The sequence below is a fragment of the Pyrus communis genome, chromosome 5, assembly GCF_963583255.1.
Source record: "Pyrus communis chromosome 5, drPyrComm1.1, whole genome shotgun sequence".
NCBI lineage: Eukaryota > Viridiplantae > Streptophyta > Magnoliopsida > Rosales > Rosaceae > Pyrus > Pyrus communis.
In genome coordinates this window covers 27599506-27711559 of record NC_084807.1, presented here as the reverse complement: position 1 = coordinate 27711559, position 112054 = coordinate 27599506, and the positions used below count along the sequence as shown (strand labels likewise).

The window sequence follows — 112054 nt, the reverse complement described above, 5'->3', positions numbered from 1 at the left end:
GCCATCCCTCGATACTTAGCCTCAGCTGAGGATCTTGATACTACCTTCTGTTTTTTACTTCTCCATGTAACCAAATTTCCTCCTACAAAAGTAAAATATCCCGAAGTAGACGTCGGTCACCCACACTTCCTGCCCAATCAGCATCTGTGAACCCTTCAACCCTCAAATGTCCATGCTTCCGATATAAAACTCCTTTCCCAGGTGCAGACTTCAAATATGCTAAGATACGCATAACAGCAGACATATGATCTACACTCGGTGAATGCATAAATTGACTTACTACACTCACTGCATAAGTAATATCAGGACGTGTATGAGCCAAATAAATTAGTCTCCCTACAAGTCTCTGATATCTTCCCTTATCAACAGATTTCTGATTCGGATCTAAACATAGATGGTGTTTTTCAACAATAGGAGTATCTACTGGCTTACATCCCAGCATACCAGTTTCTTTTAACAAATCCAAAACATACTTACGTTGTGACAAGAAAATACCTTTCGAAGATCGAGCAACTTCGACTCCAAGAAAATACTTCAAATCCCCTAGGTTCTTCATTTCAAACTCAGCCGCAAGATTTTTCTCCAACCTCGAAATCTCATCAAAATCATCTCTAGTAATAATCATGTCATCTACATAGATGATTAAAACTGTCACTTTTTCATTCCTCTGTTTAACAAACAATGTATGATCAGAATGACTCTGATAATACCCAATCTTTTTCATAACTCGAGTAAACCTATCAAACCATGCACGAGGCGACTCCTTAAGCCCATAAAGAGACTTACGCAACCGACATACTCCTGTATTTTTGCCAGCACTGTATCCAGAAGGAAAATCCATATATACTTCTTCCTCCAAGTTCCTATGGAGGAAAGCATTTTTCACATCAAACTGTTTTAATGGCCAGTCCATATTAGCAGCTAAAGATATCAGAACACGTACCGTATTCATCTTGGCAACTGGAGAGAACGTTTCTTGATAATCTACACCATATGTTTGGGTGTATCCTTTAGCTACCAACCTTGCTTTGTACCTGTCTAATGATCCATAGGCTTTGTATTTGACAGTAAACACCCATCGACATCCAACTGTTTTTTTCCTTCTGGTAAGGACATCACCTCCCAGGTATTATTCTTCTGTAATGCCAACATTTCTTCATCCATTGCTTTTGCCCACTTTGGATCCTTTAGAGCCTCCTCCACACGGGTTGGTACTCGAATAGCTTCCATATTGTCCACCATGGTCTTGCGTTCTGGTGCAAGACCATTGCAGGAGACATAGTTGGCTATTGGATACTTCACTTTGCCTTTCGGAGAAAACCTGTCAGGTGGCACACCCCGATTTTATCTCGGTGGCAACTTATATGCATTTACATCATTACTCGCGTTAGTTACATAATCATCCACAATACTTACCTCAGGTATATCCAGAGAAGATTCATTGGGCAGCACTGTGGAGCTAGAGATAGAGGGGGTTACGTCCGCAGACTTGTCAACAATCTGCCCTGACTGCAGATCACTCTCGGCTGCAATCACTCCTGACTGCATGCCGCTCTCGGCAACAATCTGCCGTGGCATTCCAGCCCCATTATCACGCACGTCATCTATGATCACTGCCTCATTATGCACGGCATCAACTACAGTGTTCCCTCCCAAGTCCAACCATTCTAGATCACCATTACAGCTCTCCCCCTGGTGATCTGAAGATGAAGATACGGGAGCATAAAAATACTCCGATTCAGAAAATGTCACATCCATGGTAACATACATATGCCGAGTCTCAGGGTGATAACATTTATATCCTTTTTGGTGAGATGAGAAACCAACAAACACACATCGGAGGGCACATGGATCCAACTTAGTGCGATGAATTTTCTGAATATGCACATAAGCCACACACCCAAATACCCGGGGCGTGAGAGTATGAGTAGACACCACTGGAACATGGTGAGTGAGGGCTTGAAGAGGAGTGCGAAAATCAACCACCCGAGATGGCATACGATTAATCACGTAGACGGCATAAGTAACTGCTTCAGGCCAAAAACTCTTAGGAACCGATGCGCCCAGAAGGAGAGCACGTGCCGTTTCTAAGATATGGCGATTTTTCCGTTCAGCCACCCCATTTTGCTGTGGAGTATAAGGACAGGTTGTTTCATGGAGAATGCCTTGATCACACAGAAACTATGACAACTCACAATTAATATACTCACCCCTATTATCAGAACGGAGAACTTTAATCACAGACAAGTATTGTGTCCGAATCATCTGAGAAAAAAATCGAAATACCATACCAACATCACTTTTATTTTTTAACACATACAGCCACGTCATACGAGTGCAATCATCCACAAACGTAACAAACCACTTAATCCCAGAAGAAGTAACAACAGGGGAGGGTCCCCAAACATCCGAGTGCACAAGTTCAAATGGTAAAGCTCTTTTATTCATACTAGGAGGAAACGAAGCACAATGGCTTTTAGCAAGAATACATACTTCACAATGTAAGTCTGATTCATTTATTCCACGAAATAGACTAGGTAACATATGCCGTAAATACACAAAAGATGCATGCCCTAACCGACGATGCAACAACCACAACTTCTTGTAAATTACTAGACCGGTCCACATAGTACAACCCCTCTCTCTTAGTGCCACGCCCAATTATCTCCTTGGTCTGAATATCCTGAAGTAGACAAAAAGACGGATACATTAGAACAACACAATCCAATTGTTCAGTAACCTGTGGTATGGACAACAAGTGATGGGATAAAGAAGGAACAAGCAAGCAATGATGTAAGGGAAGTGACGGGGTGAGATGCACAGTGCCGGCACCACACACGGGTGCCAAAGTACCATTGGCAGTTGATATATTTTTTCTGTGAGATGTAGTCATGTATTGAAACATATTTTTATCATATGTCATATGATCAGTTGCCCCAGAGTCCAGAATCCAACCTGTATGGTGCTGAATTTCGAAGGCTAAGAGAACACGTCCCACGGTACCTGTGTCGGAAGACGAGTCACCTCGAGTACGAGTCAACAAATTTTGACTAGAGTCACTTAGGCTAGGCACGGCTTCCTAGACTGTTGGTGTAGCCGTAGCAAGGAAGGCACGGCCTCCACTGGACCCGGCTACTCCACGCTCATTGGCACACAATTTTTTTCTTTAACTCTGAAAACCAATCAGGCACCTCATGCTTAGTAAAGCATGTATCTTCAGTATGACGGGTTTGTCCACAGAAAGTACACTTCAAATCATTTTTATTTTCTCGGTTGAAGGGACGAGGATTTAAAGATTGAGTAGAAGAATTACTAGGATGAGAAGCACCAACTGGCCGAGAGATCATGGCCATGGACGACAACCCTTCGTGATTGTTATTTCCACCCATCATAGTAGCATGTCATTGAGCTTCACGCCGAACAACAGAAAACACCTTCTCAACAGATGGCAGGGGCTGAGTACGTAAAATATCACTACGCACTTTATCAAACACATCATCCAAACCCGCCAAAAAAGCATACACACGATCAATCTGACGTTCTTCTCGAAGTGTCTTGAGATCCACAGCACATTCCATCTTGATTGGTCTCCGTTGATCTAACTTCTGCCAAACGGACTTGAGATCAGCATAATACACGCCAACTGGCCGACCCTCTTGACGAAGTCTGAACGATTTAACCTTCAATTCATAAATCTGAGAAATATCTGAGCCATCATAATAGGTCCGAGCCACCTCTTCCCAAATTTCTTTAGCGGTACGCAGGTGAATAAAAAATCTCATGATAGCGGGTTCCATGGAATTGATCAACCACCCTTTTACTATTGCATTCCCTGTCTCCCACGTCTCATACTCAACACTATTCTCAGCAGGCTCCTTGGTACTCCCAGTCACAAAGCCCTTCCTACCGCGTCCAACGATGTGCATCTCCAAAACTTTGGACCAAAGAGGATAATTTGATCCATTTGATTTCACGGTATTTGGTACAGCAGACGCCTCACTGTGAATAACGACCGGATTCAATACTGGATTATTGGTTGAGTTACTGCCCTCTAACTTCAACATGCCACTGCCTCCTTCTGATGCCATTCGACTTTACCCAAAAAAAAACAAAGCAAGACTGATACTGATGATTCACCACACTGCCACACACGCAGCACTACCACACATACACGGCAACACTGCAGAAAACACTCCCACACTACTGCACACGCATCAAGACTACACACACACACGACACCACTGTTTTCTGCAGAAGATTTGCAGAAAAAACAGTCAACCAAGCACAGCGGAAAAAACTAGGGTTTCGGCAACTCTGGCTCTTGATACCAAATAGAATTTTTACGGGAATATTTTTTCTTAATTGTATTGCTTCTTTAAAAATATAAATATATACAATCAGTGTTCAACTAGGAAACTAAATAAAGCTTATAAACAACCTACTTAATAAAGGACTCCTACTATTTACATTCCCTTTTTTTTCCTAATATTGACTCATGACTAACATTTTCTTCATAGTATCCAACAAAAGATTTGTCAAAAGAAAATGACCTGCAAAATCAGTAAAATAACCAAACAGATACAAATCAACTCTCCCAAATCAAAGAATTATGAACAGTTAGCTGAGCTCATTGATGCATATGCTCCGACACCAACAGTTAAAAGATATAAAACTAGATTGGCTACAGATTAAACTGGAAGAAACATTCAGTCAATTAGAACAACTTAACCAACAATACTTTTTAAATTGTCAATAGCGTTTTAGGATTCATACAGCTGACCCTACTTAGTGCGATAAGGGTTGGTTGTCGTCGTTGTTGTTGTTTGTACTTTAAACTGTCAGTTTTACAGAGTAACAAATGCGACATACCTACGTGGTTTGTGGCGAACTGAAGTTCGATCTTGTCCTTCGAAGTAGGGACGGAGCCAAAAATTTCTTTTAGTAGGTGCAACTGAAAATAACTAAGAAAAACTTATTATAGTATGGTTATATGCAATATGATATTAAAGATGGTTTCAAATGATGATTTATCACAATTTCAATGTTACAAAAATTTCAATATAGTAGTAGAAAGTGGCAAAGTGATGAGAAAAATATACGTACATGATAGGTGGGAGAAGGTTTTTTCGGTTTGAATGACAGAACAAGAGCACTATTGCTCATATAATATTTGATATGGAGTATAAGTAGAATAAATGTATATTAGATACATATATTTTCTTCAAAGATAACCCGTGTATATTATATAATTTTAGTTTACAGTTAAACAAATGAATTACTTAAGTAGAGCATCTGCCCCAGTGAATCTTTATTGGCTTTGTCCATGCTTCGAAGGCGTGAAAGGGGTTCCCATAACTCCTGCATTGTTACTTATGAAAAGATGAGTATTATTACCTGAGGTGGATTTTATGAACTAAGCCTCTTCAAGAACTTGTACCTTTTCTGTACATTTCTTACATTAGGATGTTAAGAGGAAGACCAGAGGAATTGAAATCCGATGCGAATTTGCTAACGCATGATAGCGAACTGAGATCCAGTTCCATGGCATCAACTTTGGCACTGGGGATTGCCTTCACTATTTGTTCTCTTGCATCTTTACTGGTTGCCATGTTCTTCACTGCCATAACCACATGGGCGCCACGCAGTGCAAGAACGCGTGCAGTTTCGGTGCCAATACCACTAGATGCTCCTGCAACATCGATATGCATAACCAAAGAAAATTTTCCCATAAGAACAAATAATAATAGTTAAAAAAAAAAGTAGAAGAAGCAAACGAAAACTCCCTCGCCTGTAACAATCGCGGTGATACCAGTGGCATCAATCCCTTCAGTAACTTCCTTTGCTGTGGAAGATGATGAGAACCCAGGCCCTTTCCTTCTCAAGAACCACATCTTCTTCTCCTCTCTCTCTCTCCCTCCCTCTTCCCTTCTCCCTCCCTCTCTCTAGGCCTGACAAACAGGTTGTGTCTGTTGTGTTCGTGTCATTTTTGTATAACACTTGTTATCTTAACGGGTCGTGTCGTGTCACATCCGTTATCTTAACGGGTCCTTAATAGGTCAGGTCACTTTACCCAACCGGTTATGACCCATTAAGAAAAATATAATTTTTTTCTTAAATTTACACATACCACACATTGCCACATAAATATTATTGTCGTTTAAGTACTATATCTACACTTGAAAGTAAGAGCCTAATAAAAAAACATATATACACTACTAGTTTACTACAAAATATTAAATGTGCAAGGATATGTAAAATGAAAGAGTTTTTGTTTTCAAGGTTATGAAGCTTTTCTCAAAAGTTTAAACCTTACCAATGGAACTCAAAGCTTGCACGTTATTCCTTTTACAAAATCCTCAATTTTCATCGATCATCATGAGAAAATTGTTTTGGAACTTTGGCTTGATCTATTGCCTTCAAGAGTTATGTTGATCGTGTTTTTAGTAAGATTTTCCACATCAGAACTCTCTTCGACATAAACTAAGTATAAAAAACCAAACATTAAAAACCATTCAAATTATGAAAAGTTTACCAAAATAATTATGAAAAGAAATAAAATAATAGTATTATACCATATAAAAATATATTAGCCTCCAACCTAGTGCACAATGGACGGCTGAGATTATATCTCAGCCGATCCAATGGTAACCAATTTTTTTAAATTTAATTTAATATATATTTATATAATTATTATAGTTTTTAGGGGTATAAAATTGTTAAATTAATATATATAATTATTAGAGTATTTTTTTAGGGTTATAAAATTATAAAATTAATATTTTACTTATCGTGTATTGTGTTACTCACGTGTATACCTGAACCAACCCATTATCTTAACAAATGCTTCTCGGGTTACCCGATAATAACCCGATTCGTTATCGTGTCCCCGAACACTTGTTAATTTCATGTCATGTCGTGTCGAGTTATTGGCTTGTGTCAGAAATTTCTAGACCTACCTCTCTCCCTCTCTCCCTCTGCACGCAAAGAGAAGGGAAAGTCTCTAAGTGTGGTTTTTAGTGACAGTTTTGGTGAAGTGTTATTTTCTTTGCTTTGGTGGTGGAGCCTCTGTAGCCTATATTGTCTTTCGTGTCTAATTTTTGGACACAAAGTTTGGAAAGGTCAATTTAATTAGCACAACTATCATCATCTTATTCACGAATTTATTGTTCACGAGTTGACTTATTTGGGTTTATCTTGTAATTTGGATTTAATTTTGTTTTGCAAACTCCACCGTCTTGTACAATGTTTCCAGTTATTGACATAGCTTGTTGAAATTGTTTGGCATCGTGACATTTTCAATAAGTTGAACCTGGTTCTATTTGTCTTAGTTTATCCTCAAAATTGTAAACTAAACTAATAAGATTTATTCGGTTTGCCTCGTTCCAATTCTTGTCAAAATGTTTTAGGACAAACAAACCAAACCAAAGAACCGAATTAGTTCAGTCTCAATTTATAGGGACATGTTAACAATTCAATACTAACCACACCAATACTATTCCACAACTTGCATCTTAACATCATAGTACGACATGTGTAATATTTTATTACAAAATGCTTGAACGAAATTAACGGTAAAATTCTTGGATATCAATTATATTTAATTTAGTTAGGTTTTTTTTATGCAAGAATTTACATTATTGAGCAAAAAAAAAAAGGATAAAATAGTACGTACATTATTAAAAAAACATCTATAAAAATAGATAAAATAAATATTCTTTTTTTGTTCCCTCTTACTTAGGGGTGAAAGTTTGATTGAAAATTTCTATTCTTAGTCTGAATATTTTTTATTCTGAAAAATTTCGATGACATCTGAATATACCTATTAGATCCAAAATTTCTCAAACTTAGTACTATATATATAAGCATGCATATTCTTATTTTATCATGTTTATTCTTAATTTTAGATATTCTTTATTTCATATTGTATTTTAATCATACTATTATATATTAAAAATGACATAGCTTGTTGAAATTGTTCCGCCTTGTGATATTTTCAGTAGGTTGGACATCTATGTTTAACATAGTATAATGCTGTCTTGCACTACCTGTTTTGTTGTATCATCGTCATCATGTCTGTAGTGTAAATCATCACTCAAGTGAAACGAAGAAATCTAACTGCATGGTTCTCTCTTATACCTCTTCAACTTCTCTGGTCTTTTCATAACGAATGTCAAGTGAAAATGTCATCAGTCCATCAATAAGCACCCGAACAACGACGAAGATGAAATTCCTAAACTTGATACAAGATATCAAACGAAAAGTAATCTCGAATCAAAACAACTAGGGTTCGAGTAGAAAAAAGGAGTTTATTCACCTTGAAAGGATATTGTTCAACTTCTGAGTTATAAGTTACAGCATTCTTGGAGTGTATTATTTAAAAAACAAACCACCACCACTAAGCATGATCCCAGTAAGTGAGATCGGCTATATGAATCTTAGAACGATAGCGCAAAACGCATTCTTTTTAAGTCTTTATATAGAGTTTAAGTTTTCAGAAGATCATTTAGTCAAATCCATGCTGAAATCCCATAGTTTCTTTGCCATCTCCGCGTCTTGACCTTGTCGACTTGGCTTGGATAGGTTACTGTCCGAAAAATATTCGCCCGTCACCCCCTCGACTTGTGGATGCAGTGCCACATAGCACGTCGTTGCAGCTCCCTGTAATCGACAAAGTTAATAAACAACACGACATTCTACGTTTGAACGACTATTTGAAAGTTCATCATATTTCGAATTACTCAAATTCGCTTGGTATGTTGTTTGCTCTAGAGGTCCAAGCAGATGTAACTTACCTGCTTAACATTTTTAAACACAACTCTACCAAGCACTTTAACAAACCCTGCATCAAACCAGAAAACCAAACGTCTGATTATCCGAAACTAAGCACGTAGATAATGAACGTGTAAATTTGAGATTTGTAGATAGACGTCAATTTTGGTTCGGTTTAAACTTCAAACACACACTAAACACAAAGCCTCCTCGACAAGGGATAGTATGCAGTTTATATCGGAATTCTACATTTAAATAAGACTCCCAGAAGTGAAAAATGATTAGTTGTTGTAGTTTGTTTTAGTTGGTTTAGCTGTTGTTTGTACTTTAAACTTTCAGTTTTACGGAGTAACAAATGCAGTTTCGGTGCCAATACCACTAGATGTGTTCTTGCACTGCGTGGTGCCCATGTGGTTATGGCAGTGAGGAACATGGCTGCCGGTAAAGATCCAAGAGAACAAATAGTGAAGGCAATTCCCAGTGCCAAAGTTGATGCCATGGAATTGGATCTCAGTTCGTTATCATCCGTTAGGAAATTCGCCTCGGATTTCAATTCCTCTGGTCTTCCTCTTAACATCCTAATGTAAGTAATGGACAGAAAAGTTTCTAATAGCTTGTCTTTTCATAAGTAACAATGCAGGAGTGTTAACCCCTTTCACGCTTTCTAAAGACAAGATCGAACTTCAGTTCCCGACAAACCACGTAGGTATGTTGCCTTTGTTACTCCGTAAAACTGAAAGTTTAAAGTACAAACAACAGCAAAACCAACAACAACAACTAATCATTTTTCACTTAGTGGGATCAGCAGTATGAATCCTAGAACGCCAGTGACATATTACGAAAGTATTGTTGGTTAAGATGTCCTAATTGACTAAATGTTACTTCCAGTTTAACTGTAGCCAATCTAGTTTTAGACCTTTTAACAGTCGGTGTCGGAGCATATGCATCGATAAAATCAGCCAACCGTTCATAATTCTTTGATTCGGAGGGGTTGATTTGTATCTTTTTGGTTATGTTCCTGATTCTGCAGGTCATTTTCTTTTGACAAATCTTTTGTTGGATACTATGAAGAAAACAGCACGCAAAAGCGGCAAAGAAGGGAGAATCGTAAATGTGTCCTTAGAAGGTCACCGCTACCCGTATACAGAAGGAATTCGTTTTGATAAAATTAACGACCAAGAAGGGTAACATTGAGATGATTCTTAGTTATTAGTTACGTGTTACCGCAACAGTCATGCATAAAATTTTGATTAAATACGGATGGAGCTGTTAGACCAAGTCATCCAGCTCATGTTTAAACTCTAAAGTGCCTGCCATCATTACAACTATAGTGGACATGTGATTGCTGACTCATGGACAGCAGGGAGGGCAGTAACCTGGACAGAAGGAATACTGCACTGGCTGCAATATTCCTTGACAGCATGGGCAGCAAGCACGCCAGTTTTAGTTTATTGTGTGTGTGTGTGTGTAAGATGTATATAAAACATCTAACTGTCATTTTGTAGTATATATAACAAAGCCTTCCCGTAAGGCCGGTAGTGTATGAGTGAATTATTTATTGAGATCAGAAATTCTATCATGGTATCAGAGCCTTTCTGTCTAACGACAAAAGATCCTTGTTTTTTTTTTTTTTCTTCCGCATCACTGTTTCCATGGCTGAAACTAATAATGTCAACCCTATTTTTCCCCCTCCTGCAACTTCATCCGTCAATCCCTTCTCCTCTTCCATGACTACCATAGTGAATATTAAGCTTGATCGTGCCAACTATCCTCTATGGTTGGCGCAGATTTTGCCAATACTGAAGAGTCGTGACCTGATGGGTTACGTCGACGGCTCTCTGGACTGTCCTCCGAAACACTTGGCTGGAAATACTGCTGTCAATTCGGAGTATGTTACATGGGTGCAACGCGATCAAATGGTTCTGAGTTGGATCAATGGCTCGCTGATTGCTTCCGTTCTAGCAACTGTTGCCAGCAAACGCACATCTCGTGCGTCATGGGAGGCTCTTGAGCAGCGTTACGCATCCACTTCTCAGAATCGCATTCTCTTTCTGCGCAATGAATTGCTCCTGACCAAAAAATGCGATCTCTCAGTAGCTGATTACTTGGATCGTGTCAATGCTATTTCCGATAATCTTGCCCTCGCCGGACAACCAGTAAGTGATAATGAACTAGTTCAAATTATTCTTAATAACCTTGGACCTGCATTCGAGATGACTGTCAATGTAGCTCAGGCACGTGATACTCCGATCACGTATCCAACCCTTGAAGCCCTCCTTTTGACCACGGAGAGGCGCATGATGGAACAAACTGTACCTATGGTGGAAGCTACTCCAGTCAATGCTTTTGTAGCTGCAAGAGGACGTGGTGGACGTTCTCGTGGAAATGGACGTGGTGGTTTTCCGTCCAATCGAGGTGGTGCTTCTCCTATCAACCAGCGAGGTTTCTTTCCTCGCAACACTAATCAGCGTAATCCTGCCATTAATGAGGAACGCTTCAATACAAGTGGAGAGCGAATCACTTGTCAAATTTGTGGTAAGCCTGGCCATCCTGCTTTAGATTGTTATCAGCGCATGAATGGTGCTTATGAATGACGTATTCCAACCAAACGTCTTACTGCTATGGCCTCTTCACCAATTACTTTGAATCAACAACAAAATGGCACCTGGTTACTGGACACAGGAGCTAATGCCCATGTCACTCCTGATATTCAAAATCTGGTAAATCCAAAGGAGTACAATGGTAATGAGAATATCGGTGGTGTAGGTAATGATACTGGCCTTTCCATTAAACATTATGGTTCGAATAAAATCAGTATTAAGGCTTGCTCATTTGAACTAAACAATATCCTTCATTGTCCATCCGCCTCCACTAGCCTTATTTCTGCCCATAAATTCACTCTTGATATCCATTGCTACCTACTAATATTTCCTCATTTTTTCCTTGTCAAGGACCTCAAGACCCAGAAGACGCTTTTCCGAGGGAGATGTGAGAATGGGTTATACCCATTTCCAGGTGGCGGTGGATTACCCCAGTATCCTATGTCAACATTCTTAGGTGTTAGAGTCTCAGCCAAAAAATGGCATTCTCGTCTTGGTCATCCTGCGTCTTCAATTATTAAGCTTTTAATTTCAAATAATCAAGTACCAAGTCATGGTACTGCCGATGTACTGTTTTGTGATTCTTGTCCTTTGGGCAAGAGTACCAAACTTCCTTTTAGCAAGTCCGAGTCTGTGTCTCACTCTCCTTTGGAACTTTTGCATTCCGATGTGTGGTGTTCACCAGTTATATCAATTGAAGGTTTTCGTTATTATGTTTTGTTTGTCGATGATTTTTCTCGCTATTCTTGGATTTTTCCCATGAAACACAAATCTGAAGTATTTGGCATTTTTGTCACATTTAAGGCGCATGTTGAAAAAATGTTTAACACATTCATTAAAACCCTTCAATGTGATGAAGGTGGTGAGTATAAGAGTCAAGCCTTTAAACAGTTTCTTGCGACTCAAGGTATTTCCCAACGGTTTTCATGCCCTAAACATCCTGAGCAAAATGGAATGGCGGAACGAAAACATCGCCACATAGTCGAAACTAGTGTTGTCATGCTTTCCCATGCCCACATCCCTGACAAATATTGGTTTGATGCCTGTTTGACAGCCACATATCTAATTAATAGGTTACCAACTAAGGTTTTGTCAAACAAATCTCCATATGAAAAGCTATTTCATCGAACACCGATTTATGTATCCTTTAAAGTCTTTGGGTGTACATGTTTTCCTTGGTTGACACCCTATGCCAAACACAAACTTCAACCCAAGTCTAAGTCTTGTGTTTTCTTAGGATATTCGTTGAATCACCAAGGATACAAGTGTTTGGATTTATCCACGAGACGAGTGTATTTGTCTCGCCATGTATTATTCGATGAGGATTCCTTTCCCTTCCAGGAACTTACATCTCTCAAGGAAAACGTCTGCACAAAAGGTATCTCTCCACCCTCTGAGCTTCTTTTTCATTTTTCAGATCCTCTCCCTGGTACACCAACTAACCACAGTCTAGCCCCACCCAATGTCCAACCCGCCACTACAACTAGGTTCCCAGATACTCCACCACTAAATGAACCACCTGCTCCTACTCCCAATCTTGCCCCCATTACCAGTTCTCGTGAACCTCTCCCAAACCAAGATGAGCAAGAAATAGTTGTTGCTGTCCCTGTGAACCCAACTCCGTCACAACCCTGTGATCCCGTGCTGATTCCTGACCCCCTCTCATCCATCCTATGACCACTCGGTCTAAAGCTGGGATACAAAAGCCAAACCCGAAATATGCTTTGTATGTTAATACTGACACTCTGGTGGCAGAACCAACATGTTTTAGTCAGGCCATAAAGCATAAAGAATGGAGGAATGCAATGGCTCAAGAATTCAGTGCCTTGCAGCGCTGTGGTACGTGGACTCTTGTGCCTTACCATCGTGCCATGAACTTATTGCCAAACAAGTGGGTTTTCAAGATTAAACGACGTGCAGATGGCTCGATTGAGCGCCATAAGGCTAGGCTTGTGGCTAATGGCTTTCATCAACAATCCGGGATCGACTATACGAAGACCTTTAGTCCAGTTGTCAAGCATAGTACCATTAGACTTGTGTTGAGTCTGGCAGTTTCACGGAGGTGGCATGTTCGACAATTGGACGTTCAGAATGCATTTTTGCATGGGTATTTGAATGAGGATGTGTACATGAAGCAACCACCAGGTTTTGTTGACAACCAGTATCCTAACTATGTTTGTAAACTACAACGTAGTTTATATGGTTTAAAACAGGCGCCTAGGGCCTGGTTTCAACGATTTTCTGAGTTTCTCCTTCAGTTAGGGTTCCAAGAATCCATATGTGACTACTCCTTGTTTGTTTTTAATCAAAGAGGAGTTTATTTGATTTTTCTTATTTATGTGGATGACATATTGCTCACAGGAAACAACACTACTCAAATGGCATGGTTGATCACGAAGCTTAGCACCTTGTTTTCCATGAAAGACTTGGGTCCCCTTAGTTATTTCTTGGGCGTTGAAGCCACTTACGTTGGTCACAACCTGCATTTGACTCAATCCAAGTATGCTCTGGACTTGCTTGAGTGAACGAAGTTTAAAGATGCCAAGCCAATTTCCACTCCAGTTTCTACAGGCCAAAAATTGAGTGCTTATGTTGGTGAACCCTACAAACATCCTGAGCAATATCGTAGTGTCGTTGGTGCGTTGCAATATTTAACCATCACGAGACCGGATCTCTCATATGCTGTTAACCAGGTGTGCCAATTTATGCACTCCCCCAAGGACACTCATTGGATGGCAGTGAAACGTATCCTGCGATATTTAAAGGCCACGTATGATCATGGTCTTGTCTATAAACCTGGAGATATGCAACTGCATGCTTTTTCTGATGCCGACTATGCGGGCAATCCTGATACCCGTCACTCTACATGAGGTTTTTGTATTTATTTGGGGTCCAATCTGGTGTCTTGGAGCTCAAAGAAACAGAAGACTGTCTCTCGGTCAAGTACAGAAGCTGAATATAGGCAACTAGCCTACACGGCTGCTGAGCTATCTTGGTTTAGGTCACTATTCAAAGACCTTCATCTGCATCTTCTTCTTCCCCACATATGGTGCGATAATGTCTCTTCCATAGCCTTAGCTTCCAATCCAGTATTTCATTCACGGACAAAACACTTAGAGGTCGATTATCATTATGTCCGTGAGAAGGTGGTTCGAAAGCAGCTTCTGATACATTTTATTTGTTCTCAAGATCAACTCGCTGATCTGTTTACAAAGGGCTTGTCCTCCTCGCGTTTCAAGCTTTTGGTGTCCAAGCTTCCAGTTGTTTCTCGGCCTGTCAGCTTGCGGAGGGCTGTTAGACCAAGTCATCCAGCTCATGTTTAAACTCTAAAGTGCCTGCCATCATTACAACTATAGTGGACATGTGATTGCTGACTCATGGACAGCAGGGAGGGCAGTAACCTGGACAGAAGGAATACTGCACTGGCTGCAATATTCCTTGACAGCATGGGCAGCAAGCACGCCAGTTTTAGTTTATTGTGTGTGTGTGTGTGTAAGATGTATATAAAACATCTAACTGTCATTTTGTAGTATATATAACAAAGCCTTCCCGTAAGGCCGGTAGTGTATGAGTGAATTATTTATTGAGATCAGAAATTCTATCAGGAGCTTATGCAACAAGTAAGTTTGGATTTGGATTTTGATGCCATATCAGTACTTCTGCTTATCTGCAGGTACATCAGCTTTCGTGCATATTTCCAATCGAAGCTTGCTAACATTTTGCACGCTAATGAGCTTGCAAGACGCTTAAAGGTAATCAGCAACGTTAAACCAGCAGAATCGTGATTCTGAAAATACCCGCTTGCATACATCGGTCCACTACTTCTGTACTTTTATGGGTAGAGATAAACACACATTGTGTGTTGATTGAACTCCGTTATTTGTGATTGTTCAACAGGAAGAAAGAGCAGATATAACTGCAAACTCACTTCACCCTGGTGCAATTGTTACCAACCTGTTTCGTTATAACAACGCTGTTAACGGTAAATCATTTATGGGAGTCTTATTTAAATGTAGAATTCCGATATAAACTGCATACTATCGCTTATCGAGGAGGCTTTGTGTTCAGTGTATGTTTGAAGTTTAAACCGAACCAAAATTGATGTCTATCTACAAATCTCAAATTTACACGTTCATTATCTACGTGCTTAGTTTCGGATAATCAGACGTTTGGTTTTCTGGTTTGATGCAGGGTTTGTCAAAGTGCTTGGTAGAGCTGTGTTTAAAAATGTTAAGCAGGTAAGTTACATCTGCTTGAACCTCTAGAGCAAACAACATACCAAGCGAATTTGAGTAATTCGAAATATGATGAACTTTCAAATAGTCGTTCAAACGTAGAATGTCGTGTTGTTTATTAACTTTGTCGATTACAGGGAGCTGCAACGACGTGCTATGTGGCACTGCATCCACAAGTCGAGGGGGTGACGGGCGAATATTTTTCGGACAGTAACCTATCCAAGCCAAGTCGACAAGGTCAAGACGCGGAGATGGCAAAGAAACTATGGGATTTCAGCATGGATTTGACTAAATGATCTTCTGAAAACTTAAACTCTATATAAAGACTTAAAAAGAATGCGCTTTGCGTTGTCGTTCTAAGATTCATATAGCCGATCTCACTTACTGGGATCATGCTTAGTGGTGGTGGTTTGTTGTTTGAATAATAGACTCCAAGAATGCTGTAACTTATAACTCAGAAGTTGAACAATATCCTTTCAAGGTGAATAAACTCCTTTTTTCTGCTCGAACCCTAGTTGTTTTGATTCGAGATTACTTTTCGTTTGATATCTTGTATCAAGTTTAGGAATTTCATCTTCGAAACAAAATGCCGTTGTTCGGGTGCTTATTGATGGACTGATGACATTTTCACTTAACATTCGTTACGAAAAGACCAAAGAAGTTGAAGAGGTATAAGAGAGAACCATGCAGTTAGATTTCTTCGTTTCACTTGAGTGATGATGTACACTACATACATGATGACGATGATAGAACAAAACAGGTAGTGCAAGACAACATTATACTATGTTAAACATAAATGCCCAACCTACTGAAAATATCGCAAGGCGGAACAATTTCAACAAGCTATGTCATTTTTAATATATAATAGTATGATTAAAATACAATATGAAATAAAGAATATCTAAAATTAAGAATAAACATGATAAAATAAGAATATGCATGCTTATATATATAGTACTAAGTTTGAGAAATTTCGGATCTAATAGGTATATTCAGATGTCATCGAAATTTTTCAGAATAAAAAATATTCAGACTAAGAATAGAAATTTTCAATCAAACTTTCACCCCTAAGTAAGAGGGAACAAAAAAAGAATCTTTATTTTATAGATGTTTTTTTAATAATGTATGTACTATTTTATCCTGTTTTTTTTTTTTTTTGCTCAATAATGTAAATTCTTGCATAAAAAACCTAACTAAATTAAATATAATTGATATTCAAGAATTTTACCGTTAATTTCGTTTCAAGCATTTTGTAATAAAATATTACACATGTCGTACTATGATGTTAAGATGCAAGTTGTGGAATAGTATTGGTGTGCTTAGTATTGAATTGTTAACATGTCCCTATAAATTGAGCTCGATTGACCCTGAGTTTAAAACCGTGAAGTCCCAAATTGAAACTGAACTAGTTCGGTTCTTTGGTTTGGTTTGTTTGTCCTAAAACATTTTGACAAGAATTGGAACGATGCAAACCGAATAAATCTTATTAGTTTAGTTTTCAATTTTGAGGATAAACTAAGACAAATAGAACCAGGTTCAACTTATTGAAAATGTCACGATGCCAAACAATTTCAACAAGCTATGTCAATAACCGGAAACATTGTACAAGATGGTGGAGTTTGCAAAACAAAATTAAATCCAAATTACAAGATAAACCCAAATAAGTCAACTTGTGAACAATAAATTTGTGAATAAGATGATGATAGTTGTGCTAATTAAATTGACCTTTCCAAACTTTGTGTCCAAAAATTAGACACGAAAGACAATATAGGCTACAGAGGCTCCACCACCAAAGCAAAGAAAATAACACTTCACCAAAACTGTCACTAAAAACCGCACTTAGAGACTTTCCCTTCTCTTTGCGTGCAGAGGGAGAGAGGGAGAGAGGTAGGTCTAGAAATTTTTGACACAACCCAATAACTCGACACGACACGACATGAAATTAACAAGTGTTCGGGGATACGATAACGAATCGTTCATGGCTACAGTAAAAAAAATCCCCCTCAGTTTCACCTTATTTTCAAGAAAGCCATTAGTTTTAGGGCTGGGTTGGAGGGTAATTATGAAAAGATAGGAGGGTAATTTTGGCCGTGGGATTTGGGTGCCCTGCTATACACGTGTTGGGCTGCCCATTATATCGGGATGCATTCGTGGGATTGACGGCTGTGCGTGCGCTATGGTGAGGGGATGTGGGCCCTCAATTTTGAGTTAATTACGTTTTTGCCATTGTTTCATTTTCTCCAACCCTTGCAGCTGTGGAAGCCTCCTACCCCTCGAGAACTCTCTGCTCTCTCTCACCTTTCTGCAAATGAATGAAAGAAAAAAAAAAAAAAAAAAAAAAAAACCCTAGCCGCGCCTCCATTTTGCAGCCATAGCTTCGAAAAAAAAAACATTCCCCAGCAAGTCCGACAGCCTGAACACCCCATCAAACCCTAGAAATCGTTTCGTTTTTTGGGGTATCCGGATGGCTCCTCCTTATTTCTCCCTGCTCTTTGCTTCCCCAAACCCTAGAATCCTCCCCATTTCCCCTGAACGAGAAAGCCGAAACCCACAGCCCAAAACTCACTCATACGTCGCCCCTCTCCTTGGTTTGCCACTTTCCTCATCAATGGTTCGTTCTCTCCATACGATTCAATTTCGGTGAGTTCTCTCTCTGCTCTTGGGGATTTTATTCTCTTCCTGGTTGCTCTGATAGAAAATGATGATTGCCTGATTTTTTTTATTACGACAGTATACTTTCTCTCTCACTCGATCTACTTTTAAGTGATTGAAAATTGGGTTAGTCATTTTCCATGGTTCGAATTGAAATGCAGCTGAATCTGTCTCCCTTCGGCAGTGTTTTGGCGAATCTGTTTGTGTTCAATGACGATTTGAGCGAGGGCAGTGAGAGCTCTGGGGTTTCATTTTTGGCCCCCTATTAAGGGGGTGCGATGGATTTGTCAAAGGTCGGCGAGAAGATTCTGAGCTCCTTTAGGTGTGCCAGATTGCTGGGCCTTCTTCCTTCTGCTTCTGATCGCCCGAGGTGATTGAAATTTGAGTTTTTGCACGTAATGCTGCTCTTAAGCCCTCAAATTTGATGCGTTTCGTGTTTAGTTGTGTGAAATTTGATTGTGTCGGAGTAAAATCGAGTTGAAATTGCATAATTAGATGTTATAATTTGAAATGTTTGTTCCAAGTGTTTGTAATTTGCTTTATATACTGAATAACAGTTTGGTTTGGGTGATTATCTACGGTTTCGTGTTAATTAAGAAGAAGGTTAAGTTTAATAAGTATCATTTGAAGACCAATGCTTATTTATCTGGCAGTGGTAGATAGTTAATTCACTGTTAAGTAGGGAATGAACATGTTGTGCTTACTGCGAAATTTAGCTGATTGGTGCAGGGTTAAAATAAACGTTTATTTTCTATCCTAAATGTATTCATGTGTTGTTTACCTAATATATGGAAGCAGACATCGTGGTCAAAAAGTGGAGGAGATAGAAGAAGAATTCTATGAAGATTTGCTACTGTATAATTATTATTATTTTTTAATACATTTTCATTTGGATTTTCACATAACATAACACATGAGTAAGTATGTTGGTTTTTTATTTTAGTTGTAGAAATTAACAAACATATATTACATACCTTTTCAGGTGATGACATCATGGACATGGGGTTGTGGTTTGTCAACTATTTCCAGGCCAGTAGTTTATAACTATTGCCCATCTGTTCTGTTGAGGTATTTTTCAATTTTTTTGTTGTTTAAATTTATATGTTATTCATCTTTTGTGAGCATTCGTTCCAGGATTTTACGAAATTCTTAAAATTTTATTTAATTGAATTTATGGTCGTTCGGTAATTTTTTTTTATTTCCAGAATCTTCTAATCCTATTGATGCAACGAGAGTTCACCGAAGCTTTTAAATTTTGCCCACTCACTCATTGTAATCTCCCTTTTTCTCTCCCTCTCTCCGTCTCTCCCTCTACACCTGCGTCTCTCCTCGCTTTCCCACTTATTCTTTAATGTCAGATTTGGTGAGTTTGATTTGGGTTTGTGAATGTCTTCCTGGCTTTTCCACTTTGGATTCACATAATAAGTTCAATGGTTGTAAACAGAACAGAATACTCACTTGCGAACAAGGCAAATTCAAAGCTTGAAAATTTGTATGTTATGCATGAGCTGACTAATATTTTTTTGTGCACTTTATTCATGCCTGTTGTGGATAATAGCTTGAAATTTTGTATGTATTGCATGAGCTGACTAATACTTTGTAGTGCACCTTTCTATGCAAACTATTCATGCCTGTTGTGGATAATAGTTCCAAAACCCGTAGCGAAGCGCGGGCAATTTTTCTAGTTCGAACTATAATTTGATTTCGGAAATTTTTGAAGTAAAATTGGAATGCTTGTTTCCGATCTGATCCCACCTAAAATCAGTGCCATGCATGAAATATATGACAAAGGTGGAGAGTCCACGAAAATAAAACAAACGAGGAGAGAAATCACCGTGGGCGTGGCCCATTTTACCAAACCTCACCCAACCCACGTGATACTGGGCATCTCACTACCCGACCCGCCCAAACGCTAACCGGGCCGATCACCTCCTCCATCCAAGTCCGAAAGGTCTGAAACTCTAACCACCAGCACGTGCGAGGGCGCCTCCTTCTTCGATAGAGTCACGTGCCGGAAACAACAGCACAGAGACTCCAAATCGTGATAGCTGGAAGAAGAGAAATGATACAGAAAGAACAGAACAGAGATAGAAACCCTAGCTCCCTCCCCAGTTTTCCCACCCCCAAATTTCCCACCCCTCCCAATTTTCCATGCATTTCAGCTCGTGTTTGAGGTACGCTCACCGCTCGTTGCCCAACAATTGACAATTTTTCATATGGTATTGATTTATGCATGCAACTGTGGCGAATTGTATTTTTCCCAATTCAGGATTGTTTAATCGATTGACAGTTCTTTGATGGGATTGTTTTTTGATTTTTTTTCCATAGAAATAAACCCTAAATTTAATTTATATAGAAATACCACTGTTGATAAGGATTTTGTTAGTTGTGAGGTGGAATCATCAACAATGGAAGTTGAAGGTTCTTCCTTGGTGGGAAATGGAAACTGGGTTGGACACATTTATGATCCTCCCTTCTTTGCCGCTGTCGAGTGCTGTTTCCTTCATAGTATCCAACAAAAGATTTGTCAACAGAAAATGACCTGCAAAATCAGAATATTAACCAAATAGATACAATCAATCCTTCCCGAATCAAAGAAGTATGAAAGGTTAGCTGAGTTTGTTGATGCATATGCTCCAACGCCGAGAGTTAAAAGGTCTAAAACTAGATTGGCTACAGACAAAACTAGAAGAAACATTCAGTCAATTACAACAGCTTAACCAACAATACTTTTTAAACTGTTAATAGCGTTCTAGGATTCATACAGCCGACCCTATTTAGTACGATAATGGTTGGCTGTTGTGGTTGTTGTTGTTTGTACTTTAAACTGTCAGTTTTACAGAGTAACAAATGCTACATACCTACGTGGTTTGTGGCGAACTGAAGTTCGATCTTGTCCTTGAAAGCATGAAGGGGGTTCCCATAACTCCCGCATTTTTGTTGTTCACAATTTGGCTTATTTTCGTTTATCTTGTAATTTGGATTTAAATCTTTTGGAACAAACTCCACTGTCTTGTACACTGTTGCTAGTTATTGACATAACTTGCTAAGATTGTTTGGCCTTGTGATATTTTCAATAGGTTGGACATCTATGTTTAACAACGGAATTTTGTTCGAAGATGAAATTCCTAAACTTGATACAAGATATCAAATGAAAAGCAATCTTGAATCAAAACGACAAGGTTACGAGCAGAAAAAAGGAGTTTATTCACTTTGAAAGGATATTGTTCAACTTTTGATTTATAAGTAACAGCATTCTTCAAGTCTATTATTCAAACAACAAACAACCACCGCTGAGCATTATACTAGTAAGGAGAGTCCGATGTATGAATCTTAGAACATGTTGACCCTAAAAACGACATAGCACAAAGAGCACTCCCTTAAGTATTTACATAGAGTTTAAGTTTTGAGAAGATCATTTAGTCAAATCCATGCTGAAATCCCATAGTTTCTTTGCCATCTCCGCGTCTTGACCTTGTCGACTTGGCTTGGATAGGTTACTGTCCCGAAAATATTCGCCCGTCATCCCCTCGACTTGTGGATGCAGTGCCACATAGCACGTCGTTGCAGCTCCCTGTAATCGACAAAGTTAATAAACAACACGACATTCTACGTTTGAACGACTATTTGAAAGTTCATCATAATTCGAATTACTCAAACTCGCTTGGTATGTTGTTTGCTCTAGAGGTTCAAGCAGATGTAACTTACCTGCTTAACATTTTTAAGCACAGCTCTACCAAGCACTTTAACAAGCCCTGCATCAAACCAGAAAACCAAACGTCTGATTATCCGAAACTAAGCACGTAGATAATGAATGTGTAAATTTGAGATTTGTAGATAGACGTCAATTTTGGTTCGGTTTAAACTTCAAACATACACTGAACACAAAGCCTCCTCGACAAGTGATAGTATGCAGTTTATATCGGAATTCTACATTTAAATAAGACTCCCATAAGTGATTTACCGTTAACAGCGCTGTTATAACGAAACAGATTGGTAACAATTGTACCAGGGTGAAGTGAGTTTGCAGTTATATCTGCTCCTTCTTCCTGTTGAACAATCACAAATAACGGAGTTCAATCAACACACAATGTGTGTTTATCTCTACACATAAAAGTACAGAAGTAGTGGACCGATGTATGCAAGCGGGTATTTTCAGAATCACGATTCTGCTGGTTTAACGTTGCTGATTACCTTTAAGCGTCTTGCAAGCTCATTAGCGTGCAAAATGTTAGCAAGCTTCGATTGGCAATATGCACGAAAGTTACTGTACCTGCAGATAGGCAGAAGTACTGATATGGCATCAAAATCCAAATCCAAACTTACTTGTTGCATAAGCTCCATCCGTATTTAATCAAAATTTTATGCATGACTGTTGCGGTAACACGTAACTAATAACTAAGAATCATCTCAATGTTACCCTTTTTGGTCGTTAATTTTATCAAAACGAATTCCTTCAGGATACGGGTAGCGGTGACCTTCTGAGGACACATTTACGATTCTCCCTTCTTTGCCGCTTTTGCGTGCTGTTTTCTTCATAGTATCCAACAAAAGATTTGTCAAAAGAAAATGACCTGCAGAATCAGGAACATAACCAAAAAGATACAAATCAACCCCTCCGAATCAAAGAATTATGAACGGTTGGCTGAGTTTATCGATGCATATGCTCCGACACCGACTGTTAAAAGAATGTCTAAAACTAGATTGGCTACAGTTAAACTGGAAGTAACATTCAGTCGATTAGGACATCTTAACCAACAATACTTTTGTAAAATGTCACTGGCGTTCTAGGATTCATAATGCCGACACCACTAAGTGAAAAATGATTAGTTGTTGTAGTTGGTTTTGCTGTTGTTTGTACTTTAAACTTTCAGTTTTACGGAGTAACAAATGCAACATACCTACGTGGTTTGTCGCGAACTGAAGTTCGATCTTGTCTTTAGAAAGCGTGAAAGGGGTTCCCACTCCTGCATTGTTACTTATGAAAAGACAAGCTATTATTACCGGAGGTGGATTTTATGAACTAAGCCTATTCAAGAACTTGAAGCATTTCTGTCCATTACTTACATTAGGATGTTAAGAGGAAGACCAGAGGAATTGAAATCCGAGGCGAATTTCCTTACGGATGATAACGAACTCAAATCCAATTCCATGGCATCAACTTTGGCACTGGGAATTGCCTTCACTATTTGTTCTCTTGCATCTTTACCGGCAGCCATGTTCCTCACTGCCATAACCACATGGGAGCCACGCAGTGCAAGAACGCGTGCAGTTTCGGTGCCAATACCACTAGATGCCCCTGCAACATCAATATGCAGAACCAAAGAGCATGTTCCCATAAGAACAAGGAACAATAGTTGAAGAAAGTATACCATCTTCATATCAAACTTAAAGAAAGAAGCAGCAAATGGAAGTTCCCTCACCTGTAACAATGGCGGTGAGACCAGTGGCATCAATCCCTTCAGTAACTTCTTCTGCTGTGGAAGATGATGAGAACCCAGATGGCCCCTTTCTTCTGAAGCACCACATCTTCTTCTACTCACTCCCTCTGCACGCAAAGAGATGCGAGAGTCTCGAAGACTCGAAGTGTAATTTATAGTGACGGTTACTTGAAGTGTTCTTTTCTTTTCTCTTTCGTGTCTAATTTTTGGCCACAAATTTGGAAAGGTCAATTTAATTAGCACAATAATCATCATCTTATTCACTAACTTCTTGTTCACGATTTGACTTATCTGGGTTTGTCTTGTAATTTGGATTTGATTTTTTTGGAGCAAACTCCACCATCGTGTACACTGTTTCTAGTTGTGGGCATAGCTTGTTGAAATTGTTTGGTATCGTATCATTTTCAGTTGGTTGGAATTCTTTATTTCATATTATGTATTTTTATTTTTTTTTTATTTTAATAATTGATATTATCTACACTAAAGGGAGAAGTGAGTTTAATCTCACAATGGGCTAGTAATAATGTGGTTCAAATTCGCATTTGATGAGAATCGAATCTAAGACCTCTCATTTACTAGTGAAGAGGAATATCACTAGACCGTATCATATTATGTGTTTTAATCATCCTATTATATATTAAAAAAAGAAGAGTACATATTATCATACGTACTATTTTATCTTGTCTAATATGATTTTACGTCTTACACACCTGTGATGGCATGCAAATATCACAAAAATTTGGAAAAAAAAATAATTGAATAGTGGATATATAAAAGTTTGAAAAATTCCAAAGTCATGCCAAAATATAAGAGATCCGAATTATGAGGTAAAATCGATTTCGAAATTTTTGATAAATTCCGATTTTCGAATTAGAACTATAATTTGATTTCGAAAATTTTTAAATTAAAATTGGAATTCTTGTTTCCGATCTGATCCCACCTAAAATCAGTGCCATGCATGAAATATATGACAAAAGTGGAGAATCCACGAAAATAAAACGAACGAGGAGAAAAATCACCGTGGGCGTGGCCTGTTTTACCGAAACCTCACCCAACCCACGTGATACTGGGCAGGTCACTACCCGACCCGCCCAAACGCTAACCGGGCCGATCACCTCCTCCATCCAAGTCCGAAAGGTCCGAAATCCTAACTACCAGCACGTGCGAGGGCGCCTCCTTCTTCGATAGAGTCACGTGCCGGAAACAACCGCACACAGACACCAAATCGTGATGGCTGGAAGAAGAGAAGTGATACAGAAAGAACAGAACAGAGATAGAAACCCTAGCTCCCTACCCAGTTTTCCAACCCCCAAATTTCCCACCTATCCCAATTTTCCATGCATTTCAGCTCGTGTTTGAGGTACGCTCACCGCTCGTTCTCCAATTGACAATTTTTCATATGGTATTGATTTATGCATGCAACTGTGGCGAATTGTATTTTTCCCAATTCAGGACTGTTTAATCGATTGACGTTTCTTTGATGGGATTGTTTTTTTATTTTTTATTTCCTTATAAATAAACCCTAAATTTAATTTATATAGAAATACCACTGCTGATAAGGATTTTGTTGGTTGTGAGGTGGAATCATCAACAATGGAAGTTGAAGGTTCTTCCTTGGTGGGAAATGGAAACTGGGTTGGATTCTGAAAACCATTTGGCATGGTTTATAATCTGAATTGTCGTTTGTATGTGTCCCGGAATTCGGATTTTCAGTTTCTTGGCAACCATTTGACATGGTTTGTTATATCACTTCTTATTGATGCATATGCTCCGACGCCGAGAGATAAAAGGTCTAAAACTAGATTGGCTACAGACTAAACTAGAAGAAACATTCAGTCAATTAGAACAGCTTAACCAACAATACTTCTTAAACTGTCAATAACGTTCTAAGATTCATACAGCCGACCCTATTTGTTGGTTGTTGTTGTTTGTACTTTAAACTGTCAGTTTTACAGAGTAACAAATGCGACATACCTACGTGGTTTGTGGTGAACTGAAGTTCGATCTTGTCCTTCGAAAGCATGAAGGGGGTTCCCATAACTCCTGCATTGTTACTTATGAAAGGACAAGCTATTATTACCTGAGGTGGATTATCTCTCCATTTCTTACATTAAAATGTTAAGAGGAAGACCGGCGGAATTGAAATCCGATGCGAATTTCCTAACAGATGATAACGAACTCAGATCCAATTCCATGGCATCAACTTTGGCACTGGGGATTGCCTTCACTATTTGTTCTCTTGCATCTTTACCGGCGGCCATGTTCCTCACTGCCATAACCACATGGGCGCCACGCAGTGCAAGAACGCGTGCAGTTTCGGTGCCAATACCACTAGATGCTCCTGCAACATCAATATGCAAAACCAAAGAAAATTTTCCCATAAGAACATGGAATAATAGTTGAAGAAAGTATACCATCTGCATATCAAACTTAAAGAAAGAAGAAGCAAATGGAAGTTCCCTCACGTGTAACAATGGCGGTGAGACCAGTGGCATCAATCCGTTCAGTAACTTTCTCCGCTGTGGAAGATGATGAGAACCCAGGTGGCCCTTTTCTTCTGAAGAACCACATCGTCTTCTTCATCTCTCTCTCTCTCCCCCTCTGCACGCAAAGAGATGAGAAAGTCTTGAAGTGTGGTTAAGTGTGGTTTGTAGTGACAGTTTTGGTGAAGTGTTTTTTTCCTTGCCTTGGTGGTGGGTGCCGCGGTAGAGCCTCTTTAGCCCATTTTGTCTTTCGTGTCTAATTTTTTGACACAAAGTTTGGAAATGTCAATTTAATTATCATAACTATCATCATTTTATTCACTAATTTGTTGTTCACGATTTTACTTATTTGGGTTTATCTTCTAATTTGGATTTAAATTTTTTGAGCAAACTCTATCGTATTGTACACTGTTTCCAGTTATTGGCATGGCTTGTTGAAATTGTTTGGTATTGTAATATTTTTAGTATGTTGGAATTCTTTATTTCATATTATGTGTTTTAATTGTACTATTATATATTAAAAGCAAAGAGTACATATAATCATAATATTGCAAAAATTTAGAAAAATAATTCAATAATTGAATGGTGGATATATAAAAATTTGATTATTTCCTACAAAAATATAGGAGATTCGAATTATGTTTCGAAAATTATGAGAAAATTTTGATTCTGAATTTTTTTATAAATTAGAACTATAATTTGATTTTGAAAGCTTTTAAGTTGAAATTGAAATGCTTGTTTCCGATCCGATCCGACCTAAAATCAGTGCCATGCATAAAATATAGGGAATTTTAATGAAAAAACTCCTGGTATTGTTCACTTTAACGAAAAGTCACATTTTTATACTAAAAAGTCAATCATGGTACAATTCATTTTATCCTTTATTTTATCCTTATCGTTAAAACTCATTTTCTTTAAAATATATGACAAATGTGAAGAGTCCATGAAAATAAAACAAATGAGGATAAAAATCACTCTGGGGGTGGCCTATTTTACCAAACCCTCAACCAACCCACGTGATACTGGGCATCTCACAACCCGACCCGCCCAAACGCCGGGCCGATCCCTCCTACAATCCAAAAGTCCGAAACCCTAACTATCAGCACGTGCGAGGGCGCCTCCTTCTTCGACAGAGTCACGTGCCGGAAACAACCGCACACAGACTCCAAATCGTGATAGCTGGAAGAGAAATGACACAGGAGGAAAAGGAAAACACAGAGAGAACAGAACGGAGATAGAAAGCCTTGCCTTTCAGAAACCCTAGCTCCCTCCCCAGTTTTCCCACCCCCAATTTTCCCACCTCTCCAAATTTCCCTCCCAAATTTTCCATGCATTTCAGCTCGTATTTGAGGTATGCTCACCGCTCTTTCTCCAATTGAAAATTTTCATATGCTATTGATTTATGCATGCAACTTTGGCTAATTGTATTTTTCCCAATTCAGAATTATTTAATCGATTGACTGTTTTTTGATGGGGTTGCTTTTGATTTTTTTTTTTTTTTAGATAAATAAACCCTAAATTTAATTTATATAGAAATACTACTGTTGATAAGGATTTTGTTAGTTGTGAGGTGGAATCATCAACAATGGAAGTTGAAGATTTTTCCTTGGTGGGAAATGGAAACTGGGTTGGATTCTGAAAACCATTTGGCATGGTTTGTAATCTGAATTGTCCTTTGTATGTGTCCTGGAATTCGGATTTTCGGCTTCCTGGCAACCATTTGACATGGTTTGTTGTATCACTTCTTATTGGGTTCAGCTAACCCAACTGTTTATAAAGGTATTCTTTTTTTTTGCTGAATTGCTCAACCAATTGGTTGCATTACACTCTCTCTGTTCGACCTTGTTTCTTATTGGGTCGTGGAGATTGAAGAACTCAATAGATTGGCTTCCAAGTTGTCTCCTTTCCGCATTCTGCCCCTTTACTTCTTTTGGCAGACCGAGTACTACATTGAGTTCTGAATGTTGGTTTATGAATATTAAATGCTATTTTGTATTGTATTTAACATTCAATCTGTAATATTTTCGTCTGGTATTGAGTATTGAGCTTTGTGCTGCTAGTGTGAAACTTATTTTTTCTTTCCCATTTATGTGCTCATCAATATTGCTCATGTATTGTAATATTTCTCTTCTTTCTTTCCCATTTATGCACACCTAGATATTGAGAAACTCCAGTGAAGTCCCCCCCATTTATACTTCCCCCTTTTCTTGTTACAAATTACATTTACCACTGTAAACTTTTATAGTTAAGTTAAAATATTGAAGTTACTGATAACGCTCTTCTTGGAATTTGAGGTTATCATCTCGTTTGTTCCCCAAATCTTATTGTGTTTTACTTTGAATACAGGAAATATATTTGAGAAAGCTCTCCGGATAAGAATGCTAACGCAAATTTTGTTGGGATTCAAGATTGTATCATTTTGGGAAGCACTGATAACTATTTTGTACTTAGTTAATCAAGTCAAGCTTTTGAATAAGGAAAAGGTTCCATTTTCCCTGTAACTCTGTTTGGAAGTGGAGGTGAAAGGTGGTTTTTGGTTCACCTCTTCTGAAAGTTAGTTGCGTGTCACTGTCAAATGTCAGAAGGTGTCATGGCGGTAGTCAAACCTGAGGTATGCTACTTCATTGTCTGATGAATTACAAATGGTAATTTAGGCAAGTTAGATTATTTAGTTTCATTCCATTTGTTTTCACATTTTATGATTTCAGCAGCATATGTATCTTTAAGGGTCCTTTGTCACTTGAGTATGATGGGAAATGAATAGGTATAGTAAAAGAATTAGTTTGTTTCTAGACGAACTCTTGGTGGAATGTAAATGGAGAGTTGTAATTTCTTTGGTAACAAGGGCTGGTGCATAGTGGTCGGAATAAGCAGTGTAGAAATTAAATAGAAGATAGTGGCTAGGACTGTTACACCTGGGGTTATTGGTTCTGTGGGTTGCATATGTGGTAGTTCAAGCTGAGATATAGGTGTATTAGTTGTATATAGGAGTATTAGTTGTGTTTCTCGTTTGACTCCCTCCTGATTTTCCTTATGTTTTGTGCAATTAGATGAAATCTTACATCTGGCTTCAAACTGCTGATGGCTCAATCCAACAAGTAGAAGAAGAGGTTGCCATGTTTTGTCCCATGATTTGCCGAGAAATATTGCAAACAGGAATGGGATCTTCCAAAAACTATGCTATATCACTTCCTCAACGAGTTAATCCTGCCATATTGGGCTTAATACTCGACTACTGTCGGTTTCATCAAGTACCCGGTCGCTCTAATAAGGTCTGACATATGATTCTAACATGCGTAGTTTCTTTTTTGTTCTTACAGGATATTATTTTCCAATTAACAATCAACGGTGAAAATCTTATGTAGAAAACTTGGAGAAAATACTGCTACCCTTTATGTGGGCAAAAAAGGGTGGTTTTGAAGTTTTTTATCCATCATCATCCTGTACATGGTGAAGTCAGAAGTAATTTATATGTTTGATAGTATTGTTATCATGTGTAGGAGCGCAAAACTTTTGATGAGAAATTTATTCGAATGGATACAAAAAAGTTATGTGAGTTGACGTCTGCTGCTGACAGCCTCCAGTTGAAGCCTTTGGTTGATCTTACCAGCCGAGCACTTGCTCGAATTATTGAAGGAAAAACACCCGAGGAGATACGCGAGACATTTCATTTACCGGATGACCTCACAGAGGTTTGTTACTATCAAAAGTTTGTTTTTTACCTTCCATCCATGTTTTTCATGTATATATGGTTCGATCCAGGAGGAGAAGTTGGAACCTCTGAGGAACGTAACTGATGATCCGCGTATCCGGCTCCTTAACCGGTTATATGCTAGAAAGAGGAAAGAATTAAAAGAAAGAGAGAAACTGAAGGTGCTTACTTTTACTTGAAGAGTTTGAAGCCTTTACCATATGTTAAATGCGATATCTGTGGTAATTTTATATTTCACAATGTTTATTATCTGAGTTGTGCAAAGTACAAACAAATGTAATTATGTAGTTGGAAGCTTGAAGCATTAAGACCTGTGCATACATGATCGCATTAATAGAAAGTTTATTGTTTTGTTTCAGAGTGTTGAGGCTGAGGAAGAGCATGTCGATGAGCGTTCAGTTGATGATCTTTTGACATTTATAAATGGTGGAAACAGAGGTATGATCCAGAAATTATCTCTCTTCATTCAGGTTTTCTGCCTTTTTTCTTACACATTGATTTGATTTATTTATTGACTTTTTTGCAACTTTTTCGCTGTTTGAAGTTGTAGTATGTTTGGCTCTCAAATTCATAGTAGATAAATTTTCCTGTGTTCTTGGGAGTAAAGTGAGTTTGCTTCAAGGCTAGAATTCTCCGTATCCGCCTGGGAAATGGTGATTTATCTATTCAAAACTTTTTTTTTCGGGTGCAAAGGACCACTCTGTTGAAGGTTATTGGCATCCCTATCTTACCTCCATGGACAAGGAGCACAATATTTTTTGGGGTTTACATACTTTTTGATAGGTCATTCAGTCAGTAGATTCACACATATCATGGTACTTAATTAAGCATTCAAGTTTTTTTTTCTCTTTACTGTACCATCGCTTGTCATATGAAAGTTGTATTTGATAGACCCATCTAGTTTTTCGTTATCTACTCTCAAAGCCTACCATAATCTGATACACTCTGCAGAAACAAAGGGGGTTAAGACCAATAAGAATAAAAAGAAAAATCGAAGAAGAAAAGATCATCCAAAAGATTCTTCAACCAATGTAAATGGACATAACAAGGTTGGTACTTCTTTCTCTCGCTCAAGACAGCCACCTATCGGCACTTAAGCGTGTGTGTATATAGTATGCTTGTGAATTTTCCTGCATGTGTCAAAACTTGTTTGTGATTTCTCTTTGTCATTGTCTACATTTCTAGGACTTGGATGCGCTTTCTTCTGCTTCCCAAGATGGTGACACTATCAACGTTGAGTCTCCGTCTCCCAGTTCTTCAAAGTTGCAAGATTCTACATCTGTTACCTTTTCATCAAAGCTTGACCTTGATGATGGTGATTTGGATGACGATTTAGATCCTGCCATGAAGGAAGAACTTGATAGGTAACAACAATGTCCAGTTAGTTTGTGATGATGAATCAAACTTCTGTTTTTATAAAGTATATTATTCAATCGTATTAGAATGATCACCACCACTAATATTTAACTGTTTATATGAATTATGCTGACCCTTGTCTCAACGTACACGGAAAATTTTCTTTGCCCCTGTTAAATGTCCCCTTCCATGGTTGTACCAATTCTACAGATATTTTATGATTATTGCAAGACTGTTTGTTTCTTACATTCCTTTATGTTTATGCTTTATGTAGGGAAGTGGAGGATTTTGCACGAAGATTAAATTCAGATTGGCCAGAAAGGATGCAGGAAATTTTATCGTTGGGCCAAGAGAGGAAACTTGCACCAATAGATATAAACGGCAATGGCTCTGCACGTAGATATAAAAGTATGTCCCAATACATCCTCTGATATTGAGAGTGATTGAGTGAGTGAGTGTGCGACTAGATTGAGTGAAGATTTGGTTAGACTGAGAGTTACCGGGTGATTTGCAGGTTTGGACAGGAGATAATGATCTACGAGAGAGCACTATTTAATCCGAATGTGCAGCAGCTTGAGTGATTGGAATAGATGCTACCGATGAGGTTTGCTGCTGCAGAAGCTTAGAAGAGAGCAGTGTTTTTGGTGTTGATGGCATGTGAGTACATTTGTTTGTTTTTTCCATCACCAAACGCAATTTTCGTTCTGTGGGCATCTTCTATGGCGAAGAAAGGAAATGAATAGATGTCAGAAAAAAAGAAGAGGAAGATCCCACAATTGGGAGCATAGTTTTCCTCATTGCCTTGAGCTTATGTTCTCTTTTGTGGTTGTTTATGAGGCGCATACTTTGCTCAGTTTTTTTCCTTGAGCCGCCATTGATGGCGGCCGCCTCCTGTACTTTCTTGAAACGATGCCGAATTTTACAGATGTACCTTTTCTTCTTCGTTTCATATATAGGCCCCATTTGGCTTTTACAGAGTCTTGCAAGAAGTTGTAAGCGCTTTCAGTTGATGTAATGAAATCGAAATGAAAAATAAAGGTTATTTAAAAAGCTTTGTACAATATGGTCGTTTTGAATATGTTGGAAGGCCATGTTTAACATTAGGTTCCACAGGGCAGATTCAATGACAGAGAAAAACTTTTATGCATCCGAAAATCGCTTCATGAAATCAGTTTCGAACATGTAAGCTCAAGAATGTGAAACCTTTGAAATAGGTACATGTAAGTTTTTCTGCTTTATGGTAGAAATGAACATTTACTCATCACCGATGCCTTTTTCAAGAATTTGAATATGTTGGAAGGCCATATTTAACATTAGGTTCCACGGGGCAGATTCAATGACAGAGAAAAACTTTCATGCATCCGAAAATCGCTTCATGAAATCAGTTTCGAACATGTAAGCTCAAGAATGTGAAACCTTTGAAATAGGTACATGTAAGTTTTTCTCCTTTATGGTAGAAATGAACATTTACTCATCACCAATGCCTTTTCCAAGAATTTGAATATGTTGGAAGGCCATATTTAATCTTGGGTTCCACAGAGCGGATTCGATGATAGGAAAAAACTTTCATGCACCTGTTTAACGAAATTACTTCATGAAATTAGTTTCTCACTTGTAATCTCATATATATGAGACCCTTGAAGTAAGTGTATGCAAGTTTTTCTCCTTTAATGACAAAAGAAATGAACATTACACGTCACCAATGCCTTTTCCAATTTCATGTCATTCACAAGTAGTATTCATATATTTTACATTGTTCTAATCAAATTTCACATTCTATGAAGATCTTTTATTCATTTATTTTTCTTTGACATTAATAAACGAAAAGGTAAAAAAAAGAAAAAGAAATTAGTGCATTAAAGATCAATAGTCTTTCAGTTTATGGGCAGAGTAATACTTCTTGAAAGCCCTAGGAAGATAGATAGGCAACAAGAACCCAAATAAATTGAAGCACCAAAACCCCATGTTTGCAATAGCAAGTCCTCTCCCAACGTACAATCTTCTTGCAGATCCACCATACTCCTCGTATTCTTTGGAAAACTCACTCTTCAGCCACTCCACAATGGTGAATATCCTCCTGGAATTGTAGAAAACCGGCACGAAAACACGTATGGGCGTCGAGAACCGGTCGGCGAAAGCCATTCCTTCCATGAACACCTGACTTGCGAGGAGAAAAACGTGCGGGGAAGCGGCGCTGATGCCTTCTTTATCGCCTTCGAAAATGCCCTCAAAAATGTAGGCAATGGGGAGCAGAAGGCCGATGATGGCGCCCGTTAGGACGTAGAGGCGGAGGATTTTGTTTTTTGGGTTGAAAACTGTGGGGTCTTTAGAGGAACTGAGGGCGGGGAAAGCAACTTTGGAGATGAAGTTCATGTAGATCATGGAGAAGACAACGAAGGCAAAGTCTTGGGGACTTACCATGCCGCTGGCGGAGAAGACGACGACGACGGCGAGGGCGTTGAGTTGCCGGAAGGAGAACGTACCGCCACCGGCTTTGAGCGGAGAGGCGGTGGCGCCGGAGTGTAAAGATGGGAACGTCTGGTGGGAGGTGAGTTTTGAGGAGGTTTGGTCGTTGTGTTCCTTGAATTCATGTTCTTGTTCTTTGGGGAGACTAATGTCACTGCAGGTTGGACCAACTCCACCTGACATATTTTTGTGTTCTTGTTGTTTAGTGTTAGGGTTTCTTGCAGAGAAAGAAGAGTTGAAGAGAGAGAAAATTGTGAGAGAGCGAAAGAAGGTTAGAGAGAGAATTAAGAGGAAGAGCTGGGGAGAAGGAAACGTTAGGGTAAAGCATAAGGTGAGGAGGGTGGACAGGTGGCAGTGTAATAGGGGTTTCAGGAAGCTGGTTTTGCTGAGAGGAGAGGGAGTGGACATCATTTTTTCTTAAATACTTTTGTCCAAGTCAAAGTGGCTTTTGCTGTTCTTAAGCTTAGTCTACACTTTTATTGGAGAGTGTTGTTGGAACGAGAAAATCTTCAGCAGGGCAGTCGGATGAGTCGGGTTATATGTCTAAGCCTCTTATAAAATATGATTAACCTGTATTTTGATACATCATACGTTTAGCGCATAATAATAAAAAAAAATTACAATGATTTATAATAATTAACATGCATTTTGATACATCATACATCGTACACGTGATGAGTTTTTATCAAGTACTATTTATATTCAATTTTAGATAAAAAAAAATTTACAATGATTTATGATTACACGATGTACGATAAACAGACACGATTATAAAATGCTCGAGATTCTCACAAAGAGAATTAAGAGAGCATCCTCATTCGTTTTAGTGCTTCAGAGTTTGGATACTTGTGCATGTCGTATGGCAACGTGGCTCGTGTAGTAAAACTAAAAGACAAAACTACCCCTTCATTAACTTTGTGACAAGGATGGACTAGTGTCCCTGCATGCATTGACATAACTATGCAACAAGAAATGATCGAATTTAGACGTTATTCAACCCCCAATTAAATAAGAATAATGCTAGATAAATTAAATTCGTAAGTTAAATTTATAAATTAAATTATACATCATTAATAAAAAAAATATAAAATAAACATGTTATTTAACATTTAAACAATAATTCAATCATAACTTTTCATATTTGGAATATTACTCCAAAATGAGGTTTCTAAGAAAGTAACTAACCAACGATTATGAATCCGAAACGATGAATTCAAATATTATTGGCACTCAAAAATCTATCATAATTAAAATTATCAAAATTTATAAAGAGAAATGTAAAAAAGACTCATTTGCTCTTTATGAACTTTTTGTCAACTCATATTTTTGACATAATGTTAACACGAGCTCTAAAATAATAAAGTGGCAGAGAGTCTGTAAAGAATTCCACCTTGTGAGATTCTCCTTAGCATTTCCCTTATAAGGAAAAAAAAACTAAGCAAATTAAAATGATATATTATTAGTACTGTAAAAGAAGGAAAGTACTGAAACCAGCTACTAGAAAATTTAATGAGTTAACAGATAAGAAGGAAAAGAAACGAAAACCTCACTACCAAAGAAACATCTTACAAAGCTTCATGATATCTTCATGCAAAGACACTTGAAATGTCTTCATTCTTTAACTTCACTGTAAGCCGAGTAATATTTCTTGAAAGCCTTAGGAAGATAAACAGGAAGCAAGCACCCGAAAAGATTAAACGACCAAAACGCCAAGTTAACAACTGCAAGCACTCTCCCAACGTACAGCCTCCTCGCATAGCCACCGTACACTTCATCTTTTTTTGAGAACTCACTTCTAAGCCAATCCACTATGGTAAAAACCCTCTTGGAGTTGTACAAAACTGGCACGAAAATGCGTATCGGAGTGGAAAATCCGTCACCAAAAACCACTCCGTCCATGAAAAGTTGACACGTAAAGAGAAAAACAGGCGGTGTAGCTGCTTTGATCCCTAGCTGGTCGTTCTCGAGAACGCCCTCGAAGATGTAGGTTATGGGGAGGACAAGGCCGATGAGGACGCCGAGGACGATGTGGAGGCGGAGGAGCTTGTTGTGGGGGTTGAAGAATTGGGGCTCTTGAGAAGAAGTGGGGACGGGGAAAACAAACTTTGAGAGGAAGAAGATGTAGAGGAAGGAGAAGAGAACGAAAGCCATGTCCCCGGGGCTGACCATGCCGCTGGCGGAGAGGACAATGATGATGGTGAGGGCGTTGATCTGCCAGAAGGGGAGGACGCCGGATCTTTTGAGTTTTGAGGAAGTTGGATCGGTTTTGCTTTGTTTGACGAGCTCATGTTGTTGCTGTTCTTGTTCTTGCTCTTTTGGGAGGGTGATGTCGTTGTAAGTTGGACCAACCCCACCTGACATTTTTGCGTCTCTGTGAGAAAAGTTGCTCTTGGTTTATCGTTTAGGACTTGAGATTTTACCTGAAAAAAAAAGAGAGATCAAGGAAGAAGAAAGTTGTGAGCGTTTTCTAAGAGATGAAAGTTGTGAGCGTTTTATTTTAAGGTTATATGTAACTTGTATGGTTGTCTCTTTTTCTGAGCCATTGTTCTTATCTTTTAAGTTTTAAGCTTAGTTTATATGCGAGATTGAGGAGTGTGTCACTTGGAGACCGCAACCGCATGGCATTCGGTTGAGGGGAACAGCCAGTGTTTTCTCCTACAGTCTACAATATCAGTAGATGCGTGTACACACGTCAACTGGCAGCATTCAAATTTTTATTTTTTTAATATAAGTGATTTTTATTTAAGTTAAGGGTAAATTTGTAAATAAAATTTTAGAACTAAAGGATATAGAAGTTAATCATGATTGATTTTATTACTTAAGTGTCGATAAACGTGCTCATTCATATTGGTAACACATCATTTAGTTTGCAACTTTAGTTTCCCTATCATTACCTTTACGTTAATATCGAAACTCTGAGAGTAATTTGAACAAGTGACGTTACATTCATCATATTTTTCATACTACTTTTGTACTATCTCTCTGTAATATAGCAAGGCGGCCAATGTGTACGTCATCTCTATTAGTCTTTTGACTTCGACTTTATTAATAATTAAACTTGTTTGGAGATGGTACAAATTTGATATGAAAAAAAATGATCTCCATGAGCAAATAAAAAGTTGGATCTAGAATGGATCTCACCTGAATCATCCCATCTATAGTCCTGAGTAGAAGTTTGATTTCAAACCCTAATGTGCCTTGAATGATCCATATCACAAGATCAAGTGCTGATGAGCCCATTGAAGTAGCATTTTTGAATTAGGTATTGAGTTGAACACATACTAAAGCTTCCTCGTCATTGATTAACAAAACTTTCTATTTTTATTATTAGGCATGTAGTGGTAGTTGCCCAAGATTGGTATACTAACAACTTTAGCTTCACATATATGTTCAATCCAGCAAACATCTTAGCCTTAATTCGAACTTGCCCAACTATGTTTTAGTACATACGTACTCATGTCTCTCAACTACCAAACTTACACTTCATTCACTATAAACCAAATCCACTGGGAAGGCGCAGGTTAGAATACGTACATTTACATTGAACATATTGAATGTATCACATACAATAAATTCAATTCAAATATCCATCTCCTTAATCAGCTTGTCATGTTCGTATTGTTTTCGTGTCAAATATATTATCTTAATGAATTAATTAGTTTAAGAAGTAAAAGTTGTTTATTTTCGTATCAAATAGTTTAAGAAGTAAAAGTTGTTTATTTTCCTGTCAAATCCCTCCTCATATTGAATATTAAGAAAAATTCTTGAGGTTCTATGCAATTTTCATGCTATGAGATGCTTTCCCAGGATTCTTATCACAGCTTTATATATCTTTGTAGAATTTGATCAGTAAAGTTTTCATCTAGTCAAGAAGTGCATATGCTCTTTTTTTCTCCTTTCTTTCTGTTAAAAGCATATGATTTGATGAATAAATGATTTTAGTTCAAACCATAGCTCGGAAACGAGATGGCACTTTTAGTTTGATGGACTTCGGGTGTCACCCTAAATGTGTCCAGAACACGTGCCGAAATACCACATGTAATCATACCAAAAAAAATTTCCTCTAATTAAATATAACACATGACGTATCACCCTGTATTACAGATCTCTCCTTTACGGGAGAGAAATGAGATGGAAGTTGATCAAACTCTTGAAAACCACGGTCGAAGGCTTAAATTAAGCATGTTTGTTGCTTCAACAAATTGCCTTCTTATTTTCATTTTCTCGTCGGAGATGGAAGCAAAGTACTTGGTTTGGATATATGAGAGATATATAGAAGAGTTCAAGATGGATGGTGGAATAGACGAGCCAAAATTCACTTCTACACTTCAATCAACATCGATATTGTTTTCAAGTTGGTAATTACCATCTGCATAATCTATTATGTATAAGGTTACTTTATCATAAAAAACTTGACAGGATTTATCACAAAAAACATCAGTGTTACTTAAAAAAGGGTTATGATATTAAAACTATTACTTGCCTTTTAGTGCGGCCGACATGGGATTCAATAGAATACATGTACAAGAAAACGATACGCAAAGTGAAAGCTAAAATCCAAAAATTATTTTAACAAAAAAGATCTAAACTCCAAAACACCAAGTTAGCAACGGCAAGTCCTCTTCCAAGAAGCACTCTTCTTTCTGCAGCTGCGTCACAACCACCACCAACACACACTTTGGAGAATTCGTTCCCAACCCAATCCATAAGCGTGAAAATCTTCTTTGCGCTAAAGAAAACCGGCATGAAAACCCTAATCGGCGTCGAAAACCTATCGGAATACGCCACTCCGTCCATAAAAGCTTGACTAGCAAGTAAAAACACGTGCGGGACAGCAGCTTCGATGCCTTCTTGGTCTCCTTCCAAAACCCCGTGAAATATATACGCTATCGGCAGGGCGAGGCCCAACACGGCGCCGAAAGCCGGGCCGGTTTTGACCATTATGCCCTCGGCTTTGAAGACTGGCGGGTCTTTTGAAGGGTCGTCGGATTGAGGCGGGAAGGCGAATTTGCCGAGGAAGAAGATGTAGACAACAGAGAAGAGCACAAAGGCAAAGTCTAGAGGGCTGACCAAGCCGCTGGCGGCGAGGAGTGAGGACCACCATGACGATGAGGGCGTTGAGCTGCCAAAAGGAGATGCGATTCGCCTTGGGGGCGGTCTCCATGGTTTGGCCCCTCTTGGGGTTGAGGTACTTCAGGGAGCTTGCGGGGACGTCGTCGTTTTGTTGCTTGTATACATGTTCTCGTTCTTCTGGGAGGTTGAGGTCTGTGGGATCAGCCATTTTTTCTTGGTTACGTGGAAGTTACTGGAAGCAAAGTAAGAGCTCGATCAAAGTTAAGTAGGGGAGAGAGGGGATGGTGGATTTAGGCATAGAAAGCTGAGACGAGAGTGGACACGTGGCAGTCGAGTAGGGATTTGATTTGTATACGTGCAATAATAACCAATAAGTAGACAAACCGCTTGCTTCTTGGATTGTTATCGAATTTTCAGTTTGGACTGGTTACATGTAAATGCGTGTAAGAAGAGACGCCGTGGAGGTGCAACCTTCTGGGAAACGAGCATGGCCCATGGAACTTGGTCATTTGAATAGGCCTTGCAAGCGGATCATGTTTGTTGATGGATCGTATTTGTTGTGTTCGTATTATTTTTGTGTCATATCGTTATCTTAACGTATCATGTCAAATTCATTATCTTAATTATTTCTTAACATGTTCTTAATATGACTAGTTAATAAGTTTTTAATAAGTAATGAGATAATAATCCGATTCATTAATAAGCTGATCTAAAACAGTTTTACTTTCGTGTCATCTCGCGAAACGGATCCCAACAATAGAGGAAATGCATTCGATTGGGTAGTCTACACAATCGAATTTGATAAAAAAAATATTCAAATTTGATCAAAATTCTTGTATAATACACCCATTTCAACTTCAAATGTTGTAACCTGAAATGACATCACAAATGGACCTAATAAACAAAATGCCCGTCCAGAAACCGACTCATTTGGTCTGTCGATCTCACTGACGACGCCATCAAGACGGTACAAAAAAATGCATGGCAAATTGGCAACGAAAACAGAAAAGGACGGCTCAAACCACAAAACCAAATTTATTACACAAATTTTTGACAAACAGAAGAAAATCTCACTAATCAATCTTTGCTATGAAAATGAAAAAAGGACGGAACTATAACAAAAGGAAAAAAATCTTATCTTCCAAAACTTGTTCTTCGATTTTCCGACAGAAGACCGCTGGTAAAAACTGGACCCCTCTGCTTCTACGAATATAATCACTGGCTAAACTGTGCACGTTGTATAACCCCGAAAAAAGAAAAGAAAAACCATCTCTTTACCCTCGATTACTAGGCAACTGCGCTATGTTTCGGAATGTACTTAATCTTCACACCCTTATCATGCTTCGTCCTGCGCCTGACTTTAGCAGCTCCAGCAGTTGGCAAATCAAATGCGTCTCCATTTGCAAGCCGGTTTTCTGCATTGCCAAGAATGCTGCGTTTAAACCTCGATGGATGAGTCGCTGCAACTTCGCGGTCATCTTGATTTTCTGGGCATCTGGGAGGTTCAGAGTCTTGGAATAGAACCAATTCCACATGATCTGCAGCAATAGCATCCTTCCATCCTGCACAAACAAGACGTGTACTTATTGTATAGTATTTTTAATTAACTTCAACGGGGAGCAGCTTGTACAAAAGATAAAATAGAACAAGATATAATAATGGAGCTGAACTCACTCTGTGCAAGAAAATCTTTTGCCGCATGGCTAGAGAAGCCCAGCCTTCCAGTTTCATCGGGGTGAGTTGAGCCATTCCCGTTTCCAACATTATGGCCATCCACAACACACGATCTTTCACAATTTTCACTGTGAAGGTTTTGGCTGTTGCCCCTTTCAGCTACCACATTTATGTCAGATTCTTTGCTGCCGTTCTGAATTGGCATAGGACCTTTTGTTCCATTCCGGCTCACTGGCCTCCAAAGCTTCACTGTTGACCGGTTTGTGCCACTCTGTACCAGATCAGGTTTATTGGTTTTATCCTGAGAATTGTCCTTTGGTACTTGACCCTTCTCCAAAAGACACTCATCGTGAACACCAGCCTGATTATTACTTTCCTGGCAACAATTTCCAAGATTGACTGGTATAGAACCAATCAAAACCTCACGGTTCTTGATTTGATCTGGTTCAGATGCTACTTTCTGCACTCCAGCTTTCAAACTCCTCCCATCATATTCTGGTTTAGGCTTTCGACTCCATACTCTATTGCCACTGGAAGCAGCCCTTGCATCCCTGTGGTTACCATGGTGTTGTGTGGATGAATGCTTCGATGTTTGAGAACTATGACCTCCATGAAATCCATTGGGCACACCCCGCTGCGATTTTGGAGACAACTGCCATCGAGCAGCCGCACGCCGACTACCATTTCCTTGCACCACCCGCCGTTCAACATTTGGTCCACTCACCGAATCAACATGTCCAAAGCTAACTCGAGTCTGAGATTCGGGATCCGCACTTACATCCGTGTTTGAGAGTTGGAATGATTCAAGAGATAAGCAGGCATGATCCAGCATATCTGAACTGGCCGTGTCAGAATCAAATGTTGCTGAAGGACTAGATGTTTCTACGAGTGGCACAGCATCCAGAGTTTCATCAATGTTCTCCTTAACATCGATCTTCTCCCCATGTCCTTGATCCTTTTCCTTCTGTTCTTTCTGCCTAAGCTTCTTCTGCCTTTTCCTTTCCAACAGCTCTGTTTGCCTACAGTTATTCAGAAAATAAGACCAAACAGATTATGCAAATGCAACTGATAAAAAACAATAGGCAACAGCTTAATCAGTCATGCTGGCCTATACTCTACAGAGTGCCGAGTTTAAGGAGGTGAGTTTTTTAAGAAAAAGGTAAAAGGCACCGAAAATCTTCCCACCAACACAATTAAAAAACAGAAATGTGCTGAAAATCAAATAGAAATGCTTGTTTGTACCTTCTTTGAGCAGCTTCTTCTTCCTCCACTAGCAACTTCTGTAACCTCAAAGCTTCCGTATCCTTGTCAGCATGCCAGGCTTTCAACTGAGCAAAGAATCACCACAGGTTTAAACGCGATAAACAGAGTAAAATCAACTATATCTAAAAATGGAAAGGAAGCAAGAAAGTTACCAATTTCTGTTCCACCAGGAAGCTTGTACAAGCAACTAAGTTTTTTGATTCAAGGCCAATTTTCCCAGCCTCCCCATCAAAAATATATCTCTGCATTGATATGGCTGTCCCAGACAGAAACGTCATTTCACTTGCATCATCGAGGATAGAAAATAACTCCAGGGAAGATATGGGAAACCTGGAAGGTCTAGCTTGAACAATATCCTGGATAAAAAGAAAAGAATCATAATATCACATCCATATAACAGGCAACGTGGCAGTTCATTATAATAAATACTCATACACAAGAAAAAGAATAATGTCTTACCAGAAGGGCTGAACCGGCCTTCAAATAAATGTGGGGGAAAGGAGAAAATCCCTGTTTCCGTATAAGTGTTGTCAATGCCTTTATAATTGAAGACCCTGGAACTTCCTAGAAAATATATTAAATTAGGAACTCTCCTTTAAAAACTGTTTCTTTCACATGATTGCACTTAAGTAACAATTTAAGAAATAAAACGTAGAAGCTAAATAAAGATGACACCAGCACAAATAATATAGTGACTTTGAAAAAAATGAAGCCCACTAGAAATTAACTGGAGGAAGGGGCGAAGAAAAAATCATGGTAATTCAAAACTACGATCTGTGAGGACAAAAACGCAATTACTGTCCTACCTTAGTTTATGTTTGATGAATCTAAGCACAAGAAGGAAAAAAATGTCACTTAATACCATACGACGGAACATGATAATAACTTATGATGCATGCCATAAAAACAAAGGCAAGTAACAGAAAATACCTCTAAAGTCACATTCTTGAATGATACAGCTTCTTTTGCGTCTTCTGGCGAGAGCTGGACAAAGACCAAATCATGGAAGGGTGAGCACATACACTAGGAAGAAGGTAGCATTAATGTATTCAAAGAATAAATACCTTATCCCAAAATTCACCTAGAAGCTCCCTATTTTTAGAAGAATCCTACAAGATGTAAACAAAATAAGCATTATGAACAAAATGGACAGCAAAAGATGCTCACAGTCGCAACAAGCAGAAAAACAATATAGACAAATTTACAACAGTTAAAAATAGAAGGGAAACCTTGTCAAGCTTTTTCAATCGGTGGTGCACACGTATGTGTCTTCTGTAGTTGATGGATGAGCAAAACTCTCGAGGGCATTTGTCACACTTTTGCATCTGCACTTTAGGAGAGTGCAGGGGCCAACCTGGAAGTTCTGCCAGAGTAACGTGTGTCATCAAACACTTAGAAACAAATTACCTTCTTATGACATAATATGTATATTAAAACAGCCATTGGCCTTTGCAGTGGACCAAGAAAGGCAAACCAAATGCAGGATACTCCCCATTAGGTATGGCAGAAATCTCAATCTAATGGTGCACTACTTCTATAATCAAATAAAGTTGTGATTATACGAAATAGTTTCTAGTACCTTGTTGGTCTAAGGCATGAAGTAGCTGAATCCAAGGGACTGGGCTATCCCCGGCCCTTGAGAAAGAAATAGATGGCTCTTTTGCAGCTTGTCTGATGATAGTGTCAAGGGAATCACTTTCCTCCTCTGATTTCATAGCATACAGAGAGTTTGAGGTCGTAGGTTTAGCAATTGACATCTATACACACACAAACTTCATATCAACCAGAGCACCGGGTGTCTCTGTACAAAATATAGGACAAATAAAAACAAGGTGAACATCTAGTGACTAAGTGACATTCAATTGAACTGGATTGAGGCACGAATATGCCGCATCTAAAGTGGATGCAGCAGTTGAAAGCAAGCTCAGGGCACAAAAGCATCCTATTTCATCGACATTACAGCTAAATAGATTTATTTCCAAACAAGTTAACGTGTCTAATAAGTCCAACAATGTGCGCTTATCAGGAAACATAAATTACAACATCAATGGACATCGTAGTTTACAGAACAGAATAATTCTCGACCATATTATCAAAGAAGCCACAATCATATTACATGTGTTCTTGTACCGAACTTAGTAATGCAAAAAAGAATTAGAACTTCCACCTAACAAAAGAAATTCAAATAACTTAATTATTTCACCACATAAACAGCTACCTAAAGATCCATCGATTAAACAACGATGAATAGAATGAAATCTGAAGAAAAATCTACCATAAAAGATAGGAAGTAACCAAAAAGGTGAAAACCTACAAAATTCAATATCCTAAACATATTATGAAATACAGATCCACCAGAAATATTGCACAGCGAAAAGTGCCTCTGCCTACGCATCAAACGAAACATTTATCCATATACCTCGTTATAGAAACATAATCATACAACAAAATCGAAATAAAATCAAGAGTAGGTGAATGAACATATGAGGGGAAATTGAAAAAAGGATAGGAAACTTCAATAAATCTCACAGAATCGGCATGCCGGAACTCAAAATCATAAACATGCAAAATCAAACTTAACCAGAGACGACTGTAAGACTTAGCTACGTTGAAATTACACCATTAACGATTCCAAATACACCACAAATACATACACACAGATATATATAAAATTTGAAATCTATAGGTTTCCTCTTCTCATTGCACAGATGCAGAGTTCTTACCAGCTATCAAACAGAAATATAATTCTATTGAAAAAAAAAAAAATTAAGACTACAAAAAGCATGAATTCGGCGAAGCTTGGTAAGGTTTGGAAACACGTGATCTGTGATCGATTTGTGATATATATGTATAAATGTATAGATATATACGTGTGAGAAGAAAGTGAGGCAGTAATCGTTTTACGTACCAGTGGAGGCGCGAGCAGAGATCGGTTGGAAGAGAGTGAGGACGTCGGGCGATCTGCGGGAATCGGAGCAGGAGGGAGGGAGATTTGGAGTGTTTGGCGGGAAGGAAAATCGCCGAGAAAATTCGAGAAAGTGACGAGCCGAAGGGGAACGGAGAGATAGAGTGGGGGAGTCCGTAAGGAGAAAATATAAAGGCGAGAGATGGACGAAGGAAGGGAAAGCCTTCTGTCTCTGTGCAGTAAAAGGGTAAAATAATTAAATAAAACGAAAATAAAAATAAAAATAAATAAATTTGAGATTACGACTGGAGAGGACGGTAGGGTTTATCTCACGCGCAGAGTGAGAGAGTGAAGGGGTGGCCTTGGGAATTGAGAGATTGACAGCCCTAAGTTGTTCCCCTGGGAGAGAATTCAGTTCAATATAATATTGGGCTTCGAGCCCATTCGCTAAGATTGGGCTTTAGGTTTTTTTATTTATTTATTTTTTTAATACGTCTTGAGATTATTGAGAATAGTGATCTTCACATTCTCGTTTGAAAGATAAAACTTGCGGGCGACAAATAAATTAGTTATGATTAGATTAGATGCGTTCGGTCCCTCCAATGTATTAAGATTCTTTTTTTTTTTTAAGGAAGTGTTATTGGCACTCTAAAAATCATATTCTATACTCTTCACAAGTGTATTTTTCTTTCTAAATATATAAAATTTGGAGTGTAGAATAAGAAATTTGGAGTGCCAACAACAATTCCATTTTCTTATAGTTTTCAATGTTGTGTTTGAACATTTTCCTCTGTTAAAAAAAAGAAGTATAATTAGACTAAGATTCATGAAATTCGTATGACTTTTTTCTGTCCAGAGGAGGATTGATATATTCCAATTGTATCTGATGTAAAACTTTTTAATCTTCACAGTCTCACACAGAGATATGATCCAAGCCAATTTACCTAGCCTGCGCATGTGTACTTACTTCACTCTTTAAGTTTTATTTTTTGGTCAAAACTTCACTCTTAAGTATTGACTCTATTTACTAATAATCTTTTACTATACACAGAAAATAAAATAAAAATAAAAAGAATGTGTGGTTAATCATTTCTCTTATTTAAAAATACTATTGACTTGTCACTCGGTATTACGTTATGGTGATATTCCTCTTCATTTGGAAGTAAGAGGTCTTATGTTCAAATTTCGTAGATGAAAAATTCGATATTAAGCTACCCACTGTGTAACTTACCTGAACTTCTCCTGCCTTTATTATAAAAATACCGATCTACTCATAAAAAAAATTAACTTTTTTTTTCTTAAACGTGAGCATAAGCGCTTTTAGTTGTCGAATCGAAAAGCTCATCACGCAAAATCCAAGCCAACACTAAGCCCAATTGCAACAACCCACATTTAGAGAAAAAACCCAAAATTTTCTGGCCCACCAGAAACTCCCGCGCCAAAACCCAAACTTCTCCTTTTCCATCCACACTTCTTTGACTGGTAGTTCTGAAACTCCCTCTCAGTCACGCACTATTCATGACTCTCTATAATCCTCGTCTTCTCCATGGACCATGGAAAACCCTGCAGAAACACTCCCCGACCCCCAAATCAACGGCCCAGATCCCCCGAACGACCCAGAAACCTCCGAACCCGATCATGTACTTCTCGCCGAGCTCGAGTCCCTCTGCCAGTTGCACCAGAGCCTGCTATCGAAGGCGGCGGCGATGGAGGAAGAGTCTAATAACATCCGGCAGCAGAGAGACGACGCCCTGGCTCGCAACGCCGAGCTAAGTAAAGTCGTCGGAGAAATTTCCGGCGAGAGAGACTCTCTTCGCGGCGAAATTCAGAAGCTCGAAGATTTTCTGAGAGAAAAGGAAGACGGGTTTGCTTCCAAATTGGAGGAGGAGTTGAAGACGAAGGAGGCGATTGAAGACGAGGTGCGAGTTTGTCGGGAGACGATTGAAAGGTTGGAGCTTGAGAGAAAAGAGAGAGATGGGTTTTTGATGAAGTGCTTGGATTCGCTCCGATCGACCAAGGAGGGCTTTATCGGAATAATGGACGGCGTCAGCGACGAAAAGGCTGAGAATAGAGCTGAAGAAGCTGAGGGGACGGGTGCGGAATCGGAATTCGACCCAGAATCGAGGGCGGTTTGGGAGGAAATTGAGGCGGTTGCGAGGCTGGCGGCTTCGGCGGAAGAGAAGGGTATAAAGAGTTGAGGAAGAAGGAGAAGAAGGAGTTGGAGAAAAGCGTGGTGAGTCTGACAGAGGAGAATAGGGATATCAGCAGCTTGCTGAGGGTTGCTCTGGTGGAGAAGGAGGCGGTGGAGAAGAAGTTGAAAGGAAACAACGAGCAGAAGCAGGTGGCGCTTTTGCAGATTGCGGAGAGGGGTTTGCAGAGAGTTGGGTTTGGGTTTATGATGGGAAGTGGGGGCAATGAGCAGTCGCTGGAGAGTTCCGCCGGAAGTAAATCAGATAGTAGTGACTTTGAAGAGGGGGTTATCAGTCTGGTGAGTTCAATTTTTCGTTGTTTATGTTGTGCTAATTTATGATTTCTCCCTTTGTTTGATTTTCGTGTTTGATTTTTCGTATCAGGCATCGACTGTAGAGAAGATAATGAAGAACCTGCGGCTTGAGATCACTCAGCTGAGAAGATCTCTGGAAGAATCTAGGTAATTCGTCATCAAATTGTGAGGATATTTGAATCTGCATTTGTATTTTGGTTTGTTGTGAGGTAGGCCTGGCTATAGAAGATATCGCGTTGGTTCGGTGTTATTCACCTGAATTTGGATTTCGAAATCATGTAAATTATGCAGTTCTTAGTTCTTACGAACGTTCAGAAAAAAGGAGGACGTTGTTCAGTCGAGGGAAACAGTAACTGTTTGAGTATGATTCTCGAAATTATGTGATGAAAACTTGTCACAGTTCAAGTGTTTTACGAATATGAATTTCTGCAAGCGCCACTCTAACCGTACTGTACTATATATGTTGAGTATCGTTGATTTAGTTGTCGATTACCATGCCAGGTCAGACACTGAGCGCTTACAGAGTCTTATGGAGAAGCAAGCTCAAGAAATTTCGGAAAACATGCAGTACATCAAGGAGTTAGAAGATAGAGAGAGGGCGTTAACTCAAAATGTAATGGCTAGTTGTATAACAAACTCCGTTGTTTGTTTGCCTTGCATTCCTAAAGCGTACTCACCTTATTGATGAAGTGTTTTCTCGTTTTATGGTTGTAAGGTTGAAGAACTCGTGGTCGAAACAAAGGAAAGTGAAGCAGAGGTTGTTAGATGGAGAGAAGCTTGTGAGCTAGAAGTTGAAGCCGGGAAAACTGAGATAGGAGAACGTGAGAAAGTGGTATGTTTGTATTCCCCGTTGTGAATTGCTTCTGATTGCTCGTTGTTTCCCAGTCGTTTACTAGGATTTTGTTCTACGCTTTATTTTCTTATCTGGTGTTCTTTAATTTAGAGTCTCTCACTTTGGTATGTTATTTTGTTAGATCGCCATTCTGAAGCAAGAATTGGAGAAGACAAAGGCGGCTTTGGACGTGTCAAATGGCAAACTGAAGCTGAAAGAAGAACTTGCAGCAACCGCTATGGCTGCACAAGCAGCAGCAGAGAGGTCCCTGCAGCTGACCGACAGCAGGACATCAGGACTGCGGAAGCGTATAGAAGAACTATCAAAACAAGTAGAAGAAGCAGAGAGCAGAGAGCGCAGTAACCGAAGGGTGAGATGCATATGTTGGCCATGGCGACCCCTCAAAGCTGCCAACAATGCACAAAACAGGATCGGGCCTGTAAGACGGTTGCTACCAGAGATGCAAGCCTTGCTTCACTCCAGCGGGTGATAAGTCAGTTACTTTTCGGTTCAAATCAGTTGTATTTGTTTGAATCAGTTTCTTCGTTTAGTTTTAAGATGCAAATAAACAATTGCTCGAGCACAGTTACAATGTGCAATGTTAAAGTAACTTACCAAGATTTGAAGTTCCTTTCAGCTGGGGACGCTCGTAATCAAGGGAAGAACTAGTTTCCCTTTGGCAACCAAAAGCAGAGTATTTTCAAGACAGATATCCTTAAATTCGCCTTCGAGACAAAAGAATCTGCGATTTGGAGCGCGGATGTTTAGAACTAAGCTATCAAAGTATGACAAGGCCAGACTCTAAGTAGAGGGCAACTGGAAATAAGACTTTCAATTTGCATCAAGAGTAACCAAAACCTGATCAAGAATCCACGATTGAGGCTCTTCATACACAAAAATCCTTTAAAAGCAGGATTTGGATCCAACTCGCAGCGAAAGAGCTCCAAACGGCTCAACTTTTTACAGTAAAAATGGCACGAGGGCACGCTAAACCACTCACCTTCCCCCAACTTGAGAACCAAGCTTTGATATCATTCCTCGAAAGGAAAAGCATCCATTGATCTATATCCGGGTAGCTCTGCAAGTATGAAGTCGAAAGCTGGAACATGTGAACGGGTCCTTGGTGAAGAAAGAGAGCTCGAGTAACAAAATCTATGAGGCTGTTTTCAACAAGACCTCAGTAATTTGATAAACACTGGCATTTTATGCTAGGTTGGCGAAAACCAACATCCATAGGTTACCCTTAGGATATTACACAACATAGAATCTTTAACGCTTTAAGAGCTTGAACCTCTGACAATTAAAATTGCAAGCTCAAATGAGAATGGTACCATGTCTTTAGTATGTGCACTGTGGAAACAATAGTTCCTGCAAGTCCCGTTTGGCCATCAGCACACATTACAACTCTTCCTGCAAGTCCCGTAGTAATCAGGGGAACCAACCATGAAAACTGGGTTCCTTTGACACTCCCCCATCAAAGCCCACCTGGGACAGTTACTGTCTTCATCGGTGCATTCACTGCTCCCAGAATCGGATGAGATCTTCTCACCACCAATGGATTTAGCATGAAGGAATTTTGTGGCACACCACATTTCCCCTTCAAGTACAGGGCATCTGGTATGTGGACTGCTCTTGTCCGGTGATGCATTCGGATGAAGAGTGAAAAACAAAATCGCGTTCCCTTTAATGGGTCTCAAGATGCTGCTGCTCCTTCTACAATCAGACCGGACCTTGCTTCTCAGCTGAGAGAGAGTTTGAACCACAGTTAACAATTTAATATACCACAATAAATCACAAACCTATATTGAAACGCGAAATACAATGATAGTTTCTCTCTAACCTGTGATTCGGGGAATAGAATCTCACCACCACGAGTGACATTTGAGAGATACAAAACAACTGTTGCTAATAAAGGCTCGGTTTGTTCCAATGTGGACTTGTTACCGAAGTAGTTGAAATTCTTGTCACCCTCCTCGTTCCCAAAATGGAAAACTTGTAAAGCTCTGCTGTTCTCTGAAGGACAAACACAAGAACTACATGTGTAAGGTAGATCAAGTCAGCCAGTTCAGGAACTGAAGACCATAGCAACAACAGCAAGGGGAGATACCTTTCGGAAGGAAAGTCCAGGCTGAAATTCTTGCCTCAATCCTTGAAACTACCTCATCCTAACAACCAAAAGACAGTTAATTAGAGAAAGGGTTTTGGAGTATTTGCATCGCCAAACATTAAGCGGCATACAGCAACGAAATGATTAACAAAACACACTTCAACAAATCATGAAATTCTACCTCCATGACCAAGGGAATTTCTAAGCTTTTAAGCAGCCTCATGGTGTCGGTGTTTCCTAACTCATCATATTCGGTCACAGATTTATCTTCTCCCCCGAGTGCCTAGGCGCCAGAATACCAATTTTAGAACTACTAAGCAGCCTTAACCGATTAATATGCTGAAAGTCCAAAAGGATAACATGAGGGATATACCAAAGAAACAAGGTGGTCACACTCCTCATCTGATAGAAAACCTTTATATAAAAACACCCTATTGCAAGAAGGATGACGAAGTTAGATTCTCAAAGCAACAAGACATTACACATTCCCGGAACTGGAAACCTTGCGAAAATCATCATACAAGAAATTCAACAATGTACCTGACCTTGGTTGCCAAGATAGTTGGACAACGCGTGACGGGTCAATTCGGTTAGAATGAACTGAGTGGCCAAAATGTATGACAGTTTCTTGGATGGTTTCCTTACTCCTTAGTTCCTTTCTCCCACTGAAACAAAATAGAGAGAGAAAAAACATTCTTCATTCAGTTTGTAAGAAGCATAATATTCTTATTAAAGAGCGACCTCAAGCCAACAAGGCTTCCCGCTTTGCAAGAGACAAAAATATTCCTTACTCCAACGACTCGAACCCGTGACCTTTGGTTACAAAGGAGCAACCTTTCTGTTGCACCAAGGCTCAGAATATAATCTTATGCTAGGGTTTTCAGGAATTCGTCCAAAAATATGGATCAAAATCATTATCCCTCAAGCAGAATTAGACAGATAATTAACACTCTGAATTTCAAGCATCTGTGCCCAGAAACCCATCAATTGATGAACGAGAAAACGAGGCTGAATTGAGATAATTTCAATTAAGAAAGCAATAATTGTGAAATGTATTAACAAATCCCTAATTAGCGTTACGGTAAGATTGAATCGCAAATAAAATGGAGCTTGCGGAAAGAAAATTGAGATGAAATTCTTACATTTCGGCAGAAGAGCTGAAGAAGGAAGACGTAACGGAAAGAAGAAGGAAGATCGAGGCAAGGGAGGCCATTGAAGCTGAAGCTCCTCTCCTGCGTCAAATTTATGAGCTAGTTGATCCGAGAGTCTGAGAGGTACTACTTGCCTCAGCTGCACTAAACCCCTTTTTTCTCTTCTTTTCTGTTAAATGTACAACACTTTGAAGCAGTCAATTTCCCCTTAAAAATAATAATTTACCAAACAAGATTCCGCTATGAAGAAGAATTTTCATGCAACGACATATCGTTTCGTCAGTATCCCAAATTAATTACACATTGTCACTAGAAAAGTTTAAAGCAAACAGTAACGTGACCAATTTTAAATACCATCACAATGATTGTCAAGCCTTTGTAAGTAAATTTCTCCCTCGGCATTCGTTGTAAATTTAGTACTTTCATATGCGTCCATTTTTGTTCAAACACTTAGTCCATTTTTGTTCAAACACTTAGACAACTGTATTAATTATCATTAGATGAATGCAATTTGATTTACGTACAACCAAATCTCGGAATTTAAACTCATTCCAGCTAATTTGGCATCGCAGAAAACCACAACTTTTGGCTAAAGAAAAAAGCACAGAATGAATCAATGAAATCAAATTTATTATTTACTCTATGTTTTGTACATGAAACAATTACAGTAAAGATCAGTCACTCCTTATCAAACAATAGTAATAACGACGACAATCACTCCGTTCTTGTTCATTCTTTTCTCTCGAAAAACCGCGCTGCGAAGGACTTGCTTTTCTTAGTCGAACCAAACGAAGATTCCCCGCTTGATCCATACGATTGATCTTCCTCGTCCTTCTCGTCAAAAGTTCCGTACGGCGATGGTGAATATGCATGAGGCACGGCCAATGTGACAGCCCTCTGTAATGCAGCCTTGTACTCTTCTGTGTGTTCTTTGGCTAATGTCTCCTGCCGCTCCATTCTTTGCTTCGACGGAATCTCCATAATATGATCTTTCTGCAACATTAACTGAAGAGAGGGGAAACACGTACAGAGGTTCAGACACCGGCGAGGATTTTAAGCTTTAAGATCTACATGAGGCTTGAGCTAAAAACTTACATCCAGAGCCCTTTGGGCTTCTCTCTCTATCCAAATGATGGCGTGGTCGGAAGTGGCATTACAAGAAAGAACGATGTGCTCAAATCTCCCATCGACCGGAACTGATGTCTTGACAACAGGGGGAAATCTTCCACACCTGCAAACAAAAATATGTAGATGGGAGATCTTTTAACAGCATAACATCAGAAGGTACTCCCAGCTCAGCAATATCTATTAAACTGCTATATCTTTGGTTCAATGTGGATGTCGAAAATCCGTCCAAACAGCAGGTATCACTGTATAACATCCCTAATAGAAAGGATACAGTAGTTAATAGGGCAGGATATAGGTCTCTAATATACTATGTTTGATTACAATACAACTGAATTTACACATTGCACAACGACCGCACATTGACAGAAGCAAGAACAGAAGTGAAAACTTGTCCTTGGTATGCAGTTAGGTAAGCAGATGATCACAGTTAAGTATTGATCATTAATGCCTGACAATACCTAAAAGGCTTTCTCTCAACAATGTGATAAAGGCGGCCAGGTGCATAGAGCCTCCTTGGATCTTTGAGCATCTTCTCCTCAGGTATACATGTGTCCCTCATGCATCGTAGGCACAATATGCACGGCAAACTGTTAAAAGTATCAAATATAACTTTAATCCAAATAAACTCAATCCAAAATTGATGTCATCGCCAAACTAATTCTCAAAATATTAGTATGCCTTCAGCTATGAACAAACAATGGTTAAAAACAGTTATCAGAGCCATCTATACCAGAAAAGTGACTTGAAAATGTCTTCCAAGGGTGTAGCAGTCCGCGGTAAGAAGTCATCCTGGTCCGGCATAATGACCACAATCAAATCTAAGAATGTATTGACAGAACCACCACTACTTCAAGATTCTCAAAGTAAATTTCATAGAGGCGGAGTACATCATTTTTCTATTTAGTTATGAATGAACAAGCTTCCACACATTGCCAACACAGATACACATTAGACAAGGAGATTTTGGGATGAAAATTTACACAAATATGAGACAAAAGATGCCAATAAGTATAAAATCTAAGGCTGCAGAAGCATAATAAGATATATACGGTATACCCATTTAAACTTATTGTACAAAATAAGAACAAAGAGAGTTAGTAAATACTTACCTGAAGCACAACAGAATTGATGACGTCTGCATATCTGACAGCTAAGTTCAATGACATACACCTTGCCGGTGCAATAGCATAGCCCCTAACCCTCTTCCGATCAATGTCCCCCAACCTATCCCTGTTCTGCACTACCACCATGGTTAACAATGCTGCTACACCTGACCCTAGGGAGTGTCCTGCGAAAGTCAAAGTATAATTTGGATACTTCTGCACCAGATCTTTCAAAATTTCACACTCTGCATCCATAACCCATTGAGCAGATTTCAATAGCCCGTTGTGAACATACCCGCCATCAAATTTCCTCTTTCCCAGCTTATTATCCATCAGAACTGCATAGTCACTCTCTCTTGCCAAGTTAAGGCCTCTGAAGGCAAGAACTATATCAGCATGATCGTGATCAAGATACAATATATAAGGAGGAGCTAGACCTCCGGTATCTTCATAAGTCTTTTTCAAGATTAACCAATCTGGGTTAATTCCATACCCACCGGGCGGTTCCCAAAGAGGGCATCGAAGGTCATCTTCGTAAACTGCTAGAATGTAGCGGCAAAGGCGAGGAACAGGCTCGAATTCTTCAGCAGTGGAAAGGCCCCAAGTCTCACTGTCATGACCCGCTGTGTGGAGGCATCGCTTCCACGCCCAACGGGTACATGCCAGACAATAAACACACTCAAGTATGGGACACCCACATAGGATTGACATTGAGTCCTACAGTCTAAACATACTATGACACATCAAAACTCAGAATTCACAAAACACCAATCCCTAAGGACATTTCAGCAGCACATAAACATTCGGATTCTCGCAAACTCAAAACAGGTATTCATTGACTAATGTTCAAAAGAAATCTCAGTAGAAGCACATCAAACACAATGTTATATAATTTGACCCCAAATTACGCAAAATTGAAACCAAAGCTGCTATCTTTTCATACCCAGAAGCTGAAACTTGACAAAGAGCTCAATTGGCTCAACTGAGCCTCCACCATTACTGTATTTTGATGCACTCATAAAATCTTCAGCAGCTGAAACGATCACAATTTCTACATCCAGCAAACACCAAAATAAAAGAGGAAAAAGCAGAGAGAAGGAAAGTACCCGATACCCAGAAACCAAGATTTCGGTTTCGATCAAATACTGGAGTCTCACGGCAAATACACGAGAATTTTCACAAGATTTGAGAGCATGGAGTTCGTTTTCAGGATGAAATTAAAGCATGATTTTTGCGTATATTATACAAATTTGATACCATTAAGTTAAATATTCAAATAAGCAGTGAAAGGAGGGTGGTCGTACCTGCAAGTCAATGCCCATTTGGTATTTTATGATTACTTGGAAGGGGGTGGAAACATGAAGAAGGTGCGTGGTTGAGGCCAATCATCACTGTTGGCTTCCATTTGCAGTGGCAGTTGTGTGAATTCAATCGATTTACAGTGGCATTTGTTTCGTTTTATTCACTTTTCCTCTACCGTTCTCGCGTGCACGGTGGTCCATCTACTTTTGAGTCTCGGTGGAAGTATTATTTTTACTTCTCAGATATTTTTTATAATTTTCAGTAATCGAATCAAATGAATTGAAAAATATCAATAATTAAAATTAATATGAATGTGTGAGAGGTAACAATATGTGTATGAATAGCATTATTTTAACATATTACGAATTTGTGATGAGAAATAAATAATTATGGCGGTAACACTTCTTTAACCATGCGTGGGTCAAGCTTGATTAGTCTTAAATTCTTAATCAAATTCGTAAAAAAAAAATTCTTAATTACGTATGAAACAATGTTAATTTTATTATACGTTCTCGTTATTCATGTAAGTTGAACAAGTTAAGAGAAAAATGATTCTATAGCTTGATTAAATTAAGATATATTCATCACTTAATTTCCAAATTCACGTTAAAAAGCAAACTTGAAACTTTAGTTGCTCATATTATACTACGTCTAATAGTTTCTTTCACTAAACTTCAATAGAGCAGGAAGCAACCGGGGAGTCGGGTCTTTTCGGGTGGAGACATCCAAGCGGATCGGAGTAACCGAGACCTAGAGAAGAAAGGAAGAGTAGCAATGCGATTGTTAATTTCTCATTTTATGTTAATTTTTTTCACCAGATCTATGATAGGATCATTCATACTGTACTAGCCAACATGACTTTGGAGTGACGGAAAATAAGACGAAATAAAAAAACTAGAGTAAAATGAACACAACAAATCTTTGATTCAAGGCAAATCTTATTTTCTGGATCTAACCATTCCATTGAAAGTGTAAGGGGGCAATTTTATTTCGGTTCAGATATGTGATTGTGTACTTATTACAAAAGACTGCCTAGCTAAGCATCAATGGTATAAATAGACTCTATACGAATCTTGATGGATTGTGCCCTTCATCGACAAATTCTCAAAACTGTTTTACATTTCTGACTACTCAACAGCCCGACGTCCAAAATTTACTGTTAAGAGATCGCGGTCATGCCTTAAACTTCTGAGTGAGTTTCCCCACTCCTTCCCTACAATCTTCTGCGACACGCTTCGCACCTTCTTTGACGGCCAAGCTAAACTCCAAGGTGCTTTGCTGCAGCTCTTGGGCCGATCCACTGGCCTTTGAAATGGCGGCGTCTTTTAGTTCTGCAGCCCCTTTTCCTGCCTTGGGGATCCACTCCCTCAAATTGGATATGAGCAAGGCTATCTTTTGGATGATCTGATCAATTATATCTCGGGATTTTCCTTTTATATTTGTGGCTAGTGCCTTCAGCTTGTCCATTAAATTCTCCGCCCTGTTGGCAGTTCCTTCAACCGAGAACTGCTTGCCAGCATCGAGCCATGTAACCTCACCCAAGGCATCTTCTCGGAGGTTGTTGTCAACAACTACCTTGATTCCCTGCCTCTCCCAGCGATCTCTAGCCTCCTCAAGTACTTTAGCATGTTCTCTTGCTCTTTTTGCCTCATCTTCAGCCCAAGCCCTGGATTAAAAAGATTAAAGTCTTAGAATGTTGGGTGAAAAATACGAATTCACTAGATGCCTAACAGATGCATAAGACTTGGAAGCTAAATACCTGGCCATGGACAAGGCTTTCCGTTCAACCTCTAGATCATACTGTAGGCGTGCAATCTCCTGGCTTTCGGTTTCTGCTTCAATCCTAAGTTTGCTAATTCTTTCTTTTTCATAGGATATCTCTACTTTGTTACTCATTACGCTCTGCAATTGTTCCTCCACCTCATGCCTTAACTTAGACAGAACTTCCATTTCCGATTCAACAGCTGCATGCTCCTTCATCAAGGCAATATTATCTTCCTCTCTCTTAGACCTTAACCTTTCCAATTCACGTCTTGCTTCTTCAGCCATTTTCTCAACGGCATCAATTTTTTCCCTCTCCAAGGAAAGATCCTTCTCAAAATTTGCATTCACATCCTTTTCAACTTCAGCTACTAAAGCATTATGTGCATCCACAGCATTTTCTGCTATAGATTCTGCTTCAATACGTGCAAGCTCCTCACTCACCGAGTCAGAATACTCTCCGGTTGCGAGGGCAATAGCAGCCTGGGCTTTTGTTACTGGCTTATCCGGCTGGAAGAGTCTGGTGTAACCTTTAAATCAAAATTGAAAGAAATGTTAACTATCAAACCCGTAAAATTGTGTGAATATTAGAAATACAGTTACGAGCCATGACTCACCAAATGCAAGAGCAATAATACCCTGTTCTCCAGATAGGTCAGCAACAAGTGCAGGACATGCATCTGGATGTATCTTATCAGCGTCTATAAAACCAGAAATTCGGTACAGGACCTGTGCAAATGCACATAACAAGTAGAGAATTAATAATTCAGAATAATAAGTAGAGAATTAGTATTTAGACCTACAAGCAGAAGAGTAGCTCAAAAAGAATAAAACTGAAAACAAGCTTATACTGTTAACAACCTCCTTGTCAGCTTTGGGGAGATATCTTTTCTCTAGGGCCATCTTCCAACTTACAAGATCCTGCCGTGATAGAGGGCTGCAGCAAGGAATTGCACAAAAAAAAAAAGGAAAATAAGAAAAACCATTACCTATGTAATTTCGCCTAAATTCTGGAACAAAAAGCAAATCGATGAACATTTAAATGCAAGCAGAGAAACATATTAAACAAATATAGATAAGTTACTAAAAAAATACTGCAAGGCCTCACAACTAGAGCAGCTAATTTCCAAAGGTAATGAGACCATGCAATGAAACAAGTACTTGTAAATTTTCAATCATGAACAGTCAGGATAATTGGTTTGGAGGAGATACACCCGGCGTATTTAGAACTAGACCAAAATAATGCCAAGTGATTTCAATGAAACAACAAACTGAAGAGAGCACTACATTACAAGGAATAAAATATACTACCTTTCAGGAGAGAAGTAGAAAGGACTGTCATCTTCATCCATGGAAGAACGCATATCCTTTCTTGACAGCTTGCTAGAAATAAGTCCAGCTTCAGCCAAACCTGAATGGATGCAGGGAAACTATAAGCAAACAAAGCCTATCACACTATCACTTACGCTACACCACAGAAATCTAACATGCTCAAACCTTGAATGGATGGAAAATCAGGGTCTTCAGGTGTAATATCATCAAATGCAAGCTCAGTAACATTCTCAATATACATAGAAGGATATACTTTAGAGATTGAGTTCCTACAGTTAACACGAAGAAATTATGTCAGTACGTGTAGACCTATAATATGCCTCACAAATTTAAAAAGAGACTATATGTTGTGAAGATTTATATCTTGTCATGGAGGGTTTTATACCTTGAAAGAGCACTACTTGCAGAAACCAACCAACGAGCATATTCACGTCGTGTACACAAATCACCAGGTTGAACATCAGCCTCTATGACCTGAAACAGTTGTCATATTCAAATTACAAAAAGGAAACTGGCTTAACATCTATGCAACCAAAACCATAAAAAATAATGAGAACAACATCGCAATCTGTGTCGAAGATTTCCAATTCAAAATTTGTCAAACTAAAGGACTCAAATGCAACAATAGGATTGAATGTTCATACAGAGAAATTGTTGTAAAGACTTTGGAACAAGGAAATTAGAAGCAAAATATGACAATATATCATACCTTTAACACTTGCAGCGCTGCGAATGCCTGCCCCTGAACCTGATCAACAACGGCAGGAACCAAAACCTTCCCAGGTGGCACCTGTAGAGCTGCAGAAACTACAGTTGGAGCAGGTATGCCAGCAGAAGAGAAGGAATTCCCAGCATTTGGTAATTGTGACTTGTTTCTAGACAACTCACTTTCAATTATGGTATTCGTTTCCAGGGATGAACTAATTCCCTCAGCTAAAACCTGCAGTGTTTTGCTCATTTCAAGGTTTTCTTCGGTTGAAGATGAGGGTACAGTCCCTATGTTATCTTTAGACGATACCTGAGGTTCTAAAATTGTGTTTGACTGTGAAGTAAGTGAAACATCCAGAGCTACAGGTTCATTGTATTCATGTGCAACGACACTTAAAGAAGAAGACTCAAAAGTGGAAATATGATTTTCACTTCTCCCGGGTATTCCATCCTGGGGTTCAGTGCTAAGGTTTGAATCAGAGGCTTGCAAGTTAGTTGGTTCGACACTGACTAGGTTCCCTTTAAGTTCAGAAGCCAAATCTCCTATACCTACAGTGAGGCTGCTGTCAAAACCCTCAATCTCAGAGGCAACAAATGAATCATTGCCATTATCAGATTCAGACAGATCAAATTTCCTTGTGAATGTTTCAGATTCAACTGATTTGTCATCGGAAGTTGATTCAAGTGGTGAATCTCCTTTATCAGAAGCATTATTGATGGCATTGGCTTCAGTACCTCCGGATGTGTTTTTAAAATCTCCTATATCATAATCATTTTCAACTCTAATTTCATTGGGAGACTCATCAATTTCTGGAGATGAAGAAGAATCCTCATTAGTACCTGTCCTTCCTTCCGGACTACTACTGGCATCATTCTTCACATTGCTTTGATCATCTACATCTTCTGCAGTTCTATGATTTTCATCATCATATGTCAATGATCGCTCCTGCTGCGTTGTTAACGGCTCCATCTGTTGTTTTGGGCCTGAATACATCCACTTACGTTTTAACATATAGCCGAAAACAAGAAATACGTCGACTACAGCTCAAGGCAAACATGTTCCATAAAACACATATCATACACAACCATAAACAATACAAGATACAAATACTTCCATTTCCATCAACATCATCAAATTTTCAGTCCATGTAATTCAGAGCTTGATTAGTATCAAAAGAAACAAGGCAGCTACTTACTTGAATTGTTTCGCTTTCCCAAAGACAATGCCGCAAAAGTAAGCCCCGCAACAAGAACGACTCCGGCAACTCCAGCTCCCACAGTCCCTGAGAGCAAACTATTCCAAAAATGTTAGCAGCCAGACAGAGAATAAATGATATGAAAACGCCAATCTAATACAGTCGAACAATTATTACCTAAAAACCATTTCTTCCTCTGTGAGTCCAATGACTCTTCCCCATTATCTGAATTGGACCACCCTTTAAACCCGTCAGCATTTGAATTCGACCCGACCCACGAACCCCCATTGCGACGGGGCTCCAATTCAGCCCCGGACCTCTCATTGCCCTGAGCAACGCAGAGCACTCGGGCCCGACGATCCAGCTTCCCCAATCGCCTACGTACGAGAACGGAGGATGCTTTACCGCAATTGCCGCAATTGAAAGCGAAGCGAAGCTGGAGGGAGCTCGGAGAGCAAGTTGCAGTCACTGTCGCCATGGAAATTCACCGCTGCTGGTTTCGGATTGGGGGAAATTACACCCAATTGAAACGCATAGAGAGCGAGAGAGAGAAGCTTCGGTGGGGGAAGTTGAAATTAGGTCTTTTACAAGCTTGAATTTGGGAGAGAGAAGATTGAAATTATTGAATTGCAGATATTTTAATTTCATTGTCTTTTTATTTATTTTTTTGGGTGGTATTTTGATTTTAAAGAAAATTGTAGCTATGGTCCCTTAACTTTAACTCAATTGGAGTAATGATCTATTAATTAAAAATCAATTACCATTGGTCTCTCAACTCATCAAAACGTACAACTATGATCCCTCAACTAAAAATTCATTACTATTGGTCCCTCAACTTTAATTCAACTGGAGAAATAGCCCCTTAACTTTAAACCAATTGTAGCAATGGTCCTTATAATATAACTCGTTTTGACAAAAATTTTGACATAATTGACGAAAATGACCATAATTACACACTTTGATGAGTTGAGGGACCTTTATTATATAAATGGTTATTCTAACGTAACTTATTTTGACAAATTTTGACGAAATTGATGAAAAATACTATAGTTACACATTTTGATAAGTTAAGGGACCAATAGTAATAGATTTTTAGTTGAGGGACCATTGCTACAATTTACTTTTGATTTTATTATCTATTGGTGGACATGGAGGAGGTATTTTTTTTTGTTTTGTTTTTGTTTTGTTTTGGAATTTTTGAGATGAAGTGCAATATTCATTTATTAGTAGAAATACGTACATAATCAAGAATAGGGTGCTAACAGTGGGCCTTAATAAAAATCTTGTCTAGGCTTTTAACCCGATCAAAGGAAAAAATAATATTCTACACCAAATTAACTATTAAGACTATCCTCCAATAATAAATCAGAAATAAAATCAAGGGGTTCTTTGAACCAAGAAATTGGGTGATCAATCGTTAGACTCAACCGTGCAAGCCGATGTGCCACTCTGTTCGTCTCTCTTGGTCCGAAAGAAATCTTCCATTGCTTAAACCCTTGAATGATCTGCCGTGTATCAGCAAACAAGTGACCAAAATGACCATGCAAAGTTGTTCCCGCATTCTGAATAACAGCAACCACCATGATAGCATCCCCTTCCACCTGCACCTATTCCTCAATCCAATGTCGAGCAAACATAGCTCCTGCCCATACAACATCAACCTCTGCATGCATCGCTGAGCTAACTCCAATTTCCCGAACCACCATTGTAGCCATGAAACCTCATGTTGAGTTTCGAACAACAATCCCTATACCCCCATATGAACCATTCACATCCCAAGCAGCATCAAAGTTACATTTTATCCAACCAAAATCCGGATGTTTCCACTTCTGAACACGAATTCCATTCCTTGAATTTTGACAGCCACGTTTGGGCTTTAAGTTGCACATCCAATGGTGATGCATCCACACTTTCAAAGAAACTCATTACGGACCTTCCAAACGCTCCATACCAACACAAGAATCAACTCAAAATTGTCTTTAGTTATTGTTTTTGCCATATTGATCAACCACCCACCAAAGCCCTCCCCTACCCTCAGAAACATGCGAATTCCCAATGGACTACCAAACCAAATAGCAGCTGATCGTGGACACTATAACAAAGCATGTTCAACTGTCTATGCCTCTTTATCACATAACCCACATATATCCTCCGTAAAAGCCTGTCTATTCTTCAAATTCACTGGCAATGTGTTCATACACCCACACCAAACACATATTTTGACTTTCTCTGGGACCTTTGCACGTCACAGAGCTTTCCATAGAAATTTTGTCTCCTCATTTAGTGTAGATCCAACTGGTTCATCCCCACCAAGACCATGACATGTTCGTGCCACAAAGTAAGCACTCCTAGTTGTAAATATACCCTTAGGCTCTTTAGTCCAAATCATGGGATCCGCCGGATTAAATAAAATCAAAGGGATACTCAAAATCAATCTTGCTTCCTCCTCCATAAACCAATTACGAATTAAACTTGTATTCCAACGCAAACCATCGTTGTCCACCATCAAAAAACTTGTTTAGTTTTGAACTTATTTACTTTATTTTTCCTTTTTGAGAAAAATAATTAAATTTGGATTTTGACCCTTCAAAAAGTGAGATAATACATAAAAAGTAAAATTGATGTATATAATTGTGAAATATTATCTTGTTGGGCTAACTAAAAACATAATGGTGTTTCAAAATGTGGAGTTTAGCGTTTATACTTAAAGATGATGGAGGCGACAATGGTGAGAGATGGTGGTGGTGTTGGCGGCAAGCCGCGATGAGCATATTGGTGGAGGCAACAGGGAGAATGCTAAGAATCAGATGAGCAATGGTGATTGCCTCTTCCTCCCTTTTTTTGAAGGTGGTTGCCTTTCAAATTATCTTATTTTTCGCTAGTGGTAATCGTTTGAATGTGCTGTGATAATTTTTGGTGGTTACCTACTGCAAAATCTTTAGTACATTATGTTATGATTCATTGAAAACTTCGCGAATTTAGATTCCTCTACGTAATTTCTATGAGAAAGTCTAAAAAAACCACTCTTGGCTATCTTGAAGAGTACCAAAAAAAAAAAAAAAAAACCGTATGATTCTCCATTTGTTATCAAAATAGTTTTCTTCGCCAAATCTAAGTAGATCATTTGAAGTTGTATCAGTATAAACAGTAAAAAGAAGAAGAGATTTGAGGAGTAACAAGCAAAGTAGCAAATACGGTTCACTCTTACACTGTTGAATTTAACGATTGAACATAGTTTGAAATGTTGAAGAAAAGCAGACTCTCGCAGGAAACCAAAGAATATTTTAGCGCGGGAAAAACAACTTCATACAACAAACTACAACTTAAATACAAAAGCATAAAACAAACTGAGGAAATAGGAGCAACTATTTTCAATACTCCTAAAAAAAAGACTTCCTATACAATAAACAACTCATAATTTATTAAAATATAAATAAATAGCTCTTAACGAGTAATTTTACACTTACTACATTTTCATACCACATTTATACTACATTTTTAATGAGAATTTTAATGTAACAAGCACACGACTCGACACACTAAGTGTAATAATACAGTTGGTTGGAAACTCGAAAAAATAAAATCTCACACTTATTTGCCTCTTGGGATTAAGTGGGCTTGCAATGGATTCTTCATCACTACAGTAAACTCCTCTTCCTCAGAGAGGTCCACGCCATCTCCCTCCACAACTCTCCACTCAAATTTCCAAACCAAATTCGCCACAAAATACTCCAGATGCAGCACCGCCAGTCCCAACCCTGGACAGATCCTCCTCCCCACCCCAAACGGCATCATCTTGATCTCCCTGCTCCCCGTCAAGTCGAACCCTTCATCTCCGCCCAAGAACCTCTCCGGCTTGAACGCCATGGGGTCCTCCCACACTTGCGGGTCCCAACCTATATCCGCCACCATGACATTAACACTCCCGTTCTTGGGCACCAAGTGTCCGTCTAAAACCACGTCGTGCGTCACCGCATGCGCCAGCACAAAGTGCGCCGGCGGGTGGCGCCGCAGGCCCTCCAAGATCACGGCTTTCAGATACGGCAGCTTCTGCAGGACCTCCTCCCTCACCTCCTCCTCTGTTTCTCCCACAACCCCTTTAATATCGGCAAGGAGCTTCTCCTGAACTTCTGGGTACTTCACTACGTTGGCCATGATCCACTGCAGCGCCGTGGAAGTCGTGTCGGTGCCGGCGTTGAGAAACTCCGAGCAGAGGTTGACCATTTCGTCCTCCGAAAGCTTCCGCTTTTCGTTGCCGTCGGGGAGCTGGAGGTCTAGCAGCGTATCAGTATAAGACAACACATATTCATCGTCTTTGTCGTCGTCGTCGGTGCTTCTAGCCAGCCTGTCGTTGTTTGATTTCTGTCGTGCCCGAATCAGAGGGACGATCACTTCTCTTTGTTCCTCGAGGATCTTGAAGAATTCCCGCCACCGGTTTTTGAGGAGAATCTTCGTCAATTTCGGTTTGAAATTAAGGATTTTGAACCGCTCGATACTGAAAAGTCGTTGGCGCTCCACGCGCTCGATTTCTTTGACTTGCTCTTCGTTTAATTTGTCTCCGAAGCACATCAGAACCAGGAGGCAGAACATGGCGTATTGGAAATGCTCGATCACCCTGACGCCGCCGCCTTCGGTCTCGGACTGAGACTTGGTTTTGAGGCGGTTGACGAGGATGTCGAGAACCCATTTGCGGGCGTTGCCGTAGGATTTGACGCGGAAAGGGTGGAGGATTTCGGAGGTGAGGTTGCGGCGGAGGAGGCGCCAAGTGGGACCGTAGACGGCGGAGCTGATGTTGTGTTGGTTGCTGCTCATGTACTTGTTGGTGGCCAAGGCCGGTGGGCGGTCGGCGAATACGGCGCCGTTCTGGATGAGGGCCTGGTGGGCGAGGGAGCGGTCGGCGATGAAGACGACGGGTCCGGAGCCGATGTGGAGGGAGATGATGGGCCCGTATTGGACCTGGAGGTTGCGGATGAGGTGCTTGAGCTCCGAGACGGGTTTCCGGAGCCACAAGAAGCTGCCTATGATGGGGATGGAGTGGGGCCCGGGAGGGAGCTTGGGTTTGGTGATGGAACTGGGTAGGAATGGAGAAAGAAGGGGTTTGAAGAGGAAGCAGACGCAGAGGGCTATGGGGACGAGGAACCAGGTTTCCATGGTGAAAAATAAGCAATGAGACTAAGGGCAAATGCTTTTGCTTAATAAATTCTTAATTTTCCATAAATATATAAAGAGATGAATAAAACTTTTTTTAATTTTTTATTCTTATTTTAACAAAGGAGATATATAGGGGAGGGGTATGTTAAGTCTCACAAGCCAGTGATAATGTGATTCAAAACGATAATCGAACTTAAGATCTCTCGCTTACAAGTACAGAGAAATATCACTACATAAGAAAAATTTGATGTCAGTTTTTCGAAATTTGGAGTGTTGCATTTACTGGTGTTTCGAAATTTGGAGTGTTGTATTTACTGGTGTTTGCTGGAGTACAAATACAAATAGCTGAATTGGTCGGGCAAGGGATCAAAAAGTCAATCACATGTTGCATCGTTGAGATGCCAAAATGCATAAAATTGTAATTTACCTATTCTGTTTGTCGCATCGTTCCAACTCAATCACATATTGCGAAATGAAAAGGTTAAAATGTGTGACTGATTCGACTCGGATGTTTTGTTTTCTTACGCATGTCTTGCCGTCTTGGTACTAACTGAAGTTAACAAGCTTGGACTTGACAAAAAATAGAGGAACTGCCGATGCCTATCGAAAGATTTCCGTCAAGCATGAACACAATGACAACTTCAGCGGAAAACGTCTGGCATTTAAATTAAAACTCTACTGTGTTCCCTGAAATCCCTGGAAATTAACATCTCGTTTAAATTACAGTTCGTCAAGAAGCGTTACAGATTATGTATCTCTACCTAAAGCAAATAAAATTGTGAGTAGAGATACTCCCGAATCTTGTAATAATCCTCACACAAGGGGCCTTCGATCACAATTTGTTGGGTGCCGGAACCACCACCCTACAAAAGAAAAAATTATAAATACGCCACTCAGACTTTCCATCCGCAAACCAGAACTCTAGCTATGGAACTCTTAGTACTGAAAAATTGGGTGCTAATACTATTTGCATATCTGTATATGACCAACCTTATGGCTTGCATCCCCAACTTTGCGTAATGTCACATATTCACCGCATCTCAGCACGCCACCAGCAAATTCAGCCTGTCAAGGTCATCAGATCAAGATGGCGGTAAATATAATAGTTCCCTAGAGCTTAACCCTATCTCTGGGCTTCAAAACATGAAGTTGAGAACTTGAGATTACTTCACATAACGAATTTTGGGGGCAAAACAAAGTCCAACAAGTTAAGCAATGAACAGATATGGTACCTGAACACCTTTGTCTGAAAGAAATTGCTTGAAATTAGCCATTTTTAAGTCACCAACAAGGACAGATTCATGTGGTGGAGGTGGGTTTGAGAGGGGTTGTAAAGATAGCATATCATTTTCTGTCTTTCCTGCCTCAGAGTCAACCCAAGCTATTTCGTAATCTCCGACCTGTGTTTGCAATTTACATCAGAATGGTGAGGACGATGTGATTATGATATAGACAACATAAGGTGCATCTTGACGCTGTCAAGGCTACCTTTTTAAAGAGCACGTTACTCATTAACTTCTCGGACAATTGCACCTGCATTCACATAATGTGAAAATAACTTAATTAGGACTTCTGAGCCACAGATCAACTAATAAATAGATTAGTTTTCTTCTAAGGTTTTACCTTATAAGCGCATAAGTCAGAAGTAACATCAATTGTTTCTTCAATTTGAGGAGCATAAACATGCGGACAAACGTGTTTCAAGCAGTGTTGCTTCAAATGTTCTGTGGCCTCAGCTGTTCCATGAACCAAAACCTCCAGGAAAAAAAAAAACATATACTATGCCATAAGGTTTGTTTTATTAAGTGAAAAAACACTTCTGATGATTATTCAAAAGACAGTAATAAATATTCTCGGGCCAACCTGAAAGACTGACCATGAGTAAATTTCAAGAGCTGGTTATATAGATTCAATTGGTAAACTTACAAGTTTTAGAGGAGCCATATGGGAAAGAATTGATTTGATGGATCTTGCATCGGAACGGCCCTCAAAGTCCATATAAATCAATGAACACTTCACTTGAACCTGAATTAGAGAATAAACCAGAATAGAACTTAGTTTCAGTTGACGTCAAGATTGAAAAAACTATTAGTTTAGCAGACTTCTACTTACAGTCAATTCAGTCGATACAACTTTTGAAGGCCTTGTGTCAAGTATCAAACTAGCAGAGCCTTCATCAAGTTTTCCATCCATATCACCACCAACCTGAGGCAGATGAAATGTTAATATAGTGAAGCATAATGGTATGTACAAATCTCTGTTTAAAAAGATGGCAACAATTTTACGTAGTAGACCAGAGACAAGTTACTTTCAGAGAGAGAAAAAAAAAAATTAATGGCAAGCAAATATAGCTAACATGCCCAGGAAAATCACGGAGATCCCACTACTAGTCTTATATACACATCAAGAATCTGACTACAATGGGGAATGCTAAACAATATTCCTCGTCCAACTTTTAACTCTTGATAAGGATGGTTTTCAGATGACCTTATGTCAACCTTCTAACATCACCTAAGATATGAGACCATTCTTATACTTGTTTTATCCCCCCAGACCGAGTGGGAATCTAAATAGCTCAGACTTAAAAGAATAATAATTAAACTTGGAAGAAACCAAAGAATATGATGATTCACAATAAAAACTTACATGCATAGCTCCATGGTCCATGTCTTCATCCTTTATGACATAATCATCCGGATTTATAACTTCACCAAAGTCATCCCACTCAGTACTATTCTCATAGAAGGGAAACATAGGGGCAACACTGGTAGAAGGAGGAGTAAATCCATCTATGAAAATGTCCCGGTATCCACTGCCTTGTGGACCTGCTGCTGCAACAAATTATCACAAAAGCTTCTCAGAAGAAAAGAACTTGCATGGAAAGCTTCGCTACAAAGGTCAAAAGAATTAGTAAATGCTTGACATCATTCAAATAGGACATGCCCATTTAAAGAAAGTTTCTCAAACAGAAAATGTTTTCAAACCTACCATCCGGCAAAGAATGCGTATTACTAGCATCAATGATCATTGGATCACTCGTGTTGACATCAGCCCCATGAGAAGCTTTTGATTCCTCCTCTTTTACAAGACTAGCCCTTAGAGCTTCTTCCCTTCTTATTCTGTTCTGCTCTTCTTCATAAGCAATTAGCTCCTCCCCAACCAAAGGGACCCTTTTGGATATAGTAACCTTAACAGCTTTTGGAGGCGGATCTGCCTGAAGCATGCGAGCTAAACTTCCAAACTACATAAGCAGCTTAAGGTCTCAACATATGGTGCCAATTAATGCAAAAAAAAAAAAATATATATATATATATATATATAGAATGCTAATCATAACATTTAACGCCTGAAAATGATAGTTATGTCAAGAACCTAGGATACCTGGGCTCGTTCTGTAAAAAGGACAAGATTCTTGGGGTCATTTGCCCATTCTACAAATATATCGTGAGAGAAACCAGCTTCTAAACTGGCCATGGATGCTAAAACAACCTGTTTTGGACAGATGTGTCAAAGTCATTCAAACTGGTAGGCAAAATAAAAATAAAATACTCCAAAATGTATATAAGGTAAACCTTGGGACCATCAGGAGCATCATCAAGTTCACTCTTGTTAACTAGAAGTCTGATTCGCCTGCAAATGTTTGCAAACATACATAGTAAATCGTTCAGAAACAGTAATATTCTACTTAGTGACTCAAAATTTCAAATAGTCATGAGTGAACACACATAGAAAAGACCACTTACTTCAAATTAAAAACATTCTCACGTGTTTTCTCAAAGGACTTTGCTATCGCATCACTCATCCACTCAAGGAAACTTTTTACGTAATCGATTGTGCTAGATGCAACATATGTTAAAAAGAAGATGGGATAGTTCAAATTTTCCTCTGTCCAAGACTGCAATCGATGAGAAGAACCAATATCAAAAAATGCAACAAACTTGACAAGATAAAATTGTTGCGGTGTTGTAATAAGGATAGAAAACAGCACTCATCTCCCCTACCGATTCCAATATCTGGACGAGCTCCATAACCCTACCGGCAGTATCAACAGGTAATAGCACATTTCCATCAGATCGTAGAGTCTTCTTTATGGCATCTGAATAAAAACCAGAATAAAAAATTGTCTCACAGAATAAAAGAACCACATTCATTTACATGTACAGATAGTTGTTTGTTCCATACATGTTCTGCAACAGAAAAACCGAAACAATGAAGAGAAACAAACATTTCAATTCCTGGTTCATAAGAGTACTTAAGATACCTGTAAATTCCTTGTCCTTTTGGCGTCTATAAGGCTGATTGTTCAAAGCATTATAGGCATCTGTTATCAGAACAGCAGGGCGTACGAAGGCTGATTGATTAATTCCATTCAAATGCCTGATGAAAATCACAGCAGTAAGCAATTCAAAATCATCATTCCTTATTCCAAAACATCATCTACACATAAAAAATAACCAAACTTCCACTGGTAGTTAAAAAAGAGAGTGAAGAATTACTTCTCTTTTCGATGGTTGAAGTCCACAGCATATATAACATCCTCCCCGTCCTTTGTTATCTTCCAGACGGTACCACCCAAGAGATGCCCAGACACATGGGGTGAAATCACAATTCCCTCTCCTTTGCCTACAAACTATATACATTAATACATTCGTTTTCACTCCACCATTACTTATATTAGTTTATATTATTTATGTATAATGCATAATAATAATTAGGGTTTATTGGCATACCAGAAAGATGGTGATTTTGAGCATAGGTTAATCTGGTGAAATTTTGGAATGCAGAATCAATGTCATCCAGTGTAAAAAGGTCAAAGTCTGATACTTGCTGCAAAATTAAACAAAAATTAAATCAAAATTAACCAAAATTAGAAAACCAAATACATACAATCTGTAAATTCGCATAAAATTATGATTTGTGGATTGATTGTGGAGCTACCTTGCGAGAGAGGAACTGATCATACATAGTGAGGAGACCTAATCTGTAAACCGGCTCGGTGGAGAAGACGGGTGCAGAGAGGCCGAGCTGCTTCATGGCATACGGAAGCGCGCCGAGGTGAAGTGTATCTGGATGCGACAACAACACTGCATCCACCGTCGAAGCTACCCTGCACCACCGCAATTCCACCATTGAAGCTCCGAATAGAATGCAAGTTAGAGATTGAATTGAAGAGGGAGAGAGAGAGACCTGGAGAGGGATTGAAGGAGGGAGGGGTCGAAGTGGTCGTTCCAGCCGCAGTCGATGAGGAAGTTGAAGCCGTCGATTGAGACCAAGTACGACAGCGGATTCTCGTTGTAGACGCCGCACAACGGCGTTACCTGAACTGAAGTTCCCATTCGAATTCTTCTTCGTCTTCTTCTGGGTCTTTCTCTCTCTCTTAATCTCTGCAACTCCAGAGACTGAAAGAAGTAAAGGAGGGGATGGGAAAACAGTTGACGGCGCCGTTTCTCGTTGCTTCTCTCAAATAAAACACGACATGTCGTTTCCCAAACCAAGTGAACTTTTGTTTACTTTTGGGCCTTAATTTGAGAGTATGTGATGTCCAATCCAACCCCATAAAAAACAGTGATTGAAAATGAATTTTAAACTCATATTTAAACAGTACATTTTTGAGATGATTTATGAGGCTAGTGGATCATACGATGGTGGGTAGAGAAATGTTGAAATTTATCTGCAAGTCTTTTCAGCCCCTAAAAGAGTAGATTGATGTAACGAAACTATCAGTTAGTCCCGTTTTTAACAAAAAATGTAGATAAAAAGGTACATTACGTAAGGCCAATTGATAAAGACAAAAGACCAACCCTTTGAACTAGAGTGGGAGCATTTTTGTTATGGTGAGTATCACCGGTATATTAAGTTATTAACTATTGCCAAAGAAATTCAAAATTTTGAGATTTATATGTCGAATAAAGATTAAATCACTCATCCTGCAGTAATCAATGCGGTGGTCATGCTCACCATCACTTAAGGACAGTGAGTACCTTGCAACAACGCTTTGCCTGTCCTAACGACATGTTTTAATTCTTTTGCGGTTTCTAGTTCCGTTGAAGTGTGTTTTTCTCCCTATGTTGTCTGTTGTTCTGTTTAAGCTGTCTTCTCATTTCTCTCCTATTCAGACATCTGCTTGATCAGTTTTACCAAGAAAATATATAATCTCTTTATTTCAAAGATGTTTCTGTAATAAGGTATGACGAGATTGACACGTACATTTCATTCAGTAGTTGCCAAAGAAATTGGATCGGAAATATTTGAAGTATCAAAATTCGGAAAATAAACATCGATTGCTAATTCCCTATATCGGTTTTGGTTTTTTCAAGTTGGAATAGAGGATTCTCCATTCCAAGGAATGTACAACTTTCATTTTGCTCTGCAAGCAAGCACTGAGCTGAGCGGCCGCACAGATACGAGGATCATACTTCAATCTGGTGAGCCTTGTCGTTCATGCTTGGCAAGGGTCCGTCCCATAGCTCCGCTAGTTCCTTCCTTATCCAAGAAATGAAAACAATTGGTCCCAGCGTCGAAGGCACCTACATTCACCAATAAAGCAGGAGTATTAAAAGAGATGGTCAAGACTCAAACCGTGCAATCAAATCTTCTATGAGCTAGAAGCCAACGGAAGCTCTTGGTCGTATCAAAAAAGCACCCTCTAATCCAGACCATAAAAGCGGCAATATCCATCGCCTCTCATGGGAGAAGAGCAGATAATACAAATCAACTTTAAAAACAACAAAAGAACTTACCAGATAAAGAAGCGCTGGTTGAGGTGAGTGTGTCAAGATGCCAGCTGCTAAAGCCGTAACCAGGCCAATGGCATATCCAGGAAGGGCATACCAAATATATTTGTGCCCCTTTGAGGAATGCATATCTAACAGATTTACCAAATCCTTGCTCCTTCGATGATCAAAACTTAGGACTAATGCCAGTAGCATGGCAGGTATTGCCTGCAATGTGAACAAAAGAAAATATAAATTGCTTGGGGCAAGAGTAACTGCTCCGAGTAGAACATGCATGAGGATCATGTCAAAATAATACGCTAAAGAACAAAGAGAATCTTACAGGCTTGCAATTATGAGAAAGGTAGTCTGTACCAATTAATTTGTAGACATAGAAAATGAACACAAAAAAATGAAGACCCAGACAAATCAAGTAATTAACGATTAGTTTAATGACCAGATCGAATATAATCAACATAACCGGAACATTCAAAAAGTATTAACTAGATTTAGGGACTAACCCACAATGCTTATAACATAATAAATCTTATTCTTAGTCTGGCATGTTAAACTCTAATTAAAAATATGAATGCAGCACGACTTTGATCAGTGCAATAACTTAAAAAGAAATGCCATCATTAGTTATATTAAGTTACAGTAGTTAAATTGTTGAAAAGGGATGTCATACCATGTCACCGAGACCAAGCATCATGAAGTCTCTGGCACCTCCAGGAATCTCTCCACCAATTAAGTTCCTGGGAAAGACAATCTTCACAGGCAATTCCAACTTCTTCGTTACCATTTGCAGTCCAGGAAGACTCAAACTATTTGCAACAGTATGAACTGGGTTCGAGGCTTGTTGTGTTGCCACTGATACCATGACATTCGCCCCAAAAAATCTCTCAGAGAAGAAAACCCAGAATATGTCATATACGAATAGGCAGACAAGAAGCATCGCACAAATTTTAATGTTTGGAAGACGGACATGACTCACAAAGGCAACACATATGGAAATGCCCAACAAATTGTTCAATACCCAATGTCCAGAAACAAGCCAAGCAGCAACTGTACCAATGCATAACAGCAATAACAGCGCTTGGATTCGCGTAAATGATTTGGAACAACATCTTGACACATATGGATCAGCAAGACCAAATTGTGACTTCAAATAGGCTACATAAGGAGACATGCAGAAAAATAGGGAGGAGACGGAGGCAACGGCTGTGAATACAGTGAGGAGTTGTGAGACGGAAGTGAACAAGTAGAACATCAAAAGCAAGCTTATAGAGCTCATCACCGGTATCATGAGTGCTTGGGACCTATCTAATGTAATTGATGTTTCAGATAAGTCACGATTTTTCTCCATTTCTTTCCCATAATTTAGAGCACGAAATGCAGATCCAAAAGTCACGCCTACTGCCGTTACAACTAGAGTAATAGGTGCAGGCTCCAGCAAATAAAAAAGCTTCCAGAGAGGCTCCATAACTAATTGACCACACAATTTATTATTCTTGTCTCAAACTTGAATTCAATGCATATAAAGTAACACAAACGGTCAGAGAATTTGGAACCAAAGTTGCAAGCTTTCTCCGTCCGACACTTGAGCAGAGAAACCTATGCAACCTGCCAAACATCAAGGAGAAAAATGTTAAGAGTTTATTGCCAACTTTTCAAGTTGATTCGATTCCTTATTCAAAATCATATCGAGCACACCATATTACATCAATGGGAGAAGGAAGAGATTTTTGACAAGGCGATATTCTGTACTACTCTACTCTACAATGAGGGGAATTCGAACTTGGGCGTCGGAGGACGGCCCAACTCACTTCTGCAAAAGATTTAAAAATCTCAAAAACTTGGTTTTGCATCTCTTTCTTACAAAATCCTATCTCAGCTATACTTTGTACCCACAATTGGGCACGTTGAATTGACTATTTTGGAAATTCCGTTAGGACCCTAATCCAATCTCACACAAAAATATCAAACTTTAACATTTTCTTTTCTAATCTCACACAAAAGTATCAATCTCTAACATTTTCCTACCCTTTTCCCTCAATTTTCTCAGCCACCAAACAAAGGGTAAGACTCAAAATGTCAAATTTTCATTTCCCTTCCTACATTTCCCCATCAAACAAACAACCCCTTATCAAAACCCAAATGAACAAGCAAGCTTGAGTAAATTTACAAAACCAAGTACCAAATTTTGAGATTTCTTAGCAATTTACATACAATTATAGCTAAAGATCTGAGAAAATTAAGCCAATTGGAATTAGAATTTGGAGTTTATAAAAGTGATTTGTTGAAAGGACTAACCTTGGACTTTGAAGGCTTTGAAAAACCTTTGCTTCCTATCTGGTTAAGCAAAGCAGGTCTCTTTTCTCGGAGCTCTATACAATGGGAAACAACTTTTTCTAGTTTTTCATTTTCGCCCCAGCACTTTCACGATTTTCTGAATTTATCCCCCAACAATGGGTTGTATTCTTGATTCTATCTTATACATGGGTCGCAATGTAATTGACTTTATCTCTTCTTATTTTCCCTATTTTATTTGCAAGTAATGATGGAATATTTTTAGAAAACTTTAACGAAAAGCTCTCAATACTGTTTACTTTAACGAAAAATCATATTTTTACACCAAAAAGTCATTTTTGGTACTATTTATTTTACACTTTATTTTGTCTTTATCGTTAAAACTCAAAGTTTTAAAACCATTTTCATTAGTTTTCTTATTTTTATGTTGTCATCTTTGGGTTGGGTTTGCTGCGTTACAACTTGCAACGAAGTAATTGCTGGATTGGCATATTGGGCCTCGTTTGGACTCATGGAATTTGATAAAAAAAAAAAAGAGAAGTTTATTATATTTCTAGGGAGCGTTGTCAAACAAAAAAATTTCAAATATATGAGTAAATATTCTTAACCATCTAAATTATAAATTTCTTCTAACAAAGTTTGGAAAAAAAAATGAAGAAATAACTTTCGTATAGTATTTACGGGTATAAAAGAAAACACATACATTTTATACAATAATTTAAAAAAGTGAACTTTATAATAGCTAGACTATATATTTTTTTTTTCCTTAGCTTATAACATCGACTATATTTCAGATAATTGAATCAAAAGCTTTATGTTAGTGCAAATATGTCACATCCTAATTAAAAGCACAACATTAAGGAAAATTAAATGCAAAGATGGAGCATGTAAGTTGCAAATCACATGTCAAGTCTTCATTAATTATGATAATTGAGGCTTGATAGATGATAGATCCATCGTCTTAGAAACTTAGATATAACAGCCTTGCAAGTAGTAACCCAAACAAGAGGACCCAATAGATTATGGAAATTATTCATGTGTTCCCAAATTTATCCATTTAAACTTTTTTTTTTTTAAATTACTATCATAGGAAAGTGGAGATAATTGGAAATTATTACACTAATTTAGAAGAAGAGGGGAAGGAAAGAGTTTCGAATCCGAGACGCATGAGTGAAAACCCAACAACTTGCTATCTACTAGAATACTGAACCACATGTATACAACCTAACTTTTTAACTCACAAGAAAATATGTCATGTAATCAATAATATCAACGTGGTTTTCTTCGTGTCAATTTTAAGTGATTATCAATACTTTGTTTATCTTTTCAATAAGGACAAGGATAAAAATATGAATTTTGAACCATCCCTTGTAACAAGTTCAATAGAGTAGGAACATAGTTTTACTTAGATCAAATAATTATTGGATGCCAACTATAAATAACGAGACTCGAATTTGAATCGAATGCAGAAGTAAACTATGTTGTAATCAACTTTGACCGCAAATTCTGGCATGCAAACTTGAAAACCACGTATTGGCCCCCAAAATTCAAAGTGGTTAATCACCTAACTTACCTCTAACCAACCCAAAGATTAAGACCCCATTTACAACTAACCCAAAATCTCACCGTTCTTAATTGGGTTTTGGGTTGACCATCCACGGTCGAAACCATAATGCATATAACCAGTAGGGCCCATCACACAAATAAGTCGGGCGGGTGGGGCCCACAAACCCAATCCAACTTGAGAATTGTGACCCACCAGGGCCACCACCTCCACCACCCATCATCCTCCTCCATCGGTTATAAAACCCACCACCTCCACGGCTCCACCATTAACACGACAAACACCTCCATCTCCTTCAAGCCTCGATTTTCTTCTCTCTTTTTGGTAACAAATCTGCACAAGAAAGCTAGTCATTACATACAGTGAGTTTCACGTATGGCTGTGAAAGATCGACGTTAGAGAAGAGAAAGCGTATAAAGAAGACGATGATGCATGTCAATGCCGTCCTGGTCGCCATCACGACGGCTCTGCTAGCGTGCGCTCCTCGGCGCATTTATGCAGAGGAGCGGCGCCTCACGGTGAAGATGACCATTGTCCAACGCGGTTCCGCTCTCGGAGCTTGTAAGTTTCTTCTCATTAACTCAACAACTTGTAATTATGTAATAAAAGAAAGATTAAAAATGGTTTTCTGTTTGTTTATTTATTTAGTTTGCTTGGATGGGAGTTTGCCTGCGTATCATCTGCACAGAGGATTCGGGGCCGGAGCAAGAAACTGGCTTTTGCAGTTTGAGGTAATTCTCTTCTTCTTTTTTTTTTTTTTTTTTTATTTTTTATTTTTATAATTATTTTGAAAATATAAAAGCCTGTCCGCGAGGCAAAAGTGCTTTCTTTCTATTCAGTTGCATCTCGCCACATGTCTAGTTATTTGACGGATGCATCTTAAGAATAATTGTCAATTATAACATTATCTTAAGGGGATCAGGATTCGAACATTAGGAGTCATGTTAAAAAAAAGTATTTTAGATGGAGTGCAAATAAAAAATTCAGTTTATTTACTAAAGTATTTTGTCAAGCATTTGGTGAGCTTCTTGTCGTCTGCTAATCATGTTGTGCACATATCGACATGTACCGAAGCAATCTGATGAGTGATATAAAGAAAATTCATCGGAGTATTGTCGACATAACCTATTGAGATATGCCTAACATGCATTACATTAAGCACTTAGTAAGTAAAAAGGAACTCATAATAAATATTTGGAAGGCCTTTACATATATATTACTAAACTTCGGGCGGTCCGGCTGTCTGGGATCACCTTAGTTTCAATGTCCATCCACCCCTAATCTCGAGTCAATACTGAGTCAATACTTTATAATGGTTAACGTCTAATGATATTTAAAGTTAATACGTTTAATAATCAAATTGAAATAATGCTACAGTAATTGAAAGTTAAAGTCTAGTTATTGCATGGATGCATGTTATAAATTGTCACTATAATATCTTCTCAAGCAAATAACACACCGTGGTTAGCATCTCGTAATATTTAAAGTTAATAAATACAATTAAGAATAATCGACTTAAAATACTGTTATACTACATCGCAAAGTAAGTAGTTACTTTTAAATCAATTGACTTTTGTCGGCAAGTCGTGACTCACCAGAGCCACCCGTGACTTCCACTTGTGCTTGGACTTCCGCCTCCGAGTACGATTGGGAAACCAAACCAATACGACACCGTTGTTTTTTACTTTGTCTTGTGTCTTGTGCGCGTTACTATATACAAATTTGCATTATTACCGTGGGCGGCTTCGGCCCAGCCGCACTGCTGTCGTGGCATCATCTAATTGGCTGAAAGCAACAATTGATTTTGTCCGGTTTGCCAATTCGGGTACGGATCGCAGTCATGACTTTTTTTTTTTTTTTTTTTTTTATGAAAATCTAATACAAAATTAAAGTTATTGAGTTGAGATTAGTAATTAATTAATTAAGAGTGTATTCAGTTTGATTCTTTCTTCTGCAATACTTATTATAAAGTGTGTCGAAAACATGACCCGATATATCAAGTGTAAATTTTTTTTTAATTTTATAATTATTTGTATTATTACACTTAATCTATCGGATCATGTTCCTGAAATCTCTTTTCGTTGGGACCTCTACTTTGTGACGTTTGTGTTCACTTGTGAACTACGCAATGTTGATCAATTTTAAACCAGTTAGGTAAGTTGGTGTGTGGGGTTCCAATTCCAAAGGGGAAACTTTATGATCAAGCTTTAAGTTTTGCATTCGTAATCATAAATCATGATGTTAAATCATAGCCGTTTGATTAATTGAATTAGGGTGGAGGGTGGTGCAATGATGTAAAATCATGCTCTGACAGAGCCAGCACGCGAAGAGGATCAACACGTTATATGACCAAGTGGGAAGTCTTTTCTGGAATCCTCAGCAATAATGCATCTCTTAATCCAGGTAATTAAATCATCTGCAATACGTAGTCATTTATTTAACTTGACAAAAACCTGGGTATGAATGTCTATAATCACAAAAGACGCATTTCACGAAAGCACAAGACTTTTATATTTTAGTTTCATTCTACTACACCTTAGTCTTACTTAGTGTGAAATTGTCATAATAAAACAACTTTACTTAAGTTTCTCTCAGTTTAACTCATATCTAGCGATCTCACCGAGACACTTAATACAAGAGATGTCATAGTCAAAGCATTGAGATCCACTTCAGATCTCTGTGTTCAGAGCCTACATATTGAAAAATTCAAATCACTCAATCATGTGACCCCCATTAGTCATCTTACTGGTTCACTTCACAAAAACTTGAACGCTCCGAATATCTCTCTTTCTTGATCTGGATCTCTCAGACTCTGGACACAAATATCCAAAGTAAATCTCATTCTATAGTCACACAACCTTGCCGAAATTTCCTTCTATTTACTCATACGAGTCAATCTTGTGGTCCATATGTGCCATCACATTTTCGCATGCTTTAGCCCATACTTTGCCTTCATAATTTAGGTCTATATGTTTTGACATACAGCTAAGAGAGATTTGTTTCTCTGCATTTAATGATTTCATAATTTACGACTAATTCCAAATGCTGTTGAATTACTTAGATCTTTAATCATAAGAAAAGAAAAGATTAGCACTTTTGTTAATCATGCATTTGAAGAATGTGGGTCTTGTGATCTAGTGGAAGTTGTGCATGGCGGACAGTCCATGTTTCCTTTGCATTTTCTGTTGTCCCTTCACGTGAAAAAAATAGAGATGACAGCTATTTTCTCAGAGTGGGAGCTTCATCTAGCTGACCATCCTTCCAGGTCCAGCCTTTCCATTTTTGTCATTTTTTCTTGCTGTTGGTCGTCCAGTTGAAAGTTCTGAATCTACTTGGGTAGGCAAAACTACAGTAACTCAAAGATGTTGACCTCTTAGTCCAGTCCTTGATGGCATAGTTTCATCCACTTAATCTATCTTATCTTCCAATACGTTCAATTTGCAATTTGTAGCATTGTATACGTTGTTGACTCGTTATCTGACAACTTAAGTTTTCAGGGTTAGTAGTTGTGTGCCTTCTTTGAGCACGGAATTGAGTTTGATTTACGTTCTTTATTTCTTTGTTGGTCTCAATGTTTTAAAAAGCGAACGTGAAGCCAAGGCGTTTCACGGATAAGCCCGCCTAGGCGATAGCCTCACAACCTAAAATTATTAATATATAGTCTAGCTGAAGGGTATGCCATATAGTCTAGTTGAACTTGGAGGTATGTCATATAGTATGGTTGAACTTGAACTTGGAGGGTATGTCATAGAGGCTAGGTGAACTTGAACTTGGGCAGTTTTTTTTAGGGGATAAAAAAAAGCCCAGTTGAACGCATTAGGTCCACCTCAGTCGTCTATGCATGCCTCGACCACGTCTAGGTGAGCTTAGGCCTACTCCCGTTGGGTAGAGGCGTTTTCATCACCGGCCCACCTCCAAAGCCGCCTAGGCACCCCTTAGGGCTCGTTTTTTTAAATATTGGCTGGTCTGTATTGTGGTCACACCTATACGATTGTCTCTCTTTTCCTATGGGTTTAACTAATTTCTACATGAGAAAGGTGTAAGTTTGATACATATTGTTGGCCTATTATTTGAAAACTTAAAGGGTCATTTGATAACCATTTCGTTTTCAAATTTAGTTTTCACTTTTCACTTTTTTGAAAACTACAAACTAAAATCTTATTTGGTAACTACTTTCAATTTCAATTAGCAAACTGAAAACTGCAAGTAGTTACCAAACAAGATTTCAATTTTTTTTGAAACGAAATGGCTATCAAACAACCTCTAAGCTTTAGACTAGTGGTTGTGAGTCTTTTTTGAATGGTGTTGAGTTTGATTCTTCTTTCCTACTCATTTGTTGGTTTGCACGGTGAAATAGTGGGCTAAAAGCCTAAACCTACATGTTTGTCTCTCTTTCTTATTGGTCTGCATCTACATGCCAAGTGCGGAGCGAATATGTAAGCTTGATATGTGAATTATTTGATAGCTTTTATTGGCTAACATAATTATTTAGAGCTCGTTTATAAATGCTTTTAAAATGGTTGAAAACGTTTTCGGTGAAAATCATGCACTCAAATCATTTGGGATATTGTTATATTCTTAAATTTAACCGTTATGTTCTAATATTGAACCAGATTTTTACAACTGGAACCGAGTGAAGCTTAGATATTGTGATGGAGCTTCATTTGCTGGAGATGCAGTAGTTAATAACGGGGTATTTCTCTCTAAACAAATATTTCCTTCCTACATTCTTAACCTTCACACTTTTATCAACAATATTTTCACATCAATGTCGCCCCTGCCGTAAAATTCAACGTTATATACTTAATTAACCGATCATTTCTTTGCATGTAATGCGCGTGTGAAATGAATGTGATAGACATCATTGCTCTATTTTAGAGGGCAAAAGATTTGGGAAGCAATCATCCTTGATCTTCTGCCGAAAGGTTTAGGACAAGCACGTAAGGTAACGCGGATCAAAGAAATTGCGTAGACATTTTCGATGCGAGCTTGGACATTCGAATTCAACTACTCATTGCATTCCATCTGTTTTCTAGGCTTTGCTATCAGGTTGTTCTGCTGGGGGTTTAGCATCGTTTTTGCACTGTAACAGCTTCACTAACTACTTACCAAGCAATACCAGTGTGAAATGCTTGAGTGACGCCGGATTCTTTCTCGATGAGTAAGTTCATTACGTTCATTTTCCAACTCCAAAGTAAATGTCAGTTAATTAATGTGTATATCTTGAAATTTCGGTGTCACATTTGGTTGCAGACGAGATATAACTTTGAACCACACCATGAGGTATTTCGTAAAAGATCTTGTGACTCTACAGGTAACATGTTCTAATGCTGAAACAAACCAAATTTTTTCTCGATTATATATTTCGCATGTTCTTATAAGTACATGGATGGCAGGGAGTAGAGAAGAATCTGGACGAGAACTGCACGAAGAATTCCATTTATCCCGAGCTGGTAAGATTTTCGTAGCGTCCATCCCTGAACTCTTAGCCGATTAATGCATGTCTTTGGTTTGTAATCACATGTTGTTTTAACATTTGCCTTGCCTTTATGCAGTGTTTCTTTCCACAGTATGCATTGAAGTTCATCACAACACCTTTCTTCATATTGAACTCAGCCTATGATGTTTACCAGGTACGAACTATTGAGTAGGCGTAAACCTAGCTGCAACGTCTTTCATACCCTTTTTCTCCCTGCATCTCTTGTCGCGTGATGCACGTAATTAGTCCTTCTTAATCAATAGACCTTGTAATGTCCACAGTTCCATCACATATTGGTGCCGGCCTCAGCAGATCCGCACGGACATTGGAACCGTTGCAAATTGAATCCGGCAGCGTGCAACCCTGAACAGTTAAATACATTGCAAGGTTCTTCAATTCTTTCCTTTTTCGTTCCTTCCAGTTGCATGATTTTCATTAACCAACAAGATTATGAACGCGCGTCATCTGAATCCTCGTTTTTTTTTTCTTTCTTCAATTGTCAGAATACAGGCGCGATATGATCGTTGCAATGGGACTGTTCTACAAATATTCGAGAAGCGGAGGGATTTTCCTCAATTCATGTTTTGCTCATTGCCAAAGTGAGTCTCAGGACACATGGTTTGGTGATGATTCTCCAAGGGTACATAATAAGGTAATATTGTTAATATTGCTATAGTTTAAGGAAATCCATGTAATTTCATATCCAGGAGGATCCGATCACACCGTTCATCGTATATCGTGCGGTTAAAAATTATTGTAAATTTTTTTATTTAAAATTGAATATAAACAATTCCTGATAAAAACTGACTGTACGATGTATGATAAACGGATGTGATTGGAGGATCTGACGGGATCCTCTCTCATTTCATATTGCTAAGAAAGTAAGAAGATTTGGGTAAAGGTTGTGGACTAATAAGGTGTTTTTACAGACAATTGCAGGAGCAGTGGGTGACTGGTACTTCAGCAGAAGGGTAACAAAGGAAATTGACTGCCCATATCCTTGTGACACTACGTGCCATAACCTCATCCCATCAGCTCAGGTACCAGTCTTGTGTGATTTTCGGGGAGTAGTTGTGGAGCGATTCTTATATACAACCGGGATATATCTCTTGTTAGTATCTTTCTTCGAGTGATTGGAAAGTTACTGACATGTATATTGCACCCAAGTTTTTTCCGTATTTTTGTTTTTCATTAATTCCATTGAACTGACCTTAAAAAAATTATTACAGGCCGCTTTAGAAGATACAAAAAGCTAATAACTAGGTCAACATTTTCAAGGAGAGGCAGGAATACAAGTACACAAAGTGATACAGCATATAGCTTAGTAGAAAATAGGAAAAAAAACAAACAAAAGCATGTATTCTTTTATTGCAATTCGATTTAATTCATCAATAAATTAGAAATTCATTTATTTGTATTTTTGTTCAAATGGATGCCTGTGGAATGTTGAGTGTTCCTGTTATTTTCAATCCCTTTTTTCTATGGAAAAAAATTGACTTCCAGTTCAACATTATTTGACCCAAGATTCTTATCGGGTTTGAGCAATATCTGACCCAAAATTCTTATTGCTAAGTAAACAGGCCTTTTAAAATTGAAGCCCAAAGAAAATCAACTTTAATGGAGTAACTGGTTAGAATTAGGATAGTTTCAATGTTCGATTCTCTCCAATTAGTCACGAATACAAATAGTTCTTTGTGTATCCGATTCCTACTCAATTTCAAGGAAACTCTCCCTCTTACCCCTCATTATTTTTTAGGGTCAGATCATTGACCGTTCATTCAACTCTTTGTCCATCGACTATGTTATACACTGAAACATAATAAATTTTTTTATCTGTTTACACATGTAACTTTTCAAACTCAATAACTTGCCATTTGGTATAAATTACAAGTCCTTGATCCCAAAACATTTTTTTAAGACGAAAAGATAGCGATTTCGTTATTATTTTAAGAATTAACACTAATATTAATGAGGATATTCGAGATAACATTCAAGAGGTCCTCAATAAAAAAAACTTTAACAAAACATAAAAGGCCAACTCAGCCAAACTCGACCAAACTAGCATCAAATTATAATCAAGCTGGATTAGACTCTCAAACCAAAATACCTTTGCATACATGCATTGAAAAAACATATGACACTAGGACGCCTCTGTAACACCATAGTTACGACAAGATGTGTCAAGTCGTATTCCTTTTCGCCAAAGATTTGCCCTAACTGCCCACACATTCTTACAGCATCGCCAAACAAAGTGGCGCAACTTCCGGTGAACATCAATATTCCAAGATAATGGACCACACTTTATTCGATTCGTTATTACCTTTCCTCCCTAACTCCCCATTGCGACTAAGATCCTGCGCTACTTTGTAACCAGACTTGATGGAATAAATTCCTTTCTTCCTATTGGGCCACATTAATTTAGAACTTGTATTGTATGGATGTTTTTTAAAATAATTGAAAGTGTTTTTAGTGAAAATATTCTTAGAACTAATCTTTAGAAAGATGCAAGTAAATCTTGGAAAATTACTTAAATGCTTTATGGAAAAAGCACATAACTTATGTTTCTTGCATAAAACATTTTAAGTGATTTTGGAATCCAAAAATATTTTCTCTAAAAGCGTTTTCAGTCATTTTAAAAGCACATTCAAACGAGCCCTTATCTACAACCCAAACTTGCTTAGCGGCACATGGAAAGGGATCCTCTCCAGATCCCTTCCTCCTAATCCACCAAGTTTGGGGATCCAGACAATTGAAATTTGATCCAACGGTTACAAGCAGGAATTCACGTTAAAAGTTATAATAACCCACTTTAAAAATTATTAAACTTTAACCGTTGAATTAAATTTTAATGATTTGAATCTTCGAACTTGGTAGATTAAAAATAACGGATCCGGAAAGGATCACTTTCCAGCTGCACACTCCTAATTTCTCGTGCTTCATCAACTTCAAAGCATCTATCAATAGTATCTTTTGGCCGTCCTCCCTTACGTCAAAATTATCAGGTTCTCCTTACTTCAAAATTACTTTTTTTTAGTAGAAAATTAATTTCACCAGATTCCTTGAATATAGTTTATTTCGAGGGGCTCGTCGGTATTTCACAAACAAAATGGGGAAGCTCCCGTCCCATCATTGGCAATCCATGCAAGGGCCAATCAAGTAATTTCACGCACACGATAACCTCGCCACCCGTTCCCCATCCAACAAAATCTTCTAATCCAAGAAAAGGTAGAGAAAACTTCTACCAGCCGTCTCCATACCGCCGCATTCCACCGCCACATCACCACCGGCCGGCAGTGCGAAATTACCAAACCACCCTTCTTCATCGATTTTAAGAATTAGAATAAAACGATGCAAAACCCAGTGGTTCTGTTCAAATTGCCGCATTTGCCCTCGTCACGACCTTCATATCACTCGCCATTTTTCTCACTCATCATTAGACACAAAAAGCTAAGCAAAGCGAGAAGACCGAGAGAGAGAGAGTGGAGTGGCAGTGGCAATAGCAGGAGCAGAAGTTGCAGTGGTGGTGGGGTCTGGGCAATGCCTTGCTCTGCAATCGGCGGTGCTGGCGGAGGCGGTGGCGACGGTAATGGTGCTCTGACCAATTTCAAACTCAACGAGTCCACGTTCTTGGCCTCCCTCATGCCGAAGAAAGAAATTGGCGTCGATCGATTCATCGATGCGCATCCCAACTACGACGGCCGCGGCGCCCTCATCGCTATCTTCGGTAACTTAATCACTTCAATCGCTTAATTTCTGTTTGGGAGAAAAGAAAACGAAGAAAGAAAATTGTAGGAAGGTGATTTGCTCTAATTCTAAACGTATATGTTATGTTTGATTCCTCTAATATGAAACAAAACGTGTGATTATAGCGGTGATTAGGCGTGATTAAGAAAATTAGTTTATCGAGTATCGGATTGATTTTCTGAGCTGAGGAAATTAAGCTGTTGAACTGAAACTTTGAATCAGATTCTGGAGTGGATCCAGCTGCTTCTGGATTACAAGTTACATCTGATGGAAAGCCGAAAGTCCTAGATGTTCTTGATTGGTAACTGTAATTAAACTAATTTATTTGAGCATTGAATTGGTATTACTAGAACCTTTGATTTAATCTGATAACTTCTGTTTTTATCAGCACCGGGAGTGGCGATGTTGATACTTCGAAGGTAGTCAAGGCCGATGACAATGGTTGTATTCGTGGAGCTTCAGGTTAGTTTTTTGATCTATTTGTGTGTATGCATGTATGTACTTCTCTTTTTATTATCGTTTAGAATTCCTGCATCTTCCTTGAGATACTTTTGGTTGACCGTCGGAATTTTTAGAGCCATCTTTAGCTTAAACAAGATATCTAATTGTAATTTAACCTCTGCTTTAAAAATGCCGTGCTTGGGTTTTAATGCAAAGTTTTATACAGGAGCATCTCTGTTTGTTGACTCTTCATGGAAAAATCCTTCTGGTGAATGGCATGTGGGCTATAAGTTGGTATATGAGCTATTTACGGATACGTTGACTTCTCGCTTGAAGGTAAGCGTTATGACCCATTGATTAGTTGATTCAAATTTTATTTGTAGTCTCTATCATCACTTCAGATAATGATGGACAAATTTTCCCTCTTTTTCTTTTATGTTTTCGCTGACAGAAAGAAAGAAGGAAGAAATGGGATGAACAAAACCAAGAAGAAATTGCCAAGGCTGTTAAACTTCTTCAAGAATTTGATCAGGTTTTTGAATATGCTGCTTCTTAATTTGTTTACTGCGAGCAAATATTACTTAGTACTCCATCCTGTGTTGTTAATTTGGTTGTAAGCATACCTTAAACTCAACTGAAAGTGTTAATCAAATGAAAACTGTTATTTTTTCAATTGCAAATAAGCTTAATGTTCACTTCCTCTTTGGCATTATTGTCTACCTGGGTTGCAGATTATGCACTTTTACTATTCTGAGGATTAGCTTATTTTGGATGTAAATGGTTTTCTTTTCACTGGGAAATGGCTTCCGAGTCTATTAGTTTTTATACCTTTTTGTTCAAATAAGTTCATTGTAATACTGTACCTGTATAGAAAGGGATGGATTCAACTGCTATCAGTCTATCATTTGAAATGTACATCTGTTAACGTTGGAAAGCGTCTCTGATATAATTCACCATAATCTCATCAATTCTGTGCAAAGCTTTCCAGCTGCTTCCCTCAAAATACAGGATTAGCAGAAGTAGTCTCCTGCAATATGCTTGGATTATGTTGCTCCTAAATATGTAAGTTACTATGTTACCATTTTCAGAAACACAGTAGAGTGGATGACGTTAACTTGAAAAGAGCTAGGGAGGACCTGCAAAATAGAGTTGATTACCTACAAAATCAAGCTGATGTGAGTGAAAAATATTTATTTATTTAAAAAAAATTTAATTCCTATGCAAGTCTTAATGGTATTTTTTGTCTTCTAGAGCTATGATGACAAAGGGCCTGTCATAGATGCCGTTGTATGGCATGATGGAGAAGTATGGAGGGTTGCCCTTGACACACAGACTCTTGAGGATAACCCAGATTGTGGAAAACTTGCAAACTTTGTGCCCCTAACTAATTATAGGTATGGTTGCGTTGGTTTATTCACTTTATTGGAAGTTTTGTTAGAAAGTTGAGACAAAGAAACTTATTGTAATAAAATATCCTAATTTTCTCGAGACCACATTATTCATCTGATTCCGAGTTGCAAACTTATTTGTCTTTGGTGTTTTAGTTTCCAGTACAGTGGCCATGATAATGGATTGATTCTATAGAATTTATAGTTAATTACTTGTATAAACTTTTTTACAGGATAGAACGAAAATATGGTGTTTTTAGCAAATTAGATGCCTGTACATTTGTTGCTAATGTATACGATGAAGGGAATATCCTTAGTATCGTAACAGATAGCTCTCCACATGGCACTCATGTTGCTGGTATTGCTACTGCTTTCCACCCGAAGGTACTATTATGCAGGCTTAAACATTTACTGCACTTTTTTTCAAGCTAGGGTAATATACTTATGATACATGTGGTGTTCTTAGGAACCCCTGTTGAATGGAGTTGCACCTGGAGCACAAATAATATCTTGTAAGATTGGAGACTCGCGTTTAGGGTCAATGGAGACTGGAACTGGCTTGACTCGAGCCTTGATTGCTGCTGTGGAGGTGCTTTTAAATTCTATTATTTTCTAATATTTCTGATAATCAACAATTTTAGTTTGCCCAAGTCTTGTTTAGGATTCAGCATTGTGATACTAGTACACTCCACTGCCTTGTATAGATGATTATAATGATGGCTTTTACAATGTTTGTGCAGCATAAATGTGATTTGATCAACATGAGTTATGGAGAACCTACACTGCTGCCAGACTATGGGCGTTTTGTTGACCTTGTTGATGAAGTATTATTTCTAAATTGGCGACTCTGTCTAAGATAACTGCTTACTTTTTTTCCCTTTCCTTTTATCTTTCATGCCCTCACACATGTTATATTCTACGCATTGGTGCTAAAACTAGGCTGTGAACAAGCACCATCTAATATTTGTGAGTAGTGCTGGCAATAGTGGGCCAGCATTGAGCACTGTTGGAGCACCTGGTGGTACCACATCAAGCATTATAGGAGTTGGTGCATATGTCTCTCCTGCAATGGCTGCTGGTGCTCATTGTGTAGTTGAAGCTCCAGGCGAAGGGCTTGAGTACACTTGGTATATTAACTTTCTTCTTATGACTATCAATTTTAAACACAAGTTCCCTTTTTCGGCTTCCTTTAAGTTAATCTTTTGGTTCCATGGCAGGTCTAGTCGTGGGCCAACCAGTGATGGAGCTCTTGGTGTCTGTATAAGTGCTCCTGGTGCAGCTGTTGCTCCTGTTCCTACATGGACTCTTCAGCAACGCATGCTCATGAATGGAACATCAATGTCATCTCCATCTGCTTGTGGGGGAATTGCACTGCTCGTTAGTGCATTGAAGGTACTTGTGTTTTGTTGCATTAGTAATCTTGTTGTCTGCTCTTTTCACATTGTTGGTACAAATATGTATTTTCTGGTGTAACTTCTTAAATCTATTGTTTTCTGCAGGCTGAGGATATTCCTGTGAGTCCATACAGTGTAAGGAAGGCTCTTGAAAATACATCTGTTCCTATAGGCAGTTTGCCTGAAGATAAACTATCAACTGGACAAGGGCTTATGCAAGTTGACAAGTTAGACTTTTGATCTAAGCTTGCACTCTCTTCTACTATAGATCTGTGCATATAATTTTGATATATATCTTGCTTGTTTACTGATTTTCAGGGCACATGAATATCTAAGGCAGTGCCGGGATGTACCATGTGTTTGGTATCAGATACAGATAAATCAGTCTGGTAAAACAAGTAAGTTCCATGCTCCCACTGCCCTCACTCTTCATTGAAAAGCACAGAATTGTTTGGCTTCATTTACAAGAATTCTTATTATCTTGCATGATAGGATAATATTCTCCAAAATTCTCTTCTTCTATTTTAAAATTGTTAAACATGTCTTGTATAGAAAAGGCTAAATTTGTCAAACTTTTGTTGGATTTGTTGATGCCCTTCTGCATGTTAGTATTAAGTCCGATATCATGGATCTTCATTTTTATAGTCAGGTTTCACTTTAAAATGAACTAGTTATTAGGTTTTGGTAATAGTTCCATGACACGCCCCGACCCCGATATTCCCCGAATACCAGGATAGGCACGTGCTGGCCGACACCCGAGTGTGACGAAAGCCATTTATTGAGTGCAAATGCTGAAAACAAGGGATAAATAAGGCTTATTTGCAGGGGAGTGATCCTTAAATGTATATTCCCATCCCTACCTAGCACGAGGCCTTTTGGGAGCTCACTGGCTTCGGGTTCCGTAGGAACTTCGAAGTTAAGCGAGAAGGGGGCTAGAGCAATCCCATGATGGGTGACCCACTGGGAAGTTGCTCGTGAGTTCCCAAAAACAAAACCGTGAGGGAATGGTAAGCCCAAAGCGGACAATATCGTGCTACCGTGGTGGAGCGGGCCCGGGAAGTGATCCGCCCCGGGCCGGGATGTGACAATTTGGTATCAGAGCCTAACCCTAGCCGTGGTGTGCCGACGAGGACGTTGGGCCCCTAAAGGGGGTGGATTGTGACATCCCACATCGCCCAGGGGAGTGATCCTTAAATGTATATTCCCATCCCTACCTAGCACGAGGCCTTTTGGGAGCTCATTGGCTTCGGGTTCCGTAGGAACTTCGAAGTTAAGCGAGAAGAGGGCTAGAGCAATCCCATGATGGGTGACCCACTGGGAAGTTGCTCGTGAGTTCCCAAAAACAAAACCGTGAGGGAATGGTAAGCCCAAAGCGGACAATATAGTGTTACGGTGGTGGAGCGGGCCCGGGAAGTGATCCGCCCCGGGCCGGGATGTGACAGTTCCATGCTTGTGAATTGTTCTTTTGATTTTAGGTTACGTTGATGCTCCAAACTTACTTTATTGTGTGATTTGATGACAGCTCCTACATCGCGAGGAATCTACTTACGGGAGGCTAGTGCTTTCCAACAATCAACCGAGGTGAGATTATTTATTACACCTGAGAGGCATCAAATTTCTTTGTGTAGAATGTTATCAATCTGAGGTTATGAATTAGTTCCTTCATGATGCAATTGTTGCATAATTAGTGTTACCAGCTACAGCTTGATATGTGTGATGCTATCTTGAACTCAAAGTCAAGTTTTATGTATACGTTTATGAACTTTCTTTTGATTTCAACTTGTGTCCCTCCTATTATAAATTTACTTTATTTTTATTTAAACTTGTAAGAACAACTTTGGAAACATTTCTTTCGTCTCTGTTTCCACTTTCATAGCATCTACCAGTTCTATCATAGCTGATGTGGTGTTTCTAACAGTGGACAGTGCAAGTTGAACCGAAATTTCATGAAGGTGCTAGCAATTTGGAAGATTTGGTTCCTTTTGAAGAGTGTATTGAGCTACATTCCAGTGACAAGGCAGTTTTGAGGGCACCTGATTTTCTCCTTCTTACTCATAATGGGCGTAGCTTCAAGTTAGTTTGCACAACTTAAATGTGCCTTTTTTCATATTAATTTGTCCACATGTATGCTATAATTTACTTGTTACTGGTTTTTTGCTTTTTTCTTTTCTTTTAAGACTTCCCCTGGCTTTCTTCATGTGTGAAATTAACGAACTTGATCTTCTGCTATGCTAATTCTCACGTGTGGTCGCTGTATCAGTAAAAGAATGCCTGAATTAGCTGTTGCATTGCATGCGCATATTTGTGTGTTGTCATACCTTTATATTTGGCTTGGAATATAGAACATAGTTTCCTGTGAGTGCATATGCTTGTGGAGCTACCTGCTCGCAAATGATGGCACAGCCAATTGCTTGTGGACTAGTCCCCAAAACAGAGTGAATGGGCAGGGTCTTGAGCTTTATTTTGGTGTAAGTTTCCATCATTGGAACACATATGCATCAAAATGTGCATGCACATGGAACAAAGCCGCATGTGCATAAGCTGCTTGTACGATACTTTATGAATGTTTTTTTGTGCTGTCTTGAGATTCTGGACAAGTTGAGCGTCAGTTTATTCATCGTCACTTACAAGTTCCTTTTTGGTTCTTTTCAGCATAGTAGTGGATCCCACCAAGCTTAGTGAAGGTCTGCACTATTTCGAACTCTATGGTGTTGATTGTAAAGCACCATGGCGTGGCCCTCTTTTCAGAATCCCTGTTACCATAACAAAGCCTATAGCTGTGATAAGTCGACCTCCACTGTTGTCATTCTCTAGGATGTCATTTTTGCCAGGTATGAGCAGTGTTACTTGTGTTTTTTATTGGATGGTATGGATCATATTGTACTATTCTTTCATGGTGGAAATTCCTCTTCTTGATGTTAGGCCACATAGAAAGGAGATTTATAGAAGTACCTCTTGGTGCTACATGGGTTGAAGCAACTATGCAAACATCAGGATTTGATACAACAAGAAGATTTTTTGTTGACTCTGTTCAGGTACAGCTTGCAGTAATTAAAACTTATATCAGATGGTCTAAATCTGCATTAACATGCTTGCAATGTCCAGCTATGTCCCCTGCAAAGGCCTCTTAAATGGGAGAGTGTTGTAACATTCTCTTCTCCTGCTGCCAAAAGCTTTTCATTTCCTGTTGTGGGTGGCCAAACAATGGAATTAGCTATTGCTCAATTTTGGTCGAGTGGCTTAGGAAGCCATGGAACAACTATTGTGGATTTTGAGGTATGCTGTTAAGATCTAGACTTGGATATCTAGTAAAATTGCAATACTTTAATTGTTTACTAACCAAAATCTTTTAGCCTTTTACATTTACTGATGATGCCATGAATTTGCTTTGTGGTTAACTTTCTAGATTTCCCTATTATTCTGATGTTGTACCGCATTTGATTTCTACTTAACGTCTTATATTTTCAGACTTCCAGTTATGCTTTTTATTAATATTATATGAGTTGAGAGAAACTGCATTTTCACCCAACCCATAGACTTTTGTTCTAGTTCTTCAACTGAATTTTCATCATTCTTTGAAAATCTCTTCTTTTATTACTCTCTCTTTAATATAACCATAAAACCTTAAATAACAACTTAATTTTAGTTTTTTTGTCAGTAATGCAGTTTCTTAAGCGACAAAAAAGGCAGGAAATATCTTATAATGAACTTCATTAGAAAGCCTTACAGATGGGGTTTGTATAACTTTTTCAGATTGTATTTCATGGAATTAACATTAATAAAGATGAAGTAGTACTTGATGGAAGTGAAGGGCCGACCAGAATTGAAGCTGAAGCTCTACTGGCTTCTGAGACACTTGCACCGGTTGCTATTCTAAACAAGGTGAAGTTGCTCCCCCATAATAGATGATGATAGTCGTACATGTTTATTAATTGCTTGGTACCCTTGTGTTCTAATATTTTCTTTTCCCCTTGAGATCAATTTGCAGATAAGAATTCCATACCGGCCGGTTGAGTCTAAACTTTGTTCTCTCTCAACAGATCGTGACAAACTACCCTCAGAAAAACGTATTATGGCACTTACGTTAACGTGAGTTATGGTCTGATGTTTACTGATTAGTAGTCTGCATTTTGTGTTTTACAGTAATAAATACTATTCTGGTTCATGCAGCTACAAGATCAAATTGGAAGACGGAGCTGAAGTAAAGCCTCAAGTTCCGTTACTTAACAATCGCGTATATGACACCAAATTTGAGTCACAATTTTATATGATCTCTGATGCAAACAAGGTAGCGTTGTTTTTTGCCATAGTTGAATATGAAATTTTGAAATTGATTGTTATAACAGGGAAGTTAAGTTCATTGAAGTCCTTAGAGAAATCCTTAGTGTCCTCTTTTCATTAGAGTTTCTTACTTTCTTCCCTTTCTGATCATAGCGTATATATGCAATGGGAGACACCTATCCGAGTAAATCAAAACTGCCCAAGGGAGAGTACAATTTACGGCTATATCTAAGGTATAGTCCTCTTTTTGAGACAGCAAACCAGCATGCCTGTGCATGCTTTTATTTACCTGCAATTAGGACTTAATTTATTACCACAAATTATCTTTCAGTTTCCCTTTTAAGTTCATTGAAGTTAATTTTTAAATGTGAAATCATCTTAATATGAATATACCTGGCACTGTTCGCGGCCATGGACTTTAACACTGGAAAGCTGCATTAGGCATAAGTCAATTTTCCACTAGATTAACAAAAGTTGCTGCTATTCACATCATCTAATATGAGGTGTTTCAACCTTAGACATGACAATGTGCAATACTTGGAAAAACTGAAGCAGCTGGTGTTGTTCATCGAGAGAAATTTGGAAGAGAAGGTAGAGTTATTCTATACAGTGATGTGCTTTTCTTAACATAACTCTGTTTTAAGTTTTAATCAAAATTGTAGAAGACATCTGTAATATGTATACACCTGGATAATGCGTCTATGTTTCATTACTTATTAAATGTTCTGATTTCTTTTCAAACCAGGATGTAATCCGATTGAGCTTCTTCTCCCAACCTGATGGCCCTTTGATGGGAAACGGTAGTTTTAAGTCCTCGGTATTAGTTCCAGGGTATGCGGCTGAATAATTTGTTCTTGTGGTTTAATGATATCATTTTGCAATGTTATTTAACTTCTTGATCTTTGGTAGGAAAAAGGAAGCATTCTATTTAGGTCCACCATCCAAAGACAAGCTTCTAAAGGTATTTTTCTGTTCTTTGTTTATTTTTAATTTGATGTAAGCACTAAAGATTTTAATTCTAGTGATATGTTTTGCAGTTTTCTCCACAAGGATCTGTATTACTTGGAGCCATCTCGTATGGGAAGCTATCATATGTTGATAAGGGAGAGCAGAAAAATCCGCTTAAGAACCCCGTGTCTTATCAAATTTCTTATATAGTGCCACCAAATAAGGTTTTTATATATAATCCTTAGTTTCCCTAAGACAACAGCATATTTGTCCTCATGTGACTGAACATTTGACTTGAGCTTTGGTTTGATCTACCATTTTCATTAGTTATTTAGCTGACAAAAACATGTGTACATAATAAAAAGTTTTCATTACAATTACAGCTGGACGAGGAAAAAGGAAAAGGTTCTTCTACTTCCACCAAGCCTGTTTCTGAGCGGTTAGAAGAAGAGGTATGTAAGACACATTAGTTTCTTCATCTGTTCTGGATGCATCAGATCTTTACGGGGGTTACCTTAGGTAAAACTGGTTGGTAACTTATGATTTTGAAATTGGAAAAGTTTGAAAGAATGCTACTCATTCCCACCTGTATCCGACCCTTGGGTGGAGATTTGTAGTAAAATTCACTGACTTAACTAATAGATTTTTTTAATTTCAAGTGGCTCATACCAAGCTGAGAAACCTAATATTTCTGTAGCACTTCTAGATCTGAGCATATGCATTCAGTTACCCTTATTTACAGCTTTTCAAAGTGGTAACAGATTTGTCTAATGAGTCCTCATACTATTCTTTATGTTGGCGCTTTATTATAAAAGCTCCTTGTCTTCCTTTCAGATTCTGAGGTTCACAAATCTTTATTCCTGATATACTGATGCTTATTGTTTGTACTTTGTAAATCAGGTACGGGATGCAAAGATTAAAGTTCTTGCAAGCCTGAAGCAAGGTACTGAGGAAGAATGCTTGGAGTGGAATAAATTATCGTCTTCTCTCAAGGTTAGAGCTCATATGGTATAGATGAAATGATTTAGGTCTCTATGATCATGAATTAACTATTTTAGGTCATTTGATGACATGTAAAGGAAGATTTATTTGATCTCAGTTTCCGGCATTGTCGATATGGTAGGGTTCTTACATTGAGTTTGTTTCATTCAATGTGGTTAGTGGGGCTCTGACTTCTGAGTGACATGTCATTGACTTTGCATATGTTACACGTGGACACGACACTCACATTTGAGCTTAATTTAAATCTGTTCCAGAACTATAAATTTTGACCTGTTAATTTGTACTTCTAGTCAGTGCATGTATAGATATGTATGTAACAATTATATTTGGTTTCAAATTGAGCATCTGCTTATTAAGTCTGTTGAGGCAAGCTATTGAGATTATTATATTATGCTTGAGGTTTTTATAGCATCTATGGCTCACATGTTGCATGTACCTTATGTTTCTCTTTTCAGTCTGAATATCCTAAATACACCCCATTGCTTGCCAAGATATTGGAAGCTGTACTTTCTCGGAACAATGACAAGGACAAAATCTCCCGTGAAAAAGAGGTAGCGTAGTACAACCATATGACCAAGAATGATGTAGTTTTGTAAATTTTTATTCACTTGCAACTTGCAAGTGAAGAAATATAATTCATGTTCCACTTCTAGAAGTTGTGGGGTTTGTTGCCACGTGATTACCTCGCCACATGTTTTGGGTTTAGGGTAATTGTTCATGAGCAATGGATCTCCATGCAGAATAACCCATCTTCATCATTTTTCAATACATGATGAACCGATTCGAGTTTGTATAGATAGTAGGTGTATACAACCTTTCTAAGCTCAAGGTGCGGGGTTTGTTTATGCAGTGATTTAATAACATTTATCACGTGCTTTGCTTTGCAGGTTATTGATGCAGCAAATGATGTGGTTGACAGTGTTGACAGAGATGAGCTGGCAAAATTTTTTGCACTAAGAAGTGATCCTGATGATGAAGAGGCAGAGGTGTGTTATTTGTTAAAGCATACTTCTTGTTTTTCTTCCGTCTTTCTTGAAACCATTGTGAAGAGCTGCCAAAATTATTTCAGAGAATCAACAAATCTTACCAGCTTTTTTTCATAAGTTTATCTATAGGTTGATAATAAATATTACTGATTCTTGTCATAGAAAATTAAAAAGAAGATGGAGACAACCCGTGATCAATTAGCAGAGGCATTGTACCAGAAAGGACTGGCACTAGCAGAGATTGAATCTTTGCAGGTTGGAATAGTTAATTTCTTTCGCAGTACTTTCATAGTCATCTAAGGTTAATCTTCTGGTTTTAAAGTTTGGTATAAAGTATGTGAAAGTTACATGGCCAGATTTTATTTGAGTTGGTCAACCTCGGATGGTTGTATGTTTGGTTATGTAAAGCTTACTTCTTTCTAGGATGTTGAGCTTAAAAACTTGTGAGGAACTTTTTATTTTCTTCCATTTCTCATAGAAAAGCTTCTACGATTGCCATGCGGATATGAATATATGTATTTTCAAATCTGAGATAATTTCCCCATACCTATGAATGCTGAGCGAGAACTCCCTATACTGTTTTTTTACCTTATACAGTCAATTTGTTTCTTGTGCCCATTTTTTTCGGTAGTGGTGACGTTCTTATGCATTTTATCTCTGAATTTTCATTTGTGTGTCTTGAACAATTAAATGGAGCCCAAGCTTACCGATTATTGTTGCAGGGTGATAAGCCTGCAGAGGCTGAAGGTGCAGAAGGGGGAGAGAAGATTGAAGATCTTTCACAACCAGCCTCAGATTTGTTTGAAAACAACTTTAAAGAACTTCAAAAATGGGTTGAAGTCAAGTCCTCCAAATACGGAACTCTCTCAGTACTACGTGAGAAACGTGCTGGAAGGCATGGAACCGCACTGAAGGTATTTTTCTCTTTCCCCGCTTAACCTTTGGAAAAACACACTGCATCTCTCTAATTCCATGTATAATCTCATAGGATCAGTATCATTTGCACTTTCTGGTACGCTTTTTGATTGAACTGCTTGAGTAGTTCTAGTTGTATGTCAGCGCAATAAACACGTTAATGTAATAAGTTCCAAGCCAGCAAAACCGGAAAAGAATCAAGGAACGCGGTAGAAACATATAATCTGGTCCTCATCATTTGTAGTTGCAAGGTTTGTATTTGCTTGGAAATATTGTCAAACTCTCGGTCTAAATTGATCATATTTATGAGTGCAGGTTCTGAATGACGTAATTCAAGACGATGGAGAGCCTCCCAAGAAGAAGTTCTACGACCTGAAGATTTCCTTGCTCGATGACATCGGTTGGCAACATTTGGCGACACATGAGAGGCAATGGATGCACGTTCGCTTTCCACCCAGTTTACCTCTTTTTTAGAGGTACTCCATTTCAATTCTCCGAGATCAAACAACCGTGAAATAATAATATCACAATAAAATGTGCTAGACCCTGTTACTGAGTTAGCTAGTCTTTCGACTGCTTCAAGGACAGTTTGTATGACATTTATACGATCGTTTATCACTCACTCTTCGATATGTAATGTTTGTGATTATACTCGTCTTCTTTCTTCATAGTGAAATAAAACTCGCGGGTCCTAAAGGAGTCGTCCCCTTGGGACCTATAACCTATTTTGCACTGAAGGAAGGACTGCAAGTTAAAGACCAGTTCGGTTGTATCCTTTGCTCTTTGAACTGTAATGTTATTCGTTTTGTTTGCAGAGCAAGGACTAGTATTAGTAACATAATAAAAATGCGTTTCTCGTCATTAATGTGTTTGCTTGCGGTAATTGTGGCCTCTCGGGCAAATCAATGACTTCATTTTTTAGTTCAATATAACTCGAGTGTCATACAATATATAACAAGAGAGGGAAAAATGTTTTTCATTTGATTGAGGTTTCTAACATCGAGCAAAAATTGTACTTTTTTAACTTGATCAGGGATGGGCAAAATACTCATGGGATTGGGTAACTGCGATTACTCGTTCATTTAAAGTTCACTGTTACAGTTATGAGTAATCGTTTAGACAAACAAACGGTTATGAGTATAACTGTTTATCCGTGAAATTTAAATGGGCGGTTATGGGTATTACCCGCGGTTATAACAGATATTCATTTACTCATTTAATTTAATATATGTAAAATTAAAAAAAAAAAATTAAAAACCCTAAATTTTCAATCTCTTCGCCAGACTCAGAGTCTTAGACTCTCAAAACGCCCCATCCCCCACTCATCTCTCCCTCCTCGCTGCCCCCTCTCTCATCTCCGCCGGTCATCTATCTCTCCTTGCTGCCCTCTCAGCGCATCAGACTCTCAAAGTTCAGGATTACCATCAATTTCTTGCTTTTGCATTACAAAATTTGACTGACTATTTGGGGACAATCTGTTTCCCCTCCCGCATTTGGTTCTGCAGCTTTCAGTTTGGTTCTGTGTCAAATTTTGGGTATGCTAAAATTCTAAGTACAGGTTCATGGTGTAGGCTCCGGCCATGAACTCTTTCCTGCAAAGTTCAAATGCAATAACAACATATATATATATATATATTAATACAAATTACACAATATAATTAATCAATTAAAATACACACAATTATCCAGTTGATCTGGTCACCATGTCTGTATGTGCTATCTATCAATATAACGGTGTTTAATTGTTAGAAAACAAAAATTATAACAAAATTTTCTTTTGTAATTTTCAATTTGTTAAATAAAAAAAAAAAAAAAATATAGACGGGTGAAAAAATGGGTAAATGGATACACGGTTATGGGTATAACCCTTTATGCAATTATCCAACTGGTAAACGATTATGTGGGTATGAATATAAACAATTATAGGTAAATAACCATGATTATCTGTCCACCATAACCGTTGCCCATCCTAGACCTGACAACATAGGTGTGTGCTGGCTCAACTAATTTTCAATCAAAATTCAAACGGTCTACTATTTTTTTTTTTCAAAAGCTTTAATAAGAGGAGGGGTATTTTGTGGGATTTTCTTTTAACGTTTCACTCTTTTATTCTTCTGACTTTTTATATATAGATAAATAAAAAAATAAAAAAATAAAAATAAAAACACCACCCGTGAATTAAGTGGAGCAACACCAAAAGTGAATAGAAAGAGTCTCCATATAAGATTAATTTTGAAATCAGGAGAAATTTCGTTTGGAAGGCTTTCTCAGATAAAGCAATGATTGGTTGCGTCAAGCTTGAGAAAACAGTCCAAAGTCCAAACACAAAACCATGCAAATGCCCATGCATCTGAAGAAAAAAAAAAATGAATTCAAACAAAAATTCTTAGGTGCTCCGAGTATCATTAAGCTTCGTTGGTCACATCTTCCAGCAAGGATTCTTACCCCAAGATAACAGCCCTGCGGAGCTTTCTCATCAGTCTCTGGTGTAGTCCCATCAGCAGGAGGCACGGGCTGCGCAGAGTGCAACGTGGGTGATAGTTGCCAACTCTGGGTGGCCATCAGAAACAGCGGGCAGCAAAAGTGGAGGTACCACGGGTACAAAAACCAAGTCATTTTGTACCACAGGAGTCGAAGCCATAGTAGAAAGAAATGTGCAGTCATCCTCGTTGAGTCGAAGCCATATCAGAAACCGTAAAGGCGTAAAGCTACAGATAAACAAATAAAAATAACTCCACCCTTGAATTTCAAATTTATGAGGAGAGATTTCGTTTGCAAGACTTTGTCAGATAAAGCAATGATTGTCTACGTCATGATTAGAAAACAGTCCAAAGTTCAAACACAAAACCATACAAATACTCATGTACTTGCATGTCAGTTCAATTCAAATAAAAATTCTTAGGTGCCCCAATTATCTGTATTTTCAGTTCAATCCAAAGTTTCGTCTAACCGCTTCTTTTTTTTTATTTTTTATTTTCAGCTTGCTGACCTGGGAAAGATTGGCCTGTCAATAAAGCAGGCTAAGGGTCTTGTGAAGAAGGAATTAGCCAGGTTGCTCGATTAGAGCAATATATTTTATGTGCCGTTCTTATCTGAGTAATTAGTAGTCTGTCAATTGCTCAAGTCAGCTATGAAAACCTTATATGATGTTGTCATGTCTAAGGTCGAAACATCTTTGTTAATGTAGTAGAAAATTGACTTATGCCTAATGCAGCTTTCCAGTGTTAACGTCCAAACGTCCATGGCAGTAAACAATGCAACGTCCAATAATTAAACGTGTTTACATGATAATTAGTATGACGAAAATGCATCCTTAACTTCCCTGTTGTAACAGAATTTCATACTCAAACAAAAAAACAGTGCTCAAAAGTACCTTGTTTACATCTATCATATAAGATTGAGACTCAAATTTGGTGTCATATACGCGATTGTAATGGAACTTAAGGTTTTCCTTCAGCTCCGTCTTCAATTTGATCTTGCAGCTGCATGAACCAGAAGAGAGAATTTTTAACTCTAAAACAAAAAGTGTAGACTACTAATTAATCAACATCAGACCACAACTCACGTTAAGTAAGTGCCATATAATATGAGATATGCGTACTTTCTAATATACGTACCTTTTAATCTGAGATCGTTTCTCCATACTTATAAAAGCTGATCGAGAACTCACTATACTGTCTTCCAAGGTGATGGGGAGCCTCCCAAGAAGAAGTTCTACGACCTGAAGATTAATTTCCTTGCTCGATGAGATTAGTTGGCAACATTTGGCGACACATGAGAGGCAATGGATGCATGTTCGCTTTCCACCTAGTTTACCTCTTTTTTAGAGTTACTCCATTTTAGTTCTCAGAGGTCTGATTAATATGAATAGCAATATCACAATCAAATTTGCTAAACCCTGTTATTGAGTGAGCTAGTCTTAAAGGATAGTTTGTATGGCATTAAAATGATCGTTTCTCGCTACCTCGTGGATATGTAATGCTTGTGATTATACTCATCTTCTGGCTTCATAGTGACATAAAACCCTCGGGTCCTAAAAGAGTCGTCCCCTTGAGACTTGTAACATATTTTGCACTGAAAGAAGGACTACAAATTAAAGACCGGTTCGGTCGTATTCTTTGCTCGTTGAAATGTAATGGTATTTGTTTCCTTTGCTTTTATTCAGTATATCAATGCCACTAATTTCCAAATACTCAATATAGCTTACAATGAAATGCCACTCGAAAACAATTATTAACGAATAAAAACTTATTGAATAACCCTAAGGCGAAGGGAGAAACTCTAAGAAATAGTCTAAGGACACGTGATGGTGCGGTTACACATACCAAACCCGGCCCCCTATAATAGCGTAATAACCAGGCCGTGACCCAGAAAGCTGCTTGCGGACTGTCGCACATAAAACTCGTCCCAAGTTGGGGTAAAAAAACCAAAAAAAGGGCGAGGGGAAAAGGTTAGGGCTCCTACATACCAGATACAATAGCAATTAGGAGTGATAAAAACGTGGGGCCCAGGTGTCTAGAGGGGTTGGAGTACTAGAGGCAGGCCGTCGGAAGGTCTCAGAGATAGGACAATAGAAGGGGAATGGCAGTATGTTGGAGAGATGGTAAACGAAAACCTAGATAGAATTAGGGTTAGAACTATCTTGTACTCCAAGAAAGTCAAGTTTCTACCGATGCACATTCTCCCTCCAAAACCAAAAGGCAAGTACCCCATCTTGTGCTTGCACCCCCCGTGGATGCTGTCCTTGAACCTCTCCGGCTTGAACTCGTTGACGTCGTCGCCCCACAGGGCCGGGTCATGGTGCATGCCGACGATGTCAATCCACATGTTTGTTCCACTCGGAATCGACAGGTCGTGGTTCACTTGAATGTCGGCTTTGGCTTGCCTTTGTGCATTTGGTGCTGAAGGGTATAGCCGCAAGACTTCGTTCATCACCCATCCCATCTGCACGATTAAATTCAGAGTCTATTAGTTCCCTAATCATTATTAAGAACTTAAGATGCTTGATTACTGATTGGACGGTGAAGCCTCTGGGGTATTGCCAGGTGGCATCCACACACATACAAAAAATTGTTGCTCTGTTATTATATGTGACAGTGACGTGTTATTGTATTCCGATCGAGCAAAAAGGATGCAATGGGAATATCATGAGCACCTTTCTCACGTGCCAAAGAGCGTGGAAATGTATCACTCTGTTGTTTGACCGCTGACCATTTGACCAAATATGTCTGACCTTTTTTTTTCTTCTTCTTTTATTTTAGGGTTTTAGGGTTGCATATTTGCTTAGACCGGAGTTTTTTTTCAATACGCCGGAAACACGGTTCGGTATATCAAGTTTTTTATACAAATGGTTGAATTTTTTTCTTTTAAGTATATCTAACCACTTGTATTATGATACTTAGTAGCGAGTTGTGTTCTCAACATATTGAAAAATCTCTTCATAAACCAAATTAATTATGGGATGACACGTCATATGTTATTATATAAGTAGAAAAAAGTTTATTTAAGTGTCCCTCCACTAGTATAATTACATATGACTTATGTGATTGTATTTCGGGCATGCTGAAAAAATCTCTACAGGACCAACATTTAAGGACCAAGCTATTAGGTATTTGGTCCACGTACTTTCATAACCATGCGTTGGTTATATATTTATAGAATTATAAACGTTAGACTTTATCTTTATAGAAATTCTGATGCACCAGATATATATAAGTTTATAACATGCATGATATAATATGACGAGACAAATGTGTGACGTATAAAAAGAAAAAAAAGGGTATACTAGTTTGTCCCATGATAGTGTTTATGAGCGTGTCTTTTATTAAAGAAGCATTCTTGAAGTTCACATTTAAATTATGAACAATCTTTTATGTGTGATTATACAATCTTACGGAGTTCAAATAACGTGTCTTATTGAATAAAAGAAAGGAGAAAAAAAGGTTTACCTTCTTTAGCCCAGAAAGCATGTTCACGTCAATTTCTTTGTCTCCGACCACTTCCCTAATCTCCTCTCTCAACTGATCTTGCCAATCCTGGTGGGTGGCCAGGAGCAACATTGTCCATGTGATTGCCAATGCAGTTGTCTCATGACCTCCAAAGAAGAATGTCTTGCACTCATCCACAACTTCTTTTGTAGTTAAGGACTTTGTGAACCCTCCATGTTCACTCTGTTTAAGCAACGAGCCAAGCAGGTCGTTCTGCGGCCCTGACCCTGTGATCATTTTGCGTCTTTCGTCAATTAGTGACAAGAACAATTCGTTAATTTCTTGCCCAAGTTTTCTGGCCTCTAGGGCTTTCTTAGGGTGCATCATTTTCCCGAAAGGAACTCCCACGAAACGGATCGTTTTGAATAGTGTCGTTTGCAAGGCTCTTAGTTTTTCGAACACTAGCCGGCCACTTTGGTAGCTGATGCCAAAGCTGGTTTTGGCGATGATCTCTCCGGCGGTTGCTGTGATTTCTCTTTCGATATCGAATTCTTGAGTGCCGGAATCTACGAGGGTCGTCCAATTGTCTAGCATTTTGTTGGTGGTCTCCACCATTAAGCTCGCCATTGCCTGTATACCATTGATTGAATGTGAAATATAATTTAGTGGGTTTGATAAAATAAAGAAGTTAAAGTTAAAGCACTAGAAGAACAAATGTGCTTCACTAATTAAGGTTTATATTATTTTTGTGGAACATAATACTTGCTTATTTCCGGTTTGTTTATGAATTACACATTCTAGTTAAAAAATACACCACACCTTTTCTTATTAACCTGAGTTAGTAAGAGCTTGATCGTCATTAATTTATAATGAAAAAAATATATTAAGTACTTTATTCTGATACTCTGTGTTTGATATATATATATATATATATATATATATATAGAGAGAGAGAGAGAGAGAGAGAGATGTATACCTTCAAGTTTGTTGGGTTAAAAGCAGGAGTGATAACATGGCGGTGACGGGCCCAGTCATCGCCTTCGGACATGACTAGGCCATTACCGAACATCGCTTCTCTATCGCGTCGGAACACCGCAGGCTTCCCCCAGTTTTTTGCTGTCACCTCCGTAGACAGTTTTTTCAGTAGCTCTGGATCTGCTATGTACAAAAATGGCTCCGTCCCCAACCAATAAACGAACATCTTTCCTGCAAATATACACAAACACAAATCAATCATTTTATACCTTTTATTGACAAGAATATTTGAACGTGCAAAAGTGTTCTGAGATGATTATCAAAGGGGCCCATAAGCGTGTGAGTATACGTACCGAAAGAATTTTGCCAGCGAGCAAAAAAGGGAAAGAGAGTCGAGTGTATGTCATGGGAGATACTTGAGCTTTTAACATTGATGTTCTCCTTTTTCATCTCACTGATATTTCCGAATGGAAAACTTGGAGATGGACCATCTAACCCATTTTTCTTGAGCTTCCTATATGCAAGAGCTGGAAAAACCCACAAGGAAAATATTAAACTGCAAAAGACGTACAGCAGCGCCATGACGATGGCGATGATGAAAAATCGAATGATGATCTCCATTTCTCTGTCTTTCTTAACGTGTGTAGTAATATGCAGGCTTATATTTTTGTGAGTTGTGAGTAATAAGAAGAGAATGGAGGGAGTATTTATAGAGGAGGAGGAGGAGGGACGACGCTGAATCGCTTCAAAAATGTCGGAACTCGAAAGTTTGACCATGACCTACAGCACTTCTATGGGGTGGCTTATTTAATTGATGACTTGGCGTCGTCTTACTAAGGGCGGGCCTTGGCTTCCTTTGAATGGATTTGAAGGTATTCCTTTTTCTCCTGTATACTTTTTAGCAAGTGTGCTATTCACACACACTTCTTTACTTCTCACACATCTTGTCAATTTTTAATTGTCGGATCGTATGAATTGAAGAAGATTAAATGATATAAATTAACAAGACATGTGTGGAAACTTAAATGAGTGTGTGGATGCACCACCTTACTTTTTATTGTAGTAGCTAGTAACTTAGAAATTGTTCGGAAGTATTTTTAAGATGGCAGAAAATGTTTTTAATGAAAATGTTTTTTAAACTAGTTCTCAGTAAAAACGCAAATGAATCTTAGTAGAACAGTCATAATTGTTTTTCACAATAAGCACATAATTGGTGCTTCTTATATGAAACATTTCAAGTGCTTCTAGAATCCAAAAACATTTTTTGTAAAAGTGTTTTAAATTATTTTAAAAGAACTTCCAAATGAGCCTTAAATGTTTATCGTGCAGTTTTACAACTTTGAGTTAAGACAATTGATTAGAAAATTGTGTCTGCTTGTTGTACCTTCGTTGAATTTTTATTTTAGCGTATGTGAATTGAGCTAAAGGCTGGTTTGATATTGCTGTGCTTTGAAAAAAAACTGCTTCTGTTGTGCTGTGAGAATAAGTAGCTGTGAAATAAAGTAGCAGAGTGTTTGGTAAACTTTTTTGTAAAAGTGCTTTTGAAAAAAAAAAAAAAAGTAATATTATAGTGTTTGGTAAACTTTTATGTAAAACAGATGTGAAAAAAAGCCGGTTTTTCAAAGCTGGGTTTTGCAGCTTCTTGTTTTTGGCTTTTTTTCACTCAAAACTATGAAAAAAAAAACTGAAGCTGAATGTTTACCAAACACAAAAACAGCTCTCAGTTTTTTTTGATACCAGCTTTTTTCAGAATCACCTCAGTACGAAACCAGACCTAAGTTTGCTGATTTATAGCTGTAAGTTAGACAACTCTTAGAAAATGGTGTTTTCTTTTTGCACCTTCGTTGAATTTTTATTTCCACATATGTGAACTTAGCTAAGTCCTAGTTTACAGCTGTAAGTTAAGACAATTGTTTATAAAATTGTGTCCTGAATTTTTATTTCCAGATATGTGAATTTAGCTCAGTTTACTGGTTTATAACTATGAGTTAAGACAATTGATTACAAAATTGTGTCTGCTTTTTGTACTTTGAAGTTTATTTCCGCATATATGTGAATTTAGCTAAGCCTACTGGTACTAGGGCAATGTGTTCTCCTCCATGCGTCAAGGTTTGAATCTCTTCTTTATAGTTTAGATCAATTTTTTAGAATAAACTATCGATCATCTAAAAAATAAAGAAAAAACCTCATTCCCTTGCATTGTTGTAGTTTTGAATCGATATTGCTTTGCTAATAAATAAATAAAAATAATAACACACTAATAATATTAAGCTTTATTAGCATGTGGAATTCGTTTTATATCCTTTTCTCCATTTGCAAGTTAGCAATTTTAGGTTTGTTTGGTATTCTACTCGAATTCAACTTTTAAACTCAAAAACACTTTTCAAGTTCTAAGTGTTGAAAACTTGTTTGGTAAAACTTTTTTCAAAAACCGAACTCAAAATAAACTTAAGACTTAGCATATTTAGAGTTTTAAATTTAAAGTTCCCCTTCCTCTCTTTCTTTTCCTCTCACACCTAACCTTTCTCTTCTATCTTTACCATTTCTCTTTCCTTTCCAATCTTCTCTATACATCCTTATCCTCTCCTATTTCTCTGTCCTCTGTCCTCTGTCTCTCATTCTTTCTCTATCTCTCTCTTTCTCTCTTCTATCTTCTCTCCTATTTCTTTCTCCTCTATCCTCTCTCTCCTTTGATGTGCTGTCACATCCCGGCCCGGGGCGGACCACTTCCCGGACCCGCTCTACCACCGTAGCACGATATTGTCCGCTTTGGGCCCCGACCACGCCCTCACGGTTTTGTTTCTGGGAACTCACACGAGAACTTCCCGATGGGTCACCCATCCTGGGAGTGCTCTCGTGCGTTACTCGCTTAACTTCAGAGTTCCCATGAAACCCAAAGCCAGTGAGCTCCCAAAAGGCATCGTGCTAGGTAGGGATGAGAATATACATATAAGGATCACTCCCCTGGGTGATGTGGGATGTCACAATCCACCCCCCTTAGGGGCCCGACGTCCTCGTCGGCACACCACGCGACTAGGGTTAGGCTCTGATACCAATTGTCACATCTCGGCCCGGGGCGGACCACTTCTCAGACCCGCTCCACCACCGTAGCACGATATTGTCCGCTTTGGGCCCCGATCACGCCCTCACGGTTTTGTTTCTGGGAACTTACACGAGAACTTCCCGATGGATCTCTCTCTCCTCTCTCTCCTTTGATGTGCTGTCACATCCCGGCCCGGGGCGGACCACTTTCCAGACCCGCTCCACCACCGTAGCACGATATTGTCCGCTTTGGGCCTCGACCACGCCCTCACGGTTTTGTTTCTGGGAACTCACACGAGAACTTCCCGATGGGTCACCCATCCTGGGAGTGCTCTCGTGCGCTACTCGCTTAACTTCGGAGTTCCCATGGAACCCAAAGCCAGTGAGCTCCCAAAAGGCCTCGTGCTAGGTAGGGATGGGAATATACATATAAGGATCACTCCCATGGGTGATGTGGGATGTCACAATCCATCCCCCTTAGGGGCCCGACGTCCTCGTCGGCACACCACACGACCAGGGTTAGGCTCTGATACCAATTGTCACATCCCGGCCCGAGGCAGACCACTTCCCGGACTCGCTCCACCACCGTAGCACGATATTGTCTGCTTTGGGCCCCGACCACGCCTTCACCGTTTTGTTTCTGGGAACTCACACGAGAACTTCCCGATGGATCTCTCTCTCTCTTCTATCCTCTCTCCTAGTTCTTTCTCCTCTCTCATCTCTCTCCTTTGATGTGCTGTCACATCCCGGCCCGGGACGGACTACTTCCCGGACCCGCTCCACCACCGTAGCACGATATTGTCCGCTTTGGGCCCCGACTACGCCCTCACGGTTTTGTTTCTGGGAACTCACACGAGAATTTCCCGATGGGTCACCCATCCTGGGAGTGCTCTTGTGCGCTACTCGCTTAACTTCGGAGTTCCCATGAAACCCAAAGCCAGTGAGCTTCCAAAAGGCCTCGTGTTAGGTAGGGATGGGAATATACATATAAGGATCACTCCCATGGGTGATGTGGGATGTCACAATCCACCCCCCTTAGGGGCCCGACGTCCTCGTCGGCACGCCACGTGACCAGGGTTAGGCTTTGATACCAATTGTCATATCCTGGCCCGGGGCGGATCACTTCCCGGGCCCACTCCACCACTGTAGCACGATATTGTCCGCTTTGGGCCCTGACCACGCCCTCACGGTTTTGTTTCTGGGAACTCACACGAGAACTTCCCGATGGGTCACCCATCCTGGGAGTGCTCTCGTGCACTACTCGCTTAACTTCGGAGTTCCCATGGAACCCAAAGCCAGTGAGCTCCCAAAAGGCCTCGTGTTAGGTAGGGATGAGAATATACATGTAAGGATCACTCCCCTGGGTGATGTGGGATGTCACATGTGCTCTCTCCTTTGATGCTCTTTCTCCTCTTACTTTATGTTGAATTTAAAAGTTCTCGGTGTAGGATGAGATTTGTTTCTTTAAAAACAATTGTAGATTTTATACTAAACAAGTTTTTAAATTAAAAAAAAAAAAAAAAAATCTCAGGAGATGTTCTTAGTTTTGAATTAAAAAAAAAATATTTTGAAAAATTATGAATTTTTTTTTTTATTAAGATGCAAAAATGCCCTTTGTTTAATTTTTTTTATTGTAAAGAATAAAATTATCCAGCGTGTTTTCATCTTTGACCACAAGCCCCTTTTGTTTTGTCAAAGGTTTGATCATTCAATTCGTACTAGTACCGGGCCTGCGGCCGAAAAGCGTTCTCTCTCAAGCGTCTGCGTGGGCGCCGACTCACCGTCCTTCACTCCTTCTAATTCAATTTTTTTAAAATGCTAGAGAGATTGTATTTTTGTAGCACAGTGATATATCATATAACGTATACATGTTATGTCAATAATGTTATGTCAATAATGAATTTAGCTGATTGGATGTTAGTTGTATGTATCAATTGTCAAATAAGATGGTACACCAATGTAATTAAAAATATGGCATTATAACATTATTTTTTTCTTCTAATTTTTTGTTTTATAACATCACATATTATCTTGTAGTACCGCTGTGGTTCCAGTCGGCAATTGTTTTGTGGGAAAAGTTCGAAATTATTAGAATGAAATTGTGGTTTGAGAAGTTTTGATCACGTAATGCATGGATGTAAACCTAATATCCTACCACAAGTTATATTTAAGCACTTAATGCAAATTTTTTGAGAACGTATGATCACTTAGTGCAAAATTTTCATTGGAGTTAGGGTTGCATGGACTTACGTGTGCTATGTGAAAATAAGACACGAGAGCATTTTTGCTCACTATCATAACTATGATGTATGCTTACTGTAAACTTAATCATTTGTCATGTATCATTTCATTTAATTTTAGTTAAATTTTTTTTTTCAAAATTAAAAAAAAGTAACATTTAATGCATTTAGGTAACAGGTTTGCTAACATGGAAAGGGACCTGCTAACATGATGAAAATAATGCATTTGTCGAATAGCATGTTACCACGTATACAAATGTTAGGATTGCTACCTTTTACGTACAGATTTTGTTTGACCATATTTAACCAGGAGTTCCATATGAGAAACTTCTGTGGAGGCTGTGAGACAAACGTGCATCAGTTTAAAGGGAATTATCTAAAGTGTGTTTCATGCATCTTTTATTGCTGATCGAGAAATTTTTAATTGTGACGGTTACATAAATGGTATATCATGTGCTTTAATAGAAGTGATGATTAATTTTATTTTTTAAGTTATTAACTTTTTAGCACACATATCCCATTATTTGTACAGTGACACGTGGTGTATCATCCCGTGTACCGATTACACTGAAAAATCTTTCAATGCTCACCTTACAGTTTTGTAACGGACTGCCATGGTTTTCACGTTTGAACCGAATTTGTAACGATTGCCGCCACCAATCAGTTACCTTCTTCTTTCTTCGTCGAACTCCAGATTGGTTTCCTATCCATCATTACCAATAATGCATGTTATCTGTTCGTTCAAGTTCTGCATCATGAAATAGATAACAACTTAAGGATCTATGATACAGTTAAAATATTGGCATTACAATGATGATCATATCGACCACCTATCAAGAATCGTAAGTTTCAGTATCAACGACAGGCATGATTTTAAAGAACGTGGTTAACTGCAACCTAACGATATGCATATGTGTATATAATAAGATAACGTAGAAAACTTGTGCTCTGCATGAACTTCTACCTAGCTTTGCCTGGGCCGTAGAATGGTTCCAAAGGACAAGGCAGTAGGGACGCATTCCCGTCCATCCTGGTGAAAGTCCCAGTCTTGATTCTTTTCGGGTCAAAATTCTAAAGCTGATCACCAATTTCATTTCCTTAATTTATTGTTTTTTTATTTGAATCATTTTAAAAGTAACAAAATTGGCAGTTAGAACAGCTTAATTTCAACATTAAAATCATGCATGCGAAGAATAAAATTGATTTTTCTGCCACACGCTCTCGTATACTAATTCCATGATGATTATTTTACTACAAGTGCATGCAAACGGTTTTCATACCTTTCTAGTTTCTACGTTTCTCCATATTCTCCTTTATTTCAAGTGCAAAGTTGAATTTACAAGTGCATGCAAACGGTTTTCATACCTTTCTAGTTTCCACGTACGTTTCTCCATATTCTCCTTTATTTCAAGTGTAAAGTTGAATTTACAAGTGCATGCAAACGGTTTTCATACCTTTCTAGTTTCTACGTTTCTCCATATTCTCCTTTATTTCAAGTGTAAAGTTGAATTTGACACGTTTTTTAAAAGAGAAATATATACTTAGATTCTGCATGACATGCAAGAATTCAAAGTATTTGTGTATTTTCGTTAAGAGGGTGTATTCAATTGCGATTTTGAGGAATTTTAATAAATTTATGAATTTTGATGAAATTTAATTAATTTTAAGATTTTTTTTGTTATTTTGAGAAAATTCCCTTGACAATTGTATTTTTCTTTTTTATTAGTGGAATTGTCACTTAATCACTTACTTATGATAGCAAAGTTGGAATATGATTGGCTTTGCAATCTTATATAAAAATAAAAAATAAAAAAATAAACTTGCACAAATACCACCTTCTAAACTTTTTAAGATCATGTCCGTTGACCACCTGAAACAAAAAAAAAAGAAAAAGAAAAAGAAACTTTAACGAAAAGTTCTTGGTACTGTTCATTTTAACGAAAAACCACATTTTTACACTAAAAAGTCAATCATGGTACTATTCACTTTATCATTTATTTTGTCCTTATCATTAAAACTCAAAATTTTCAAATTTTTTTTATTAGTTTTCCAAAAAAAATAATAACTATTATATCTTACCCAAACTTTAATCTGGATTATCAATTAAAATAATTCTTTTTTGAACGTGTGATTCATATTCACACTACATAAGTCGTGAAGTCGTTTATCATGTTGTAGCTAGACAGTGTCAACTGCTAGTTCTGAGTTCTCATATGTCCAAAACAAATGGAGCGAAGCTAGGTACGTAATATGTTGAACTGATCCTTTATATATTAGTGACAACATTTTAGTCGTGTCAAGTTTTGAAGTAAAATGTTGAAAACATCATGTTACAAATTTTTTAATACTCGTTTACTATTTTGACATTACTTTCTCTCACAAGTCATCACATCATGGAAGGTACAATAGTCCAAGTATAAAATCATGTTTGTTGCATTCATATTAGCTTATAGCTTAGAGAGTTAGAGGCTACTAGTTAGTTTGTAAACCACTAGTTTGTTTTCATTGGGAGGTCGTTGACTTTGTTTCAACCACTAGTTTGTTTTTAAAAATTTTAATTAATATGAGTTTACTACTTTTAAGTTTCTTGGTTTTTAATATTAGAATGTGATATCCAGACATCTCATTTTACTTCTCACACACCCTTTTAATTTTTAGCCGTCGAAGAATCGGATGAATTGAAAAAGATCAATGAACATAAATTATCAAGGGGTGTGTGAGAAGTAAAATATGATGTGTCGATAGCACACCCCTTTAACATTTAGTACGTTAAGTTTTTTTCATCCAGAGTGATACCTAAAGTCAAAATTTTGAGATAGTTTTATACATCCGTTAAGATTGCTATTAAGTTAACCGTTATTTGATGACGTGATGCCACGTGGACAATGACCAGAAGCCACGTGAATATTGAAAAATTATAAAAATTAAAGGAAAAAAAAAAAAAAAAAGTAAACATCAATCTGGGTTCTTCTCTCTTCCTCAGCACCCCCTCTGCACCCAGCGCTCCCCCTCCCTCTTCGACTCCTGCACATCCACCCTCTTCCTCCTCCCTCCTCCGCACCCAGTGCTTCCCCTCCTCCTTCGGCTCCTGCACATCCACTCTCTTCTCACCATCACAAAACTATAAAAAAAAAACCCACATCCCAAACCATAAAAAATTGGAAACCCACTAAATTCAACACCATCAAATTCAAAAATTGAAAACCCACGAAATTCAACACCATCAAATTAAAAAAATTGGATCCCCAGCAACCCTTTCGGATGTCTGTCTGGGTTCTGTCTTGAAGAAATGCAATTGCAGAGTGGCTTCCTTCTCTGTCTCTCTTCATTCACTTGCTGATTACCGTTGGATTAAATTGGATGTCAAGATTAGATTGAGACTACGAATGGTCGTACGTAGAAACAGGTCGAAAAGAAAACCCAAATTTGAATGTCTGTATGGGTTCTTAGTGAAGAAACCCTCGTCGAGCGCCACAGCCGTCACCATCGGAGCCGAGGACGGCGTCTTTCAGTACCCCAAAGGCAACGCAAAGGCAGGTTGGGTGGGTGGATGGGTGGAGTCGAAGATGGAGGGGGAAGGGTGGATGTATGACGAGTCCAAGAGGAGAGGAGATGAGGGTTTGGTGGGTTGGTGCAGAGGAGAGAATGGAGGGATAAGGGAGGAAGGGAAGTCGGGGGAGGTAGAAGATGACCAAAAACCTTTAGGGGGCGTTTGTTGCGCCGGACTATCTCGGACTGGATTAGTTTCAAAGACTAAGCTGGACTGGCTTAGACTAGACTAAACTGGACTAACTTAGTGAAG

General features: G+C 38.6%; 18 protein-coding genes, 1 long non-coding RNA gene and 2 pseudogenes across 27 annotated transcripts; 6 read left to right on the top strand and 15 right to left on the bottom strand.

Moving 5' to 3' along the window:
- Nucleotides 1-3401: 3401 nt before the first annotated feature.
- LOC137734541 (uncharacterized) lies at nucleotides 3402-4088 on the bottom strand. The gene has a single exon (XM_068473785.1). The coding sequence runs from the start codon at nucleotides 4086-4088 to the stop codon at nucleotides 3402-3404; it is 687 nt and encodes a 228-aa protein (XP_068329886.1).
- Nucleotides 4089-9200: 5112 nt separating this feature from the next.
- Nucleotides 9201-16113, top strand: LOC137734540 (short-chain dehydrogenase TIC 32, chloroplastic-like). Its single transcript, XM_068473784.1, has 7 exons — nucleotides 9201-9352; nucleotides 9399-9475; nucleotides 9800-9953; nucleotides 15043-15121; nucleotides 15267-15351; nucleotides 15561-15607; nucleotides 15742-16113. The coding sequence occupies exons 1-7, from the start codon at nucleotides 9201-9203 to the stop codon at nucleotides 15898-15900; spliced, it is 753 nt and encodes a 250-aa protein (XP_068329885.1). The 3' UTR covers nucleotides 15901-16113.
- A 1682-nt stretch (nucleotides 16114-17795) lies between these two features.
- Nucleotides 17796-19872, top strand: LOC137733536 (uncharacterized). Its single transcript, XR_011068493.1, has 4 exons — nucleotides 17796-18244; nucleotides 18418-18626; nucleotides 19239-19324; nucleotides 19462-19872. It is a non-coding gene; the product is annotated as an uncharacterized lncRNA (long non-coding RNA).
- A 1614-nt stretch (nucleotides 19873-21486) lies between these two features.
- LOC137733534 (short-chain dehydrogenase TIC 32, chloroplastic-like) lies at nucleotides 21487-23876 on the bottom strand. Its single transcript, XM_068472679.1, has 8 exons — nucleotides 23680-23876; nucleotides 23324-23555; nucleotides 23158-23234; nucleotides 22677-22830; nucleotides 22451-22529; nucleotides 22221-22305; nucleotides 21965-22011; nucleotides 21487-21830 (listed from the first exon to the last, which is right to left on the bottom strand). The coding sequence occupies exons 1-8, from the start codon at nucleotides 23783-23785 to the stop codon at nucleotides 21672-21674; spliced, it is 939 nt and encodes a 312-aa protein (XP_068328780.1). The 5' UTR covers nucleotides 23786-23876; the 3' UTR covers nucleotides 21487-21671.
- A 1134-nt stretch (nucleotides 23877-25010) lies between these two features.
- LOC137733535 (short-chain dehydrogenase TIC 32, chloroplastic-like) lies at nucleotides 25011-26456 on the bottom strand. Its single transcript, XM_068472680.1, has 2 exons — nucleotides 26163-26456; nucleotides 25011-26038 (listed from the first exon to the last, which is right to left on the bottom strand). The coding sequence occupies exons 1-2, from the start codon at nucleotides 26278-26280 to the stop codon at nucleotides 25803-25805; spliced, it is 354 nt and encodes a 117-aa protein (XP_068328781.1). The 5' UTR covers nucleotides 26281-26456; the 3' UTR covers nucleotides 25011-25802.
- Nucleotides 26457-27348: 892 nt separating this feature from the next.
- On the top strand, nucleotides 27349-32311 carry LOC137735099 (SKP1-like protein 21). Its single transcript, XM_068474476.1, has 10 exons — nucleotides 27349-27531; nucleotides 28527-28791; nucleotides 29231-29452; nucleotides 29681-29872; nucleotides 29943-30053; nucleotides 30252-30330; nucleotides 30844-30941; nucleotides 31078-31256; nucleotides 31523-31656; nucleotides 31763-32311. The coding sequence occupies exons 2-10, from the start codon at nucleotides 28756-28758 to the stop codon at nucleotides 31777-31779; spliced, it is 1068 nt and encodes a 355-aa protein (XP_068330577.1). The 5' UTR covers nucleotides 27349-27531; nucleotides 28527-28755; the 3' UTR covers nucleotides 31780-32311.
- Nucleotides 32312-33111: 800 nt separating this feature from the next.
- On the bottom strand, nucleotides 33112-33897 carry LOC137734539 (uncharacterized). The gene has a single exon (XM_068473783.1). It carries the CDS (start codon nucleotides 33895-33897, stop codon nucleotides 33112-33114), a length of 786 nt encoding a protein of 261 aa, XP_068329884.1.
- Nucleotides 33898-35325: 1428 nt separating this feature from the next.
- LOC137734538 (uncharacterized) lies at nucleotides 35326-36075 on the bottom strand. The gene has a single exon (XM_068473782.1). It carries the CDS (start codon nucleotides 36073-36075, stop codon nucleotides 35326-35328), a length of 750 nt encoding a protein of 249 aa, XP_068329883.1.
- Nucleotides 36076-38283: 2208 nt separating this feature from the next.
- LOC137734537 (uncharacterized) lies at nucleotides 38284-38995 on the bottom strand. Its single transcript, XM_068473781.1, has 2 exons — nucleotides 38907-38995; nucleotides 38284-38836 (listed from the first exon to the last, which is right to left on the bottom strand). Exons 1-2 carry the CDS (start codon nucleotides 38993-38995, stop codon nucleotides 38284-38286), a joined length of 642 nt encoding a protein of 213 aa, XP_068329882.1.
- A 642-nt stretch (nucleotides 38996-39637) lies between these two features.
- Nucleotides 39638-44845, bottom strand: LOC137734874 (uncharacterized). 2 transcript variants are annotated; one of them, XM_068474185.1, is made up of 10 exons: nucleotides 44633-44845; nucleotides 43304-43525; nucleotides 42954-43087; nucleotides 42789-42833; nucleotides 42655-42708; nucleotides 42184-42288; nucleotides 41877-42080; nucleotides 41704-41789; nucleotides 40462-41480; nucleotides 39638-40349 (listed from the first exon to the last, which is right to left on the bottom strand). In XM_068474185.1, exons 2-10 carry the CDS (start codon nucleotides 43479-43481, stop codon nucleotides 40075-40077), a joined length of 2100 nt encoding a protein of 699 aa, XP_068330286.1. In that variant the 5' UTR covers nucleotides 43482-43525; nucleotides 44633-44845; the 3' UTR covers nucleotides 39638-40074. The 2 variants fall into 2 exon arrangements, with proteins under 2 accessions (XP_068330286.1, XP_068330285.1); XM_068474184.1 differs by having other exon boundaries at nucleotides 43304-43481.
- A 1276-nt stretch (nucleotides 44846-46121) lies between these two features.
- On the top strand, nucleotides 46122-48584 carry LOC137733971 (uncharacterized protein At3g49055-like; annotated as a pseudogene).
- Nucleotides 48505-49298, bottom strand: LOC137734536 (F-box/FBD/LRR-repeat protein At1g13570-like; annotated as a pseudogene).
- LOC137733973 (probable prolyl 4-hydroxylase 12) lies at nucleotides 49108-51408 on the bottom strand. The gene is made up of 7 exons (XM_068473197.1): nucleotides 51214-51408; nucleotides 50617-50736; nucleotides 50445-50502; nucleotides 50253-50354; nucleotides 50072-50129; nucleotides 49805-49977; nucleotides 49108-49706 (listed from the first exon to the last, which is right to left on the bottom strand). Exons 1-7 carry the CDS (start codon nucleotides 51282-51284, stop codon nucleotides 49353-49355), a joined length of 936 nt encoding a protein of 311 aa, XP_068329298.1. The 5' UTR covers nucleotides 51285-51408; the 3' UTR covers nucleotides 49108-49352.
- Nucleotides 51409-51833: 425 nt separating this feature from the next.
- LOC137734072 (uncharacterized) lies at nucleotides 51834-54853 on the bottom strand. 4 transcript variants are annotated; one of them, XM_068473340.1, is made up of 7 exons: nucleotides 54560-54853; nucleotides 54397-54486; nucleotides 53460-54177; nucleotides 53081-53139; nucleotides 52809-52937; nucleotides 52318-52453; nucleotides 51834-52227 (listed from the first exon to the last, which is right to left on the bottom strand). In XM_068473340.1, exons 3-7 carry the CDS (start codon nucleotides 54162-54164, stop codon nucleotides 51952-51954), a joined length of 1305 nt encoding a protein of 434 aa, XP_068329441.1. In that variant the 5' UTR covers nucleotides 54165-54177; nucleotides 54397-54486; nucleotides 54560-54853; the 3' UTR covers nucleotides 51834-51951. The 4 variants fall into 4 exon arrangements, with proteins under 4 accessions (XP_068329441.1, XP_068329439.1, XP_068329442.1 ...); XM_068473338.1 differs by having other exon boundaries at nucleotides 54397-54853; XM_068473341.1 differs by lacking the exon at nucleotides 54397-54486.
- An 822-nt stretch (nucleotides 54854-55675) lies between these two features.
- Nucleotides 55676-60374, bottom strand: LOC137733738 (stress response protein NST1-like). Of its 4 annotated transcripts, none has more exons than XM_068472907.1 (11): nucleotides 59930-60374; nucleotides 59753-59839; nucleotides 59397-59540; nucleotides 58558-59315; nucleotides 58234-58322; nucleotides 58014-58117; nucleotides 57828-57927; nucleotides 57378-57453; nucleotides 57134-57245; nucleotides 56515-57046; nucleotides 55676-56421 (listed from the first exon to the last, which is right to left on the bottom strand). In XM_068472907.1, the coding sequence occupies exons 1-11, from the start codon at nucleotides 60228-60230 to the stop codon at nucleotides 55929-55931; spliced, it is 2796 nt and encodes a 931-aa protein (XP_068329008.1). In that variant the 5' UTR covers nucleotides 60231-60374; the 3' UTR covers nucleotides 55676-55928. The 4 variants fall into 4 exon arrangements, with proteins under 4 accessions (XP_068329008.1, XP_068329010.1, XP_068329007.1 ...); XM_068472909.1 differs by having other exon boundaries at nucleotides 58558-58646; XM_068472906.1 differs by having other exon boundaries at nucleotides 58558-59540.
- A 2775-nt stretch (nucleotides 60375-63149) lies between these two features.
- On the bottom strand, nucleotides 63150-64942 carry LOC137735442 (cytochrome P450 89A2-like). Its single transcript, XM_068474866.1, has one exon. It carries the CDS (start codon nucleotides 64901-64903, stop codon nucleotides 63344-63346), a length of 1560 nt encoding a protein of 519 aa, XP_068330967.1. The 5' UTR covers nucleotides 64904-64942; the 3' UTR covers nucleotides 63150-63343.
- A 543-nt stretch (nucleotides 64943-65485) lies between these two features.
- Nucleotides 65486-70309, bottom strand: LOC137733383 (cleavage and polyadenylation specificity factor subunit 2). Of its 2 annotated transcripts, none has more exons than XM_068472535.1 (18): nucleotides 70091-70309; nucleotides 69842-70010; nucleotides 69634-69730; nucleotides 69400-69526; nucleotides 69165-69280; nucleotides 68905-68999; nucleotides 68647-68798; nucleotides 68476-68533; nucleotides 68285-68392; nucleotides 67892-68144; nucleotides 67550-67734; nucleotides 67016-67108; nucleotides 66830-66928; nucleotides 66527-66658; nucleotides 66392-66436; nucleotides 66136-66303; nucleotides 65894-65968; nucleotides 65486-65766 (listed from the first exon to the last, which is right to left on the bottom strand). In XM_068472535.1, exons 1-18 carry the CDS (start codon nucleotides 70237-70239, stop codon nucleotides 65665-65667), a joined length of 2223 nt encoding a protein of 740 aa, XP_068328636.1. In that variant the 5' UTR covers nucleotides 70240-70309; the 3' UTR covers nucleotides 65486-65664. The 2 variants fall into 2 exon arrangements, with proteins under 2 accessions (XP_068328636.1, XP_068328637.1); XM_068472536.1 differs by having other exon boundaries at nucleotides 67550-67731.
- Nucleotides 70310-71099: 790 nt separating this feature from the next.
- LOC137733385 (signal peptide peptidase-like 1) lies at nucleotides 71100-74067 on the bottom strand. The gene is made up of 4 exons (XM_068472538.1): nucleotides 73930-74067; nucleotides 72305-73239; nucleotides 71644-71844; nucleotides 71100-71430 (listed from the first exon to the last, which is right to left on the bottom strand). The coding sequence occupies exons 2-4, from the start codon at nucleotides 73097-73099 to the stop codon at nucleotides 71314-71316; spliced, it is 1113 nt and encodes a 370-aa protein (XP_068328639.1). The 5' UTR covers nucleotides 73100-73239; nucleotides 73930-74067; the 3' UTR covers nucleotides 71100-71313.
- A 1708-nt stretch (nucleotides 74068-75775) lies between these two features.
- LOC137733384 (pectin acetylesterase 9) lies at nucleotides 75776-82436 on the top strand. Its single transcript, XM_068472537.1, has 13 exons — nucleotides 75776-76051; nucleotides 76139-76221; nucleotides 77764-77893; nucleotides 80104-80183; nucleotides 80349-80435; nucleotides 80527-80651; nucleotides 80744-80804; nucleotides 80887-80943; nucleotides 81046-81123; nucleotides 81251-81356; nucleotides 81473-81621; nucleotides 81899-82009; nucleotides 82199-82436. Exons 1-13 carry the CDS (start codon nucleotides 75916-75918, stop codon nucleotides 82223-82225), a joined length of 1230 nt encoding a protein of 409 aa, XP_068328638.1. The 5' UTR covers nucleotides 75776-75915; the 3' UTR covers nucleotides 82226-82436.
- A 1782-nt stretch (nucleotides 82437-84218) lies between these two features.
- On the top strand, nucleotides 84219-96805 carry LOC137735357 (tripeptidyl-peptidase 2-like). The gene is made up of 34 exons (XM_068474778.1): nucleotides 84219-84693; nucleotides 84936-85014; nucleotides 85102-85175; nucleotides 85381-85490; nucleotides 85606-85686; nucleotides 86243-86329; nucleotides 86406-86548; nucleotides 86776-86926; nucleotides 87009-87131; nucleotides 87283-87366; nucleotides 87482-87669; nucleotides 87760-87934; nucleotides 88042-88163; nucleotides 88255-88334; nucleotides 89459-89517; nucleotides 89855-90009; nucleotides 90589-90767; nucleotides 90859-90971; nucleotides 91042-91212; nucleotides 91690-91818; nucleotides 91925-92025; nucleotides 92107-92224; nucleotides 92371-92450; nucleotides 92736-92808; nucleotides 92963-93048; nucleotides 93127-93178; nucleotides 93255-93389; nucleotides 93549-93617; nucleotides 94066-94158; nucleotides 94623-94718; nucleotides 95055-95153; nucleotides 95316-95408; nucleotides 95876-96067; nucleotides 96384-96805. Exons 1-34 carry the CDS (start codon nucleotides 84318-84320, stop codon nucleotides 96540-96542), a joined length of 4125 nt encoding a protein of 1374 aa, XP_068330879.1. The 5' UTR covers nucleotides 84219-84317; the 3' UTR covers nucleotides 96543-96805.
- A 3778-nt stretch (nucleotides 96806-100583) lies between these two features.
- Nucleotides 100584-103626, bottom strand: LOC137733291 (cytochrome P450 714C2-like). The gene is made up of 4 exons (XM_068472444.1): nucleotides 103324-103626; nucleotides 102972-103201; nucleotides 102017-102625; nucleotides 100584-101012 (listed from the first exon to the last, which is right to left on the bottom strand). Exons 1-4 carry the CDS (start codon nucleotides 103589-103591, stop codon nucleotides 100584-100586), a joined length of 1536 nt encoding a protein of 511 aa, XP_068328545.1. The 5' UTR covers nucleotides 103592-103626.
- Between the last annotated feature and the right edge of the window lie 8428 nt (nucleotides 103627-112054).

Coding starts and splice junctions, on each gene's coding strand:
- LOC137734541 (XM_068473785.1), bottom strand. CDS start 4,088: ATGGCATCAGAAGGAGGCAGTGGCATGTTGAAGTTAGAGGGCAGTAAC.
- LOC137734540 (XM_068473784.1), top strand. CDS start 9,201: ATGGCTGCCGGTAAAGATCCAAGAGAACAAATAGTGAAGGCAATTCCC. Junction 9,954..15,042: donor AAAATTAACGACCAAGAAGG/GTAACATTGAGA, acceptor GCTTATCTGCAG/GTACATCAGCTTTCGTGCAT. Junction 15,608..15,741: donor TGTTTAAAAATGTTAAGCAG/GTAAGTTACATC, acceptor TGTCGATTACAG/GGAGCTGCAACGACGTGCTA.
- LOC137733534 (XM_068472679.1), bottom strand. CDS start 23,785: ATGTGGTGCTTCAGAAGAAAGGGGCCATCTGGGTTCTCATCATCTTCC. Junction 23,235..23,323: donor CTTCCTCTTAACATCCTAAT/GTAAGTAATGGA, acceptor TCTTTTCATAAG/TAACAATGCAGGAGTGGGAA. Junction 22,306..22,450: donor AGCTTGCAAGACGCTTAAAG/GTAATCAGCAAC, acceptor ATTGTTCAACAG/GAAGAAGGAGCAGATATAAC.
- LOC137733535 (XM_068472680.1), bottom strand. CDS start 26,280: ATGAAGAAGACGATGTGGTTCTTCAGAAGAAAAGGGCCACCTGGGTTC. Junction 26,039..26,162: donor TCTCACCGCCATTGTTACAC/GTGAGGGAACTT, acceptor TTGATGTTGCAG/GAGCATCTAGTGGTATTGGC.
- LOC137735099 (XM_068474476.1), top strand. CDS start 28,756: ATGTCAGAAGGTGTCATGGCGGTAGTCAAACCTGAG. Junction 30,942..31,077: donor ATGTAAATGGACATAACAAG/GTTGGTACTTCT, acceptor CTACATTTCTAG/GACTTGGATGCGCTTTCTTC. Junction 31,257..31,522: donor ATGAAGGAAGAACTTGATAG/GTAACAACAATG, acceptor TGCTTTATGTAG/GGAAGTGGAGGATTTTGCAC.
- LOC137734539 (XM_068473783.1), bottom strand. CDS start 33,897: ATGTCAGGTGGAGTTGGTCCAACCTGCAGTGACATTAGTCTCCCCAAA.
- LOC137734538 (XM_068473782.1), bottom strand. CDS start 36,075: ATGTCAGGTGGGGTTGGTCCAACTTACAACGACATCACCCTCCCAAAA.
- LOC137734537 (XM_068473781.1), bottom strand. CDS start 38,995: ATGGCTGATCCCACAGACCTCAACCTCCCAGAAGAACGAGAACATGTA. Junction 38,837..38,906: donor GTCCCCGCAAGCTCCCTGAA/GTACCTCAACCC, acceptor TCCTTTTGGCAG/CTCAACGCCCTCATCGTCAT.
- LOC137734874 (XM_068474185.1), bottom strand. CDS start 43,481: ATGTCAATTGCTAAACCTACGACCTCAAACTCTCTGTATGCTATGAAA. Junction 41,481..41,703: donor GAAGAAGCTGCTCAAAGAAG/GTACAAACAAGC, acceptor GAATAACTGTAG/GCAAACAGAGCTGTTGGAAA. Junction 40,350..40,461: donor AAAAGATTTTCTTGCACAGA/GTGAGTTCAGCT, acceptor TTGTTTGTGCAG/GATGGAAGGATGCTATTGCT.
- LOC137733973 (XM_068473197.1), bottom strand. CDS start 51,284: ATGGCCTCCCTTGCCTCGATCTTCCTTCTTCTTTCCGTTACGTCTTCC. Junction 50,737..51,213: donor TTCAGCTCTTCTGCCGAAAT/GTAAGAATTTCA, acceptor ATTTTGTTTCAG/TGGGAGAAAGGAACTAAGGA. Junction 50,355..50,444: donor GTGACCACCTTGTTTCTTTG/GTATATCCCTCA, acceptor TCTGGCGCCTAG/GCACTCGGGGGAGAAGATAA.
- LOC137734072 (XM_068473338.1), bottom strand. CDS start 54,164: ATGTCAATCCTATGTGGGTGTCCCATACTTGAGTGTGTTTATTGTCTG. Junction 53,140..53,459: donor TCAATTCTGTTGTGCTTCAG/GTAAGTATTTAC, acceptor ATGCCGGACCAG/GATGACTTCTTACCGCGGAC. Junction 52,228..52,317: donor AAGCCCAAAGGGCTCTGGAT/GTAAGTTTTTAG, acceptor CCCTCTCTTCAG/TTAATGTTGCAGAAAGATCA.
- LOC137733738 (XM_068472906.1), bottom strand. CDS start 60,230: ATGGCGACAGTGACTGCAACTTGCTCTCCGAGCTCCCTCCAGCTTCGC. Junction 57,454..57,827: donor TTCTACTTCTCTCCTGAAAG/GTAGTATATTTT, acceptor TCCTTGCTGCAG/CCCTCTATCACGGCAGGATC. Junction 56,422..56,514: donor AAAGCCTTGTCCATGGCCAG/GTATTTAGCTTC, acceptor TTTTTAATCCAG/GGCTTGGGCTGAAGATGAGG.
- LOC137735442 (XM_068474866.1), bottom strand. CDS start 64,903: ATGGAAACCTGGTTCCTCGTCCCCATAGCCCTCTGCGTCTGCTTCCTC.
- LOC137733383 (XM_068472535.1), bottom strand. CDS start 70,239: ATGGGAACTTCAGTTCAGGTAACGCCGTTGTGCGGCGTCTACAACGAG. Junction 69,731..69,841: donor ATCAGTTCCTCTCTCGCAAG/GTAGCTCCACAA, acceptor TTAATTTTGCAG/CAAGTATCAGACTTTGACCT. Junction 68,534..68,646: donor GAGAATGTTTTTAATTTGAA/GTAAGTGGTCTT, acceptor AAACATTTGCAG/GCGAATCAGACTTCTAGTTA.
- LOC137733385 (XM_068472538.1), bottom strand. CDS start 73,099: ATGGAGCCTCTCTGGAAGCTTTTTTATTTGCTGGAGCCTGCACCTATT. Junction 71,845..72,304: donor TGCTTGGTCTCGGTGACATG/GTATGACATCCC, acceptor TTCACATTGCAG/GCAATACCTGCCATGCTACT. Junction 71,431..71,643: donor AACCAGCGCTTCTTTATCTG/GTAAGTTCTTTT, acceptor TGGTGAATGTAG/GTGCCTTCGACGCTGGGACC.
- LOC137733384 (XM_068472537.1), top strand. CDS start 75,916: ATGATGCATGTCAATGCCGTCCTGGTCGCCATCACGACGGCTCTGCTA. Junction 76,222..77,763: donor ACTGGCTTTTGCAGTTTGAG/GTAATTCTCTTC, acceptor TAATTGAATTAG/GGTGGAGGGTGGTGCAATGA. Junction 80,184..80,348: donor ATGCAGTAGTTAATAACGGG/GTATTTCTCTCT, acceptor TGAATGTGATAG/ACATCATTGCTCTATTTTAG.
- LOC137735357 (XM_068474778.1), top strand. CDS start 84,318: ATGCAAAACCCAGTGGTTCTGTTCAAATTGCCGCATTTGCCCTCGTCA. Junction 90,768..90,858: donor TAGGATGTCATTTTTGCCAG/GTATGAGCAGTG, acceptor TCTTGATGTTAG/GCCACATAGAAAGGAGATTT. Junction 90,972..91,041: donor TTTTTGTTGACTCTGTTCAG/GTACAGCTTGCA, acceptor TGCAATGTCCAG/CTATGTCCCCTGCAAAGGCC.
- LOC137733291 (XM_068472444.1), bottom strand. CDS start 103,591: ATGGAGATCATCATTCGATTTTTCATCATCGCCATCGTCATGGCGCTG. Junction 103,202..103,323: donor TCGCTGGCAAAATTCTTTCG/GTACGTATACTC, acceptor GTATATTTGCAG/GAAAGATGTTCGTTTATTGG. Junction 102,626..102,971: donor TTAACCCAACAAACTTGAAG/GTATACATCTCT, acceptor AATGGTATACAG/GCAATGGCGAGCTTAATGGT.